Source organism: Malus domestica, chromosome 07, assembly GCF_042453785.1.
Source record: "Malus domestica chromosome 07, GDT2T_hap1".
Taxonomy (NCBI): domain Eukaryota; kingdom Viridiplantae; phylum Streptophyta; class Magnoliopsida; order Rosales; family Rosaceae; genus Malus; species Malus domestica.
Window position 1 is genome coordinate 8,703,353 of NC_091667.1, and position 144,179 is coordinate 8,847,531.

Sequence of the window (144,179 nt, forward strand, 5' to 3'; positions counted from 1 at the left end):
GTGCCTAGGTGGACTAGGCCGATTTAAGTAAATTTATTATATATCATATAAATAAGTGCCTATCTACACTTAAAAAAACTATACTTGTATTGAAATTTGGGTTTATTATCTTAATAAGTTTATTATTTGACATATAACTTACAAAAATATCAGAATTTTCACTTTAGTATTTTAGTGAATTTAATGGTATGAGATGAAAGTTCAAGCGAGTACAAGTATGTAGAACTTTACGGAATATTTTTTGAACCTCGTATGAATTTATAGTGAATTTTAAGAAAAATTACAGTGTCAAACACGTGGATGACAAAGTGGGACACATAAGTTAAGCTAGAGGGTGCCACACCAAATCCAAATTCACATTCAACCCATGTTAGCTAGCAAGCTAGGCAGCACAACTTGATTGAACAATAGCCAAAAAAAAAAAAAAAAAAAAAAAAAAGATGAAAGTTGAGAGGTCGCATGGGGTGGGAACTCTTCTTCTTCCTTGATCTCTTCTTTGTTGTTGGACCCAATTGCAGCACTCCATTCATCCTTTCTCAAGTTTGAAAAACTAGAAGAAAAAAAAAATTGATTTCAAATTATAAAATAATCCGATTGAAACACCAAGACCGACTAGGATGCCTAGTCACCTACCTTGGCTGCCCAACATCACTTTGGCACCCGCCTAATCCCTTTTTCAGTTTTCCTCTGGATTGTGGCTTCATCCTGGTGGTCACACCAAAGGGTACGGTGGGCTATAGCTAGGAGAGAGTTTTTAGCATATGTATATATATTTTAGTGCATAGTCTAATATAATAGACAAAAAAAACTGCAAGAAGAATTATTGAGTATTTAGCACAGCTAGAAATATAAAACTTATCAGGGAAATTGTGATGCCATTTTGTTTAAGATTATTCTGCTTTGATTCAGCGGGCTTTATTTTAGTTTCAATCAAATTTTTTTAAGATTGCCCTTACATCTACTTTCATTGTTTTGATTTGTGCTAGTTGTGTGATTGTAATTGAGATGTCAAGTTTTTTAATCTTCTTATTGTGTTTGCATCTAAATATATGTAAATTTGATGATTCATTGTAATTTATGTGGTTTGCAAATGCGAAGCTTGTTGAGTTCATACCAAGTAAATTTTAAGTATACAAATACAAAAGTTAAACTTAAATTTTTGCATACAATATATATGTAGCAAAAAAAATATATCATTTGATTTTAGGGTATTTTTTTTAGCTAGCCCACCCATAAAAAAATTTCTAGCTCCGCCACCAAATTTTAGAACACTATACCTGAAAGACTTGTTTTGAAGTAATATTTATGTGACATATAGATATGTAGTGCAAAATGAAATGATTGTCGTTTGTATTGTTGAATAAAAAAGAACTTGTGAATTCATATGAATGTTTAGTATTTTGTATAACCCAAAGTTTTTTCATTTGGTTATTTATTGAGTAATATTATATTGTTCGTAATTGGTGCAAACAGGTCAAGTCAAGTTACTTGTTAATTTTAACGGTTGGGTTTGGATTTAAATTTATAAACCCTTTAACCTAATAGGTTTTGACATGGCACAACTTGTTAAAATAACAAATTTGATACAAAAACAATACGAACACGGTAAATATAATTGTTTACCAGATAGAAATCTTACCCTATTGACTTTGTATTTTATTTTCTTACATAATACAATGAAAATATAAAATAGTGTATGACATTATATAAGGCAAGTGCGTGCCATTAATGTTCATTACAACCATCGTTGCATATAATAAATTTTCACAACCTATCTCCAACACTATAACCACTTTTAGGGCCACCTTGCTATTGGACTTTGTGTACATCTTCACCGATTTTTTCAACATTTTCAAAAAAGGACAATGCTAGACAGATTAAATTTGTAGACAAAATTTTGTAAACTAAATGATATAGAAGTTGATAATTAGATTATGACTTAGGCGTTAATAAATGTGCTCCTTCCTATTGGTGATGCATAATTTAGTTTGTAGATTTAGTCTATAAATTTAGTCTTCCTAGCATTAGTCGACAAAATATCTGAAAGGAATTAAAAACCTTGCATTTTAGGCACCGCTACGCACACAACAAATGAACGTAATCATTGTTCCAACTTCGCAACAAAAACTCTCATGTAGCATCGACAAACTACTATATATACACATACCCAAAGCTAAAACTGTGTCTACGTGCAAAGCAGCCAGCTTTATTAACAAAGAAGAAAAAAGATATGGCTACTACTCCCGGAATTCTCACCGACTGGCCATGGACTCCTCTTGGAAGCTTTAAGGTCTCCCCTTCTACAAACCCTAGCTCCCACCCTCTCTCTCTCTCTCTCTCTCTCTCTCTCTCTCTCTCTCTCTCTCTCTCATGTACCTACAATGCCACGTACCGAAAATTTTAAAATGGACCGACCTAGAGTATGAACGAAGTGACTGAACAACTGGTTTGCGAGGCCAATAATGCAATGGCTCTGAACAATTAAGAATATCCTATGCTCCAGTCCATACTAGAAAACTTTGTTTCCTCCCCCGTTAAGATTTTTATTGTATATACATCATCGATATACTTTGACGTACTAATAACTTAAAGTTTGTGATATTGGGGGTTTCAGCATGTGGTCGTGGCTCCTTGGATCATTCATGGTGCATACTCGTATTTCGTTAACGATGAGAAAGATAAAGATCTATCTTATTTCCTCATATTTCCATTTATGCTGTGGAGGTTTCTCCACAACCAGTTATGGATCTCTCTTTCTCGATATCGGACGGCCAAGGGCAATGGCCGGATTGTTGACAAGGGTCTTGAATTCGAGCAAGTCGACAGAGAAAGAAACTGGTACCTATAAAGAACTACATCAGTCGAAAGCGTATTCTTAGCTAAAAGATGCGATGCCGCATTACAATCTCAGAAAGATGTCTTATAACCAATCCATTTAAATTTCTTTAATTATATCTTCTTCTTCTTTTTAATATTTCTTTGGGCAGGGATGATCAAATATTGTTCAATGGAATTCTATTCTATCTGGGGAGCAGACACTTACCTGGGGCTACGAACCTGCCATTTTGGAGGACAGATGGAGTTATTCTAACGATTCTACTTCATGCCGGTCCAGTGGAGTTTCTCTACTACTGGCTCCACAGAGCACTTCACCACCATTTCCTATACTCTCGCTACCACTCACATCACCATTCCTCCATTGTCACTGAGCCAATCACTTGTAAGAAAATTATCCAGATACCCCTTCCAGTTAATTAGTAGTATACTTCACTTTCTCTTGGTACGTGAAAGTGTTCGTTGCATAAGAGATATTATTCTATGGAAGCTGTTATTGGAGAGATATTTTTTTAATTGTCGGGTATTTAAAGGGTAGTCCGCATGTTATAGTTTAAGTGGAGGAAATAATATATCATTTTATGTGCTTTCATTTATTTTATGACATGCCAAATACCCGTTTGAATACTAATCACTTTGAAAAAATTTCTCTTTTTATTAACACTTCAAAATAAGTCTCATGCACTTTGATTTTATTAACAATCAGAAATAAAGGAGAGAAGAGTGCAACATGGAACCTTTAGACTGTTAATAATATTTTTTTGAAATTGTAAATTAATTATTTTAATTAACTTATAGTTACTATATATATACTAGTTTAATAATATCGTTTGTTTTATATATATACACACACACACAAGAGTCTAAGCTCACACATTTTTTGTGTGAAGCAGTTTTCTGCTCTTTTTAAGAAAATACATGGGAGAGAGTAGCCGGAGAGTCACGTAAAAATAGAGGGATTGAGAGAAATAGAGAAAACGTGATAGTGGAAAGATTTATATTTATATTTTTTTAAATTAGAAATATATTATGAAGATATGTGGGTGAGAGAAGAAAAAAATTTTTGGTTTTTGCAAAATTACATTACTACCCATAGTTTTATTTTGTGATATAAGACCAAATTGTCTTTACATCCTCTTTTGGTAGACAAAGTGGATTTCATTAATAATTAACTAGCATATGCCTGCACACAAACACTTTATGTGTGAGTGTTTTTTATTTTTGTTTTTAAAATGAGAATAAGAAAGGGAGAGAGAGAGAGAGAGAGAGAGAGAGAGAGGAAGTGGGAGTCAGAAAAAGTTTTTGTTTTATATTTTTTAATATTAGATACATGCTAAAATCATACGTAGATGAGACTTAAATAAAAAAAAAATTTGGTTTTGTGAAATAACATTATTGTCCATAACGTTTTTGTTGAGATAGAAGACTAAATAGTCTTTTCATCCTCTTTTAGTTGACAAAGAAGATTATGTTAATAAGTAGTTTAGATTTAGATGTATGTGAAATGATATAAACGGAAAATCAGTGCTTAATGATATAATGAAAAATAATTGTCTTGAATGTATATATTTGTTTGATGTATCGCGCAGCTGTGATTCACCCATTTGCGGAGCACATCTCATACTTCGTACTCTTTGCTATACCAATGTTGACAACTATATACACCGGGACATCTTCTATCGTAAGCTTTGCTGGTTATGTAACTTATATCGACTTTATGAACAACATGGGACATTGCAATTTTGAGCTCATTCCAAAGTGGCTCTTCACCATTTTCCCTCCTCTCAAGTATCTCCTTTACACCCCATCGTAAGTCTCGCTTTGCCCTCATTCACTATTTTTATACAACCGGTTATAGGGAAAAATTACTCTATACGAGTCTTGGGAATATGCATATGTCATACACATAATTAGTAATAATAAATTTACACATTTTTATTGAAAATTATTCTGGTCCCGATGTTATTTATTGCTTTTGTAAGAAATTTCACAAGAAAAAAAAAACCGAAATCGTTTTATAACGCAAGAAATAATTATGGAACATATATACACCTGATCACTGATCTCATCCAAGTGCCGTACAAAAATGTCTACGCAAGCAATTTAATGAGTCTCACAACTTTCTTAAGCTGTTTGTAGATGAGAAATCATTCGATTAATACTAAATAATATTCAACTTTTCGTTTACTTCATCTCCCAACAATATTGTGAATCTCAAAAGAATTTTCCCAGTAATGTATAATTAATCTCCCAATAATAATTAACGTTAAACTATAAATACAGAAAATTTATAATTAATCTTTAATTTTAAAAGAGTTGCCTTAGCATTTCTGTACATAGAACTTTGGACACCGCTGAATAAATGGGGGGCGGGCAGGCCATAAATGTTTTCATAAATGTCTTTACCTGAAAATAGATTTCTGTCACGGTAAGAGAGCTGTTATGGTCTTATTGCGTGTGTTGGTTTGACTGTCCACGTTTGAGCTTAGAGCTGCCAAATTTAGTGCATATGGTTACCACGAATCTTGGTCCAACCACCAGCATTATATATGTATCATTTTCTGGGTTTGCATCACTATCATATTATACCTATTATATATCACTATTATTGTTAGCCCTTAGTTATTTATTACTTTATATGAATAATTTCTCCCTGATGTGTTTATATGAGAAGTGCCGACAAGATATAGTCTTTTAGTTACGTGGACGTATTGACAATTTTTGTATTGTTTTAGAATAAAGTAAAACAATATAAAATTGTCAATTCACAAACAACTAATCTTAAAACAAACACAAAAGCAATCTTAGACTTAAATATAAATGAGAAAAGAAACCCTAATTCTTATCCTACGAAAAAAAAAAACTCTAATACATAAAATACTAAAATACTTTACATAATAGTAAATCAAATTACTAATCAAATTACTAAATACCCCCACTTTTTCTTTTTCGAAACTAAATTCCCATTAAATTTCGTCATTGTTTTTAAATATTTTTTAAATGCTAATAACAGTTCTTTTTATATTTAATAAAAAATTTTGACATGCATCGCAGGCACCATTCTTTGCACCACACGCAATTCAGGACCAATTACTGTCTCTTCATGCCAATCTACGACTACGTATATGGCACCATGGACAAATCAAGCGATTCACTCTATGAAACTTCCCTCAAGAGGGAGGAGGAATCGCCAGATGTCCTCCATCTAACCCATCTAACCACACCCGAGTCCATATATCATCTACCGCTAGGATTTGCTGCCTTAGCCTCTAGGCCCCACACAAGGACGTGGTACTTGTGGCTGATGTGGCCTGTGACATTGTGGTCTATGATGGTAACTTGGATCCACGGCCGTACATTTGTTGTTGACAGGCACCGCTTTGACAAGCTCAGATTACAGACTTGGGCTATTCCCAAGTACACTTTGCAAGTGAGGCCCCATCCTTAATTACTCTGTGAAATTTGGTTGTACTTGTGTTTCCTGCTATTATTATTATCATTATTATATTTAATGAGATCTGATTTAATTTGTTATTTGTAAATTTCAGTACCTTATGCAATGGCAAAATGAAGCTATCAATGGTTTGATTGAGGATGCCATACTTGACGCAGAGGAAAAGGGTGTCAAGGTTTTAAGCCTAGGTCTCTTGAATCAGGTAATTAAAAAATCTGGAATATCAAATATGTTTGGTGAAAAAGAAAAAATATATTTAAAAAAAAAATAAGACCATACTTCTAAAAAAGGGTTTTTTGGCAAAGCATAATAATTAGTGTCTATTTAATGAAATTTTCAAAAGGAAAACTAATGAAAAAGGCTTGAAAACTTTGAGTCTTAATGATAAGGACAAAATAAAGGGTAAAGTGAATAGTACCATGATTGACTTTTTAGTGTAAAAATGTGGTTTTTCGTTAAAGTGAACAGTATCAGGAGCTTTTCGTTAAAGTTCCTATTTTCAAATGGTAAGTATACCCTCACATATTCTTTAAAATTATAATCATTGGGTCTACATTATTCTCTTTAACAATTATTATATCATATTAAATACTATATATTTTTTAGTCTTCACAACAATTTATACAAAAGTTTACCAAATACTCCGACATTATTTTTTTGTTAAAAGAACTTTTACAAAAAAAAAGTTTACGAAACACTAAAAAACTTTATTTTACAGCTGTCTTTTCTCACAAATACAACATAAACAGTTTTTTTTTAAGAAGCACAACAATACAAAACTAACCCTAATCTCTTGTTCAATCAGAAGTCAATTAATTTTACCAAAATCCTCACTTCCAAATAAATAGTAGTATTGGGATGATAATATATCTCTGTGTATTTATATCTATATATAAAAATAATATTGGTTAATGCATGGTCTATTGAGAAGTATTTGTCTATGTAGTAGGATACTCTAAATTTAATGCACTGATGGTCCAACCCATATGGTCCCGTGATCACCTGTCTTATACCACGGTGCATTTAAAGATTCTGTCACGTCACCATTAATCTCTCGATTGGAAAAAAATTCGTGTGCGATGTGGCATTATGATTCAATATGCATATTATATAAATAAAAATACACACCAAACAATATTATAATTGAAATGACATGATTAAAGTGAACCCATTTTGTATAAATCTCTCTCCTTGAATTAGGACCACATTTATTACTGCGCACTGTATTTATTTCCAATTTTATCCATTCAAATTTCAAACAGTTGTTTATTTATTTAATTTCCATTTATGTAAGGGTGAGGAGTTAAATAGATATGGCGGTCTCTACGTTCAAAGGCATCCAAATCTCAAAATCAAGGTGGTGGATGGAAGTAGCTTGGCTGTGGCAGTAATCCTAAACAGCATTCCAAAAGGGACAACGCAAGTTGTTCTTAGAGGCAAACTCACAAAGGTTGCTTATGCCATTGCCTATGCTTTGAGCCAGAAGGGTGTCCAGGTAAACGTATACATTTCACGCGATAATGTTGGCACGTCATGTCTAATCCCTTGTAAATAAGATTATGTTTCCTCATATCTCCTAACCTAAATTGTAAATATCTTAGATAACTACATTATACCCGGCTGAGTATTTGAAGCTCACCAGATCACTAGGCACTGAAAGTAATTTGGTTGTTGCAAAAAGCCACGCCCAAAAGGTATCAACTGTCGCATTTTCCTAATTCTCAATTCTCTTTATCTATTTAAATATATTTATTTATATTTTGGATAATATTTAATGCCAATTGATTAATTTGCAGATATGGTTGGTGGGTGATGGACTGACCGAGAAAGAACAGATGAGCGCACCAAAAGGAACATTATTTGTTCCCTTCTCACAATTCCCACCCAAAAAATTGCGCAAGGACTGCTTCTATCACTACACTCCAGCAATGAAGACTCCCACATCTCTTGAGAATGTACACGCTTGCGAGGTAAAGCGTTATTCACTTATTCATCATTTTTCCCGAAACTCTAAACCCTAAACGCTAAACCTACCTTTTTATGTGACGACAGAACTGGTTGCCAAGAAGGGTGATGAGTGCATGGCGAGTAGCAGGAATAGTGCATGCCTTGGAAGGTTGGAAGGAGCATGACTGTGGTTACACCATGTCCAACATCGACAAATTTTGGCAAGCAAGTCTTGTGCATGGGTTTCAGCCTCTGACGATCAGTACCATTCACACCAAAAGTCAGTGATCTGCAGCTTAATATTTAAAAGAAAAAATAGTTACTTAAATCAGTGATCTGCAGCTTCATATTTAAAAGAAAAAATAGTTACTTAGTACTATCTTATAATATTTATTCATGATTATCCCTTTTTTCAGTTGCGTTATAGTGTGGTAATGCTGGCTATATTATATAAACAGCTAGCTAGATGTTATCAATGTATCATATTGTTGTTTATGAGTATTTCTATATTATATAAATGGATATCACTTTGGAACTATTCACCGGGAAAATTTGATCGTTATTGATCTTTTGTTAATACTTGGTGGCTTTAATATACCAAAGTATATATCTCAACAACTTATGTAAAGAATTCGATAATTGTATATATGAATTTATTCACTTTACAATAGATCAATACAAGGGTATTTATACAATACAATGATCAATTAAGATCCTCAATCATGCCTACATAAGTTGTTCCTTATTCTACACATCCATATAGAGGGAAAGCAATCAACCTAGGTGATTGATATCATATTACATCAAATTAGCCCTAATAGGCTTTACTTTCCTCAACACTCCCCCTCAAGTTGGAATGTATGTTGATGATTCCCAACTTGCCAAGTAAAGCCGTGAACTGGGGAAGACTCAATGGCTTAGTGAAGATATCTGCTGGTTGTTGTGAGGTCCTTATGTGAGCTGTCTTGATTATTCCACCTTGAATCTTCTCTCAATCAAGTGGTAGTCAATCTTTATGTGTTTAGTTCTCTCGTGGTACACTAGGTTTGAAGCAATGTGAAGTGCCGCTTGGTTGTCACAGAATAACCTAACAGGGTTTGAATGCGAGATGCCCAAGTCTCTCAAAATGTATTTTAGCCAAGTGATCTCGCAACATGTTGTAGCCATAGATCGGTATTCGGCTTCAGCGTTTGATTGTGACACAGTGGTCTGCTTCTTGGTTTTCCAAGACACGAGTGACTCTCCAAGGAAGATACAATATCCGGTGGTGGAGCGACGAGTATCACGACATCGAGCCCAATCCGCATCACAAAATGCCTTTAATTGAATGGAGCCAGATGCAGGGAGTAAAATGCCTTGTCCCGGTGTGTGTTTGACATATCGTAATACTCGATAAGCTGCTTCTAAATGCGGAGTTCGTGGTTTATCCATAAACTGACTTAAAATGTGGACAGCATAAATCAAGTCTGGTCGTGTGACGGTCAAGTAGATTAACCTACCAACGAGCCTTCGATAAGAAGAAGGATTGCTGATGTAGTCACCATCATCTTTGCTTAAGGATAAATTCTGCTCCATGGGGGAAGACGCTGGTTTCACTCCAAGATGACAAGCATCCTCAAGTATCTCAAGAGCATACTTTTGTTGTGAAAGTGTGATGCCCTTGGTGGAACGAGTAATCTCGATGACAAAGAAGTACTTCAATTGACCAAGATCTTTCAATTTGAATTTTTATATAAGAAAGAACTTTGTATCTTCAATGTCCTGTAGATTATTCCCTGCCAAAATGATGTTATCTACATAAACAAGAAGAGCAGTAAATTTTCCAGCTTGGTTTCGGACGAACAATGAATAATCTGCCTTAGATTGACTGTACCCAGCTTGCTTGAGAGCTAACGAGAGTTTAAGAAACCACTGACGGGAAGCTTGTTTGAGGCCGTACAACGATTTATGGAGCTTATAGACTCGTGTCTCCCCCTTTCGACAAAAACCAGGAGGTAAAGACATGTAAACATCTTCATGAAGATCTCCATGAAGGAAGGCATTGTTAACGTCAAGTTGATGGAGATGCCAATGTTAGAAAGAAGCAACAGCAAGAAGGAGGTGGACAGTAGCATGTTTGGCGACTGTGGTGAAAGTTTATCGGTAGTCTAAGCCCTCAATCTCACTGTAACCTTTAGCAACCAACCGTGCTTTATACCGTTCAATGGATCCATCAGAGTTGAACTTGATTTTGTATACCCACTTGCAACCGATCGGTTTCTTACCAGGAGGTAAAGGTTGAAGGGATCAAGTGTCATTGGCTTCAAGGGCAGCCAATTCATGTTAATGGCAAGGCGCCACTTGGGGTCAGAAGAAGCTTGGGCAAAGGAGCGGGGCTCGGTCCCAACTGAAATAGAAGTGGTGAAAGCATGATGCGTGGGCGACAAGCGATCATATGAGAGAATAGTGTTACCAAAATTGATATATGTATATGTACATGATTCATGCCATAATAAATATAGAAAATATTGTTACCAAAATTGATAGCATGATGATTATTGATACTATATATACATGTACATATATATGATTTTGAATGTATATGTGTTGCCTATGTTTAGGATGATGGAGTCTAGCTAATCAACCGCTAGTGCACAACATGGATTAACCCAAAATGAACCACACAATGCAACCAAACAAGCACCCTAATCTGAAAATCAAATTGAACCCTTGGAACTGAAAGATAACGAGGAAGAAGTGGAAACCACCTGTTGTGCCATTTACCAACCGAACCAGCCAATAATTTTGGCTGAATCGATTTTTGGCAACCGCAAGAAGATTGTTGGCTAGAGGTAACTGATTTTCGATAATTATGTATATGTGGCCGGCAGGTGGCACAAGGAATTTGGCATGGTTTGCCAACCGAACCCAGCCTTACTCGTTCTAGTCTTCTTCATTGGAACCAAATGCTACCAAAATTGCAACTCTCTATTCATCCTTTCTCAAGTTTGAAAAACTAGAAAAATAATTGATTGCAAAGTATAAAATAATCAGACTATAACCCCTATACTGCTAAGGCCGCTTGCATCGCCCAGATGCCCGACTATCCCTTTTTCGATTTTCCTCTCAATTATGGTTGTCAATTACTCCCCTTGTACATAACCGAACCTTGACATTTGTCATTCTTAGATTTTTCGACGTGTGATATTTCTATCGACCACCATAACTTTCTTCATTTGTGGACGACGAACCTTGATATCTCTAGATTGGATTTGGATCTTGGACCAAACCTCGAAGTCTTGGGCTTTGGATTGGTGTGGGACCATGATTTTCTAGAGCCGGAATAAGACGTATTGAAATACATCTATCTCAGAAATTTGGTCATGGACTCAATAGCCTCCATTGCGGAGCTGACTAAATGGATGAGGCAGCATGTAATCATAATTTTAGGGACCACTTCTATTTATTCCAAATCTCAGGGACCATTTTGGCTAAAAAGCCTTTTGAAAAAAATGAGAGAGAATGAAAGAAGGGTAAAATTCTTACTCTTGATAATGCCTTGTGGCATTTATCATTGACCTATACCAAATTAATAAAAATATATCATTGATTAAGTCCAGAACAAAAATATATCACTGATATATCACTAAATAGTAAATTTTTTATTCATTTTTGACTAAATTACCTTTAATTTTATTTATTTAAGGGGATGAGATCGACCACGTGAGATGTATCTCAGAGGCAGACTCAAATAGACCAAATCATAATGGACCAACAGAAAAGCAGGTGGAAGAAGTAAAGAGAGGGGGGGGGGGGCTTAAATGGTCCTCCAAGATCATTGTCATCAACATGTATGTATACTAGGCTTTAGAAAACAGTACATACGCATTATGCATTTTCAGTGAAAAAACCAAATATCGTTCATACAACAATATTTTTTTATACCATTGAGTTATAGAAGAGATCCTCTCCGGATCAAGTGATCCGGGCCTCTGAAATTTCATCCAATGGTAAAAAATTATTATAGCTTTTAAGGGGTCAAAACAGGTGGGCCGTTAGATGAAATTTCAAAGACCCGGATCACTTGATCCAGTGGCCTTGGTGGAAGAGATCTAGAGAGGATCTCTTCTCATTTAGTTAAGCTACCCAAAATTATAATAATAATAATTTAATATCAAACTCGCTATTTATCAAATCAAAGTTGATAGGATAACAGCCTAAACATCTTGTAATATGTCAAGACGAACTTTATGTTATGATTAATTGTTCAAAACAAACTTGGAATTTGGATAAAAGTAATAATCTTTAAATTAATATATCAACCAACTCTAAAAAATTTAGAAATTTCATGTGCAAAAAAACTTGAAATTTGGAGATCATGAGGTCAAACTTCAATTTCATATATTTAGTTATCATTTTTAAATTTTTAGAAGAGTGAGAATTTAAGAGAACCAAAAATAAACCATGACCCCTACGTATATAAGCCAATCAATATTTTCATATCGAATAATTTGTATTAAAGATAGTTTTAAATGACGATAAACAGAAATGGTCCTGAGAAGGAGCATGTTGTGCACCCATACAAGGCTCCTGAATTTTTTAACATGAATATAATGGCTTAACACAAGTGGGTAACTTTATTTAGGAGGACCAATAGTGCATGTAGTGCACCTACATAGATCATCGGACTGTCAATGTTGACTCTCATGATAAAGTGAATAAACAGATATGACTGTACCTTTTGTATGATAATATAATGCTTGTTTGAGGGGAACAAGAACTTTCCTCTTTACTAACGAGGGAAATATTGTTCTTTTTTATTTAGCATGACCGATTGTAATAGGAGTAGACCTATCAATTACATGCACGATCAGTTAAGCCAACACGAAATGACATATAAAAATAAGGGTTCAGATTGAAGCTTAACGAGTTGGATTTTGATCGAGTCAATCCGTTAATAACATATTGGTTTAGGTTTACTCGTTGGTACCCGTTTCAACCTATTAAGAGAAAGGTTATTTTGAAATACTCCACAAATTTGAAAATAAAAATAATTTCATAAATCCTTAACATTTAATATTGTGCGGGAATATACTTATGTGTTTTCACTAACCTCTTATTTTTGGGTATGTAATACTTGAAGTTAAGGTTTTAAAAGACGCTAGGCGTTAGTTCGATGGCCGGCTAGGGCCTAGCGCCTAGGTGGACTAGGCCGATTTAAGTAAATTTATTATATATCATATAAATAAGTGCCTATCTACACTTAAAAAACTATACTTGTTTTGAAATTTGGGTTTATTATCTTAATAAGTTTATTATTTGACATATAACTTACAAAAATATCAGAATTTTCACTTTAGTATTTTAGTGAATTTAATGGTATGAGATGAAAGTTCAAGCGAGTACAAGTATGTAGAACTTTACGGAATATTTTTCGAACCTCGTATGAATTTATAGTGAATTTTAAGAAAAATTACAGTGTGAAACACGTGGATGACAAAGTGGGACACATAAGTTAAGCTAAAGGGTGCCACACCAAATCCAAATTCACATTCAACCCATGTTAGCTAGCAAGCTAGGCAACACAACTTGATTGAACAATAGCCAAAAAAAAAAAAAAAAAAAAAAAGAAGATGAAAGTTGAGAGGTCGCATGGGGTGGGAACTCTTCTTCTTCCTTGATCTCTTCTTTGTTGTTGGAACCAATTGCAGCTCTCCATTCATCCTTTCTCAAGTTTGAAAAACTAGAAGAAAAAAAAATTGATTTCAAATTATAAAATAATCCGACTGAAACACCAAGACCGACTAGGATGCCTAGTCGCCTACCTTGGCTCCCCAACATCACTTTGGCGCCCGCCTAATCCCGTTTTCAGTTTTCCTCCGGATTGTGGCTTCATCCTGGTGGTCACACCAAAGGCTACGGTGGGCTGTAGCCAGGAGAGAGTTTTTAGCATATGTATATATATTTTAGTGCATAGTCTAATATAATAGACAAAAAAAAAAAAACTGCAAGAAGAATTATTGAGTATTTAGCACAGCTAGAAATATAAAACTTATCATGAAAATTGTGATGCCATTTTGTTTAAGATTATTCTGCTTTGATTCAGCGGGCTTTATTTTAGTTTCAATCAATTTTTTTTAAGATTGCCCTTACATCTACTTTCATTGTTTTGATTTGTGCTAGTTGTGTGATTGTAATTGAGATGTCAAGTTTTTTAATCTTCTTATTGTGTTTGCATCTAAATATATGTAAATTTGATGATTCATTGTAATTTATGTGGTTTGCAAATGCGAAGCTGGTTGAGTCCATACCAAGTAAATTTTAAGTATACAAATACAGAAGTTAAACTTAAATTTTAGCATACAATATATATGTAGCAAAAAAAATATATCATTTGATTTTAGGGTATTTTTTTTTAGCTAGCCCACCCATAAAAAAATTTCTAGCTCCGCCACCGAATTTTAGAACACTATACTTGAAAGACTTGTTTTGAAGTAATATTTATGTGACATGTAGATATGTAGTGCAAAATGAAATGATTGTCGTTTGTATTGTTGAATAAAAAAGAACTTGTGAATTCATATGTTAATGTTTAGTATTTTGTATAACCCAAAGTTTTTTCATTTGGTTATTTATTGAGTAATATTATATTGTTCGTAATTGGTGCAAACAGGTCAAGTCGAGTTACTTGTTAATTTTAACGGTTGGGTTTGGATTTAAATTTATAAACCCTTTAACCTAATAGGTTTTGACACGGCACAACTTGTTAAAATAACAAATTTGATACAAAAACAATACGAACACGGTAAACATAATTGTTTACCAGATAGAAATCTTACCCTATTAACTTTGTATTTTATTTTCTTACATAATACAATGAAAATATAAAATAGTGTATGACATTATATAAGGCAAGTGCGTGCCATTAATGTTCATTACAACCATCGTTGCATATAATAAATTTTCATAACCTATCTCCAACACCATAACCACTTTTAGGGCCACCTTGCTATTGGACTTTGCGTACATCTTCACCGATTTTTTCAACATTTTCAAAAAAGGACAATGCTAGACAGATTAAATTTGTAGACAAAATTTTGTAAATTAAATGACGTGAAAGTTGATAATTAGATTATGACTTAGGCGTTAATAAATGTGCTCCTTCCTATTGGTGACGCATAATTTAGTTTGTAGATTTAGTCTATAAATTTAGTCTTCCTAGCATTACTCGACAAAATATCTGAATAGAATTAAAAACCTTGCATTTTAGGCACCGCTACGCACACAACAAATGAACGTAGTCATTGTTCCAACTTCGCAACAAAAACTCTCATGTAGCATCGACAAACTACTATATATACACATACCCAAAGCTAAAACTGTGTCTACGTGCAAAGCAGCCAGCTTTATTAGCAAAGAAGAAAAAAGATATGGCTACTACTCCCGGAATTCTCACCGACTGGCCATGGACTCCTCTTGGAAGCTTTAAGGTCTCCCCTTCTACAAACCCTAGCTCCCACCCTCTCTCTCTCTCTCTCTCTCTCTCTCTCTCTCTCTCTCTCTCTCTCTCTCTCATGTACCTACAATGCCACATACCGAAAATTTTAAAATGGACCGACCCAGAGTACGAACGAAGTGACTGAACAACTGGTTTGCGAGGCCAATAATGCAATGGCTCTGAACAATTAAGAATCTCGATGCATACTATGCTCCAGTCCATACTAGAAAACTTTGTTTCCTCCCCCGTTAAGATTTTTATTGTATATACATCATCGATATACTTTGACGTACTAATAACTTAAAGTTTGTGATATTGGGGTTTTCAGCATGTGGTCGTGGCTCCTTGGATCATTCATGGTGCATACTCGTATTTCGTTAACGATGAGAAAGATAAAGATCTATCTTATTTCCTCATATTTCCATTTATGCTGTGGAGGTTTCTCCACAACCAGTTATGGATCTCTCTTTCTCGATATCGGACGGCCAAGGGCAATGGCCGGATTGTTGACAAGGGTCTTGAATTCGAGCAAGTCGACAGAGAAAGAAACTGGTACCTATAAAGAACTACATCAGTCGAAAGCGTATTCTTAGCTAAAAGATGCGATGCCTGATTACAATCTCAGAAAGATGTCTTATAACCAATCCATTTAAATTTCTTTAATTATATCTTCTTCTTCTTTTTAATATTTCTTTGGGCAGGGATGATCAAATATTGTTCAATGGAATTCTATTCTATCTGGGGAGCAGACACTTACCTGGGGCTACGAACCTGCCATTTTGGAGGACAGATGGAGTTATTCTAACGATTCTACTTCATGCCGGTCCAGTGGAGTTTCTCTACTACTGGCTCCACAGAGCACTTCACCACCATTTCCTATACTCTCGCTACCACTCACATCACCATTCCTCCATTGTCACTGAGCCAATCACTTGTAAGAAAATTATCCAGATACCCCCTCCAGTTAATTAGTAGTATACTTCACTTTCTCTTGGTACGTGAAAGTGTTCGTTGCATAAGAGATATTATTCTATGGAAGCTGTTATTGGAGAGATATTTTTTTAATTGTCGGGTATTTAAAGGGTAGTCCGCATGTTATAGTTTAAGCGGAGGAAATAATATATCATTTTACGTGCCTTCATTTATTTTATGACATGCCAAATACCGGTTTGAATACCAATCACTTTGAAAAAATTTCTCTTTTTATTAACACTTCAAAATAAGTCTCATGCACTTCGATTTTATTAACAATCAGAAATAAAGGAGAGAAGAGGTCAAGATGGAACCTTTAGACTGTTAATAATATTTTTTTGAAATTGTAAATTAATTATTTTAATTAACTTATAGTTACAATATATATACTAGTTTAATAATATCGTTTGTTATATATATACACACACACACACTAGTCTAAGCTCACACATTTTTTGTGTGAAGCAGTTTTCTGCTCTTTTTAAGAAAATACATGGGAGAGAGTAGCCGGAGAGTCACGTAAAAATAGAGGGATTGAGAGCAATAGAGAAAACGTGATAGTGGAAAGATTTATATTTATATTTTTTTAAATTAGAAATATATTATGAAGATATGTGGGTGAGAGAAGAAAAAAAAATTTTGGTTTTTGCAAAATTACATTACTACCCATAGTTTTATTTTGTGATATAAAACCAAATTGTCTTTACATTCTCTTTTGATAGACAAAGCGGATTTCGTTAATAATTAACTAGCATATGCCTGCACACAAACACTTTATGTGTGAGTGTTTTTTATTTTTGTTTTTAAAATGAGAATAAGAAAGGGAGAGAGAGAGAGAGAGAGAGAGGAAGTGGGAGTCAGAAAAAGTTTTTGTTTTATATTTTTTAATATTAGATACATGCTAAAATCATACGTAGGTGAGACTTAAATAAAAAAAAAATTTGGTTTTGTGAAATAACATTATTGTCCATAACGTTTTTGTTGAGATAGAAGACTAAATAGTCTTTTCATCCTCTTTTAGTTGACAAAGAAGATTATGTTAATAAGTAGTTTAGATTTAGATGTATGTGAAATGATATAAACGGAAAATCAGTGCTTAATGATATAATGAAAAATAATTGTCTTGAATGTATATATTTGTTTGATGTATCGCGCAGCTGTGATTCACCCATTTGCGGAGCACATCTCATACTTCGTACTCTTTGCTATACCAATGTTGACAACTATATGCACCGGGACATCTTCTATCGTAAGCTTTGCTGGTTATGTAACTTATATCGACTTTATGAACAACATGGGACATTGCAATTTTGAGCTCATTCCAAAGTGGCTCTTCACCATTTTCCCTCCTCTCAAGTATCTCCTTTACACCCCATCGTAAGTCTCGCTTTGCCCTCATTCACTAATTTTATACAACCGGTTATAGGGAAAAATTACTCTATACGAGTCTTGGAAATATGCATATGTCATACACATAATTAGTAATAATAAATTTACACATTTTTATTGAAAATTATTCTGGTCCCGATGTTATTTATTGCTTTTGTAAGAAATTTCACAAGAAAAAAAAAAACCGAAATCGTTTTATAACGCAAGAAATAATTATGGAACATATGGTTACCACGAATCTTGGTCCAACCACCAGCATTATATATGTATCATTTTCTGGGTTTGCATCACTATCATATTATACCTATTATATATCACTATTATTGTTAGCCCTTAGTTATTTATTACTTTATATGAATAATTTCTCCCTGATGTGTTTATATGAGAAGTGCCGACAAGATATAGTCTTTTAGTTACGTGGACGTATTGACAATTTTTGTATTGTTTTAGAATAAAGTAAAACAATATAAAATTGTCAATTCACAAACAACTAATCTTAAAACAAACACAAAAGCAATCTTAGACTTAAATATAAATGAGAAAAGAAACCCTAATTCTTATCCTACGAAAAAAAAAAACTCTAATACATAAAATACTAAAATACTTTACATAATAGTAAATCAAATTACTAATCAAATTACTAAATACCCCCACTTTTTCTTTTTCGAAACTAAATTCCCATTAAATTTCGTCATTGTTTTTAAATATTTTTTAAATGCTAATAACAGTTCTTTTTATATTTAATAAAAAATTTTGACATGCATCGCAGGTACCATTCTTTGCACCACACGCAATTCAGGACCAATTACTGTCTCTTCATGCCAATCTACGACTACGTATATGGCACCATGGACAAATCAAGTGATTCATTCTATGAAACTTCCCTCAAGAGGGAGGAGGAATCGCCAGATGTCCTCCATCTAACCCATCTAACCACACCCGAGTCCATATATCATCTACCGCTAGGATTTGCTGCCTTAGCCTCTAGGCCCCACACAAGGACGTGGTACTTGTGGCTGATGTGGCCTGTGACATTGTGGTCTATGATGATAACTTGGATCCACGGCCGTACAATTTATTCAAAAGTTTACCAAATACTCCGACATTATTTTTTTGTTAAAAGAATATTTTTTTGGTACGTGAAAGTGTTCGTTGCATAAGAGATATTATTCTATGGAAGCTGTTATTGGAGAGATATTTTTTTAATTGTCGGGTATTTAAAGGGTAGTCCGCATGTTATAGTTTAAGTGGAGGAAATAATATATCATTTTATGTGCCTTCATTTATTTTATGACATGCCAAATACCCGTTTGAATACCAATCACTTTGAAAAAATTTCTCTTTTTATTAACACTTCAAAATAAGTCTCATGCACTTCGATTTTATTAACAATCAGAAATAAAGGAGAGAAGAGGGCAAGATGTATTAACTACATTGTAAAAGATGAAGAATTGCTACAAAGAAAGATGAAGATGATAGAAAAACAAGAAAGATTGTATTGATTAAAATGGAGAAAATGTATACAAAAGCACTTAAGGAAATGATAGCTATACAATCCCTTATATAGCCATATAACCTAATTACAATATTACCCTTCTAACTATACTAACCAATCTTATCCTTATGACAACTTACCAACACATTTCAACTAACTATATTCTTCATTACTAAGTAACCATGTCATCACTAATGACTATGGTTAATACTCCCCCCTCAAACTGAACTTGGTGTAGCCAAGTGAAGGTTAAACGAGCTAGAATGCTGAAACTGATCTGGAACTGCAAGACCAAGATGTATGCAGGGGCTGTTGTCGTTCATCAATTCTGCCATGTTGGCTATGTCTTATTTAGTGGTGGTGGTTCTGTGATGGCACAAGATGTTCCAAAGTACATGATGGTTGCGGGAGAAAGAGCTGTGCTGCGTGGTCTTGGTCTGAACATACCCAACAAATTTTTGACTGTGAACTGAGAAGCCATAGTTGACATTGCCAAGAAACTAAATCTACCAAGGAGAATGACACTCCAAGAATCTAAATCTACCAAGGAGAATGACACTCCAAGAAACCTAATCAGCCAAGGAGAATGACACTCCAAAGCACAACACAAATCTCAAACTTCTACTAAAAAATACCAAATAAGGAGACTGACACTCCATGAACACAAATCATACTGCAACTGAGGAGAATGAAACTCCAAATCATACTGCAACTTAGGAGAATGAAACTCCAAGATTCATAGAAAGAATGACACTTTCTTCTTTAAATCGACAAGAAAGCTAATACTTGCAGAGATCAACACATCAAGACCACATCTTCACTTCAATTAAACCTCGAAAGTACATCAAAGACCACAGCTTCAAGAAATAAGCGTTGTAGATCACCAAACAATTCCAAATGACTGCTATCAACACTTCGATGATCTATCGCACAACCCATATACCAGAATGCATTTACCATTTCAGAAGAACACATAACCAAAATCCCAAATCAAATTCGAGAAAAGAACCCAGATGAAGAAAATATGGGCAATTCGTCGAACACTTAGGCTGCACATAGTCTAAACGTTCTGCCATACCAGAAAATAGAGCACGGATCCAAATCACAGAAAATCGAATTCAGAAAACTGCTCTCAGTCACACAGAGTCTCATGCATCGTCGTCTTCCGCCAAGATCGAGTGACTCGACGACAAGGCTGTCGTCAATAAGGCGGCTACACGACTTTCCCAAGAACGATACAACCCATTTCCAATTTACCAACCCCGTGTCACTTGCTCCCTCACTCACACCGTCTTGTACCGCCCTCGCTTCCTTTCGTTGCCGTCAGAGGTTCCCACTTCAACAACTTGAGAATTTAGCAACCCAGAAATCAAAAATTGACACTGAAACAATCACGAAGACACTGAGCAACCCAGAAGAATCCAACACTTTGATTTCGGAGACATCCAATAGCAATTCACGAAGACTGCCACTCCATCGTTCCAACTTCGCACCTCTGCGACAACCCTCGGAGGCGATAACAGCGGAAGAATCAGGATCGGACAACACCAGAAGAAAGAAATCACGCAGTAAAGAAATCGAGGTGGTGACGCAACGCGTTTTGGTGACAAGATACGAACTGTAAGACGGATTAATCAAATCAAGACTCTTCTACTGTGCTGAGATCCAAAGGGTGCTCTATCATGGCGTCGTTTCTTGAACTGCAATTTCATGGTTCTTTCTTCAAGTTCTAGACGATACTAACTGCGTTTGCTCCGTTTGACCAAGTTCTGATGAACCGGGTATGCAGCCTTCATAGTAACTTTTGAACTGGGAATTTCGTCAAACACCTGGAGTGCATAAGTGACATATATTTCATTGGTGGTGGTCTGCAAACACCCAAAAGCCAAAAGATTGAACTTGGAATTCCTGCGAGTCAGCAACAACTTCACAAAAAAAATCAACCCATAAATCCGAGTCGTTCGAGGGAGGATCTGAGAACCCAATCGAATGACATCGCAGGAGCAGGGAGCGATGGACACTGCCAGGCTCGACGACATAATCAGGCGGCTCAATTTGTCCAAGCTCGAAGCCCCAATCAAAATTTGCGGTGAAACCCAGATGAAAAATTGAGGTTCTTGATTCCTGTTCTCCATGGAAATGCTTGGATCTTTTCACAACAGATTCAAGAAAACCCAGAAGAAAAAGACCATCGAGTAGCCAGAGAAGGTAATAAAGAAAAAAAATCCAGAGACCAAACAAAAAAATAAGAACTATGAATACGCGGAAATGAAAGAAAGTAACGAAGAAAGATAGAAGAGAAATCAACCACCAAGATCCATGGCGTGAGCCTTGGTGGCTCTGATACCATATTAACTACATTGTAAAAGATGAAGAATTGCTACAAAGAAAGATGAAGATGATAGAAAAACAAGAAAGATTGTATTGATTAAAATGGAGAAAATGTATACAAAAGCACTTAAGGAAATGATAGCTATACAATCCCTTATATAGCCATATAACCTAATTACAATATTACCCTTCTAACTATACTAACCAATCTTATCCTTATGACAACTTACCAACACATTTCAACTAACTATATTCTTCATTACTAAGTAACCATGTCATCACTAATGACTATGGTTAATAAGATGGAACCTTTAGACTGTTAATAATATTTTTTTGAAATTGTAAATTAATTATTTTAATTAACTTATAGTTACTATATATATACTAGTTTAATAATATCGTTTGTTATATATACACACACACACACTAGTCTAAGCTCACACATTTTTTGTGTGAAGCAGTTTTCTGCTCTTTTTAAGAAAATACATGGGAGAGAGTAGCCGGAGAGTCACGTAAAAATAGAGGGATTGAGAGAAATAGAGAAAACGTGATAGTGGAAAGATTTATATTTATATTTTTTTAAATTAGAAATATATTATGAAGATATGTGGGTGAGAGAAGAAAAAAAAATTTTGGTTTTTGCAAAATTACATTACTACCCATAGTTTTATTTTGTGATATAAAACCAAATTGTCTTTACATCCTTTTTTCGGTAGACAAAGCGGATTTCGTTAATAATTAACTAGCATATGCCTGCACACAAACACTTTATGTGTGAGTGTTTTTTATTTTTGTTTTTAAAATGAGAATAAGAAAGAGAGAGAGAGAGAGAGAGAGAGAGAGGAAGTGGGAGTCAGAAAAAGTTTTTGTTTTATATTTTTTAATATTAGATACATGCTAAAATCATACGTAGGTGAGACTTAAATAAAAAAAAAATTGGTTTTGTGAAATAACATTATTGTCCATAACGTTTTTGTTGAGATAGAAGACTAAATAGTCTTTTCATCCTCTTTTAGTTGACAAAGAAGATTATGTTAATAAGTAGTTTAGATTTAGATGTATGTGAAATGATATAAACGAAAATCAGTGCTTAATGATATTATGAAAAATAATTGTCTTGAATGTATATATTTGTTTGATGTATCGCGCATCTGTGATTCACCCATTTGCGGAGCACATCTCATACTTCGTACTCTTTGCTATACCAATGTTGACAACTATATACACCGGGACATCTTCTATCGTAAGCTTTGCTGGTTATGTAACTTATATCGACTTTATGAACAACATGGGACATTGCAATTTTGAGCTCATTCCAAAGTGGCTCTTCACCATTTTCCCTCCTCTCAAGTATCTCCTTTACACCCCATCGTAAGTCTCGCTTTGCCCTCATTCACTAATTTTATACAACCGGTTATAGGGAAAAATTACTCTATACGAGTCTTGGAAATATGCATATGTCATACACATAATTAGTAATAATAAATTTACACATTTTTATTGAAAATTATTCTGGTCCCGATGTTATTTATTGCTTTTGTAAGAAATTTCACAAGAAAAAAAAAAACCGAAATCGTTTTATAACGCAAGAAATAATTATGGAACATATGGTTACCACGAATCTTGGTCCAACCACCAGCATTATATATGTATCATTTTCTGGGTTTGCATCACTATCATATTATACCTATTATATATCACTATTATTGTTAGCCCTTAGTTATTTATTACTTTATATGAATAATTTCTCCCTGATGTGTTTATATGAGAAGTGCCGACAAGATATAGTCTTTTAGTTACGTGGACGTATTGACAATTTTTGTATTGTTTTAGAATAAAGTAAAACAATATAAAATTGTCAATTCACAAACAACTAATCTTAAAACAAACACAAAAGCAATCTTAGACTTAAATATAAATGAGAAAAGAAACCTAATTCTTATCCTACGAAAAAAAAAACTCTAATACATAAAATACTAAAATACTTTACATAATAGTAAATCAAATTACTAATCAAATTACTAAATACCCCCACTTTTTCTTTTTCGAAACTAAATTCCCATTAAATTTCGCCATTGTTTTTAAATATTTTTAAATGCTAATAACAGTTCTTTTTATATTTAATAAAAAATTTTGACATGCATCGCAGGTACCATTCTTTGCACCACACGCAATTCAGGACCAATTACTGTCTCTTCATGCCAATCTACGACTACGTATATGGCACCATGGACAAATCAAGCGATTCACTCTATGAAACTTCACTCAAGAGGGAGGAGGAATCGCCAGATGTCCTCCATCTAACCCATCTAACCACGCCCGAGTCCATATATCATCTACCGCTAGGATTTGCTGCCTTAGCCTCTAGGCCCCACACAAGGACGTGGTACTTGTGGCTGATGTGGCCTGTGACATTGTGGTCTATGATGATAACTTGGATCCACGGCCGTACAATTTATACAAAAGTTTACCAACTACTCCGACATTATTTTTTTGTTAAAGGAACTTTTACAAAAAAAAAGTTTACGAAACACTAAAAAACTTTATTTTACAGCTGTCTTTTCTCACAAATACAACATAAACAGTTTTTTTTAAGAAGCACAACAATACCAAACTAGCCCTAATCTCTTGTTCAATCAGAAGTTAATTAATTTTACCAAAATCCTCACTTCCAAATAAATAGTAGAATTGGGATGATAATATATCTCTGTGTATTTATATCTATATATAAAAATAATATTGGTTTATGCATGGTCTATTGAGAAGTATTTGTCTATGTAGTAGGATACTCTAAATTTTAATGCACTGATGGTCCAACCCATATGGTCCCGCGATCACCTGTCTTATACAACGGTGCATTTAAAGATTCTGTCACGTCACCATTAATCTCTCGATTGGAAAAAAATTCGTGTGCGATGTGGCATTATGATTCAATATGCATATTATATAAATAAAAATACACACCAAACAATATTATAATTGAAATGACATGATTAAAGTGAACCCATTTTGTATAAATCTCTCTCCTTGAATTAGGACCACATTTATTACTGCGCACTGTATTTATTTCCAATTTTATCCATTCAAATTTCAAACAGTTGTTTTTTTATTTAATTTCCATATATGTATATGAAGGGTGAGGAGTTGAATAGATATGGCGGTCTCTACGTTCAAAGGCATCCACATCTCAACATCAAGGTGGTGGATGGAAGTAGCTTGGCTGTGGCAGTAATCCTAAACAGCATTCCAAAAGGGACAACGCAAGTTGTTCTTAGAGGCAAACTCACAAAGGTTGCTTATGCCATTGCCTATGCTTTGAGCCAGAAGGGTGTCCAGGTAAATGTCTACATTTCACGCGATCATGTTGGCACGTCGTGTCTAATCCCTTGTAAATAAGATTATGTTTCCGCATATCTTCTAACCTAAATTCTAAATATCTTAGATAGCTACATTATACCAGGCTGAGTACTTGAAGCTTACCAAATCACTAGATACTGAAAGTAATTTGGTTGTTGCAAAAAGCTATGCCCAAAAGGTATCAACTGTCGCATTTTCCTAATTCTAAATTCTCTTTATCTATTTAAATATATTTATTTATATTTTGGATAATATTTAATGCCAATCGATTAATTTGCAAATATGGTTGGTGGGTGATGGACTGACCGAGAAAGAACAGCTGAGCGCACCGAAAGGAACATTATTTGTTCCCTTCTCACAATTCCCACCCAAAAAATTGCGCAAGGACTGCTTCTATCACTACACTCCAGCAATGAAGACTCCCACATCTCTTGAGAATGTTCACGCTTGCGAGGTAAAGCGTTATTCACTTATTCATCATTTTTCCCGAAACTCTAAACCCTAAACGCTAAACCCATCTTTATATGTGACGAAAGAACTGGTTGCCAAGAAGGGTGATGAGTGCATGGCGAGTAGCAGGAATAATGCATGCCTTGGAAGGTTGGAAGGAGCATGACTGTGGTTACACCATGTCCAACATCGACAAAGTTTGGCAAGCAAGTCTTGTGCATGGGTTTCAGCCTCTGACAATCAATACCATTCACACCAAAAATCAGTGATCTGCAGCTTCATATTTAAAAGAAAAAATAGTTACTTAGTGGACATCTATCTTATAATATTTATTTATGATTATCCCTTGTTTCAGTTGCGTTATAATGTGGTAATGCTAGCTATATTCTATAAATAGCTAGCTAGATGTTATCAACGTATCATATTGTTGTTTATGAGTATTTCTATATTATATAAATGGATATCACTTTGGAACTATTCAAGGGGAAAATTTGATCGTTATTGATCTTTTGTTAATGCTTGGTGGCTTTTAATCTAACAAAGTATATATCTCAACAACTTGACAATCTTCAAAGAAGATGTAAAAAATTCCATATAGACATAATGGTAACAAATGACATATCATTTACCCCAACCGAGATATCAAAGATAACATGAAAAAAAGGCTAAGCTGACATGGACAAAGAGATGTTAAATTTGAAGCTGCCTTCAAATTTGATTTTGCTATTTCCAAAGGCATTTCATTTGTCTTACCTTAATGCAAGCATTTTTAAGTATTATTTTATTATTTTCAAACCAACAATAATCCAACTTTTATTATTATTTTTTAAAAACAACCTAAATGAAGCAATAAATTTTGGCATATCAAATGGAAGGAAAATGTTGACAATATGTCAAATTGTCAAGTCAACCATTAAATTGAAATTTGATGTAAAGGAATTACATGTGTATGTTGAAAGTGAAACCTGTTAGAATTTAGACTCTGATTATCAGAAATATAATTCAAATTATAAGCTATAAGTCTTGTATAAAATGAAAGGAAGAAGAAGGAATGATTTCATAGAAGGATCTGTTGCAAAGAGAATGTGACTCTTGCAGCTTAGATTCTCATTCATACATGCTGAGCATATGAGCTCAATATCAGTACAAACATATATAACCATTGGAGGAGAGAGAGAAGTAATAAACTCAATCAATCTTAGCCCTCCATTGTAACTAGGCTATGAGCCAATGACAAGTGTACTATTACATAGCTTATGACCTAATAAAAGAACTCTCCAATAGCATAATTACTGGTGTAAAATCTTTATGGGATTTATATTTCAACACTGTGTCTTAAAGATTTTCATATTATTAAAATTTCTCACATTAAATCTTTGTGGTGCAATTTATCTTTATAGCGCGCTCTAAGGACATGACACTCATTCTACCACGTTTACTGCTACACGACACTTTTGCTCAGAGTTCGGCAAACAATTCTACTTCAAAATACATGTTTTTTGGGGTATAATGATAGGATTTTTAGTACCAACGCAAATAGGGTTAAAATCACTTAAACATACTTGCAAGAATAAAAGGTAATTGTAGTATAATCGCCCAAGGTCTTTGTCCCCAAAAATTGTTTGACTAACTTGTAATTAAACTAACTCTCAATTAATTATTAAAACAGACTTTTATAAAAAAAATTGAAGATTTTTGAAGTTTTAAAAGATTAAATTAACAATAAAAGAAATTTGAAAGTTTAAAAATAATGGTAGCAAAGAAGAAAAGCGTTTTTAAAATTAAAATAATTACGAGAAAGACTAAGGTTTAGCTATCACCGTTAACAATCCTATGCACTTGTATCAACTACTTATGAATTTCCACATACATGCCTTGAAGGTTAGGTTTTTCTAATGCATATTTTCCTCGTGATGTTTAACTGAAAACGTATATCTAACATGCAACCCGTCTGTGATGTTCAAATCAAATATAAACATGCAAGACTCATTAAGCTTTGTGAAGACCGTGGAATTAAGCACCAAAATTATGGATGTGGGCTGAAAAAAAAACAAGCAAAAAATAGCTTTGGGCCGAGAAACAAAGGCAACCTAGCTAGCACTGAAATTGCTGGCTGCTACTTTATACAAGACCCTGCAGCTTCAGGCTGCGGGCCGGGCTTCGAATCATGGCTGCAAGTGGCAGCAGGCCGAGAAAGAAGGGGCTCGGTGTGCGGGCTAAAACAGAAGGGAAGCCCAATTGGGCTTGGTCCGTGAAAAAGAAGCAGCCCAAGCTAATAGTGGGCTGGGCGAGCTAAATTTTGAAGCCACCTTTTCCTTCATACACAAAAGGAACCTTTTGGGGTTTCCTTGCCAGCAAAGGCTTCCACCATCATTGATCTGTGGCAACCGTTCTCTTCAATTTTCAAATTTTAATATTTAGGGTTTTTAGAACCAAAAAAATAATAAAAATTCATGCTTCTATTTTATTTGATTCTTTGACTCACAAATTCCACATAGCAAAAATTACGTAATGTATGAAACATATATATATTGACAAATTTATTAAACATATACAATATGTATCGGAAGGTAAATATAAATGTAAGGGGTTCATGCATTATGGGGAATGTTTTCATGCTTCATGGTGGTTTCAAATATTTTCCTTTATTTTAAGCGTACCTGATTGGTAGAAAACAATAAAAGCCTTTGAATTTGTAAAAGATCCTTCTTGGAAGGCCGGAATTGCATTTCCAATGCATTGTACCACGTTCAACAAAGAAAAATTAAATTGAATCAACAACATGTATATCAATTCAATAAAATAATAAATTAATCATAAAAAGAATGATTAAAATGTAATACTCTCCTGATTGAAGAATAAACTTTCTTTAGCGTAACGTTAAGAGTGTGCTGATAACGTGTTGTAGGCATAATTTATTAAACAATTATGGAGGCCAAAGAGAGAGGGAAAGTGCAGCATAGAGAGAGAAGAGAGAGATGTGTAATTCTGAGGTGTGTTCTATTGATTCAATTTAATTTTCATGTATTAAACGTGATACAACGAATTGGAGATGCAGTTCTAGCTTTTCGAGAATGATCTTTACAAATTCAAAGGCTTTTTTTGTTTTTTGCAAATCAAGTACGCTTAAAATAAAGGAAGATATTTGAAACAACCATGAAGCATAAAAACATTCCCCATGATGCATGAAACCCTTATATTTATATTTCCTTTCGATAATTATATTGCGTATGTTTCATATAATTATCAATATATATACACGTTTCATGCGTTACGCAATTTTCGCTATGTGGAATTTGTGAGTCAAAGAATCGAAATAAATTAGAAGCAATTAGACTTTTTCAAATCCTAAGAATTTTGAAAAAGAATTTAAAATTTATGGGAAATTTTCAGTTGCGCTGCAATTTAGAATCGCATCGCCGCATTGACCTGATGCTAAGCCAAGCCTGCAACTTAAGGCTTGAGCACTAGAACCGTGAGGTAGCAGCCTTTTGGGCTTGTTGCATGTGTGTGAGAACTACGCATGCGCCTTGGTTCCTTACTAAAGGCCTGCAGCTTTTGGCCCACATACCAGCAATTTTTTTTCGTTGGGCCCATCATACTCCGGCCCGCTCCAGACCAAGCCAGCGCTGCTGGGCTTGTCTTGCGCACTAGGCCCAACTAGCCTGCATGCTTTTGCTTGCTGGGCTTGCATCGCGTCAACCAATCAGCCAGCGAAAGTTAGGTTCTTTAGCACCTCGACCCACACCTGACTAAGGCTGAGGTGTCTTTCCTTCATAACCTTATTAGGCTTGTTTTTTCTATTGCAAGCCCACAACTTGCGTGCCTTTATGGGCTATTGTGCAGCCGTGTTATGTAGCCCAATGCCTGCAGCTTGTTATAAGGCCGTGCCTCACATAACCAGCCCACACGTGCTAGGTTGTGATTTTTTTTCGAACCCAATGTCCTGCTTTTTACATTCTCGCTTCACAACCATACCCCTATAAATTTTGGGACATTATTGGTTAACGCTTATCAAACTATAATTTTATTATCACTTAGCCCGAAGCTAAATTCAAGGTAATATGACCCAAATGTCATTATTTTGCTTCCACGATCGACCCCTCATGGTCCCGATCTATTGAATTAATTAGAAGTGATTAGCAGTCCATTAATCTGACAAGATATCCAAAATTATTGGCCTTTGAACCGTTGACATCCTTTCGGAGTCCCGAAACACTCGCACTTGAGTTCCCGACGCACTCACACTTGAATTCTCGAAGCACTCACACTTGAGTTCCCGAAGCAACTCAAATCCACTACACTTAAATCAACATATTGCATTATGTGTTCTCACAAGAACCTCTCCTTTATGAACTAAACGTTTATAAACTAAATTGAACCTGTAGTTTCAAATTTAGTGCCTTTGAAACCCGAAGTTTTGATAAAACAATACATCCATGCAAACTTGAAGTTTTTCATGAAAACCATGTCTTAGAACTCGAATGTTCTAACTTTGATGCTTATGGATGATTCATTCCCATAGCCTCAATCACAATCTTCTTCTCTCCATTCAATGGATTGTCGAACCATAATAAGTTCGATTTTCCTAATTTCGACGTTTCTAATAGAAACCACTTTATGTGGGGTACAAGACATGAATCTCCACTTGACTATCAAGAAGCTGAGAAACCATTGAAGCCAACAATGGCATGGAAGAGCTGAATAAGCCTCCACCATGATCTTCATTCGAAGACTTATGCCCGAAGCATTACAAACTGAAATACCTCCCTAACGAGGATTCCATGGCTTTTTGGCTCGCTTCTACGGACCGTTTAATCATGAAAGATATTGCTTGAAGCACACCATGAGTACATCTATGAATGAGTATGATTCTGAAGTTTATAAATTCGATTGAATTTTGACTGGAGAATACTTCTCTCGTCCTTCCAAGTTTCTAACTCGCTCCTGAAGCAGCAGTGTAGAGAGCGATAGCTTACCAAATTCTCGGATCTGATTACTACCATAAACATGAGAGAAAGGTATAGACCCAGCTTTGGCTGGAGTCTACCGAACAGTATAGACCTAGTTCGACTGGAGTTTACAAAATGGCTCAACCTAGTTCGGTCAAAGCCTATCAAATGGTGGTGCCCTGTTTCTGTAGGGATGCACCGATGGGCCTGCTTTGCTTCGGTAGAGATGCACTGAACGATATTGCTCTACTTCGGTAGAGGTCTACCAAACAGATGCTTTCAACTTCGGCTGGAGCCTACCTAACCCAAGTCTGGGTTTGTCTTTATCACAATCCAATTTCGAGTTTGTTTTTACAATATATGGTAGAATCAGGGCCTGCCAAGGGTGGCATCATGCCCGAAGCATGATCTTTAGCACCTAAGACCTAAAACTTCAAGAATAAGGGATTTTGTTCCCAAGCCTGAACCTTGCAGAATTTACTTCCATCTTTATGGAATAGATCATTGGTTATGCACATGTTCGTACCTCTACTAATGTCGTTGAGGAGTACCTTCTAGTAGTCAATATGTGAGACTAATTTTGCTCCACCAATCATCATTGGAAGAGCAGAATTTTGACATGGATGACCTTGTTTGCCGAATCCCCTTAGTAAACAATTTACTTTGTGAACATTTATTTATTTTTTTTATATTTTCTGATTCACATTTGGTGTTTGTTTTAGTTATGGATAATCTTATCGATCTTGTCCATGAAAATGAGTTAATTGAATCATATTTCTTCTATACATGTGACTGAATTCAATTAAACACGTGATTAGGTATGAATGTGGGAAAGTTAGTTGTCTAGATGAATGCAATGCCACGCACACTAACATTACACGTAAATCACATCTCTAGAAATGACTTTAGGTCTATCCAACCTAATCAAGAGCATTGGCACACTCTTTGTTATATGAATGGTACTACATTACCATGTCAAAGACCTTATATTGTCCTCGTTTAGGAAGAACGTTGTTGAGTCTTAAGGATATTCGAGAGAACAACGATCATAAATGAAACCACTGATGGAAAATACAGTTGAATATCTTTGCACCACCTTCAAAAATAAGCGTAAAGCTTTGCTTTAGGGCTAATGGACTATTTCCCAACTGGGAACACGCCACAAGTGGTTGGCTTGGAGCCGGGTGATTCGAGCTTTTTACTTGGTTTTGCATGACCATTTAAGACACTTAGATCGTACAATGATGCCATGACACATCTCTTTACCTGAAGTAAGGATCTTGTGGCTACAAGCACACTTTGCCAAGCCTACTCATTGGGAAATTGATTTTCTAAACCATCCTTAGCAAAGATACGAAACAACCTTTTTTTTACAGTGGATTCAAGGGAATATATGTGGACTAATCTAACCAAAATGCAGACCATATAAATACTTATAGTTTTGGTTGATGAATCGACAAACTAGTCACATGTTTATCCATACACACTGCTACTAAATCTCCTGGCCGATTTTGAGGGTTCACCACCCTACTTATCCCATAAAGTCTGGGAGACTGGATAATGTCGGAGAGTTTATATCGACAGTTTTTGATAAAGTATTGCATGTCTTTTGGGTTTATAATTGGACATTGAGTTCCCATGTTCATCCCATAACAGCTTTGCATAGTGAACATAAAGCACAATTTAAATGATTGCTCGGACCTTGGCACTATGTTTTTGGTTTCTGCCGAAGGCTATGTAATCTTGTACACAGCTATGTTGGTCCGTCTTAATGCCCATTTCCACCCAACAATTTCAACGTTATAGTTGGTTATTAGGTACAAACCTGACGTTTTTCGTATTTACACATTTGGGTATGCATTCCATATACCAAGTTGCTCTGCCGCAACGTACCAACATGGCTCTTCAAAGAAGGATGTGAATCTTCGTCAATTATGATTATCTTTCACCCTAGCTGTCTTAGAGCCTTTGCAAGCGATCTATTTACCTCTCATTTGTGGATTATCATTTTAACGAGATAATCATCCCGCCGTTAGTGGGAGATAAAAACGTCAATGTTTCTGTAGAAGGGCGCGATTTTGCGTGGACGCTACTCACTATGTCTTATCTCAATCTTCGTACCACACAAGTGTGATAAGCAAATGCGATGAATTCTAGCTTTCAGATTGTTGCTCTAGACGTATTCCTCTGATCTAGCTGAAGTGACGAGATCATGTAACAACTACAAACATGCCTGTAAGACGATTTAGCGAACTTCGAGTCAACATCCCCAAGGGTATGCCAACCCTGTTAGACGATTTAGCTATCCTTGTTGGACTGTTCGGTACACTAGCAGATAGCCAATCAATCTGTCTTGACCTGGAGCATGACAGATCACTCGGTTCATAGGATTCACTTCCCTAGAAGAGGAAGGTCACGACATAAAATGAATCTATACTTGATCGCTGTCCTAAATCATTTCCATTTCATAAGGAAACAACGTACAAATAAAGGAATGGGTGATAACAATAGGCCTCGATAAAAACCTTCCCGGGGAACAACCCGAATGAAGGGAAAAAGAGTGTCCCGCACTAGTTAACTTAAAAACTAAAGTTATCCTCTAAATTGAGATCAGAAATTACATTGGGAGGTTCCTTAAACCAAGAGACTAAATGGTCCAAAGTTAAACGAAGTCTAGCTAACTGATGAGCCACTGTATTAGCATATATTCGCAAAAAATTGGCTTTCCACTATGGGAAAGGTTGTAGAAGCCTTCGTATGTCATTTAGTAAATGCCTAAAAGGCCCATGATTAGCAGCCAAATTATTTTGGATAACAGCTATCACCAATAAAACATCACCTTTCAAAATAACAAGTGCCGTCTTCCATTGCTGAACAAACAAGGCAGCTTCACGAGCTGCTGCAATCTCAGCAAGTATAACTGATGTAATCCCCTCCAACTTCAATGTTGTGGCTGCAACAAAATCCCTAGCAGCATTATTGATAACTACTCTAACACCTCCCACCGTCCCATGTTCATCCCATCACCATCAAAGTTTCATTTTATCCATCATTTCTCAGGCCTTCTCCATTTCGGCACATGGTCACCCTTATTCTTCGGTTGCACTTCATTCCACTTCTTAAATTCCACTTGAAGTTGGATTTCCTACTGTGGTAACAACGAGCCCTTCCATGGCAGCTCATCACAAGCTTTCCAAATATTCCAAAGTAAAACAAGTGCTGAATCAAAACTCTCCATTGAAAGAAAGGAAGCTAAATGAGCCAAGCAATCTTGTAGCCCAACATCTCAGTGCTGCATAGTTTGTAATCCCAATGAGCTAGAGAACCATATCATCGTGGCTCGAAGGCAATGCAATAGAACATACTTAATTGTTTCATGTTCATTACCATAGAATAGACAACAATCATCCATAACTTTCTCATCTTCAAGTTAACTCTTGTCGGCAAAGCATTCAAACAACCCCTCCTGATACAAATTTTGACTTTACTTAGTACCTTAGCATGCCATAATGCCTACCAAAGAAACTTGATCTCTACTGTCACCATTAAACTAAATGGTACATCACCACAAATTTCACTACAAGTCCGAGCAACGAAATATGCACTTTTAGTCGTAAAATTTCCTTTAGGTTCTTTGATCCAAATCAACTCACTAGGTGCACTAAATAAACTCAAAGGAATTCTCAAAATAAGGTTGGCCTTTTCTTGAAAGAACATCCACGAAACCAAATGCGTATTCCAACGCACACGATCTGTCTCCACCATAAGATATCTCATAGTGAGGCTTGGATGTACTCCTACTGGTAAAGGACTTAGCACTTTAGCATAAGTATCTCGCGGTATCCAATTGTCCCTCTAAATTTTAATGTTCAAACCATCGCCAACCCGTCATCTAGCCCCACTCTGAATCAACATTGTAGATGCTGCTATGTTTTCCCAGTTATAGGAAGAATTTGGATTTACTGTAGCTTGTAGAAAATTCATTTCAGGGAAATAACGAGCCTTAAAAACTTGGGCCATAAGAGAGTGCTACTGCTGGATAATATGCTAACCTTGTTTAGCAAACAGAGCTAGATTAAAGGCATACAAGTCTTTGAAGCCCAACCCGCCCTCACTTTTAGGCTTGCACATCTTCTGCCAGCTCACTAGTGAATACATCGTTTACCAGTTTCTTTCCCCCACTAAAACCGTGAAACCATTTGATTTAACTCCTCATAGAATGTCTTCGGAAACAAAAAACTCAACATGGTATTTAAAGGGATAGCCTGGGCCGCGATTTTAGTTAAAATATCTTTACCAGCGTTATTGATGAGACTTTCACGCTAACCATTTAGTTTTTCCCAAAGACGATCTTTGATATATGCAAATGTAGCCTTCTTTGATTTACCAGTGAGAATCCATAACCCAAGATAACGATCATGGTACTCCACCCGAGTCATACCCAGGTAATCAACAAGCACTTAAGCATCCACTTCATTAATATTCGCACTAAATGCCATATAACTTTTGGATAGATTAACCACTTGCCCCGAGGCCAAATCATAAGTTCTCAACAAATCATTCAGTTCATAACATTCCTGCAAAGTACTTCTAGCAAAATAAAACTATCATCAGCAAAAAGCAGATGATGTATACTAGGCGCACCATTACAAACCTTGATCCCTTGTATCCGTCATTGGGCCTCTCAGACATCCAATAATGCCGAAAGACCTTCTGCACAAATCACAAACAAGAATGGGGACAACGGGTCCCCTTGTCGAATACCCTGTTTAGGTTGTACGAAGCCCACTGGTTCCTCATTAAGCTTGAAAGAATAAAAGACCATAGTGACACACATCATGATCCAAGTAATTCATTCTTCGACGAAACCCAATCTTCTAATTATCTGTTCTAGGAAAGACCATTCGATGTGGTTGTAAGCTTTATTGATTAAAGGGATTTTTTCCTAGTTTAGGATAAACTCTTTTATTATTATTCCTTGTATTGCAAGGTGTGGATGTGTATATATTACCTTCATATTGGAAAGAAAATAAGAAGAATCAATCGAAGTTATTTTGGCATCAGAGCCAAGTGTTTTCGGCCTGGTATCTTTCTCCAATCCTAAACCTATTATATGTGTGTGCTGCTGTGTCCTGAGATAAAGGACTCACTTGCAGATCACCCTAAATCAGAAAAACCAAAAAAACACTTTGCTGCTGCGATGGCTGCAGAAGGAACAATTGTTCCCATGAGGGCTTCGGCTCCTAGTACAAATAAATATCCAAGTCTGAGTACCTTACCATTCAGATCAAACTCAACAATTCGAACTATAAAATTTAGTCGAAGATGATGGAAGTTTACGCAAAAGGATAAAATAAGATGGGTTATCTCAATGGGAAGACTTCGACAGTGGATGAAACATAACCTGGGTTTATGAAGTGGTATACTAAGGATGAAATCGTCCGATGATGGTTGCTAAAAACTATGCAACCACATCTGTTAGGGCTATTCATTGAGTTACCAACAACACATGATATTTGGGAGAATGTCAGTCATATGTTTTGTGACGGGGCAGACGAATCCTAATATTATGAGCTACGATGTAAGTCAACAAAAACAACGTAGAATGGACATCCAGTGAACATCTATTTTGCAGAATTGAAAAGTGTGTGGCAGGAGATGGACAAATGGCATCCCAACAAGATAGTGTGTGCAGTCGACATGAAAAGCAAGAAGGAAGATCTTTAAAAAGACAAGGTGTATGACTTTCTTGCCGGACTCGATGACTCATTAGATGCAGTACGGAGTATACTTCTTTGATTAAAACCTGTCTCTGGAATAGAAGAATGCTTTAACACTATTTGGCAAGAAGCACAACAAAAAACCACTATGCTAGGCGGTAAGGATGTTGACAATGGTCCATCTGTGGCCATGGTTAGTAAACCATTCCTAGGTCCATCATACTCATTGCAGGATTTGGAAAGTGTTGAAAAAGACAAGCTTCAATGCACTCATTGCAATGGCATTCATCATACAAAAGATACTTGTTTTGAAATTAATGGATACTCTGAATGGTTCCTGGAATGAAGAAAACAAACCAAAGGAAAATCAGGCAAACGCCCAGCCCAAACAAGGAAGGTCAACCCTGATCCTGGCTTAATTGCAATGGTAGCCCGCTATGATGGGCCAGGAATAGTTAAATCAAACCCTAATGAGTCTGAAATTCAACCTGTTGTGGCAGCAGCCCATTATGGGCATGAAATTCAAGATGCACCAGTAGGCCACATCACCATTGCCCAAAACTAGCCCAAGGATTTGGCGTAGTTTTTGGATCAGGATGGTATTGGGCAGCAAATGTCATTTTTAAATATGATCTCCTTAAACTACTCCGACGACCTAAGTAATATAAGCACTGCCTTAATTGCTTCCGTTGATCATGATATAGGTTGGATTATTGATTCAAGAGCCACTTGTGGAGTCAAAAATATTCTCAAGGCGACATGTGGATTTTTGGACAAAAAGGACAAAAATACCCTTGCAGTACAACGAGGTTCCTACGCGCAAGCAGTAGGCAACCCTCTTTCAACCAAGACAGAAGTGCCCAAAATAGGTAACAATTCAAAGTCCATTTCATCAAATCCTTTCTACAAGGTAATTCCCAAACACATTCCTTTTAAATTATGTTAATTGGCTAATTAATGGGTTTATTGCCTAATTAACCCATTAATTGTCAAATAAACCATCCATTATGTCCAAATAACCACAAAACACATCCAATTCAACCCAAAAACACCACATGGCCGGCTAAAACCTAATCCACCTCCCTTTTCCTAACATTTTTCACTCTTCTCCATTTTATTACCCCATTTATACAAATAATCAATTTTGTAACTCCTAATTAAACCTAAATTAAACCCAAAAAAACCCTAGCCACCTCCTATCCCTATAAATATACTCTCATTCTCACCAAAAAAGCCAATTCCAACACTTTGGCAAAAATTCCAAAATTCTCTAAACACTCTTTCTCTCTAAATTCTAACTTTGGCATCGGAGGTTCTTCGGCCAAAGCCGCCCCCATTCATCGTGGGCGCGTGAGGCTCTTGGCCTTAACCTAAGGTGTTAATTGTTTTGTAGGTGCAAAATTGTCCAAGATCAAGGAGGAAGAAATTTGCATCCACAAATTGGTGCTTTCATTGAGAGCTGAAATCCATACTCGTAGAAGACGCTCGCACAAAAAGATTTTTTTCTTTATTTTCTAGTCCATTTGAATATTTTTCATACGTTCTTATTATTAGAATTTTTTACTTGCAAAGGTTCTTTGATAAAACGTATAAGCAAAATATAATGGCTAGAAATTTAGAAAATTCCACAAGTGAAAATTTTAATGTTCAAGAAATGGGATTGTGGAGATCCGTGAGGCTAAATGCGACAATAAGTGGAGCAGCACCACCACCACGAGTTTCCACCATGGGAACCACCACGGTGGCTACCTCGGTAGCCACCCGTGGCGAGGTCCATGGTGCCTTCACCACGGCTCGAGCCGTGCCATCCAAGGCTCACGGCACCAAGGCCATTATCCAAGTCATGCCATCCAAGTTTGCCCGGGTTCGGGCCCAAGCCTTGCATTCGCATGCATCACATACTAAGCAGCCTGCTCCCGGCAAACAACCTGCTTTCGCGGCCCAACCTGCTCCTGCCAAGCAGCCTGCTCTCGTGACCCAGCCTGCTCCCCACGAGCAGCCCACTCTCGTGGTCCAACCTGCTTCCGTCAAGTAGCCCACTCCCTTGGCCCAGCCTGCTCCTGCCAAGCAGCTTGCTCTCGTGACCCAGCCTGCTCCCGACGAGCAGCCCACTCCCGTGGTCCAGCCTGCTTCCGTCGAGCAGCCAACTCCCACGGCCCAGCTTGCTCTTACCGAGCAGCCTGCTCTCGTGACCCAGCCTGCTCCCGACGAGTAGCCCACTCCTATGGCCCAGCCAGCTCCAGTCGAGCAGCCCACTCTCACGGTCTATTCTGCTCCAGTGGCTTTCCAAGCAGCCCAAGTCGGCCCAGGACTATCTCAACCATCTGGACCTACCATCGAGCCGGGGGTATTCTCACCATATTTTTTCCCGGATTTGACATTTCCCAACTCAAATCTTGCGCCCGGAGTCGACCACCCTTCCATTGCCCAAGGAGGCGCATTCATTCCAAGCTCTTCCAATCTAAATGACGAACAACACTTGTCTCGACAAGTCATAGAGTTGACGAGTGCCCTTGCACATCGAACAACCTTGGTGAATCAACTTTTGCAACGCATCGGGATCCAACGTGCCCCGGACGAGGTATCCCGAAGTAGGATAAGGGCAGACGGACCTTTCCAGCAGTGTCTCGGCAAGCAGCCACTCGACTAGCCACGAGCCGAACGTTTGGGCAGTGTACATTCCCGTCTTAGCGCGCGGAGGAGCATGCACTCTCGACTAGGACCACGGATGAGCATACATTCATGGTTAGGGTCATACTCCGATAGTCAACATGAGCAACCTTCTGGGCAAAATGTCCATTCGCGGCTAAGCCCACAAGGAGCATTCTCCACCTCACATCAGAGTAGGCAGCACGACGGACGAAGAGAAGCAGTCACTCAATCCAGCTCAAGTTCAACCAGCAGCCTGTAAAGAACTCGCTGGCCTGCTAGGAACGCACCACATGCACTGCATCCGCGGCATAGACGAGCTAAACACATGGAAGAGCAGCCTAGACCAGCAAGTCATGGATGGGGGCAGCCGAGAGCTCCGCTACCCTAACAAAGGCAAATTCAGGAAGAAGTAGAGAGACTCTTGACCAAGCGATTGTATGATTTCCAACGCAACGAGGTCACCGACGAGATCGAGCAGGCAGAGCCTTAACGCGAGTTCAGCATGCCACATTTCACATTTTTCAAAGGGGATGAAGACCCGGAGAGACACTTAAAGCGCTACCGAAGCGCAATGATCCTTTATCGAAACAATGATGATCTCATGTGCAAGGTATTCGCCACCACTCTACAAGGCGAGGCGCAAGATTGGTTTTACACCCTGCCGCCACAATCCATCCGAAATTTCTATGAACTTTCTTTGGTTTTCACCAAAGAATATTCATCCTATCGCTCGATCAAAAAGAAGTCTAACCATTTGTTCGACGTCAAGAAGAACCCAAAGGAGTCGCTTCGCGACTATGTGAGGAGGTTCAAAGTAGAGAAGGCAAAAATAGTCGGATGCAACGACTCGGTAGCTAGAGCAGCCTTCCAAAAAAGACTTCCAGCAGACTACCAGTTATTTGGAAAATTGATCATGAAAGAATATCTAACTCTGGCAGACTTTTTTGCTTTGGCAGAGAAGCATGCACTTTGGGATGAGGCTCGCCAATGCACATTCAAGGACTTGAAGAAGTACCCAACATCACCTCCATAGAAGCAGCGGATTACTTATTCACATGTTTGACGGTATCTAAAGTAGCAATAAGCTCTACCATCATGCGAGAAGAGATGGGGGCCCGACTACCTGTATTTTACAGTTACCTGTATGGTATAGTTCAAAAGCTCTCCTCGATGCTATTAAAAATTCAAAAGCTAACTTTGGCGATAGTTGTTGCAATCCGGAAGCACAAGTTTTACTTTCAAATGCATGCAGTCATCCTCATGACGTACTATTCTGCCCAATCCAGACGCGCGACGATAAAGGCATAGACCCCAGCGGATGTAAAGTTTTCTGACGAATGCAACACTGGAAGGACATACTCAGAAGCAAGTTTTATCCTCGTCACCCTAAATGATTCTACATAGGAGCAACATGTACCGGCAATTGAGTACCACTTCTTGCTGCGCACCACACGGCCCTAGCCGACCCTTGCTCAATGATTCAACTCTAAAGTGGCCCAATACTGGCAGTTAAGCATGACATGGCCCCATCTCCACAGCTCCCTACTGCGCCTTCACGCTAAGCCTAGGTGACACAACAGAATGGCCCAACGATGCCTCAGAAGTAGCCAAGCACACTCTAGCCTACTCCACCCGATGGAGACTTCTGGCATTTGCATGTTGACAGCGCAGAAAAGCCCTCATCACTGCCTACAGAGAAGGATCCAAAAAGACGAATCTCATTTGAGAAGGTTTGTACAAGATCAGCAGAATAGGCGGCAAGAGCAATTACACCCTCGCCACCATGAAACGGTAAAAAGATCGAAAAGCAGTGGATGGCCTACAATTTGAAGAAGTACCATGTGTGACCTCCCGCTACATCAAAACCCGAAAACTCAAGAAGCTTGACGGGCACCACCTTACAAGCTGAGGACTATCCAGTTGTTACGCAGTTCCTACCTTACAGCTAAAGTTCTCGTTCGTTTCACTCGTTTTTCAATGAGGAATTTAGAAGTAATCACAACTTAGCTTGGCTGCATGCTTACAACAACTAATCACTCCTGCACTTCAAAAGAAGACTACGCCCTTCTTAGGGACTCATCGTAGGAATTGCGCCCCCCGAAGGACCAACCATGTTCTCCAATGCGAGAGGGTAAACTAATTCCCCAACACCCATATGGGTTAGCTCTCCAAGATGGGAGGATAAACTTTACACTCCGAATATCCAGACATGGATGAGCCTGGCTGCCCTAGTATAACTAGATGCATGATGGCTTGCGTTGGAATTCCTAGAAGTAGCCACAATGGTCTTTTTCAAGGCTTAGCTAACTGAAGGATTTTGGGTCTCTTGGCCTAATCCGTGGGAAACCGGGCCCTAGATACAGAGGGGGCACATTATGTAGTATGCCCTACAGACGGCTGCCCTGGAACCCTAAAGCTGCTACCGAGTGCACTAAGGTAGCCTACGGATTCCGGAAAACTGCCTACGGCTTGCCCTTCGAGCAGTAAAGTCGCACTAGACTTTTACAACCGCACGTTCTTGTGAAATGTTAAACAAGTTAGCATGTATATACGAAGTTTTATCCATTGCCGACATGCTACGTAGTCGATAAGCTTCACCTCTGCCAAGCGCGGAACAACCTACACCAAGTCCTAAAGTGTTGTGATACTTGCTACACAACCTACGGAATTGGAGAAAGTCAAGTTAACAGCCTAGTGGTTACGCAGACTTGTCTGCTTCTGTAAGTAAGGCATCCGGTTGCCAACCCTATGGCTAACAACTTTGTAAAGTTCTACACCAACACCTACGGCTGCATAAGCTACGCGAGCTTGTCTGCTTAGCATGCTTGCCACTGGTCTATCAAGTCTAAAGGTTAGGGCATGAACAAAAGAAGCGAAGATGAAGAAAGGCAAAGGAAAACATATTTATAAACAACTAGCAAAGGCCAAAGGAGTTCAAGCATAACAAGAGCTACAAGAAAAACAAATAAAATCCTAAAGGCTATCTAAAAGACTATAGCAGCTTGGACATCCCACGACTACTCGGTCGCCACACCTTCAACAGCCACGATGCTCTTAGCAGCGGTATCATCCGGCGCTTCACCCCCGGCTGCCCCAGCCTGGGCACTAACTTCTCCAACTACTTCACCAATGTAAGCCTCAAAAGTAAAATCAAGCAAGTCTTCCGGAGAAATAAAGAATGTCTCAAAACCTCGACCCCAACCTTTTCACCTTTCAACTGCTCATCCTCCTCGAGCAGACCAACATGGATGCTCTGCAGCTCATCCACTTCCTTCTTCAGACTTTCGTTGATCTTCAGTATGCCTTGAAGTTCCAACACTTGGGGTTCAAGCCTATCGATGATTCTCTGAAGTTGATCACTTAGTTATAAGCAGCAATCAACTCTTCATCCTTTGTAGTAGAACGAAGCTCAGAAACGACATGCTTAAGATCTTGAATCTAAGGTATGTAACGTCTGATCTTCTTCTCTGTACTTTCATGCTTAACTTGGATCGCGTCAAGCCTAGTTTTCAAGTCAACGATCTCTTGGCGAGCGATCTCAAGCTGCAAAGAAGTAGGGGTAGTAATATTAGACCCCTTCAAAGTAATGAGCTCAGAATCTGCCATAGTATTTGCCATCTCCTTAGCAACCTTGCTATATCTGCATCATAGCAAGCAAATCAGTTCTTCTATATTGGGTCGTATACTTCGCAAACGAGCTTGGGCAAACACCTTTCTGACACCATCAATAAACTTGGCACAAACGTCCATGTTTTCAAGAGATCTGGTTTCAAAAGCACATAGATCTCAGCAGCCTCCCCAGAAGCAGGCTTAGTGGATTTCTCACAGCTGCCTACGCGAGCAGTCTCCTCATTCCCAGCAGGCGAATCAGTCTAGGCAGCATAAGGAATGGGCATTGGCGCCACTTTAACAGCAGAGTCCACCTTATCACTCTTCGTAATAGCAAGCCTCTCCAAAGGTGAACCAGATTTAGCTCTCGACAGACGTCTTGGTACAAAATTCGGTACTAGGGGCATGACAAGACCTTTATGCCGAACAATCCTATTAGCAATCGTACTAGCCATTCTTGACATGGCAGGCGCCACATGCTCAGATCTAGCAGCCTCATTTTTCGTCCCCTTGGAAAAAGTCAAGTCAATCACAAGCTTGGAGGCAGTCGACGAACCCGCGCGAGGGAAAGAAGTCTTTGGTTTTTCTCAGCAGGCTTCTCTTGAGCAGGCAGGGAATATCATTTTTTCCCACCTTCACTTGCAGCAGGATCCACAACAATGATTGGATGAGCCAATGCATCCGCCTTGACCCTATTCACCTCATTTTTGGGAGCAGCCCATGTTTCTCCTGATGAAGAGAGTTAAAGTAACCAACATCATTCGTGGTACCTAGCAGAGGAGTTCAACCTAATATTCCAGCAGCTCATGAGGCCCGCAACCTCTTCATTTCTCTCAATCACTGACTTAGCTCGTGTCGTGTCCAAAAGCCTAAAAGGACATGAGCCATGTGACTCGTCTAGTATTGCGCCCCAGCGCCACAATCCGCGGCCCCTTCCTCACAAGCTGCCCTTGGTTCTAGCCAAGTCAAGCAGCTTAAAGCAGTGGTCCCTACCACAATACCTCCTCGGCCCATGCCGAGCCGACTCCTGGCCCATGCCAGCCGACGTGCCGCACCACCCCGACGGATGCCCCGCGGTAGCACCATCCAAGAAGAAGACAAGGAAAATTAATTTTTTTCTTACCCCAGTGTGGCACGAAGAAGATGAAGAAAGCAACGAAAGACGGTCATTCGCACGGGCAAGATGTAAAAGATTGCTAGAGGAGGGGGAACAAATATCCTCTAAGTTATCTCTCTCTTGTAGGGTAGAATAATCGCTCTCCAAAGTTGATTTAATAACCCACTTAAGGTGGACTTAAATAAGCTTTGAGAGAAATTTATTTCTCTTTCCTAGAAGGATCTAATTTCCTATTAAAGAGAGAATCTACATCAAAATAGGAAGCATTCCTAAGTTTCCTAAATCAAGAAGATCTCTACACATGCTGCCCTTTTTTGCGAGCAGCCCAACAAGTGTGGGGGCATTTGTGGAGCCAAAAATATTCTCAAGGCGACATGTGGATTTTTGGACAAAAAGGACAAAAATACCCTTGCAGTACAACGAGGTTCCTACGCGCAAGCAGCAGGGAACCTTCTTTCAACCAAGACAGAAGTGCCCAAAATAGGTAACAATTCAAAGTCCATCTCATCAAATCCTTTCTACAAGGTAATTCCCAAACACATTCCTTTTAAATTATGTTAATTGGCTAATTAATGGGTTTATTGCCTAATTAACCCATTAATTGTCAAATAAACCATCCATTATATCCAAATAACCACAAAACACATCCAATTCAACCCAAAAACACCACATGGCCGGCTAAAACCTAATCCACCTCCCTTTTCCTAACCTTTTTCACTCTTCTCCATTTTATTACCCCATTTATACAAATAATCAATTTTGTAACTCCTAATTAAACCTAAATTAAACCCAAAAAAACCCTAGCCACCTCCTATCCCTATAAATATACTCTCATTCTCACCAAAAAAGCCAATTCCAACACTTTGGCAAAAATCCCAAAATTCTCTAAACACTCTTTCTCTCTAAATTCTAACTTTGGCATCGGAGGTTCTTCGGCCAAACCCCCCCCATTCATTGTGGGTGCGTGAGGTTCTTGGCTTTAACCTAAGGTGTTAATTGTTTTGTAGGTGCAAAATTGTCTAAGATCAAGGAGGAAGAAATTTGCATCCACATCACTGATCATATGACTTACGATCGAACCCTCTTCAACTCTATGGTACCACCACCAAAGAATAGCATTATCACGGTAAACGGGGGTTTACGCCAATTACTAGGAATGAGTGAAATGTTATTCTTTTTTATTTAGTGGGACTGATTATAATAGGAGTAGACCTATCAATTACATGTCTCGACATGAAATGACACAGAAAATAACAGTTGGGGTTGAAGCTTAATGAGTCGAGTCCTTATCGAGTCAACCCGTTAACATAAGAGATTTTTTCAAGTCTGCTCACAGGTAACCCATGTCAATCTATTAAGAGAAAGGTTATTTTGGTAATTTTGAAATACTCCACAAATTAAAAAAAAAAAATCATTTCACATATCCTTAAACATTTAATATTTTGTGGGAATACATTGATGTGTTTTCACTAACCTCTTAATTTTTGGTATGTAATACTTGAAATCAAGGTTTGAATAGACTTAGGTGCTAATTTGACGGTAGGCTAGAACCTAGCACCTTGGTGCCTAGGTGGGCGGTTAGGCGAACTAGGCTGATTTAAGTAAAATTATTATATAATCATATAAATAAGTGCTTATTTACACTTAGTAAAAAATATATTTTATTGGAAATTTGGGTTCATTGTTTTAATCAAACTTAGTATTTAACATATAACTTACAAAAATATCAAATTTTTCGCTTTAGTATTTTAGTGAATTTGATGGTATGTGATGAAAGTTCAAGTGAGTAAAAGTTCGTAGTACTTTACGGAATATTTTTCAAACCTTGTATGAATTTATAGTGAATTTTAAGAAAAATAACGGTATCAAACATGTGGCCTAAAAAATATTGGCAAAGTGGGACACATAGAAGTTAAGCGGGGAGGTGCGACACCAAATCCAAATACATATTTAACCCATGTTAGCTAGCAAGTTAGGTCGCGCAACTTGATTGGACAATAGTTAAAAAAAGGAAAAAAAAAAAATGGGTGAAAGTTGATAGGTCCCGTGGGGTGGGAATGGGAGAGAGAGACTCTCTTTTTCTTACTTGATCTTAGTGGTGGGAAATTTTGCCATAAACCAATTTACCGACCGAACCATACTGGTCGGCTCATAATGGTATGGTATAGTTTTGGTATTTTTTCATAATCGGTTGGCATTTTACCAAACCAACAATTAATGGCATGACTTTGGTAATTGATTTTGTATGCCGGCAGTATGCCATACCTACATATATATATATATATATATACATATATATATTATTATTTTTTTCTATTTAGATATTTTAGGTATTTTTTACATGCTTGACTCCTCAGTTTTAGGGTTTAGAAAATAAATGACTCCTTAGTTTTAGGGTTTAAAAAATATATGTATATGTACATGATTCATGCCATAATAAATATAGAAAATATTGTTACCAAAATTGATAGCATGATGATTATTGATACTATATATACATGTACATATATATGATTTTGAATGTATATGTGTTGCCTATGTTTAGGATGATGGAGTCTAGCTAATCAACCGCTAGTGCACAACATGGATTAACCCAAAATGAACCACACAATGCAACCAAACAAGCACCCCAATCTGAAAATCAAATTGAACCCTTGGAACTGAAAGATAACGAGGAAGAAGTGGAAGCCACCTGTTGTGCCATTTACCAACCAAACCAGCCAATAATTTTGGCTGAACCAATTTTTGGCAACTGCAAGAAGACTGTTGGCTAGAGGTAACTGATTTTCGATAATTATGTATATGTGGCTGGCAGGTGGCACAAGGAATTTGGCATGGTTTGCCAACCGAACCCAGCCTTACTCGTTCTAGTCTTCTTCGTTGGAACCAAATACTACCAAAATTGCAACTCTCTATTCATCCTTTCTCAAGTTTGAAAAACTAGAAAAATAATTGATTGCAAAGTATAAAATAATCAGACTATAACACCTAGACTGCTAAGGCCGCTTGCATCGCCCAGATGCCCGACTATCCCTTTTTCGATTTTCCTCTCAATTATGGTTGTCAATTACTCCCCTTGTACATAACCGAACCTTGACATTTGTCATTCTTAGAATTTTCGACATGTGATATTTCTATCGACCACCATAACTTTCTTCATTTGTGGACAACGAACCTTGATATCTCTAGATTGGATTTGGATCTTGGACCAAACCTCGAAGTCTTGGGCTTTGGATTGGTGTGGGACCATGATTTTCTAGAGCCGGAATAAGACGTATTGAAATACATCTATCTTAGAAATTTGGTCATGGACTCAATAGCCTCCATTGCGGAGCTGACTAAATGGATGAGGCAGCATGTAATCATAATTTTAGGGACCACTTCTATTTATTCCAAATCTTAGGGACCATTTTGGCTAAAAAGCCATTTGAAAAAAATGAGAGAGAATGAAAGAAGGGTAAAATTCTTACTCTTGATAATGCCTTGTGGCATTTATCATTGACCTATACCTAATTAATAAAAATATATCATTGATTAAGTCCAGAACAAAAATATATCACTGATATATCACTAAATAGTAAATTTTTTTTTTATTTTTTACTAAATTACCTTTAATTTTATTTATTTAAGGGGATGAGATCGACCACGTGAGATGTATCTCCGCGGCAGACTCAAATAGACCAAATCATAGTGGACCAATAGAAAAGCAGGTGGAAGAAGTAAAAAGAGGGGAGGGCTTAAATGGTCCTCCAAGATCATTGTCATCAGCATGTATGTATACTAGGCTTTAGAAAACAGTACATACGCATTATGCATTTTCAGTGAAAAAACCAAATATCGTTCATACAACAATATTTTTTTATTCCATTGAGTTATAGAAGATATCCTCTCCGGATCAAGTGATCCGGGCCTTTGAAATTTCATCAAATGGTAAAAAATTATTATAGCTTTTAAGGAAAATTAATGAAAGGGGCTTGAAAACTTTGAGTTTTAATGATAAGGACAAAATAAAGGGTAAAGTGAATAGTACCAGGATTGACTTTTTAGTGTAAAAATGTGGTTTTTCGTTAAAGTGAACAGTACCGGGTGCTTTTCGTTAAAGTTCCCTTTCTTTTAAGGGGTCAAAACAGGTGGGCCGTTAGATGAAATTTCAAAGACCTAGATCACTTGATCCAGTGGCCTTGGTGGAAGAGATCTAGAGAGGATCTCTTCTCATTTAGTTAAGCTACCCAAAATTATAATAATAATTTAATATCAAACTCGCTATTTATCAAATCAAAGTTGATAGGATAATAGCCTAAACATCTTGTAATATGTCAAGACAAACTTTATGTTATGATTAATTGTTAAAAAAAAACTTGGAATTTGGATAAAAGTAATAATCTTTAAATTAATATATCAACCAACTCTAAAAAATTTAGAAATTTCATGTGCAAAAAAACTTGAAATTTGGAGATCATGAGGTCAAACTTCAATTTCATATATTTAGTTATCATTTTTAAATTTTTAGAAGAGTGAGAATTTTAAGAGAACCAAAAATAAACCATGACCCCTACGTATATTAGCCAATTAATATTTTCAAATCGAATAATTTATATTAAAGATAGTTTTAAATGATGATAAACAGAAATGGTCCTGAGAAGGTGCATGTTGTGCACCCATACAAGGCTCCTGAAATTTTTAACGTGAATATAATGGCTTAACACAAGTGGGTAACTTTATTTAGGAGGACCAATAGTGCATGTAGTGCACCTACATAGATCATCGGACTGTCAATGTCGACTCTCATGATAAAGTGAATAAACAAATATGACTGTACCTTTTGTATGATAATATAATGCTAGTTTGAGGGGAACAAGAACTTTCCTCTTTACTAACGAGGGAAATATTATTGTTTTTTATTTAGCATGACCGATTGTAATAGGAGTAGACCTATCAATTACATGCACGATCAGTTAAGCCAATACGAAATGACATTCAAAAATAAGGGTTCAGATTGAAGCTTAACGAGTCGGATTTTTATCGAGTCAATCCGTTAATAACATATTGGTTTAGGTTTACTCGTTGGTACCCATTTCAACTTATTAAGAGAAATGTTATTTTGAAATACTCCACAAATTTGAAAATAAAAATCATTTCATAAATCATTAACATTTAATATTGTGCGGGAATATACTTATGTGTTTTCACTAACCTCTTATTTTTGGGTATGTAATACTTAAAGTTAAGGTTCTAAAAGACGCTAGACGTTAGTTCGATGGCCGGCTAGGGCTTAGTGCCTAGGTGGACTAGGCCGATTTAAGTAAATTTATTATATATCATATAAATAAGTGCCTATCTACACTTAAACAAACTATACTTGTATTGAAATTTGGGTTTATTATCTTAATAAGTTTATTATTTGACATATAACTTACAAAAATATCAGAATTTTCACTTTAGTATTTTAGTGAATTTAATGGTATGAGATGAAAGTTCAAGCGAGTACAAGTATGTAGAACTTTACGGAATATTTTTTGAACCTCGTATGAATTTATAGTGAATTTTAAGAAAAATTACAGTGTCAAACACGTGGATGACAAAGTGGGACACATAAGTTAAGCTAGAGGGTGCCACACCAAATCCAAATTCACATTCAACCCATGTTAGCTAGCAAGCTAGGCAGCACAACTTGATTGAACAATAGCCAAAAAAAAAAAAAAAAAAAAAAAAAAAGATGAAAGTTGAGAGGTCGCATGGGGTGGGAACTCTTCTTCTTCCTTGATCTCTTCTTTGTTGTTGGAACCAATTGCAGCACTCCATTCATCCTTTCTCAAGTTTGAAAAACTAGAAGAAAAAAAAAATTGATTTCAAATTATAAAATAATCCGATTGAAACACCAAGACCGACTAGGATGCCTAGTCACCTACCTTGTGTCACGGGATGACTCTTTAAGCCTTCCGCCCGTGCGGCACTTAGACTTGAATACCTCGATGAACAAGCTAAGTAAGCCTTCGAAGCCTCGCTTCCCCGGATCGAATCACAAAGAAAGCTAAGATAGCTTGGAGAATGCTAAGATCACTTAGAAGATGGGAGAAAGGAAGCTTTGTATTGAAAGTTAAGAGAACTTTACAATTGCTTACAATTCTTGGATTCTTGGATGGTTTGGCCAAATGGCCTTGCCTCCTATTTATAGGCCTAAGTCACCTCCTCAATGGAGGGTTCTAGAATCCTCTACTTACATCCAAAAATATCTAGCATAGTTCTAGATACAACTTGCCTAATCTAGATTATTCTAGGTGAGGCTTAAATATGTACACTTGTGTGGAATGTTCCGGAATGCCCTAGATTATCTTGAATGCTCCGCCACGTTCTTGATTTCTCCGGGACGTTCCAGAAGCTTCCATGAAGACAAGGCTTTATGGGCTTAGATATATGATGTCTTGGGCATTTTCTTTGTTTTTAACATACGGCCCGTGACATCCTCCCCCACTTAAGCCGTCGACGTCCTCGTCGACTCTTGCCTCTCGAATGTCTCGATCAAGTCCTTATATTGCCATAAGGACGACTCCTTCTCCCATGTTGCTTCAGAGTATGGTAGCCCCTTCCATTTGACAAAGTACTCCACATGCTTTGGTTGTCTTGGTCGCACCACGACACGCTTAGCTTCAATGTTCTCCACTTCTTTGTCAAATGCCTCTGTCATCAAAGGGGGTGCTCGATGAGACTCACCTCGACTTGGTTCCTCATCGTCCGCATGATAAGGCTTCAAGTTGCTCACATGGAACACCGGGTGAAACTTGAGGCGGGGTGGGAGTTCCACAACATAAGCAGCTTTGCCAACCTTCTTGATGATAGGGAATGGTCCCTCATATTTCCGCAACAAGCTCTTGTGCAAGCCACGAGTACTCTTGTGCTGAGACGCATTGAGCTTCACAAAGACTTGGTCGCCAGTTTGGAACTCCACATTCCTTCGCTTACGATCCGCCCATTTCTTCATCTTCTTTGAAGCCTTCTCCAAGTGAGCTCGAGCAAGTTCGTGGGCTAATTGCCACTCCTTAGCGGTTTTGAAAGCGGCTGGACTATTCCCCGTGTAGCCAGTCACGACCGTGTTCGGGGTCAAGGGTTGTTGCCCTATAGCCAACTCGAACGGACTTTTCCCCGTCGACTCCGAACGTTGCAAGTTATAAGAGAATTGGGCAACATCAAGTAACTTAGCCCAATCTCGTTGATTGGCACTAACATAGTGCCGTAAATAAGTCTCCAACAATGCGTTAACCCGCTCCGTTTGTCCATCAGTTTGGGGATGAAAAGCTGTGGAGAAGTCTAACTTTGAGCCAAGTAGCTTGAAGAGCTCCTTCCAAAATCTACCCGTGAAGCGAGCATCTCGATCGCTGACTATGCTCCTCGGAACACCCCAATACTTCACCACGTGCTTTAGAAACAAGCGTGCAGCTACTTCGGCTGTGCACTCCACGGGTGTGGGTATGAAAGTGGCATACTTGGTGAATCTATCAACCACGACGAAGATAGATCCACATCCATCAGACTTGGGCAAATGTGTGATGAAATCCATGGTCAAACACTCCCATGGTCTTGATGGGGTGGGAAGTGGTTCCAACAGTCCTCCCGGTTGCCTTTGTTCCACTTTGTCTTGTTGGCACACAAGACAAGTCTTCACGTATGAATCTACATCATCCCGCATTTGTGGCTAATAATAAGCATCGCTCACCAAAGCCAACGTGCGGTGAGTGCCAGGATGTCCTGCCCACATTGAGTCATGGCACTCCTTAAGGATTTCTTTCCTTAAGCTTCCCCACTTTGGGACGTAGATCCGCTTGCCCTTGGTGTATAGCAAGCCGTCCTCAAGCCAAAACCTTCTTGTCTTCCCATCCTTGACAAACTCCACAATGTTCTTGGCTTGGACGTCATGTGACAAACCTTCTCGGACACGATCCAAGAGATGGCTTTGCGGCTTGAGTACCGTAGCCATTAACTCTACTCGTCTACTTAGAGCATCGGCCACCACGTTCTCCTTTCCTTGCTTGTACTCTAGCTTGTAATCAAACTCCGCTAAGAACTCTTGCCACCTTGCTTGCTTAGGTGTGAGCTTTTGTTGGGTTTGAAAGTAGCTAGTGGCAACGTTGTCCGTCTTGATGACGAATGGGGTACCAAGCAAGTAATGCCTCCAAACTCTAAGGCAATGGACGATGGCGGTCATCTCCTTTTCATGGGTCCTGTACCTCTTCTCGGCATTGTTTAGCTTGCGACTTTCATAGGCTATCGGATGTCCCTCTTGCATCAACACTCCTCCTATGGCAAGGTCGGAAGCATCAGTGTGCAACTCGAATGGCTTACTAAGGTCGGGCAACCTTAGTACAGGCTCCTCCATTAGGGCCTTCTTCAACCTCTCAAAGGCCTCTTGACACCGGTCCGTCCATTCCCATGCCTTGTTTTTCTTAAGAAGGTCTGTTAAGGGTGCCGCTATAGCTGAATACCCTTTTATGAATCTCCGATAGTAGTTGGCTAGCCCCAGAAAGGATCGTAGTGTTGGTACCTTGGTCGGCGGTTCCCACTCTTGAATGGCCTTGATCTTGCCCTTTTCCATCATAAGTTTCCCCTCCTTTATCTTGTGGCCAAGAAATTCTACTTCTTTTGTGGCAAAGGAGCATTTCTCCTTCTTGACATAGAGTTCATGCTCCCGAAGGGTCTTGAACACTATGCGCAAGTGCTTGACGTGCTCCTCCAATGTCTTGCTATAGACAACGATATCATCAATGTAAACCACGACAAACTTGTCAAGATAAGGATGGAATACCTTGTTCATCAATGTACAGAATGTTGCAGGGGCATTGGTCAGACCAAATGGCATGACTTTATACTCGAACGCTCCATATCTGGTCACCATCGCCGTCTTCGATTCGTCTCCAGGGGCTATCCTCACTTGGTAGTATCCCGATCGAAGATCTAACTTTGTGAAGTACCTTGCTTCACCAAGTTGATCAAATAAGTCGGCGATCAACGGAAGTGGGTACTTGTTCTTGATGGTAATCTTGTTCAATGCTCTATAGTCGATGCACAACCTTAGGCTACCTTCTTTCTTGCGTTGGAACAGGACGGGTGCACCATATGGGGACTTGGAGGGTTGGATGTAGCCAGCATCAAGTAGCTCGTTGAGTTGCTTCCTCAATTCCTCCAACTCGGGTGGCGACATCCTATAAGGTGATTTGGAGGGAGGCTTAGCACCAGGCTCCAACTCAATCGCATGGTCGACCTCTCTCCTTGGTGGCAACTTCTTTGGCAGTTCCTTAGGCATCACGTCCGCAAACTCCGCAAGGACGTCTTCCACTTGTTTCGGCAAAGGCCCGTACTTCTCTTCCCCTTCATTCAACATTAGGGTTGCAAGAAATGTGGCCTCGCCTTTCTTCCAAGACTTGGCAAATTGAATTGCCGACAAGTGCTGGGTACACTTCTTGGCTTGCCTTTCCAATGGCACCAGGCAAGGTTGTCTTCCGTCGGCCAGGATACAGAAAATATTGTAGAAGGGAATGGGAAAGGCTCGTACCTTGTCCATGAACTCTAACCCAATGACTACGCCATAGTCGTCCATCTTGACTACGGTGAAGTCGATCGTTCCCTTCCATGTGCCAATGTCTACGTGCACATTACGCGCAACTCCAACAATGGGGGTGGCGTCGGAATTTACCGTCTTCACGCTGCCAGGCTCCTTTGTGACTCGGAGGCCAAGCCTTATGGCTTCCTCCGACGTCATGAAGTTGTGTGTTGCTCCCGTGTCCACCAACACACGCGTCGTCTTGTCACCAGTCTTGACGTCGACGAACAATGATCCTCCCCCAACTTGAGCCTTAGGTTGTGGGAGGGTTGTCTGGATGGCATTCAGTAGACGGATGCATCCCATCGTTGCATCGTTACTCTCCTCGGCCTTGTCCTCCTTGAAGGCCATGGCCTTAAGGGCCTTCTTTTGTGGGCAATCTCGCATCATGTGAGGGCCGTCGCATAGGTAACAAGTGGGTTGCCAAGACTTACCCTTGCCTTTGTCATGCTTATCGGCTTTCTTCTCCTTTGGTTTGCTTGTCTCGGCCTTGTCCTTCGGCTTATGTTCTCCCCCACTTCTCTCATGGTTACCCCTCTTCCCCGTGGACTTGGAATCACCTTGGTGGCTTGATTTAAACTCAATCAAGGATTCGGCAGCGGCAATGGCATCAAACAATGTTTGCACGTGTCTCCTTTGTAGTTCGAGTTTTGCCCAATTTTGCAGTCCACTCATGAAGTACATGAGCTTGTCTTCCTCTAACATGTTGGGCACCTCAAATAACAAGCTCACGAAGGTGTTGACATAGTCTTTGACGCTCCCCGTTTGCTTGAGCCACCTTAGTTTCTCCTTGGCTTCGTACTTGGCATTTTGGGGATAGAAGTGCAACATAAGATCTTTCTTAAATTCATCCCAAGTGGTGAGAGAGAACGTACCTTGCTCAATCTCCATGCTCCGGCGACGCCACCACATAAGGGCATTGTCAGCTAAGAACATGGTTGCCGTTGAGATTTTGGACTCGTCATCTTCAAGCTTCAGGTACTTGAAATATCGCTCCACGTTCCACACGAATGTGTCGAGCTCCTTTGCTTCCCTCTTCCCATTATAGGATTTGGGTTTAAATGAGTCGATTACCTTGGAGTCCAACGCCTTGATTTCCCTCGACCCTTGCACGAATTGCTTCACGACTGCTTCTTTACAAAACGCCACATCTCCCTTAAGTTCCCTTGTGTCCTTTATCTCTTCTTGAAGCGCCACAAACCTTGCCTCTATGTTGTCAAGGTGAACCTGGACTTCCCTCCGCATCTTGTCTGCCATGGTGTTGAGAGCGCCAAGGAGCTCATCTCGTAGCCCTTCCACTAAGCCACGCAGTTCATCCTTACCATTGTCCACCATGGTTTGGATTTCCTCCTTGTCGACAACGTCCTCATCAAGTCGAGTATCGAACTCGAGTATGGTTCGTTCCACCTTCTCGAGTCGCTCTTCCATGGTCTCCACCGATGCTTGCAAGTCCTTTAACTTTGGCTTGCTCTTGGCAACGTCTTGGACCTCGGCAGTACGCTCCCTTAGGTCGGAGACTCCGGACACCATCTCTCCACTTGCCATATCCTACTTTCCTTCAAGTGATTCACGAGCTTGGCTCTGATACCAGCTGTCACGGGATGACTCTTTAAGCCTTCCGCCCGTGCGGCACTTAGACTTGAATACCTCGATGAACAAGCTAAGTAAGCCTTCGAAGCCTCGCTTCCCCGGATCGAATCACAAAGAAAGCTAAGATAGCTTGGAGAATGCTAAGATCACTTAGAAGATGGGAGAAAGGAAGCTTTGTATTGAAAGTTAAGAGAACTTTACAATTGCTTACAATTCTTGGATTCTTGGATGGTTTGGCCAAATGGCCTTGCCTCCTATTTATAGGCCTAAGTCACCTCCTCAATGGAGGGTTCTAGAATCCTCTACTTACATCCAAAAATATCTAGCATAGTTCTAGATACAACTTGCCTAATCTAGATTATTCTAGGTGAGGCTTAAATATGTACACTTGTGTGGAATGTTCCGGAATGCCCTAGATTATCTTGAATGCTCCGCCACGTTCTTGATTTCTCCGGGACGTTCCAGAAGCTTCCATGAAGACAAGGCTTTATGGGCTTAGATATATGATGTCTTGGGCATTTTCTTTGTTTTTAACATGCGGCCCGTGACACTTGGCTGCCCAACATCACTTTGGCACCCGCCTGATCCCTTTTTCAGTTTTCCTCTGGATTGTGGCTTCATCCTGGTGGTCACACCAAAGGGTACGGTGGGCTATAGCTAGGAGAGAGTTTTTAGCATATGTATATATATTTTAGTGCATAGTCTAATATAATAGACAAAAAAAACTGCAAGAAGAATTATTGAGTATTTAGCACAGCTAGAAATATAAAACTTATCAGGGAAATTGTGATGCCATTTTGTTTAAGATTATTCTGCTTTGATTCAGCGGGCTTTATTTTAGTTTCAATCAAATTTTTTTAAGATTGCCCTTACATCTACTTTCATTGTTTTGATTTGTGCTAGTTGTGTGATTGTAATTGAGATGTCAAGTTTTTTAATCTTCTTATTGTGTTTGCATCTAAATATATGTAAATTTGATGATTCATTGTAATTTATGTGGTTTGCAAATGCGAAGCTTGTTGAGTTCATACCAAGTAAATTTTAAGTATACAAATACAAAAGTTAAACTTAAATTTTTGCATACAATATATATGTAGCAAAAAAAATATATCATTTGATTTTAGGGTATTTTTTTTAGCTAGCCCACCCATAAAAAAATTTCTAGCTCCGCCACCAAATTTTAGAACACTATACCTGAAAGACTTGTTTTGAAGTAATATTTATGTGACATATAGATATGTAGTGCAAAATGAAATGATTGTCGTTTGTATTGTTGAATAAAAAAGAACTTGTGAATTCATATGAATGTTTAGTATTTTGTATAACCCAAAGTTTTTTCATTTGGTTATTTATTGAGTAATATTATATTGTTCGTAATTGGTGCAAACAGGTCAAGTCAAGTTACTTGTTAATTTTAACGGTTGGGTTTGGATTTAAATTTATAAACCCTTTAACCTAATAGGTTTTGACATGGCACAACTTGTTAAAATAACAAATTTGATACAAAAACAATACGAACACGGTAAATATAATTGTTTACCAGATAGAAATCTTACCCTATTGACTTTGTATTTTATTTTCTTACATAATACAATGAAAATATAAAATAGTGTATGACATTATATAAGGCAAGTGCGTGCCATTAATGTTCATTACAACCATCGTTGCATATAATAAATTTTCACAACCTATCTCCAACACTATAACCACTTTTAGGGCCACCTTGCTATTGGACTTTGTGTACATCTTCACCGATTTTTTCAACATTTTCAAAAAAGGACAATGCTAGACAGATTGAATTTGTAGACAAAATTTTGTAAACTAAATGATATAGAAGTTGATAATTAGATTATGACTTAGGCGTTAATAAATGTGCTCCTTCCTATTGGTGATGCATAATTTAGTTTGTAGATTTAGTCTATAAATTTAGTCTTCCTAGCATTAGTCGACAAAATATCTGAAAGGAATTAAAAACCTTGCATTTTAGGCACCGCTACGCACACAACAAATGAACGTAATCATTGTTCCAACTTCGCAACAAAAACTCTCATGTAGCATCGACAAACTACTATATATACACATACCCAAAGCTAAAACTGTGTCTACGTGCAAAGCAGCCTGCTTTATTAACAAAGAAGAAAAAAGATATGGCTACTACTCCCGGAATTCTCACCGACTGGCCATGGACTCCTCTTGGAAGCTTTAAGGTCTCCCCTTCTACAAACCCTAGCTCCCACCCTCTCTCTCTCTCTCTCTCTCTCTCTCTCTCTCTCTCATGTACCTACAATGCCACGTACCGAAAATTTTAAAATGGACCGACCTAGAGTATGAACGAAGTGACTGAACAACTGGTTTGCGAGGCCAATAATGCAATGGCTCTGAACAATTAAGAATATCCTATGCTCCAGTCCATACTAGAAAACTTTGTTTCCTCCCCCGTTAAGATTTTTATTGTATATACATCATCGATATACTTTGACGTACTAATAACTTAAAGTTTGTGATATTGGGGGTTTCAGCATGTGGTCGTGGCTCCTTGGATCATTCATGGTGCATACTCGTATTTCGTTAACGATGAGAAAGATAAAGATCTATCTTATTTCCTCATATTTCCATTTATGCTGTGGAGGTTTCTCCACAACCAGTTATGGATCTCTCTTTCTCGATATCGGACGGCCAAGGGCAATGGCCGGATTGTTGACAAGGGTCTTGAATTCGAGCAAGTCGACAGAGAAAGAAACTGGTACCTATAAAGAACTACATCAGTCGAAAGCGTATTCTTAGCTAAAAGATGCGATGCCGCATTACAATCTCAGAAAGATGTCTTATAACCAATCCATTTAAATTTCTTTAATTATATCTTCTTCTTCTTTTTAATATTTCTTTGGGCAGGGATGATCAAATATTGTTCAATGGAATTCTATTCTATCTGGGGAGCAGACACTTACCTGGGGCTACGAACCTGCCATTTTGGAGGACAGATGGAGTTATTCTAACGATTCTACTTCATGCCGGTCCAGTGGAGTTTCTCTACTACTGGCTCCACAGAGCACTTCACCACCATTTCCTATACTCTCGCTACCACTCACATCACCATTCCTCCATTGTCACTGAGCCAATCACTTGTAAGAAAATTATCCAGATACCCCTTCCAGTTAATTAGTAGTATACTTCACTTTCTCTTGGTACGTGAAAGTGTTCGTTGCATAAGAGATATTATTCTATGGAAGCTGTTATTGGAGAGATATTTTTTTAATTGTCGGGTATTTAAAGGGTAGTCCGCATGTTATAGTTTAAGTGGAGGAAATAATATATCATTTTATGTGCTTTCATTTATTTTATGACATGCCAAATACCCGTTTGAATACTAATCACTTTGAAAAAATTTCTGTTTTTATTAACACTTCAAAATAAGTCTCATGCACTTTGATTTTATTAACAATCAGAAATAAAGGAGAGAAGAGTGCAACATGGAACCTTTAGACTGTTAATAATATTTTTTTGAAATTGTAAATTAATTATTTTAATTAACTTATAGTTACTATATATATACTAGTTTAATAATATCGTTTGTTTTATATATATACACACACACACAAGAGTCTAAGCTCACACATTTTTTGTGTGAAGCAGTTTTCTGCTCTTTTTAAGAAAATACATGGGAGAGAGTAGCCGGAGAGTCACGTAAAAATAGAGGGATTGAGAGAAATAGAGAAAACGTGATAGTGGAAAGATTTATATTTATATTTTTTTAAATTAGAAATATATTATGAAGATATGTGGGTGAGAGAAGAAAAAAAAATTTTGGTTTTTGCAAAATTACATTACTACCCATAGTTTTATTTTGTGATATAAGACCAAATTGTCTTTACATCCTCTTTTGGTAGACAAAGTGGATTTCATTAATAATTAACTAGTATATGCCTGCACACAAACACTTTATGTGTGAGTGTTTTTTATTTTTGTTTTTAAAATGAGAATAAGAAAGGGAGAGAGAGAGAGAGAGAGAGAGAGAGAGGAAGTGGGAGTCAGAAAAAGTTTTTGTTTTATATTTTTTAATATTAGATACATGCTAAAATCATACGTAGATGAGACTTAAATAAAAAAAAAATTTGGTTTTGTGAAATAACATTATTGTCCATAACGTTTTTGTTGAGATAGAAGACTAAATAGTCTTTTCATCCTCTTTTAGTTGACAAAGAAGATTATGTTAATAAGTAGTTTAGATTTAGATGTATGTGAAATGATATAAACGGAAAATCAGTGCTTAATGATATAATGAAAAATAATTGTCTTGAATGTATATATTTGTTTGATGTATCGCGCAGCTGTGATTCACCCATTTGCGGAGCACATCTCATACTTCGTACTCTTTGCTATACCAATGTTGACAACTATATACACCGGGACATCTTCTATCGTAAGCTTTGCTGGTTATGTAACTTATATCGACTTTATGAACAACATGGGACATTGCAATTTTGAGCTCATTCCAAAGTGGCTCTTCACCATTTTCCCTCCTCTCAAGTATCTCCTTTACACCCCATCGTAAGTCTCGCTTTGCCCTCATTCACTATTTTTATACAACCGGTTATAGGGAAAAATTACTCTATACGAGTCTTGGGAATATGCATATGTCATACACATAATTAGTAATAATAAATTTACACATTTTTATTGAAAATTATTCTGGTCCCGATGTTATTTATTGCTTTTGTAAGAAATTTCACAAGAAAAAAAAAACCGAAATCGTTTTATAACGCAAGAAATAATTATGGAACATATATACACCTGATCACTGATCTCATCCAAGTGCCGTACAAAAATGTCTACGCAAGCAATTTAATGAGTCTCACAACTTTCTTAAGCTGTTTGTAGATGAGAAATCATTCGATTAATACTAAATAATATTCAACTTTTCGTTTACTTCATCTCCCAACAATATTGTGAATCTCAAAAGAATTTTCCCAGTAATGTATAATTAATCTCCCAATAATAATTAACGTTAAACTATAAATACAGAAAATTTATAATTAATCTTTAATTTTAAAAGAGTTGCCTTAGCATTTCTGTACATAGAACTTTGGACACCGCTGAATAAATGGGGGGCGGGCAGGCCATAAATGTTTTCATAAATGTCTTTACCTGAAAATAGATTTCTGTCACGGTAAGAGAGCTGTTATGGTCTTATTGCGTGTGTTGGTTTGACTGTCCACGTTTGAGCTTAGAGCTGCCAAATTTAGTGCATATGGTTACCACGAATCTTGGTCCAACCACCAGCATTATATATGTATCATTTTCTGGGTTTGCATCACTATCATATTATACCTATTATATATCACTATTATTGTTAGCCCTTAGTTATTTATTACTTTATATGAATAATTTCTCCCTGATGTGTTTATATGAGAAGTGCCGACAAGATATAGTCTTTTAGTTACGTGGACGTATTGACAATTTTTGTATTGTTTTAGAATAAAGTAAAACAATATAAAATTGTCAATTCACAAACAACTAATCTTAAAACAAACACAAAAGCAATCTTAGACTTAAATATAAATGAGAAAAGAAACCCTAATTCTTATCCTACGAAAAAAAAAAACTCTAATACATAAAATACTAAAATACTTTACATAATAGTAAATCAAATTACTAATCAAATTACTAAATACCCCCACTTTTTCTTTTTCGAAACTAAATTCCCATTAAATTTCGTCATTGTTTTTAAATATTTTTTAAATGCTAATAACAGTTCTTTTTATATTTAATAAAAATTTTTGACATGCATCGCAGGCACCATTCTTTGCACCACACGCAATTCAGGACCAATTACTGTCTCTTCATGCCAATCTACGACTACGTATATGGCACCATGGACAAATCAAGCGATTCACTCTATGAAACTTCCCTCAAGAGGGAGGAGGAATCGCCAGATGTCCTCCATCTAACCCATCTAACCACACCCGAGTCCATATATCATCTACCGCTAGGATTTGCTGCCTTAGCCTCTAGGCCCCACACAAGGACGTGGTACTTGTGGCTGATGTGGCCTGTGACATTGTGGTCTATGATGGTAACTTGGATCCACGGCCGTACATTTGTTGTTGACAGGCACCGCTTTGACAAGCTCAGATTACAGACTTGGGCTATTCCCAAGTACACTTTGCAAGTGAGGCCCCATCCTTAATTACTCTGTGAAATTTGGTTGTACTTGTGTTTCCTGCTATTATTATTATCATTATTATATTTAATGAGATCTGATTTAATTTGTTATTTGTAAATTTCAGTACCTTATGCAATGGCAAAATGAAGCTATCAATGGTTTGATTGAGGACGCCATACTTGACGCAGAGGAAAAGGGTGTCAAGGTTTTAAGCCTAGGTCTCTTGAATCAGGTAATTAAAAAATCTGGAATATCAAATATGTTTGGTAAAAAAGAAAAAATATATTTAAAAAAAAAATAAGACCATGCTTCTAAAAAAGGGTTTTTTGTCAAAGCATAATAATTAGTGTCTATTTAATGAAATTTTCAAAAGGAAAACTAATGAAAAAAACTTGAAAACTTTGAGTTTTAATGATAAGGACAAAATAAAGGGTAAAGTGAATAGTACCATGATTGACTTTTTAGTGTAAAAATATGGTTTTTCGTTAAAATGAACAGTACCAAGAGCTTTTCGTTAAAATTCCAATTTTCAAATGGTAAGTATACCCTCACATATTCTATAAAATTATAATCATTGGGTCTACATTATTCTCTTTAACAATTATTATATCATATTAAATACTATATATTTTTTAGTCTTCACAACAATTTATACAAAAGTTTACCAAATACTCCGACATTATTTTTTTGTTAAAAGAACTTTTTCAAAAAAAAAGTTTACGAAACACTAAAAAACTTTATTTTACAACTGTCTTTTCTCACAAATACAACATAAACAGTTTTTTTTAAGAAGCACAACAATACCAAACTAACCCTAATCTCTTGTTCAATCAGAAGTTAATTAATTTTACCAAAATCCTCACTTCCAAATAAATAGTAGTATTGGGATGATAATATATCTCTGTGTATTTATATCTATATATAAAAATAATATTGGTTAATGCATGGTCTATTGAGAAGTATTTGTCTATGTAGTAGGATACTCTAAATTTAATGCACTGATGGTCCAACCCATATGGTTCCGTGATCACCTGTCTTATACCACGGTGCATTTAAAGATTCTGTCACGTCACCATTAATCTCTCGATTGGAAAAAAATTCGTGTGCGATGTGGCATTATGATTCAATATGCATATTATATAAATAAAAATACACACCAAACAATATTATAATTGAAATGACATGATTAAAGTGAACCCATTTTGTATAAATCTCTCTCCTTGAATTAGGACCACATTTATTACTGCGCACTGTATTTATTTCCAATTTTATCCATTCAAATTTCAAACAGTTGTTTATTTATTTAATTTCCATTTATGTAAGGGTGAGGAGTTAAATAGATATGGCGGTCTCTACGTTCAAAGGCATCCAAATCTCAAAATCAAGGTGGTGGATGGAAGTAGCTTGGCTGTGGCAGTAATCCTAAACAGCATTCCAAAAGGGACAACGCAAGTTGTTCTTAGAGGCAAACTCACAAAGGTTGCTTATGCCATTGCCTATGCTTTGAGCCAGAAGGGTGTCCAGGTAAACGTATACATTTCACGCGATCATGTTGGCACGTCATGTCTAATTCTTTGTAAATAAAATTATGTTTCCTTATATCTCCTAACCTAAATTGTAAATATCTTAGATAACTACATTATACCCGGCTGAGTATTTGAAGCTCACCAAATCACTAGGCACTGAAAGTAATTTGGTTGTTGCAAAAAGCCACGCCCAAAAGGTATCAACTGTCGCATTTTCCTAATTCTCAATTCTCTTTATCTATTTAAATATATTTATTTATATTTTGGATAATATTTAATGCCAATTGATTAATTTGCAGATATGGTTGGTGGGTGATGGACTGACCGAGAAAGAACAGATGAGCGCACCAAAAGGAACATTATTTGTTCCCTTCTCACAATTCCCACCCAAAAAATTGCGCAAGGACTGCTTCTATCACTACACTCCAGCAATGAAGACTCCCACATCTCTTGAGAATGTTCACGCTTGCGAGGTAAAGCGTTATTCACTTATTCATCATTTTTCCCGAAACTCTAAACCCTAAACGCTAAACCTACCTTTTTATGTGACGACAGAACTGGTTGCCAAGAAGGGTGATGAGTGCATGGCGAGTAGCAGGAATAGTGCATGCCTTGGAAGGTTGGAAGGAGCATGACTGTGGTTACACCATGTCCAACATCGACAAATTTTGGCAAGCAAGTCTTGTGCATGGGTTTCAGCCTCTGACGATCAGTACCATTCACACCAAAAGTCAGTGATCTGCAGCTTCATATTTAAAAGAAAAAATAGTTACTTAAATCAGTGATCTGCAGCTTCATATTTAAAAGAAAAAATAGTTACTTAGTACTATCTTATAATATTTATTCATGATTATCCCTTGTTTCAGTTGCGTTATAGTGTGGTAATGCTGGCTATATTATATAAACAGCTAGCTAGATGTTATCAATGTATCATATTGTTGTTTATGAGTATTTCTATATTATATAAATGGATATCACTTTGGAACTATTCACCGGGAAAATTTGATTGTTATTGATCTTTTGTTAATACTTGGTGGCTTTAATATACCAAAGTATATATCTCAACAACTTATGTAAAGAATTCGATAATTGTATATATGAATTTATTCACTTTACAATAGATCAATACAAGGGTATTTATACAATACAATGATCAATTAAGATCCTCAATCATGCCTACATAAGTTGTTCCTTATTCTACACATCCATATAGAGGGAAAGCAATCAACCTAGGTGATTGATATCATATTACATCAAATTAGCCCTAATAGGCTTTACTTTCCTCAACACTCCCCCTCAAGTTGGAATGTATGTTGATGATTCCCAACTTGCCAAGTAAAGCCGTGAACTGGGGAAGACTCAATGGCTTAGTGAAGATATCTGCTGGTTGTTGTGAGGTCCTTATGTGAGCTGTCTTGATTATTCCACCTTGAATCTTCTCTCAATCAAGTGGTAGTCAATCTCTATGTGTTTAGTTCTCTCGTGGTACACTAGGTTTGAAGCAATGTGAAGTGCCGCTTGGTTGTCACAGAATAACCTAACAGGGTTTGAATGCGAGATGCCCAAGTCTCTCAAAATGTATTTTAGCCAAGTGATCTCGCAACATGTTGTAGCCATAGATCGGTATTCGGCTTCAGCGCTTGATTGTGACACAGTGGTCTGCTTCTTGGTTTTCCAAGACACGAGTGACTCTCCAAGGAAGATACAATATCCGGTGGTGGAGCGACGAGTATCACGACATCGAGCCCAATCCGCATCACAAAATGCCTTTAATTGAATGGAGCCAGATGCAGGGAGAAAAATGCCTTGTCCCGGTGTGTGTTTGACATATCGTAATACTCGATAAGCTGCTTCTAAATGCGGAGTTCGTGGTTTATCCATAAACTGACTTAAAATGTGGACAGCATAAACCAAGTCTGGTCGTGTGACGGTCAAGTAGATTAACCTACCAACGAGCCTTCGATAAGAAGAAGGATTGTTGATGTAGTCACCATCATCTTTGCTTAAGGATAAATTCTGCTCCATGGGGGAAGACGCTGGTTTCACTCCAAGATGACAAGCATCCTCAAGTATCTCAAGAGCATACTTTTGTTGTGAAAGTGTGATGCCCTTGGTGGAACGAGTAATCTCGATGACAAGGAAGTACTTCAATTGACCAAGATCTTTCAATTTGAATTTTTATATAAGAAAGAACTTTGTATCTTTAATGTCCTGTAGATTATTCCCTGCCAAAATGATGTTATCTACATAAACAAGAAGAGCAGTAAATTTTCCAGCTTAGTTTCGGACGAACAATGAATAATCTACCTTAGATTGACTGTACCCAGCTTGCTTGAGAGCTAACGAGAGTTTAAGAAACCACTGACGGGAAGCTTGTTTGAGGCCGTACAACGATTTATGGAGCTTATAGACTCGTGTCTCCCCCTTTCGACAAAAACCAGGAGGTAAAGACATGTAAACATCTTCATGAAGATCTCCATGAAGGAAGGCATTGTTAACGTCAAGTTGATGGAGATGCCAATGTTAGAAAGAAGCAACAACAAGAAGGAGGTGGACAGTAGCATGTTTGGCGACCGTGGTGAAAGTTTCTCGGTAGTCTAAGCCCTCAATCTCATTGTAACCTTTAGCAACTAACCGTGCTTTATACCGTTCAATGGATCCATCAGAGTTGAACTTGATTTTGTATACCCACTTGCAACCGATCGGTTTCTTACCAGGAGGTAAAGGTTGAAGGGACCAAGTGTCATTGGCTTCAAGGGCAGCCAATTCATGTTCCATGGCAAATCGCCACTTGGGGTCAGAAGAAGCTTGGGCAAATGAGCGGGGCTCGGTCCCAACTGAATTAGAAGTGGTGAAAGCATGATGCGTGGGCGACAAGCGATCATATGAGAGAATAGTAGATAAGGGATGAGAGGTACCTCCAGTGTCAAGCAACGCTGAGGTAGATGATGGGAGAGACCGAGAATGGAGTGTGGCATCGATGTGATACTGCTGAAGATAGCGAGGTGGATGGGTGGTGCATGTGAGCTGTGGAGGAGGAACCGGGGCAAAAGAAGGGTCAGGAGTCATACGCATGGGGCGCATGCATGGGATCTGGTGCATGGGTCTCATGCATGGAAGTAGATATAGAAGGGTCAATGGTGGAGGTAGGCATGAGATCATAAAAAACAGACTCTTGAGCGTGGGGTAGCACAAAGGAAGAATCTGCAGCGGAAGAGGGGAAGGGGAATGCTGTCTCATGAAACAAGACATCACGAGAGATGAAGATTTTCCCCGTAGTGAGATCATATAGCCGATAACCTTTGGTGCCGTATGGATAACTGAGGAAAATATAGCGCGTAGCTTGTGCATTAAATTTGGTGGGACGATGATGATGGGAAGAGGCAAAACATAAGCACACAAAGACCCTGAGATGATCATAGGTGGGTGGTTTGTGAAAGAGCAGTTCATAGGGCGTTTTCCCTTTAAGGACTGAGGTGGGAGTACAATTAATAAAATATGTGGCGGTTAAAATGGCATCACCCCAAAACTTCTTAGGAAGATTGGCTTGAAACAATAGGGCTCGGGCTACATTAAGGAGATGATGATGTTTTCGCTCATCTACGCCATTTTGCTATGGGGTAGAAACACAACTAGTCTGATGGAAGATCCATTTATTTGAGAAAAATTGTGTCATCATAAATTCTGGTCCATTGTCACTGCGAATGGTTTTAATCTTGGAAGAAAATTGGTTTTCAACAAGGTTGATGAAGGTAGTGAGGTATTGACGAGCATCGGACTTATGGTGCATAAGGTAGACCCAAGTGCATCGTGAATAGTTATAAATTATGGTTAAAAAATATTGTGCCCTAGTAATGGTAGGAACATGATAACCTCCCCAAATATCAACATGAATTAATTCAAAATGGGCATGTGTATTAATTGAACTAAATGGAAATGAAACACAGGTTTGTTTAGCTAATGGACAGATTGCACAATCACCAATATCAGAAAATGGCATGGTTATAACAGAATGAGATAGGGCACGAAGGCTTTTATTGGAGAAATGGCCAAGACGTTGATGCCAAAGCTGAGGGGAAGTTGTGGTGACGGCTAAAACGGAATGGCTGCCAAGTAGCTTCGCAGTATCAAGGTAATAAAGTCTTTCTTGCTCAGTTCCTGTCCTAATCATCCTCCCCGATCGTTGGTCCTGAAGTATGCAAAGCACATTAGTGAATATGGTAAAGTACGAAGAGGTTTTAGCAAGCTTGCTAACAGATATCAAATTCAATCTGAATGATGGAACACAAAGCACATTATGTAAAACAAGATCATTCGAGAAATGAATGGTGCCAACGTGAGTCACATCGACAAGAGCATGGTTGGGAAGATGCACTTGTCGACTAGTAATGGGTTTGCTGCTGGTCATCAAGTAGGGCAAGCAAACAATGTGGTCTATGGCTCTAGTGTCGAAGATCCAACTTGTGTCTTCACTAAAAAATGAAGCACATAAATTTTTACCTGATAGATCATTCATGTTGGACACGGAAGTGACATGATTGGCCAGGTGGTTGGACTTGTTCTTGTCGAGCAAAGCAAGGAGATGGTGATATTGTTCCGCAATGAGGCTACATGAATGAGAAGGTGCAGCTGAACTTGCCGGATTAGAATCAACATGGTTCATCTTCGAAACAAATCCACTTCGATCTTGGTGATCAACCTTATCATTGAAGGAATTTATCCTCTTCAGCTTGCGACAGTAGTCAATAGTGTGGCCCTTCAACCCATAATAGTCACACTTGAGATGTGCCCGACATGTCTCTGAGGTGTGCCTTACAATGTTGCAGTGATCACAATGAAGATGGGGATTCTTTGGTGTGAAGTTCTTATTAGAATTCTTCAAATTACCTTATACTGCAAAAGCTACTGCATTGGTGATGGAGGCTTTACTAGATGTGTGATTTGAAGCTGCTCTTTGTTTCTCATCTTGTATGATAAGTGAGTAGGCTTTGTTAACAGCAGAAAGAGGATCCATAAGTAAGATTTGTCCTCTAACTACTGCGTAAGCATCATTAAGCCCCATAAAAAACTTCATGCTCTTTTGATTTTGCTGAAACTGCAACACTTCCTTTACAGTGCCACATGTACAATTTGGAATAGAGCACAATGCATCGCGCTCATCCCAGAGACCTATCAATTTGGTATAGTAAGCACCAATATTCATATTGCCTTAAACGCAGCCATGTATCTCTTGTTCAATATGAAAGAGATGTACGTTGTTCACATGTGAAAAACGTTCCTTCAAATCATCCAAGATATCATGAGCAATGTCATTGTAAATCACACTTGCCCTAATATCTTGGGAGACCGAGTTGAGAAGCCATGACTTGACAAGATTATTGCAGCGTGTCCACCGTTGAAGTTCTGAGGCAGAAGTTCCTCTTGGCCTTTTAATGGTCCCATCAATAAAACCTTCCTTATTTTTAGCACTGAGAACCATGATCATGGCACGACTCCAGGTTGGATAGTTTTCTTCATTTAGTTGTTGGGTAACTAAGATAGTTCCAGGCTGATCAGAGTGATGAAGATAAAGCGGATCACTGGGATCATCATACTTGCTCATCTCAAGCTTGGCTGAGGATTTGGTTATGGTGGTATCTTCGAGCGCCATGGACGTCGGCGAGAAGAAATATGGTTGTTAGGGTTTCTTGCTGTGTTGTAAACAGCAAAGAAATTGGTTATTAGAGGCCCAGAAGCTCTAGTACCATGTAAAGAATTCGATAATTGTATATATGAGTTTACTCACTTTACAATAGATCAATACAAGGGTATTTATACAATACAATGATCAATTAAGATCCTACAATCATGCCTACATAAGTTGTTCCTTATTCTACAAATCCATATAGAGGGAAAGCAATCAATCTAGGTGATTGATATCATATTACATCAAATTAGCCCTAACAGGCTTTACTTTCCTCAACAACTTAGACAATTTCCAAAGGAGATGTAAAAAATGCCACATAGACATAATAGTAACAAATGGCATACTATTTACCCCAACCGAGATATCAAAGATAACATGAAAAAACTAAGATGACATGGACAAAGAGATGTTAAATTTAAAGCTGCCTTCAAATTTGATTTTTGCTATTTTCAAAGGCATTCCACTTGTCTTACCTTAATGCAAGCATTTTTAAGTATTATTTTAATTTAAAAACAACATAAATGAAGCAATAAATTTTGGCATATCAAGTGGAAGGAAAATCTTGACAATATGTCAAATTGTCAAGTCAACCATTAAATTGAAATTTAATGTAAAGGAATTGCATGTGTATGTTGAAAGTGAAACCTGTTAGAATTTAAACTCTGATTATCAGAAATATAATTCAAATTATAAGCTATAAGTCTTGTATAAAATGAAAGGAAGAAGAAGGAATGATTTCATAAAAGGATCTGTTGCAAAGAGAATGTGACTCTTGCAGCTTAGATTCTCATTCATACATGCTGAGCATATGAGCTTAATATTAGTACAAACATAGGCTATGAGCCAATGACAAGTGTACTATTACATAGCTTATGACCTAATAAAAGAACTCTCCAATAGCATAATTACTGGTGTAAAATCTTTTTGGGATTTATATTTCAACACTGAGTCTTAAAGCTTTTCATATTATTAAAATTTCTCACATTAAATATTTTTGGTGCAATTTATCTTTATAGCGTTCTCTAAGGACATGACACTCATTCTACCACGTTTACTGCTACGCGACACTTTCGCTCAGAGTTTGGCAAACAATTCTACTTCAAAATACATGTTTTTTGGGATATAATGATAGGATTTTTAGTACATGCGCACATAGGGTTAAAATCACTGAAAAATACTTGCAAGAATAAAAAGTAATTGTAGTATAATCGCCCATGCAAGGTATTTATCCCCAAAAATTATTTGACTAACTTGTAATTAAACTAACTCTCAATTAATTATTAAAACAAACTTTCATAAAAAAAATTGGAGATTTTTGAAGTTTTAAAAGATTAAATTAACAATAAAAGAAATTTGAAAGTTTGAAAATAATGGTAGCAAAGAAGAAAAACGTTTTTAGAATTAAAATAATTACGAGAAATATTAGGGTTTAGCCGTCACTGTTAATAATCCTATGCACTTGTATCAACTACTTATGAATTTCCACATACGTGCCTTGATGGTTAGGTTTTTCTAATGCATATTTTCCTCCTGATGTTTAACCGAAAACGTATATCTAACATGCAACCCGTCTGTGATGTTCAAATCAAATATAAATATGCATGACTCATTAAGCTTTGTGAAGACCGTGGAATTGGGCACCAAAATTATGGGTGCGGACTGAAAAAAAAAACAAGCAAAAAATAGTTTTGGGCGGAGAAACAAAGGCAGCCCAGCACTGAAATTGCTGGATGTTACTTTATACAAAGCTCTGCAACTTTAGGCTGCGAGCTGGGATTCGGATCATGGCTGCAAATGACAGCATGCCGAGAAAGAAGAGGCTCGGTGTGCGGGCTAAAACAAAAGGGAAGCCTAATTGGGCTTGGTCTGTGAAAAAGAAGCAGCCAAAGTTGCTGGTGGGCTGGGCTGGCCAAATTTTGAAGCCACCTTTTCCTTCATACACATAAGGAACTTTTTGGGGTTTCCTTGCCAGCAAAGGCTTCGACCATCATTGATCCGTGGCAACCGTTCTCTTCAATTTTCAGATTTTAATATTTAGGGTTTTTAGAACCCAAAAAATAATAAAAAATCATGCTTCTATTTTATTCGATTCTTTGACTCACAAATTTCACATAGCAAAAATTGCGTAATGCATGAAATATTTATATATATTGACAAATTTATTAAACATATACAATATATATCGGAAGGTAAATATAAATGTAGGGGGTTCATGCATTACAGGGAATGTTTTCATGCTTCATGGTCGTTTCATATATCTTCCTTTATTTTAAGCGTACCTGATTGGCAGAAAACAATAAAAGCCTTTGAATTTGTAGAAGATCCTTCTTGGAAAGCTGGAATTGCATCTCCAATGCGTTGTACCACGTTCAACAAAGAAAAATTAAATTGAATCAATAGCATGTATATCAATTCAATAAAATAATAAATGAACCATAAAAAGAATGACTAAAATGTAATACTCCCCTGATTGAAAAATAAACTCTTTAGCGTAGCATTAAGAGCGTGCTGATAACGTGTTGTAGGCATAATTTACTAAACAATTATGGAGGCTAGAGAGAGAGAGGGAAAGTGCGGCATAGAGAAAGAAGAGAGAGATGTGTAATTGTGAGGTGTGTTCTATTGATTCAATTTAATTTTCCTATGTTGAACATGATACAACGAATTGGAGATGCAAATCTGGATTTTCGAGAATGATCTTTACAAATTCAAAGGCTTTTGTTATTTTCTGCAAATCAGGCACGCTTAAAATAAAAGAAGATATCTGAAACAATCATGAAGCATAAAAACATTCCCCATGATGCATGAACCCCCTATATTTATATTTCCTTTCAATAATTATATTGCATATGTTTTATATAATTATCAATATATATACACGTTTCATGCATTACATAATTTTCGCTATGTGGAATTTGTGAGTCAAAGAATCGAAATAAATTAGAAGCAATTAGGGTTTTTCAAACCCAAAGAATTTCGAAAAAGAATTTAAAATTTATGGGAAAATCTTTCATATTTACACATTTGGTGTTTGTTTTAGTTATGGATAATGTGGGAAAGTTAGTTGTCTGGATGAATGTGATACTATACACACTAACTTTACACCTAAATCACATCTATAGCAACGACTTCAGGTCTATCCAACCTGATTAAGAGCATTGGCACGCTCTTCGTTGTATGAATGGTACTACATTACTTTGTCAGAGACATTTTATTCTCCCCGTTTAGGAAGAACGTTATTGAGTCTTAAGGATATTCGAGAGAACAACGATCATAAATGAAACCACTGATGGAAAATAGAGTTGAATATTTTGCACCTCCTTAAAAAATGAGCCTAAAGCTTTGCTTTGGGGCCAATGAACTATCTCCCAACTGGGAACACGCCACATGTGGCCGGCCTGGAGTTAGGTGATTCAAGCATTTTACTTTCTTTGGCACGACCATTAAGGATACTTAGGTCGTACAATGATGCCATGACTCATCTCCTTACCCGAAGTAAGGATCTTGTGTCTACAAGCACACTTTGCTAAGCCTGCTCATCGGGAAATTGATTTTCTATATCATCCCCAGCAAAGATACGAAACAGCCTTCTTTTTACAATGGATTCAAGGGAATATATGTGGAGTAATATAACCAAAATGCAGACCATATAAATACTTATGGTTTTTGTTGATGAATCAACAAACTAGTCACATGTTTGTTGACACACACTATTGCTAAACCTCTTGGCCGATTTTAAGGGTTCACCAATCTACTTATCCTATAAAGTCTAGGAGACTGGATAATGTCAAAGAGTTTATATCGATAGTTTTCGATAAAGTATTGCATGTCTTTTGGGTTTATAATTAGACATCGAATTCCCATGTTCACCCCATAACAGCCTCGCATAGTGATCATAAAGCGCAATTTAAATTATCGCTCGAACCTTGGCACCAAGTTTTTGGTTTCTGCTGAAGGCTATGCAATCTTGTATGTAGCTATGTTGGTCCATCTTAAGTCCCATTTCCACCCAACAATTTCAATGTTACAATTGGTTACTGGGTACGAACCGAACGTCTTTCATATTTACGCATTTGGGTGTGCATTCCAACATGGGTCCTCAAAGAAGAATGTGAATCTTCATTGATTATGATTCTCCTTCCCCCTAGGTTTCTTAGAGCCCTTGCAAGCGATCTCTTTACTTCTTATTTGTGGATTATCACTTCAATGAGACAATCATCCTGCTATTAGTGGGAGATAAGAACATTAACGTTCCTGTAGAATGGCACGAATTTACGAGGACGATACCCACTATGTCTCATCTCGATCATCGTACCACACAAGTGTGATAAGCAAGTGCGATGAATTCTAGATTTCAGATTGTTGCTCCAGACGTATTCCTCTGATCTAGCTAAAGTGACGAGATCATATACCAACTGCAAACATGCCTGCAGTGATTGACGTACTTAACGAACGTCGAGTCAACATCCTCGAATGGTGTGCCACCCCTCTTGGATGCTTTAGCCATCCTTGTTAAACGGTCCAGTACACCTGCGAATAGCCAATCAATTTGTCTCGACCTGGAGCACAACAAATCACTCGGTTCATATGATTCACTTCCTTAGAAGAGGAAGGTCACGACAAAAAATGAATTTATACTTGATCACTGTCTCAAATAATTTCCATCTCATAAGGAAACAATGTACAAACAAAGGAATGGGTGCTAACAATAGGCCTCGATAAAAACCTTCCCAGGGATCAACCCGAATGAAGGGAAAAAGAATGTCTCGCATCAGTTAACTTAAAAACTAAAGTTATCCTCCAAATTGAGATCAGAAATTACATCGGGAGGTTCGTTAAACCAAGAGACTAGATGGTCCAAAGTTAAACTAAGTCTAGCTAATCGATGAGCCACTATATTGGCATCTATTCGCACAAAATTAGCTTTCCACTGTTGCAAAGGTTGTAGAGGCCTTCGTGTGTCATTTAGTAAATGCCCAAAAGACCCATGATTAGCAGCCAAATTATTTTGGATTGCAGCTATCACTAATAAAGCATCACTTTCTGAAATAACCTGTGTCGTCTGCCATTGCTGAACAAACAAGGCAGCTTCACGAGCCACTATAATCTCAGCAAGCATAGCTGATGCAATCCCCTCCAACTTCAATGTCGTGGCTGCAACAAAATCCCTAGCCACATTCCCGATAACTACTCCAACACCTCATACCGTTCCATGTTCGTCCCATGCACCATCAAAGTTTCATTTTATCCATCATTTCTACGGTTTCCTCCATTTCTGCACATGGTCACCCGTATTCTTTGGTTGCACTTCATTTCACTTCTTAAATTCCAATAACCAAGTGTGAGCTTGAAGTTAGATTTCCTGTGGTGGTAACAACGAGCCCTTCCATAACAGCTCATTACGAGCTTTCCAAATATTCCAAAGCAAAACAAGCACTAAATCGAAACTTTCCCTTGAAAGAAAGGAAGCCAAACAAGCCTACCAATCTTGTAGCCCAACATCTCTGTGCTGCATAGTTTGTAATCCCAATGGATTAGAGAACCATATGACCACGGCTTGAGGGCAATGCAATAAAACATGCTCAATTATTTCATGTTCAATACCATATAATAGACAACAATCATCCATAGCTCTCTCATCTTCAAGTTAACTATAGTCAGCAAAGCATTCAAACAACCCCTTCAGATACAAATTTTGACTTTACTTGGTACCTTAGCATGCCATAGTGCCTTCCAAAGAAACTTGATCTTTGTCGTCACCGTTGAACTAAATGGTACATCACCACAAATTTCACTACAAGTTCAAGCAACGAAAATATGCACTTTTAGTCGTAAAATTTCCTTTAGGCTCTTTGATCCAAATCAATTCATCAGGTGGACTAAATAAACTCAAAGGAATGCTCAAAATAAGGTTGACCTCTTCTTGAAAGAACATTTGTGAAACCAAATGCGTATTCCAACACGCATGATCCGTCTCCACTATAAGAGATCTCATAGCAAGGCTGTGATGTACTCCTACTGGTGAAGGACTTAGCATTTTAGCATAAATATCTTGCGGTATCTAGTTGGCCCCCCAAATTTTAATGTTCAAACCATCGCCAACTCCCCATCTAGGCCCATGCTGAATCAACATTGTAGATGCTGCTATGTTTTTCTAGTAACAGGAAGAATTTGGCTTTACTGTAGCTTGTAGAAAATTCATTTCAGGGAAATGATGAGCCTTAAAAACTTAGGCACAAGAAAGTGAGGTTGTTGGATAATACACCAACCTTGCTTACCAAGTAGAGCTAGATTAAAGGTGTACAAGTCTTTGAAGCCCAACCTACCCTTACTTTTAGGCTTCCACATCTTCTGCCAGCTCACCTAGTGAATACATCATTTACCAGTTTCCTTCCCCCACCAAAATTGTGAAACCATTTGATTTAACTCCTCACAGAACGTCTTTGGAAGCAAAAACATTTGCATGGTATATAAAGGGATAGCATGGGCCGCGATTTTATTTAAAATCTCCTTACCAGCACTATTGAGGAGACTCACACGCTAACCATTTAGTTTTTTTTCCAAAGCCGATCTTTGATATATGCAAATGTAGCCTTTTTGGATTTAACAATGAGAATCCACAACCCAAGATAACGATCATGGTACTCCACCTGAGTCATACCCAGGTAATCAACAAGCACTTAAGCATCCACTTCATTCACATTCGTACTAAACGCCACACAACTTTTGGATAAATTAACCTCTTGCCCCGAGGCCAATTCATAAGTTCTCAACAAATCCTTCAGTTCATAACATTCCTGCAAAGTACTTCTCGTAAAAATAAAACTATCATCGGCAAAAAACAGATGATGTATACTAGGCGCACCATTACAGACCTTGATCTCTTGTATCCGTCTTTGGGCCTCCCATACATCTGACAATGTCGAAAAACCTTCTGCACAAATCACAAACAAGAATTGGGACAACAGGTCCCCTTGCCGAATACCCCGTTTAGGTTGTACGAAGCCCACTGATTCCTCATTAAGCTTGAAAGAATAAGAGACTATAGTGACACACATCATGATCCAAGTAATCCATTTCTCGGCAAAACCCAATCTTCTCATTATTTGTTCTAGGAAAGACCATTTCAGAGGCATTTGTTACACTCGTTGAATCAAATAATTTCATAAAATAATCCACAATACGATTCTATACCAGCCTTGCTTTTATGCCACTGCCATGTTTCATCAAACAAACTATGTAGTCTATTTCATCGTTGTCGTCTAGTTGCTTTTTTATGAAAGTATCTGCAATTTTGATCCTCAAGACGTAGCCAATTTAGTATCTGCAATTTTGATCCTCAAGACGTAGCCAATTTTCCTTGGACCTTTGGCACCAGAACGCCTCTTCTTGAGCAAGTAGTGAATGTAGACGAGTATACAAACCTCTTGGATATTGGCAACTTACGATACCTTTGGCCTTCCATCACCTCTTGGAAGTAGACTGCACAGTATGGGGTAATAGTTATTGACGTGTGAGTCATAAATCAATCAGTATTGGAATGTAATTTGGTTTCCTAGATTAAAGGGATTCCTTCCTAGTTTAGGACGAACTCTTTTATTATTATTCCTTGTACTGAAAGGTGTGGATGTGTATATATTACCTCAATATTGGAGAGAAAAGAAGAAGAATCAATCAGAGTTATTTTGGCATCAGAGTCAGGTGTTTTCAGCATGATATCTTTCTCCAATCCTAAACATATTATCTGTGTATGCTGTTGTGTCCCAAGACAAAGGACTCACTTTCAGAACACCCCAATTCAGAAATACAAAAATGACACTTTGCTGTTGTGATGGCTGTAGACGGAACAATTATTCCTGTGGGGGCTTTGGCTCCAAGTACTTTGGCTCCAAGTTTAAACAAATCTCCAAGTCTGAGTGCTTTACCATTTGGATTCAAACTCAATGCTTCGAACTATAAAATTTGGTCGAAGATGATGGAAGTTCACACAAAATGATTAAATAAGATGGGCTATCTTAATGGGAAGACTCTGACAGTGGATGAAACACAACCTAGGTTTATGAAGTGGCATACTGAGAATGCAATCGTCGGGGGATGGCTGCTAAAAGTTATTGAACCACATCTGTTAGGGCTATTCATTGAGCTACCAACAACACATGATATGTGGGAGAATGACAGTTAGATGTTCTATGATGGGGTAAATGAATCATAATATTATGAGATACGGTGTAAAGCAACAAGAACAAAGCAGAATGGACATCCAGTGAACATTTATTGTGCATAACTGAAAAGTGTGTGGTAGGAGATGGATAAAAAATGTCCCAACAAAATGGTGTGTGTAGTCGACTTGAAAAGCAGGAAGGAAGATTTTAAAAAAGGCAGGGTGTAGGCCTTTCTTGTGGGATTCGATAACTTATTGGATGCGGTACGAAGCATGCTTCTTCGATTAAAACATGTCCCTGGAATAGAAGAATGCTTCAGCACCATTTGGCGATAAGCAAAACGAAAAACCACTATGCTAGGCGATAACGAAAAACCACACTCACTGTAGATTTGGAAAGTGCTAAAAAAGACAAGCTTCAATGCACTCATTGCAATGACACTCATCATACAAAAGATACTTGTTTTGAAATTCATGGATACCTTGAATAGTTCCTAGAATGGAGAAAAAAAACCAAAGGAAAATCTGGTAAACGCCCAGCCCCAACAAGGAAGGATAATGCTGATCTTGGCTTAGCTGCAATGGTAGCCCACTATGATAGGCTGGGAATAGTCAAATCAAACCCTTGTGGGTTTGAAGTTCAACCTACCGTGGTAACAGCCCATGGCATGAAATTCAAGATGTATCAGTGGGCCACATCACCATGGCCCAAAACCAACCTAAGGAACCAACACAATTTTGGGATTAGGATGGTATTGGGCAGCAAATGTCCCTTTTAAATATGATCTTCTCAAATGACTCCGACGACCCAAGTAATATGAGCACTGCCTTAATTGCTTCTGTTGATCATGATACAGGTTGGATTATTGATTCAAGAGCCACCGATCATATGACTTACGATTGAACCCTCTTCAACTTTATGGTACCACAACCAAAGAATAACATTATCATGGCAAACGAGGGTATTGCGCCAGTTATAGCGTGGGTTTTAATACACTCACCTCTAATCTCTCTTTACAAAATTGTTTGCTTGTACCCTCACTCTCCATTAATTTATTATATGTGGGCCAAGTCATTGAGCAATTAAATTGTGTTGTGCTGATGTTTCCCACATTCTGTCTACTTCAAGATATTCGGACTCGGGCGATCATTGGCGTGGTACTAAGATGAGGGGGTTGTACTAGGTGGATGATGTTGCTTCAAGACGTTTTCATCAAGTTCAAAGTTATATCAGTGGAAGGATGAAGACTGTTTAGCTGTGGCATCATCGACTAGGTGCTTCATTTGGATATTTGAGAAAATTACTTCTGTCGTTATTTAATAATATTTTAGACTCTTCCCTAAAGTGTAATATGTGCACGTTAGCCAAAAGCCATTGTGCTTCTTTTTCTCCATGTTTTAATAAAAGCATAATACCTTTTAAGTTGATTCATTTTGATGTGCAGGGGCCATATCCAGTTACTACTCAGCATAGTATACGTTGACATGGTTGTATCTTATGAAAAATAAAAGTGATATGAGTGAAATCTTCAAGATGTTCTATTCCATAGTTTGCCACCAATACTCACTTCCTATGAAGGTTTTGCGATCCGACAATTATGTTGAATATGTTAATTAGGATCTTTCCCAATTCGTCAAAGAACACGGTATCTTTCATGAAACTACTTGTCCTTAGGCTCCACAACAAAATGGAGTTGCAGAAAGAAAGAATCGTCATATCCTTGAGACTACCCGAACACTCTTAATTGGTGCGTGTGTACCCAAGACATATTGGACAAATGCAGTAACTTATGTCGTTTATATTATGAATTGCATGCCATCTTAAGTTCTTTATTTTAAAACTCCCTTAGCCTTGACCATGTTATGCTTTCCTCCACTCTACACTTGGAACCACTAGTTTTTTGGTGTGCCACTTATGTCCATCTCCACAAGAACTAACGAAGCAAACATGATCCGTGTGTAGTTCGATGTGTCTTTTTTGGCTTTAATCCATAACAAAAAGGCTACCAATGTTATAATCCACCTACTTGGCATATGTGCGTCACTATGGATTTAACTTTCTCCGAGGATGAATTGTTTGTTTCCTCCCCACCATACTCCTCAGGGGCAAATAGCGACAAGTGAGGACTATGGTTGGTTTAATGTGCTTGCCATATCAACACATGAAGAATGCCCAAGTGGGCTAGTTGATGAACAAATAAAAATACCAGAAAACCAAGTGGCCGAGAGACAAGAAAAAGAAAAAAGACTAATATCCGAGAGCCCATATGGGCTAGTTATTGGGCAAATTAATGGGAACACCACAGACAACCTAAGTGGGCCAGCAACAATTGCTACATTAAACATAGCAAGTGGGCCAGCCACTGCTGGATCCTTGAACAACCCAAATGGGTGTGGGTTAGCTGCTGGATCCGTGAAAAACACCATATGCCGCATCCCCTCTCCTCTTATTTCTTAAGTACCCGTCCAAGATCAAATGAATATTCTTGAGGTAAGTAGTAACTCAGAAAGAATTAAACCTGTTTATGTGTTGCCTTCTAGAGAAAATCGAGGAAAGCGCTCTGATAAGTACTATTTAGAGGGAAAGATGCGAATTCAATTGTACACTATGTTTCCTGATAGGTACTATTCGGAGGGAAATGTGCGATATTCAATTGTACACTATGTTTCTACTTATAGGCTCTCACCAAGTTACTGCACATTCATCCAACAAATGGAAGATATAAAAATACCCACAATAGTTGAAGACGCCTTGAAGGATCTGAAATGGACAAAGGCAATGCAAGCGGAAATGGAGGCTTTACAGAAAAATAATACATGGACATTGGTGTCGCTCCCTAAAGGAAAACAACTGGTAGGGTGTAAATGGGTATTTACCATTAAACACAAGGTAGATGGAACTATTGATAGATACAAGGCAAGATTAGTGGCAAAAGGATACATGCAAACTTTTGGTGTTGATTACTAGGAAATCATTGCTCCGGTCGCGAAGATGAATACCATTAGAGTTATGTTGTCTTTGGCTGCTAACTTTGATTGGCATTTGAGATAGTTTGACGTAAAAAATGCTTTCTTACATGGAAACTTAGAGGAAGAAGTATACATGGACTTTCCACCAGGGTACGACATTGCAAACTCTAGTGGGAAGGTGTGCAGACTTCGGAAGGCATTGTACGGTCTTAAGCAGTCACTTAGAGCATGGTTTGGCAGATTGACTCAGGCGATGAAAAAGTATGGATACCGACAAGGAAATTCAGATCACATTTTATTCATTAAGTGTAAGGATGGTAAAGTGACCTTGCTCATCATATATGTGGATGATATGATTGTCACAGGTAATGATACAAGGGAGATTGAAAGAGTCCAAAGGTACTTGTCTGCTGAATTTGAGATGAAGGACTTAGAAGGACTCAAGTATTTCCTAGGAATTGAAGTGGCTCGGTCTCGTGCAGGGATTTACTTATCCCAGCGCAAGTACGTATTGGATCTATTATCTAAGACATGTATGTTGACTTGTAAAATGGCAAATACTCTGATTCTGCAAAATCATCACCTGGCAATCTATCAGGATCAAATTCTGACTACTAAGGAGAGGTATCAAAGGTTAGTGGGAAGATTAATTTATCTGTCCCTTACTTGGTTGGATATTGCTTATGTAGTGAGCGTAGTCAATCAGTTTATGCATGTTCCGAGTCAAGACCATATGGTTGTAGTAGTGCGAATCTTGAGTTACTTAAAGGGAGCTCTAAGGAAAGGATTGATGTATAAAAAACATGGACACATGGAAATGAAATGATACATTGATGCAAATTGGGTAGGAAATATCACTGACCAACGGTTTACATCAAGTTATTTTATGTTTGTAGCTGGAAGTCTTGTGACTTAGAGAAGTAAAAAGCAAAATGTGGTGGTGAGATCTTTAGTAAAGACCGAGTACAGAAGAGTGGCTCATGGAATTTGTGAGCTTCTATGGCTGCGAATCCTTCTCACTGAGATATGGTTCAAGCTCGAAGGGTCTATGATGTTGTATTGTGATAATCAAGTAACGAGGGAAATAGCTAACAACCTAGTGCAACATGATAAAACCAAGCATGTTGAGGTAGATAGACATTTCATCAAAGAAAAGCTAGATGTGAAGTTTATTGATATTCCATACGTGAAGACAGAGGAACAGTTGGTGGATATCTTAACACATGTAGTCTTTACTGGAAGATTTTGTGACTCACTTGACAAGTTGGGCCTAGGAGATATCTATGCACCAACTTGAGGGGGAGTGTTGACGTGTGAGTCATAAACCAATCAATATTGGAATGTAATTTGGTTTCCTATATTAAATTACTTGTACCGCAAGGTGTGGATGTGCATATATTACCTCGACATTGGAGAGAAAAAAGGAAGAATCAATCAAAGTTATTTATAGTAGCACTGTCCTTGCTGCAAGGATTTGTATGATAAATGAAGTTAGTGTTGTGCATGAAAATCTTTGCGTAAATATGGGTGACAAAGATGATTGTTGTGGTGGTTATGGAGCTTGCTATTTTTCCCATCAAACCCATTAATTCGATTAGCCACATGTCTCTTCTGAATGATCGATACCATCTTTTTCTCTCTACGGGTTTGTAGTAATTAATAATAGAGGAAGCGGGTGTTCATCTATGTAGATCATCATATCAAATATATATTTGAGCATATGCAAGAATTGCTGAGTTTCCAAACGTTAATTAATACATCAAATAATAAGAAATTCATGAGGAATTGGTTGATTAAAGGAATAGGAAGTGCGTGTACCATCTTCTACAATTGTCAATGCTAACTTCATCCATTGTTTGAAGGAAAATGTATCTATTGTGGATGCAAATTTCTTCCTCCTTGATCTTGGACAATTTTGCACCTACAAAACAATTAACACCTTAGGTTAAGGCCAAGAGCCTCACGCACCCACGATGAATGGGGGGGGGCTTTGGCCGAAGAACCTCCGATGCCAAAGTTAGAATTTAGAGAGAAAGAGTGTTTAGAGAATTTTGGGATTTTTTCCAAATTGTTGGAATGGCTTTTTGGTGAGAATGGGATCACTTTTATAGGGATATGAAATGGCCGGCCATCACTAGGGTTTTTGGGTTTAATTAGCCAATTTATTATGATTAATTGGCTAATTTAAACATAAAGGAATGTTTTGATGGTTATAGGTTTAATTGGCTAGCTAATTAGTGTGATTAAAAAGGTAAAGTGGTGGAAATGTAGAGAATATGATAGGCTCTTTTTGGATGGGAATGGCCGGCCCTTGGTGTGATTTTGGGGTGATTTATTGGGGTATAATGGGTGATTAATTTGGTGATTAACGAATTATTCATTAATTAGCCAATTAATCATTATTTTTGGGGGATAATTTATAGGTTATGAAGTAATTACCTATAATGAGGATGGATGAGATAAATTGGAATTGGTTACCTTTTTTGGAGCATTTTTGACTTGGTTGAGGATGATTGTCCGTCCCTCACGTGTAGGAATCTCATTATGCCTCAAGGGTATTTTTGTTCTTTTTGTCCAACAATCCACGTGTCGCCTTGTGATTATTTTTGGCTCCACAAATGCCCCCACACCTGTTGGGCTGCTCGCAAAAAAAGGCAGCAGGTGTAAAGATCTTCTTGGTTTAGGAAACTTAGGACTACTTCGTATTTTGATGTAGATTCTTTCTTTAATAGGAAATTAGATCTTTCTAGGAAAGGGAAATAAATTTCTCTCAAAGCCTATTTAAGTCCACCTTAAGTGGGTTGTTAAATCAACTTTGGAGAGCGATTTATTCTACCCTACAAGAGAGAGAGAGAGAGCTTAGAGGATATTTGTTCCCCCTCCTCTAGCAATCTTCTACATCTTGCCAGTGTAAAGGACCGTCTTTCGTTGATTTCTTCGTCTTCTCCGTGCCGCACTGATGTAAGAAAAATTTAATTTTTTCTTGTCTTCTTCTTGGATAGTGCTATTGTGGGGCAGCCGTCGGAGTGGTGCGGCACGTCGGCTGGCAAAGGCCATGAGTCAGCTCGGCATGGGCTGAAGAGGCATCGTGGCAGGGGCCACTGCTTGGGCTGTTTGGCTTGGCTAGAGCCAAGGGCAACTTGTGCGGCCGAGGTCACGGATTGTGGCATTGGGGCGCAGTGCTAGGCGAGCCATATGACTCATGTCCTTTGGGCTCTTGGACCTTACTCGAGCCAGGTTGGCAACTGAAAGAAATAAGAAGGTCGCGGGCCTCATGGGTTGCTAGAATGCTGGGCATGCAGGCCTTCTGCTTACTAGAATGCTGGGTTGATCTCATCTGCTGAGTACCGTGAATGGCATTAGCTGCTTAGTTCTCTTCGCCGGAAGTAAGGTGGACTGCTCTCGAAATATGAGGTAAAGAGGATCAAGGCGGATGTATTGGCTCGTTTGATCGCTGTCGTGGAGCGTACTATGAATGATGGTGGAAAGAAGAGATCTTCCTCGCCTGCTCAAGAGATACCGGTTGATAACAACTTAAGACTTCCTCTGCTGCTCATGAGGGCCTGCCTGCTGCCGAAATCCTTGCGATTGACATAACTTCTTCCAATTGGAAGAAAAAATGAGGCTGTTAAATCTAAGCCTGTGGCGTCTGCCATGTCGAGAATGGCTAGTATGATTGCTGATAGGATTGCTTAGCGTAAAGGTTTGGTCATTCCTCCAGTGCCGAAGTCTGTACCAAGATGTCTATTGGAAGCTAAGTCTGGTTCACCTTTGGAGAGGCTTGCTACTATGAATAGCGATAAGGTGGACTCTACTACTAAAGTAGCGCCAATGCCCACTTCCTTTGCTGCTGGACTGATCCTGCTAGGAAGGAAGAGACTGCTCGCGTGGGCAGCTGTGAGAAATTCACTAAGCCTTTTTCTAGGGAGGCTGCTGAGATCTGTGTACTTTTAAAGCTAGATCTGTTTAAGACACGGACGCTTGTGCCAAGTTTGTTAATGGCGGTATTAAAGTTGTTTGCCCAAGTTCCTTTGCAAAGCATACGACCCAATACAGAAGGACTGCTCTGCTTGCTATGATGTATATACAGCAAGGTTGCCAAGGAGGTGGCGAAGACTATGGCAGCTGAAGCTTATTCCTCAGTCGAGGAGATCAAGAGGTTGGATTCTAAGCTTATTGCTTTGAAGGGGTCTAATATTTCTGCCCCCACTTCTCTGCAGCTTGAGACCGCTCACCACGAGATCATTGACTTGAAGACTAGGCTTGATGCGATCCAAGTTAAGTATGAAAGTGCAGAGAATGAGATTGGATGTTATATACCTCAGATTCAAGATCAAGTGATCCACTTCAAGAGAATCATCGATAGACTTGAACCCCAAGTGTTGGAACTTCAAGATGTACTGAAGATCAATGAAAGTTTGAAAAAAATGAGTGGATGAGCTACAACGTGTCAGTGTTAGTCTGCTTGAGAAAAATAAGTAGCTGAAGGGTGAGAAGGATGGGCTTGAGATTTCGAGACCTTTTCTATTTCTCCAGAAGACTTGCTTGGTTTTACTTTTGAGGCTTCCATTGGTGAAGTAGTTGAAGAAGTTGGTGCCCAGGCTGGGGCAGCCAGGGGTGAAGCGTCGGATGATGCTGCTGTTAAGAGCATTACAGCTGCTAAAGGTGTAGCGACCGAGTAGTCGTGGGATGTTCAAGCTGTCGTAGTCTTCTAAGTAGTCTTTAGGATTTTATTTGTTTTTTTCTTGTAGCTCTTGCTTTGCTTGAACTCCTTCGGTCTTTGCTAATTGTTTATAAACATGTTTTTCTTCACTTTTCTTCATCTTCGCTTCTTTTGTTCATGCTCTAACCTTTAGACTTGATAGACCAGTGGCAGGCATGCTACTTTTTTATAAGTAGACAAGCTCGCGTAGCTTATACAGCCATATATGTTGGTGTAGAACTTTACAAAGTTGTTAGCTATAGGGTTAGCAGACGAATGCCTTACTTACAGAAGCAGACAAGTCTGCGTAACCACTAGGCTATTAACCTTGACTTTCTCCAATTCCATAGGTTGCGTCGCAAGTATCACAACACTTTAGGAATTGGTGTAGGTTGTTCCGTGCTTGGCAGAGGTGAAGCTTATCGACTACGTACCATGTCAGCAGTGGATAAAGTTTTATATATGCGCATTAGCTTGTTTAAACGTTTCACAAGAATGTGCGGTTGTATAAGTCTAGCGCGACTTTACTACTCGAAGGGCAAGCCTTAGCCAGTCTTCCAGAAACCGTAGGCTACCTTAGTGCACTCGGTAACAGCTCTGGGATTCTAGGGCAACCGTCCATCGGATGTTCTGCGTAATGTACTCCCTCCGTCTCTAGGGCCCGGTTCCCCACGGATTAGGCCAAGAGACCTAAAATCCTTCAATTAGCTAAGCCTTGAAAAAGACTATTGTGGCTACTTTTAGGAATCCCGGCGCAAGCCATCGTGCATCTAGTTATACTAGGGCAGCCAGGTTTATCCACATTTGGATATTCGGAGTGTATAGTTTATCCTTCCATCTTAGAGAGCTGACCCATGTAGGTGTCGGGGAATTAGTTGCCCTCTTGCACTGGAGAGCATAGTTGGTCCCTTGGGGGACACAATTCCTGCGATGAGTCCCTAAGAAGGGTGCAATCTTCTTTTGAAGTGCAGGAGTGATCAGTTGTTGTAAGCATACAGTTGAGCCAAGTAATGATTACTTCTAAATTCCTTATTGAAAAACGAGTGAAACGAACGAGAACTTAGCTGTAAGGTAGGAACTGCATAACAACTGGATAGTCATCGGCTTGTGAGATGGTGCCTGTCGAGCTGCTTGAGTCTTCGGGCTTTGATGTAGCGGGAGGTCACACATGGTACTTCCTCAGATTGTAGGCGTTCCACTACTTTTCGATATTTTTGTCGTTTCATGGTGGCGATGGTGTAATTACCCTTGCTGCCTACTCTGTTGATCTTGTACGGACCTTCCCATATGGGATCCATCTTTTCGGGCAGTGATGAAGGCTTTTCTTAACACTAGATCTCTAGGCTAGAACTGCCAGATCTTAGCCTTTTTGTTTTAGCTGGAGATAAGCTGCTGCTGGTAGGCTGTAATGTTGGTGCTGGTTTGCTCGCACTTCTCTTCTGCCAGATCTAAGCTTGTGACCATCTCCTTACTGTTCTACTCAATGCTTGGTAGTAGAGTGGTGATACTTGGCTTGATGACATTGGGATGAATGATTGCTTTCGAACCAAATGCCAAAGAGAAAGGAGTCTCACCGGTTGCTCGTCTTTTGGTGGTGCAATATACCCATAGACATCCGGGGAGTTCGTCTGGCCATTTTTCCTTCTTATTGGTGAAGGATTTCTTGAGGCAGTCGATGATCATTTTGTTGGATGTTTCAACCTGCCCATTGCTTTGAGGATATATCAGCATGGACATGTGTTGTTTGATGCCATATTCTTAGAAGAACTTCTCCAAATCTCTACCCATGAATTACGGGCCGTTATGGATGATGATGGACTAAGGGATGCCAAATCGACCAATGATGTTCCTTCGTATGAAGCGCTCTATGTCCGTTTAAATCTTGATCATCATGGGTTCTGCTTCTACCCATTTGGTGAAATAGTTGGTTGCCACGATTATCATGCATTTGCCCCCAGTAGCAGGCAACATAGGTTCTACCAAGTCGATTGCCCACTGGATAAACAACCAAAGACTCGTCTGCGGGTGTAGCTCGCTGGTAGGAAATGCTGGTATCGGCTTATAGCGTTGGTTACAGTTGCACTTTTGTACTGATTCCTTAGCATCTTGGTGCATGATAAGCCAATAGTAGTCTGTGGTAAGAGCTTTTTATGCTAAGGATCGGCCTTTGAAGTGGTTTCCACAAATGCATTCGTGGATTGAGCTTAGAACTTTCAAGTCATCATGAAGCATTAGGAAGTGAATATGTGGTCTGGTGTGGGATCTTTGGATAAGAATGCTGTGACACTTAGGCTGCTGGCTTCGTCTCTATGCTTGGCTTGTCAAGATATTCCACCAGAACAGAGCGTTTTGAATTGGTCATTGAGGGCGAAGCCTAGGCCGGCTAGTATGTCTGCATGGGCGTTATCAAGGCTAGGTGTGAAGGCGCGGTAGGGAGCCATGAAGTTGGGGCCATGTTACATGTAGCAGGAGATGCTCAACTTCTGGTATTGGGCCACTCTAGAGCTGAATAATGGAGCAAGGGTCGGCTAGGGCTGTGTGACATGCAGCAGGAGGTAGTGCTCAACTGCCGGTACATATTGCTCTTATGTAGAATCTTCAAGGGCGACGAGGACAAAACTGGCATCGGAGTGTTCCTTCCAGTGTTCGTCTGCCCTTGGCGTGTCTATTGGGCCGAGTTGTTGTGTTCGTTAGAAAACTTTACATTCGTCAAGGTCTACGCCTTTATTATCGCGCGTCTCGATTCTGCGAAATAGTGCATCATGATGATGACTGCGTACGTTTGAAGGTAAAACTTGAGCTTTCAGGTTACAACAACTATTGCCAAAGTTAACTTTTGAATTTCTAATAGCATCGATGAGAGCTTTTGAACTGTAGAATACAATGTAAAATGTAGGTAGTCCGGCCCCCAGCTCTTCTCGCATGATGATAGAGCTTATCGCTGCTCTAGATACCGTCAAACATGCGAATAAGTCATCCGTTGCTTCCGATTTGGATAGTAGGGAGGTGACGTCGGGTACTTCTTCAAGTCCTTAAATGTGCATTGGCGAGCTCATCCCAAAGTGCATGTTTCTCTGCCAGAGCGAAAGAGTCTGCTAGAGTTAGATCTTCTTTCATGATCAATTTTTCGAATAGCGAGTGGTCTGCTGGAAGTCCTTTTTGGAAGGCTGCTCTAGCTATCGAGTCGTTGTATTCGACTATCATTGCCTTCTCTACTTTGAACCTCCTTACATAGTCGTGAAATGACTCCTTTAGGTTCTTCTTGACGTCGAACAAATGGTCGGACTTCTTTTTATTAAGCGATAAGATGAATATTCTTTGGTGAAAACCAAAGAAAGTTCATCGAAATTTCGAATGGATTGTGGCAGCAGGGTGTAGAACCAATCTTGCGCCTCGCCTTATAGAGTGGTGGCGAATATCTTGCACATGAGATCATCTTTGTTTTGATAGAGGATCATTGCACTTCGGTAGTGCTTTAAACGTCTCTCCAGGTCTTCATCCTCTATGAAAGATGTGAAATGTGGCATGCTGAACTTGCGTGGAGGCTTTGCCTGCTCGATCTCGTCCGTGAAGGGTGACCTGCTTATGTTGGTCATGTTCGGTCGTAGTGCCTTGTCGATGACCTTGTTGAGTTGGAAATCATGCAATCGCTTGGTCAAAAGTCTCTCTACTTTTTCCTAAATTTACCTTTGTTGGGGTAGCGGAGCTCTCAACTACCCCTAGCCATGACTTGCTGGTCTAGGCTACTCTTCCATGTGTTTAGCTCGTCTATGCTGCGGATGCAGTGCATGTGGTGCATGTGGTGCATTCCTAGCAGGCGAGCGAGTTCTTCGCAGGCTGCTGGTTGAACTTAAGCTGGATTGAGTGACCACTTCTCTCCGTCCGTCGTGCTGCCTACTCCGATGTGAGATGAATGATGCTCCTTGCGGGCTTAACCTCGAATGAACGCTTTGCCCGGAAAGTTGCTCATGTTAACTATTGGAGTATGAACTCAACCGTGAATGTATGCTGATCCGTGGGCATAGTCGAGAGTGCACGCTCATCCGCGAGCTAAAACGGGAGTACACGCTATCTTGAGGGCCCAATCGGGAGTGTACCTTCCGCAAAAGCTTGGCTCGTGGCTGGTCGAGTGACTGCTTGTCGGGATGCTACTGGAAAGGTTCGTCTGCCCTTGTCCTACTTCGGGATATCTCGTCCGGGGCACATTAGATCCCTGTGAATTGCAAAAGTGGATTCACCAATGTTGTCTGTTGTGCAAGGGCGCTCGTTAACTCTATGACTTGTCAAGACAAGTGTTGTTCGCCATTTGGATTGGAAGAGCTTGGAAGGAATGTGCCACCTTGGGCAGTGGAAAAGTGGTAGACTTCGAGCCCGAGATTTGAGTTGGGAAATGTCAAATCCGTAAAAAAATGTGGTAAGAATGCCCCCGGCTCGATGGTAGGTCCAGATAGTTGAGATAGTCTTGGACCGACTTGGGCTGCTTGGAAAGCCACGGAAGTAGATTGGGTCGCGGAAGCAAACTGGGCCATGAAAGTGGGCTGCTCGATGGGAGCAGGCTGGACTATGAGAGTGGACTGCTCGGCGGGAGCAGGCTGGACTATGACAGTGGGCTGCTCGACGGGAGCAGGCTGGACCACGGGAGTGAGCTACTCAACGGGAGCAGGCTGGACCACGGAAGTGGGTTGCTCGTCGAGAACAGGCTGAGCCACGAGAGCAGGTTGCTCGGCGGGAGCAGGCTGGACCACGGGAATGGCTGCTCGTCGGGAGCAGGCTGGGCTACGAGAGAAGGTTGCTCGGCGAGAGCAGGCTGAGCTGCGAGAACATGTTGGGTCACCAGAGCAGGCTGGGCCATGAAAGTGGGCTACTCGGCGGGAACAGGCTGGGTCACGAGAGCAGGCTTCTCGGCAGAAGCAGGCTGGGCTGCGAGAGCAGGTTGCTCTACCGGAGCAAGCTGGGCCACGGGAGTGGGCTACTTAACAAAAGTAGGCTGCTCAATACGTGATGCATGGGAATGCGAGGCTTGGGCTCGGGCCCGTGCAAATTTGGATGGCATTGCTTGGGCTATGGTGGAACCTTGTAATCGTGGTACCACTCCGCCTATGACCACATTTAGTCTCGTGGATCGTTGCGGTCCCATTTCTTGAGTATTAGAATTTTCACTTGTGGAATTTTCTAAATTTCTAGCCATTATATTTTTCTTATACATTTTATCAAAGAACCTTTGCAAATAAAAAAATTCTAATAATAAGAACGTATGAAAAATATTCAAATGGACTAGAAAATAGAGAAAAACCTTTTTATGCGAGAGTCTTCTACGAGTATGGATCTCAACTCTTAATGAAAGCACAAATTTGTGGATGCAAATTTCTTCCTCCTTGATCTTAGACAATTTTGCACCTACAAAACAATTAACACCTTAGGTTAAGGCCAAGAGCCTCACGCGCCCACGATGAATGAGGGGGGGGGTTTTGGCCGAAGAACCTCCGATGCCAAAGTTAGAATTTAGAGAGAATGAGTGTTTAGAGAATTTTGGGATTTTTGCCAAATTGTTGGAATGGCTTTTTGGTGAGAATGGGATCACTTTTATAGGGATAGGAAGTGGCCGGCCATCGCTAGGGTTTTTGGGTTTAATTAGCCAATTTATTATGATTAATTGGCTAATTTAAACATAAAGGAATGTTTTGATGGTTATGGGTTTAATTGGCTAGCTAATTAGTGTAATTAAAAAGGGAAAATGGTGGAAAAGGTAGAGAATATGATAGGCTCTTTTTGGATAGGAATGGCCGGCCCTTGGTGTGATTTTGGGGTGATTTATTGGGGTATAATGGGTGATTAATTTGGTGATTAACGAATTATTCATTAATTAGCCAATTAATCTTTACTTTTAGGGGATAATTTATAGGTTATGAAGTAATTACCTATAATGAGGATGGATGAGATAAATTGGAATTGGTTACCTTTTTTGGAGCATTTTTGACTTGGTTGAGAATGATTGTCTATTGCTCGCGTGTAGGAATCTCGGTATGCCTCAAGGGTATTTTTGTCCTTTTTGTCCAACAATCCACATGTCGCCTTGTGATTATTTTTGGCTCCACATCTATTGTACCAAAAAAAGAAAAATGTTGCTTCATTCCAAAATAACTGAAATTACAAATTAAAAACAAACAAAAATATAAGTTAAAAAATAAAAAGCACAGTGTTTTTTTTTTTTTTTAGTTTAAAAAATACAATGAAAGTTTTTATTCATCCGTGCGTGGTTTGAGTTAGCAAATTGATACGATACAAGAACTTTATATATTCGTATTGAATGAGCAACTTTGCAATCTTAATTTCTAGACCAACCAAATAATCAGCAACAACATAAGACCAAGTTGCATGGGTCTTATTACTCAAGTAACTAAAGATATTCATCTTTGCATTCAAAGTTCTAGGTTCCATTCTTCATTCTCACTGTCCCTTTAAAAGAAAAAAGAACATGAGACCAAGTTTATCTAATGATACATACTAGCAATCGTACCACATGCTGCTATGCATGTAAGTAAAATATTTACTGCGCGCATAATAGAAAAATGGTCGTAGTTAGAGCTTCCTCAGTGGAAAATGCAAAATACCTATGACATGTTAATTATTTTAATTGTTCTTGATCGGAGATCTCCAGTGACGGAATGTAAATTATCTTCTCCGGAAGATGTAAATAAAAATGTATATTTGCATCTTAGGAGTTGGTTTCCTCTAGTTGTCAGAGAAAAAAATAAATAAGACTCTCCCCTTTAGAATAAAACTCATATTTTCATCTCTCCATTGAAAATGTTTTTATTGCATGGTAACGAAGAGTAATAAATTAGGGGATTGACAAATAAAAGATAAATTTGGGAAGAGATTTTTGTTTATTTAATTAAAATAACTTCTGATTTACTTCATCATCCATTATGTCAGACTGTTCTTTCATAATGGTAATTTGAGAAATAAATAAGTACATGGAAGAGATTTTAGAAAAGATTGACAAAGTCTCTTCTCTTAACACAACTGATCATATAATATAATGAAACAAGAGGTCCAATAGTTTATTTATGACAGCTAATAGCTAATGCGGCATGCAAACTTGTCTATAGCAAGCTAACAACATTTCATGAAGTCACAGATAATAACATCGGTTGAGTGGTGACGACAAGAGGGTGAAAGCCATGTCGAAGACTTGCTTGCCAAATTTTCTCAGTGCTGACATGTGATAGAGATAGGTTGTGTGGCTGAGATTTTACCATGCGTATGAATATTAGAGAGGTAGTTAGTTAGTTAAGTTGTTAGAGATAGTGAGAAGTGTATATATACTGATATGTGTACTTGTATGGTTGTTAAGAAAGTAAATATACAAGAGTTTTCATTCTCTCTCTCTCTCTCTCTCTAAATTCTCTGAATCTCTTCTCTATCTTACTACATTTCTGTAGGTTTACATGGTATCAATCGCCATGAAAGCTCACGCTTGATCTCGATCTTCGTCTTCCGCCGCTCTGATACTTCGATCGATCTTGGTGTTCTTGCTTTTTGTTTTTGGTTCTTGATCGGTTTTACTTCGTCTGCTCTCTACTCTAGGGTTTTCTTCGTCCTTAAGGCTCTGCAACTATGCTTTCGGTTGCGACTTCGTCTTCTCCAGTTTGTGCACTCCAGGTGTTTGTTGTGTGTTCTCAGTGATTTTTTCTGCCAAATTACAGCCGTCATATAGCAACAATGGTAACTGCTTCTCAATTACAGCTTCTTCAATCACCAATAACTGCATTGGTTTCTTCGATCTCTACTTCGGTGAATGTTAAACTGGATGATTCGAATTATCTAAATTGGCATTTTCAAATGAAATTACTGCTTGAAAGTAATGGAATCCTAGGGTTTGTTGATGGCTCGCATCCCTGTCTTGTTCGATTTACATCTCCATCTGGAGAATCTGGTACCAATTCATCTCATTCATCATCGTCCTCTGTTAATGATGAGTATCTAGTTTGGATGATGCATGATAAAGCCCTGATGCAATTAATTACTGCGTCGTTGAGCCCGGTGGCTATGTCCTGTGCTATTGGAAGCACTAGTTCACGGGATCTCTGGATTCGATTACAAGAACAATTTTCCACTGTCTCAAAGACTAGCATATTTCAGATGAAATCGAATCTGCAAACAATTAGAAAGGGCTCTGATTCTATTACTCAGTATTTACAGAAGATAAAAGAAGCTAGAGATTATCTTTCTGCTGCTGGGGTTTTGTTTCTTGATGAAGACATCGTTATACTTGCATTGAATGGCTTACTAGCAGAGTACAATACATTCCGGACTGTGATAAGGGGGCGTGAAAGTGTCATATCTTTGAAAGAATTTCGAACACAGTTGCTTGCTGAAGAACCCATTCTCGAGTCCTCTGTTAATGCACCGTTTATGACAGCCATGGTTGCTAATGCTTCACCTCAGCGAGGGCCACCTCAATCCGATTTTGTATCTGGTGGTTTCAAGCAGTTCACTGCCAATAAGAACAAGGGCAAAGGTCAATTTAATCAACACTCCAGAGGTTTTTTCCCTAGACAGTACATGCCTACTCAAACTCATGTGCTTCAAACTCCAAGTCCTGGTATACTTGGTCAGTTTCCATATACGCAGCAGCCTATTCCTTCTGCGCCACCTGAGAAGCCACGATGTCAAATTTGTGGGAGGTTCAATCACAATACTTGGTTTTGCTTCTATAATGAGAAGGGTCCCAATTATATTGGTGGTGGAGCTCACTTGACTTCCTCTCCAATGTCTTCACATTCCCAGCGAGGGTATCAATTTTCTCCGGTTGATGCTTATGCACAACACAGGCCTCAGTCACCGTTTCCTGGACAACAAGCTCCATCCCAGGTTCCATTACATGCCTATCATACTATGGTTTCACAACCAAATCCGTCACATGCGTCTCCATCTCCTTCCCAAGTATGGATCACGGACTCTGGCGTAACCAATCATATGACTGCCGATCTCTCCACCTTATCTCTGGCTTCTTCGTATCCCACTACTGAGGTTATTCAGACCGCCAATGGTGAAGGTTTGCATGTATCTCATATTGGTAACGCTGTTATCAAGCCTTCCATACATCCTATCAAGTTGAATTCTGTTTTATATGTGCCTAAAGTATCACAGAATTTGTTATCAGTTCACAAACTTTGCTTAGACAATAACTGTTGGCTTATCTTTGATGCCTTCTGTTTTTGGATCCAGGACAAGGCCACAGGGATGATCCTCTACAAAGGACTGTGCAGTAATGGTCTATACCCCTTCTCTTCCCTCGCCAATGTTTGTCCTCCAGCTTCTTAAGGCCTGGTTCATAATAAAGCTCTTCTTGGTCAGTTTGTTAACCACATCACCTGGCATAATAGACTAGGAAATCCATCTAATTCTGTAGTGTCTCACATGTTGCATAAATCCAATGTTGTATTCCCTAAAACCTCTAGTCCTGTAATGTGTCAAAGCTGTCTAGAAGATAAATTTTGCAAGCTTCCTTTTTCACCAAGTGTCAATAAATCCGTCATTCCTTTTGAAGTGGTGCATAGTGATCTTTGGGGTCCTGCACCTTGTGTGTCTGTGGATGGATATAGGTACTATGTTACCTTTATTGATGAATGTACCAAGTACTCTTGGATATTTCCCTTGGTAAATAAATCAGATCTTTGTGCTACCTTTATTGGTTTCTATGCTTATGTTCTCACTCAATTTTCTGCAAAAGTACGAATATTGCAAAGTGATGGTGGTGGTGAGTACATAAGTAAACCCCTTCAGTCATTCCTTCTACACAAAGGCATTTTACACCAAAAATCATGTCCTTACACTCCAGAACAAAATGGCATGGCTGAACGAAAACACAGACATGTCATTGAAACAGCAATCACATTACTTCAAACAGCTCACCTACCCTCTAAGTTTTGGTCTTTTGCATGTCAAACATCCATCTATCTTATTAATCGAATGCCTACACCCAATTTATCCAATAAATCTCCCTTTGAAGTCCTGTATGGTGCAGTTCCAGTGCTTCAACACTTAAGAACCTTTGGTTGTGCTTGTTACCCTCTTCTTAGACCATATAACACAACCAAACTTCAACCAAAAACAACAAAATGCATATTTTTGGGTTATGCATCCAAGTATAAAGGGTTCATATGTTATGCAGTTTCTCAACACCGGTTTTTTATTTCTAGACATGTTGTGTTCAGTGAACATGATTTTCCTTATAAAGACTTATTGGCACATACCAATTCCAAATCATCATGTTCTCTGCCTTTTGATACTCCACTTTCTCCTCCTATAGTTACACCACAAAATGTTGTCACAATCATGCCTCTAGATCCTCATACCAGTCCTTCTTTGTCTAATTCTCCAAGTCCTCCTCCATCACCAACCACACAGCAACCTTCTCAGTCCATTACTGGTGCAGTCTTTGACAACAATAGCCCTGTGGTACTTGATCATAGTCCTGACATACTTCAGGTGGTTACTTCCATTCCACCTCTCAATCTCCATCCTATGCAGACTAGGAGTAAAAATGGTATCAGTATGAAAAAGGTGTTTTTGTCTACCCTTGCTGCTTCTAAGGATGTGGATTTGTCCTTCTGTGAACCTTTAACATATAAATCAGCCCTTAAAAGTTCAGTTTGGTTTTAAGCCATGCAAGAAGAGATTAATGCATTACATGGTCAAGGAACATGGAGTTTGGTTCCCTTACCAGTTCATAAGAATCTAGTAGGGTGCAAATGGGTCTTCAAAATAAAGAGGCATTCAGATGGGTCAATTGCAAGGCATAAGGCTCGGTTGGTTGCTAAAGGATTCAGTCAAGAACCTGGTATTGATTACAATGACACATTTAGTCCTGTTGTTAAACCCACCACTGTCCGAATTGTTCTAGCACTTACTGCTCACTTCAAGTGGTCTCTTCGCCAACTTGATGTCAAGAATGCCTTCTTACATGGCATTTTTCAAGAGGAGGTATACATGGCTCAGCCCCCTGGCTTTGAGGATCCATCTAATCCTTTCTTGGTGTGCAAATTGCACAAATCTCTTTATGGATTGAAGCAGGCCCCACGGGCATGGAATGATCACTTTACTACTTTTCTGATTCTTCCTTATTTGTGAAAACTGTTGGGATTTTGCACTACTTACTCTGATTCTTCCTTATTTGTGAAAACTGTTGGATCTCACATTGTGATATTATTGTTATATGTTGATGATATTATCATCACAGGGAGTGCCACCACTGAGATACATTAAGTGATCGCTGCTTTAACCTCCGAGTTCGATATCAAGGACTTAGGTCCTCTTCACTTCTTCTTGGGGATTCAAATCTCTCAGACTTCCAATGGTTTCTTTTTGTCACAACAAAAGTATATTCAGGAGTTGCTTGTTAAGACAGATATGATTGAATTCAAGGCATGTGATACACCCTGTCTACCCTACAACAGGCTGTTAAAAGATGATGGTGAGCCTTATTCTAATCCATCCTTATATCGGAGTGTGGTTGGAGCTCTGCAGTATCTTACATTCACAAGGCCCGACATTGCCTTTTCTATGCATCAAGTGTCTCAGTTTATGCAGAATCCGATGGCATCCCATTTCACTGCCGTAAAAAGGATTTTGAGATATCTGCATGGCACCATGGATGTTGGTATCTCTTATTCCCATGGAGATTTGGAATTACATGCTTTTAGTGATGCGGATTGGGCAGGTGATCCCAATGATCGCCGTTCTACATCCGGCCAGGTTGTGTTCTTAGGAAATAATCCCATTTCTTGGTCTTCCAAGAAGCAACAAACTGTCTCAAGGTCCTCCACTGAGGCTGAGTATCGACCCTTATCTTCTACAGCCGCTGAGCTCGATTGGGTTCAACAAATTCTTGCCTTTCTTCACCTTCCAATCTCTGCCCCTCCTGTGTTATTTTGTGATAATCTTTCCGCTATCGCATTGTCCTTTAATTCGGTGCAACATCAACGCACCAAACACATTGAAATTGATATCCATTTTGTTCGGGAGAGAGTAGCTACACACAAGCTTCTGGTGCAGTTTGTGTCCTCAAAGGAGCAGTTTGCTGACATTTTCACCAAAGGCCTCAGTGCTCCTTTGTTTCGTTTTCATTGTACCAATCTTATGCTCGGACCTTCGAGGCATAAGATTGAGGGAGGATGATAGAGATAGGTTGTGTGGCTGAGATTTTACCATGTGTATGAATATTAGAGAGGCAGTTAGTTAGTTAAGTTGTTAGAGATAGTGAGAAGTGTATATATACTGATATGTGTACTTGTATGGTTGTTAAGAAAGTAAATATACAAGAGTTTTCATTCTCTCTCTCTCTCTCTCTCTCTCTAAATTCTCTGAATCTCTTCTCTATCTTACTACATTTCTATAGGTTTACACATGGTGTTATCACAATCATGCTCCTTCCAACCGTCCAAGGCTTGTACTATGCCTGCTATACGCCATGCACTCATCACTCTTCTGGGCAACCAATTCTGAGATAAAAAAGTTATATGAAAATATATGTCAATCTAATTTTCTAATTACAAAGAAACAATGGGCAAAGAAATTTTAAAAATTATTATTATTTTAGTTAATAATTAATTGCTTACCTCACAAGAGTGAACATTCTCAAGAGATGTGGGAATCTTCATCGCTGGAGTGTAGTGGTAGAAGCAGTCTTTGCGCAGTTTTTTTGGTGGTAATTGAGAGAAGGGAACAAATAATGTTCCACTTGGTGCACTCAACTGTTCTTTTTCAGTCAATCCATCTCCAACCAACCAAATCTGAAAAATTCCATTAGCATATATATTTCCAATATAATACAAAAAATTAATTGTTATCAGTCTTACACAAAAAGAGTCATTTTGTACTCATTTTCCTTTAACGACAAGCACATTATCATATATTTTTTTAAAACAACTCCCAAAACGAAGTATTGAAACAATTCAACGGGATATCATGGATGAAAGCAAAATTTGTAAATGATAATTGATACCTTGTGTGCATGACTTTCTGCAAGAACCAAACTACTTTCAGTGGCACTCAACGATTTAGTGAGCTTTATATACTCATCTTGGTGTAATGTAGCCACCTGAAATAAGTGCAATGCAAATAGAAGATGAGCAAAATAGCAATACTACAAACACCAAGTTTACTCTCAACTTTTTCACTAACTTTGTCACATTGTATGAGTCATTTTACATGAGCTCATAATATATCAGTGATCCCACATCATGTAAGAAAATTTATATAAGAATGACGACAAGTAGATAAGACTTAATATGTAGCCTTACTCAAAAAACAAATACATCTTCTAATAAGTGGTATTGAATCTGACACGACAACATGATCGTGGCATTCTAAGAATGTACTTGTACAAAAGTTTTTTTTCTTTCTATTCTTATAGGGGAGCTAGAGCCGTGACATATGAATTTGATACATATAAATAACACACACACACACACATATACATATATATTTACCTGGATACCCTTCTGGCTCAAAGCATAGGCAATGGCATAAGCAACCTTTGTGAGGTTGCCTCTAAGAACAACTTGGGTTGTCCGTTTTGGAATGCTGTTTAGGATTACAGCAACAGCTAAGCTACTTCCATCCACAACCTTGATTTTGAGATGAGGATGCCTGTCAACATAAAGACCACCATATCTATTCAGCTCCTCACCCTGCATGCAAAAGTTTGCAATCAGAAAGTAGTGAAAGATTAAAGGGTAATTAATAATGAGGTGTTTAGTATGTAAAACCAATGGATAATAGTTAGATAGAATTCGTACCCAGCGCACTTCTTCTTATTATCATTTATATTATTACAGAAAAATTGGTTGTGAACCTTTTTTCTTTGACAAAACAAATAGTTGATCTAAAAAATTGATTCGGCTTTTTAACTAGAACCAGAAGTTTCCAAACAAAAAAAAACCTAGAACCGGAAGTTAAATAAATATAAACAAATAAATAAAAAAGTACTAGTCATTAAAATTACTAAAAATATGACTTTAACCCCTGAAACTCAATTTTCTTTACATAAAACCTATGACAACCCGTCCCTACTTTTCACTATAATTTCTTTTCCATTGGTGTGAGTTGACGATTTTACCCTTCTTGGACAAAAGTGGAATCTGACATGGATGTGGTTTTCGGCTTTCAATTTCATTTTCCTGGTTTTGTACTAAATTATTACACGTCACTACGCTCCGTTAAAGTACGTTAACCACAGGTATTTTCTACATGTACGTACACATTTACAATGTTAGGATACTGTCAAGAGGACATATTTTGTACATTTAAAATTGTACAAAATCCACCAATCTTTTCCTTAATTGGTGTATCCGGTTCCCTTCACTAATTAAATCCCTCCAATCCCTCTCCACCACCCACATCTTTTCCCTCTCTTACCTCACCAATCAGAAAGCAAGTCTCACTCTCTCTCTCTCTCTCTCTCTCTCTCTCTCTCTCTCTCTCCTCTCTCTCCCCGAACTCTCGTTCTCTCTGCAACAAGGATGAACCACCCTTAAACCTCATCAATGTGACCTTAAAACCATACTTTTGAACTCGTCTCAGCACCACGAACACAACCATACCCTTGGAATGTGGTTTGATCGAGTTTTGGACGTCGAACTCGGAAGGTCCGACTCGGCTTAGTTTTTCCCGACGAGTTATGAGCGAGTTACAAGTTTTTAGGAAGTCTAAAGGCCTCTGCTCAACTCCCTAAGGTTTCTAATGAAGGTTTGAAGGAGAAACAACCTCGAAACACAAGGTTTCGAGAAGTCGGAGTTTCAACCATACCTTTCAAGCCATTTTTAGGCCACCTCCATCCACTTTTTGGACCTCCAAAAGGTACAATAGTGTTATTCTCTTCATAAGCTTCATTTCCATATAAATTTTATGAAAAATGGTTGAGAAATGAAGAAGATATGAAGGTTTGAAATTTTACCCATAAATCGGCGAAAATTTCCAGATTCTGACGAGTTCACACAGCAGTGGACAACGGCGATTAGCGAGGACCACCGAAGAAGACGACAAAATATTCTAATGGCGTCAGGTAACGCCGTTAAACTCTATTAGTTATTTAACGGAAATTGACATAATATTCTTGACTATGTTAGGGCCTTGCCTAGGCGTGTTGGTTTGTATGGCCATGCCCTAGCTGGCACATGGCGGCGTGTTCGGCCTCCGATTGGATTTCTTTCAAATTGTGTAGATCCGTGACGTCGAGTAGATCGATTTCGTATATTCAAACCCTATGTTTGGGCAATCTACGGAGGTTTTATTTAAGTTTCCGTTTATGTGTTATTAAACTAAGTTAATTAGTAATTTCACATATAGGGAAAACGTATCCCGAGGATGTACGAGGTCAAGTAAGGCTCAGAGGCTTCGTTTCAACTGTGTAACTGTGATTGGGTCATTTCTTTTTATAAGTACACGCGTACTTGCTAGTTTCCAGTTATACTTTAAAAAGAATTTACTACGCATGCCTTGCTTAGACTAAAATTACTTGAAGTAGCGAAATGACGGAATTTAGGAAATTATTCTGAACACTATAGGTTCACAGATATGCATGAGATTCCATGATTATATTTTACTGCTATGATTAATTAATGTTACAAGAATTGTTGTGCTGTTGTGAAAAACTAAAATAATCCTACGAGATGCATAGGTAAGTTACTTTGTTGACTAGAATTATTGAATTGTTATGGCATGATTATATTTATGTTATCTGCTCAACATTGCTGCACCCCGGTGTTAGTACTCGCCCCAAGGCTATGGCTAGTCCTTCAAGTGTATGTTCACATCCGCATTGTTCGCTCGCTTTGGATCCAAGTAGGTGCCAGTCCTGTCGTATATATTGCATTAGGCAATTCCAACTCGTATGTGATTACACTTTGGCGCCAGCCTTCATGTGAGCGTAGTACTAAAGCACATTGATTACACCCAGTCCTGTTCGTTTTAGAAATTATCTGCATGAACTCGTGTGTTAGCATAGGTTGATGAGCATTTGTTATGATGTGTTTACTATTTCGAGATTATGTGATTGCGGTCACCTTGTGCTTACCTTGATAGCTGTACTTTATTGATTTTCTTGAGACTTTGTAGGCTACAGTAAGTATTTTTCTTAATATACGTAATACATATATTTTTGGAAACTATACTTGGTTTTACGGCGAGGGGTTATAATGTTTTTGAAAAGGTTTTTACAAAACATTATTTTCTGACCCACTCAACTTTGTTTTTCGCCATTCCAGGTTTAGTAGTTGTGCGTACGTGTAAACGAGGATTATGGCAAATCTCAAGAGATGGTTATCTTCAGTGGTATAACCCTCATCCTATTTACTATACTGTCTTATACTTTGACATCACATGTGAAATGAGTTCAATCTTGCTCACCCGCACACTCTTTTGACTAGGTACTTTTAGGTTTAAATTTATTCACATCCTTTTTTCCACTACACTACACTTTATGGCTTCGTCACCCTCCAAGTGTCGGCCAGCACAACTCGATTCGAAGTCCAAGTGGACATTCTGGGTCGAGGTAAGTCGAAATCTGACGTAAATGTTTTGCTCAAATAAAACTCATTGACTAGACTCCACATAAGCAAATTCATTAATTATGTTTGACTTTACCCATTTAAAAATTTTCGGATGCCTAAAACACCCTTATTGAATGTTTAATGTACACAATTAATTCTATGCAAATTGTAAGGGAGAATTTATGATTTTACAAAAATAATATTTTGCATATAAATGTAGGGATTTGTTGGTTAGTTTGGCTCTGGAATTCCAATTTACCATTACAACATGTCCATATTATATATAGGTAAATTATTATACTTTAAAATATATAAAAACAAATTGTTGTCAAAGTAAAAATATATAAATTAAAGGAGATAAAAATTGCAGGTAAATTAATTTTAGGACAAAAAAAAAAAAGAACCAACTATAGGTAAATTATTTACATATATAGTCTAGATATTTGATTGACATAAAAAAAATGTAGGTAAATCACGTGTGCATAATTTACCTACCATTATTGAAATTTACCTACTTGCATAATTTAGGAAAAATGCCAACAAAACATGAGAATATTATTTGCATATATCATAGGTTAATTGCCAAAAGAAATATGAGAATATTTTGTTTATATACTGTAGGTAAATTACAGACTATATGGTGATATTATTTATATAGGTAAAGTATGGACGTTTAACTGTTATATATAAGGAGAATAATTACACCGAATAATAATGTAGTCATTATTTAAAGTAATGCACTAGATATTTGCAGAAATTAAAAATAAATATGTCACATCCCGGTCCGGGCCTCCATCACATCCCGGGCTCAACTCCACTGTAGCAAGATATTGTCCGCTTTGGGCCCCGACCACACCCTCACAGTTTTGTTTCTTGGAACTCACTCGAGAACTTCCCAATGGGTCACCCATCATGGGATTGCTCTCGTGCGAACTCGCTTAACTTTGGAGTTCCAATGGAACCCGAAGCCAGTGAGCTCCCAAAAAGCCTCGTGCTAGGAAGAGGTGGTCATGTACATATAAGGCTTAGAGGATCATCGTGTCACATCCCGGCCCGAGCCTTCATCACATCCCGGGCTCAACTCCACCGTAGCACAATATTGTCCGCTTTGGGCCCCGACCACGCCCTCACGGTTTTGTTTCTGGGAACTCATACGAGAACTTCCCAATGGGTCACCCATCATGGGATTGCTCTCATGCGAACTCGCTTAACTTCAGAGTTCCGATGGAACCTGAAACCAGTGAGCTCCCAAAAGGCCTTGTGTTGGAAGAGGTGGGCATGTACATATAAGGCTTAGAGGATCCACTCCCCTAAGCGATATAGGATGTTACAATCCACCCTCCTTAAGGGTCCGACGTCCTCATCGGCACACTTCCGGCCAGGGATTGGCTCTGATACCATTCTAGCCATCCTGGCCAGGGTCCACCACATCCCGGGCTCTCTCTATCACCATAGCACGATATTATCCGCTTTGGGCTTACCATTCCCTCACGATTTTGTTTTTGGGAACTCACGAGCAACTTCCCAGTGGTCACCCATCTTGGGAGTGCTCTGGCCTCCTTCTCTCTCACTTAACTTCGGAGTTCCTACGGAACCTGAAGCCAGTGAGCTCCCAAAAGGCCTCGTGCTAGGTAGGGATGAGAATATACATTTACGGATCACTCCCCTGGGCGATGTGAGATGTTACAAAATAAATAGAAAAAACGTCAGGATGATTAATTACATTTTAAGGCCCTTGATTGAAGCTAATTTTCAAGTGTGGGTTGTGGCAAAAATTGTAAATAATTTGTATGAGTAGGTTACTTATATTCTTATGTGGCAGTTTATTTGACTTTTGGATTTTTGTTGGATGTTTAATTATACGTGGGTTTATGTTTAGAAATCATGATTTTTCAAGACCAATATCTAATGAACCCTTAAAATTAGAAAGTAATAGATTGGTGGGGTGGGTTTCATGTATCTATTTTGCAGAATATATAACAGAGTGGACCTCCTGGACAATAATTCGACTTAAAGACTAGAAAGTGAATTCAGATAAAAAATTAAGGAGACAATGATCATATATAATTTACTCAGATATTGGTAGGTAGAAACTGGCCTGATTCAAGAGGCCGAGACTTATAAATTTGACACCCTTTGTCTCAGCTTGAACAATGGCTTCCTCAATCAAGCTATTGATAGCTCCTTTCTGGAATCGCAAGTAGTACTGCAATATTTATATAAACAAAGCGCAATCATATGAATAATGTTTCTGCCTAAACGGTCTATTAAAACCAAAGTTTCAATAACAAACTATATTTTTAGGGAAAATTTATATTTTGATATATAAGATACATTAGAGCATGGTTGAACTTTTAGATGAGAGAAAAAAAATGTTCTCACTTGCAAAGTGTATATGGGTATAACCCAAGTTTGTAATCTGAGCTTGTTAAAGCGCTGCCTCTCAATCACAAATGTACGACCACAGATCCGAATTAACACCATGTACCAGAATGTCACAGGCCACATCAACCACAGGTACCATTTTGATGTGTGTGGCATAGAGGACAAGGAAGCAAATCCTAGCGGTAGATGATAGATGGACTCGGGTGTTGTTAGATGGGTTAGATGAAGGACATCTGGCGATTCCTCCTCTCTCTTGAGTGAAGTTTCATAGAGTGAATCAGTAGATTTGTCCATGGTGCCATATATGTAGTCGTAGAATGGCATGAAGAGAGAGTAATTGATTTGGAATTGTGTGTGGTGCAAAGAGTGGAACCTGTACACGTTAATCGTATCTTATATAAGGGTCTTCAGTTGACGAGATCGATCTATTAAGTTGCTTAATTGAATAAGTGTTCCATAAATCAAAAGAGTTGAAATAAAGTAAATCATAGGGCGTGGGTACATGCCCTATTATAATAATCTTCAAATTAACTGTTGATTGGCACTAATGTTGCAATTTTAAGCTATATAAGTGTTTCATACATTTACATGTACTTATTGGGTCTTTCAACTAAACAACTTATGCTTTTGGTCTGGATACTTCAATATGGTGTCACAATCACCAAATGTATAATATAACCTTCATAAAAAGTGAACCAAAGAAGCTTACCTTTACATTGGAGAATCCAACCTCAACTTTATCATATCCTTAACAAAAAGCAACAAACTTGCTTTTAACATACAACATTAATTAGTTAGGTTTCTTCCCCTAACAGTTCAAGATTGTGAGTGGTTTTTTTCCTATTTTGAATTTGTGTACTTCACTATATGTATATATTATATACCACCTTTATATGAATATGGATATTTTTGTATTTAATAATCATATATAACATGAACATATCGTTACATTATACATACATATCTGTGTGTGTGCATGGTGTGCACGCTAGTGTGAAGAGAGAGAGAGAGAGATTCTTACGAAGGGGTATACATAAGATACTTGAGAGGAGGAAAGAGAGAGAAGAGGCAATTTGGGATTGCAATGTCCCATGTTATTCATGAAGTCAATATAAGTAATATAGCCAGCAAAGGATATGACAGAAACTGTTCCCATGAAGACAGTTGCCAGCATTGGTATTGAGAAGAGCAAGGAATATACTATGTGCTCCGCAAATGGGTGAATCACAGCTGCAATAAAATAGGAAGATTACATAAACACAACACAATATATATATCCATTATTACTAGCCCATTGTGAGCTTAAGGGGTGGTTTGGGAGTGAGGTGTTTAAAAAAAAACACCCATGAAAAAAAACTGTGAGGGTTTTAGGTGTTTGGTAAACTAAAACAAAGGCTTATTTTGGAAGCTGCTGTGAGAATAAGCTGAAATCAAAGGAAAAAGCTAAAGCTGCTATTTGCAGCTTTGGAAAACTGGCTTTTTTTCAAAGCACACGGAGCTACAGTGCTCTTTTAATGAAAAGACCTACTATCCGACTGATTTTTTTTCAAAAGCACTTTTACAAAAAAGTTTACCAAACACTCTGCTGATTTATTTCACAGCCGCTTATTCTCACAGCACAACTGCTTATTCTCACAGCAGCTTTTTTTCAAAGCACAGCAATACCAAACCAGCCCTAAGCCCACTCCCTCCATTTAATGTAGATAATATTGTTTGTTTAAAAAAAAAAAAAACACGCATACACACACACAAAATATTTATCCATTAAAAACTGGGTACTGGTACCGTTATGCGTTAAAAAATAATGATGAGGTTATGAAATGATATGGGGTAGCAGTCTTACAAGTAATAGGCTCCGTAACGATTGAGGAATGGTGATGAGAATGGTAGCGAGAGTAGAGGTAATGATGGTGAAGTGCTCTGTGACACCAGTAGTAGAGGTACTCCACTAAATCAGCATGAAGTAGTGTTCGTGGCTGGAATTTCCGTGGGGGATGCTTCATGTCCGACGAGCATACAGCTCCCCGAGAGGTCGGCGCCGGTTGACGGTTTCTGTCGGGCTCCTGCTTTACTGGCGGGCTTGTCGGGCAAGGCTTGTCGAGCAAGTCTGAAAGAGAATGACAGAGTTAACTTTGAGAGGTGCCTTTGCGAGGCCATAGGTGTAGGCCTTGAGGCTTCACAATCAAGATTAACCTTTAAGTGCTCAGGCGTGCCACTGCCATCTTCAGCATGACAGATGTAGAACGGATGTTTGAGTTTAATTATATGTTCGAGAGACTATGTTTAGTTATTGACAGGTGCCTTTGTGGGGCTTTAGGTATAGGCCTTGAGGCTTCACAATCAATAACTAACTTAGTGCTTGAACACATAAGGTTCCTTTTCTTGGTTATATGGGTCTTATAACCATCATACTTCTGATTACCTGAACGTAAAGAACAAAATGAATCCAAATAGGTGCCTTTGTGGGGCCTTAGGTATAGGCCTTGAGGCTTCCCATCAGAATTCATCCTGTCCCCGAACGTTATATGGTAATCATGATATAATAGAAATAAAACAAAGTGATAGGTCGATTACTTGCGCCCCAAGTAACTTCGGACTTCTTGTTATCAAAGCTTGTAGTGGATGGGTTAAGTCCACATCAGGTTCTTTTTTATGCCTTGAGGCCAAGGACTTTTAGGGTGATCAAATCTTATATGCCCGAAGGCTTAGAACTTAGATCTAACTTGAACAGTGTAAACAAAGAGGGTCGGGCAAGGTTTAACCTTGTCGGGCAAGGCTGATCGTCTTGCAAGAGGGTTGAAAGTTTAGAAAAAGGGCTGAGAGGTGAGTTTTCAGAAAAGAGATAGATGCTACAGCAAGAATTGAGCAGGGTAGCATAGCTATTACAAAAAAGGGTTATCCCGAAAGGGATGAAGGCTTGGGCTGACTACAGCTTCGTTTTGAAGGCAAATCTGGCTTTGAGCAGAGTTTGTGCTTGTATTTGTTTGTTTGAGTGTCCTTGATTCTGACCTCTCTTTCTCCTTTTATAGACATCTTAGCTTTGCCTCCTGTAGCAGCAACCTTGCCCGAATGCAGTTTGAAGGGTAGTGACTCATCAGCTATTTACTTGTACTTCCATTTAAAAGTACTTTTTGGGCTGATTAGCTGGCTGGTCTATACCACTTGGCCTTTAGGTAGGTGAGCAAGTGGTCTGTATGGCCTGCACCTAGTCGGGAAAAAAGCCTCTCCTGTCTTCTGGACTTCGGGTGGGTTTTTTACTGGGCCTTCGATTTCCTCTCCTTTTTAGGCTGCTTTTTGGGCCAACTTCCCCCGGGCCCAAAGTTTTAAGTTTTGATCCAAACAGTGCCCCCTTCAATTGATATTTAGCTTGGAATTTCAGGCGCCAATATTAATTGAATAGCTGCATGCGTCTGTGCCTTTACTCTTGGAACTCGTACTTTCTGATTGAGATTAACGCCATCCGGAGTCTTTCGATCTTCCCACGACCTTTGAACTACCTTCTAACATTCCTATAAATTATGGTTCTCCCCACAAATCATCCTCGATCTCATCTTTTATCTGTTCCAAATGTTTCTGCTTCCTTAGTTTTCTTCCAAAACTGTGAGATAAGTTCTTCAGAGTTTAAGTGGGGTTTCTTAAAACTCTCTTTTCGTGAGAAAAAGAGTTCTCATCAGATAACTACTATCTCCAACACCCTTGGTCAATCACCCCGCTATCTCCAACACCCTTGGTCAGGCAGTTTCCCCACGATGGCTTGCCTTCCCGCTTGTCGCCGTGATAAATCAGGCTTCACTATCACATGTGGTGGTGACTTTGTCTGAGGGTCCCCTACCTGGCGTGTCTTGGCCGCACAACCCAATCACCTGATCGGGTTCCATCCAAAAAAACATCGGAAAACCAGCTGAAGACAATATTGCATTAAAAAGGAATGGAATGTAATAAATTAGATTTGACTATGTTCGTAAATTTCACCAATTTGTCGAAATGAAATAAACATTATTTGCAACTTTTCTCTTTCTGTCTTCTTGAGTGATTGGTGAACAGACATTGTACTTTAGCATCCCGACGCCTGCTTTACTTTGCATCCTCCTCAATGTAACAATCTCTAACATCCCATAATGTAGGACAATACTTTTTCAAGAATTTAACATTAATGGGATGTTTCTGCCAATTCCCTTCAAGGTCCGCCAAGTAGTATCCCCCTCTATTTAATACTTGACTAATTATGAAAAGACCTTCCCATGTCGGACTCCACTTTCCAAAACCTCTAAGCTGGGCTCCTAGAGGAATGACTGTTTTCCACACCAAATCTCCTTCTTTAAAAGATTTTGCTCTCACCCTTTTTTTATACGCTCGGGCAACAGCTCTCTTCCCTTCCTGAATCTGGTTCAGGGCTTCAATTCAGGCTACATCTAAGTCTTCAATTCCTTGACACATGGCTTCGATATATTCCTCGTTGTATAACCCAAACTGATTTTGAATTCTGACAGAACTGACGTTGATCTCCATGGGAAGCACTGCATCTTGCCCGAAGGTTAAAGCATAAGGAGTTGTGCCTGTTCCTGCCCTCATGGAAGTTCTGTATGCCCACAAAGTGTTTCCCAGCTTTTCATGCCACTTTTCCGGACTCTCAATCACCATTCTTTTAATAATGTTTACCAAAATCTTGTTGCTGGATTCTGCCTGGCCATTTGATTGTGGGTAGTAAGGACTGGATTGGATCATCTTTATTTTGTATTTGCTTGCAAATTCTTCAACTTCCTTTGAAATAAAAGATGGCCCTCGATCCGTCATAATGGTTTCGGGCACCCCGAATCTATACAGAATCTTGGTCTCAATGAAATTTTTTACCGCAGCTGAGGTTATGGATTTTACGGCCGAAGCCTCCACCCATTTGGTAAAGTAATCCGTTGCTACAATGATGAAGGTATGCCCCTTGCTAGAAGCTGGGTAAATCTGCCCGATGAAGTCCATCGCCCATCCTCGAAAGGGCCAGGGCTTAACTACTGGATTTAAAGGAACGGAGGGTACATGTTGGAGAGGACCGTGCCTTTGACATTCCTCACATCCTTGGGCATAAGACTTGCAATCCTTTTCCATGTTGCGCCAAAAATAACCATATCGCCTAAGCAACCACCTCATCTTTGTCCCCGCCTGATGTGCTCCACATACTCCTTCATGTACTTCGGCCATTACTCTCATAGACTCTTCTTGGCCTAAGCATTTCAGTAGTAACCCGTCTGGAGTCTTCCTTAGTAAGTCTTTCGCCCATAAGACATACTTAGTTGCTTGCTGTCGGTTCTTCTTGCTGGTAGGTGAAGAGGGATCTTTCAAATGAAGGATGATGGGCGATCTCCAATCTTCTTTCTTAGTCTCTTGACCCATTATATCCAGGCTGAATCCCCTTTCCAGGATAGAAGGAAGATTTCTCCTTTGAATCTCGACATCTAACCCATATCTTCTCTCCTGTACTAGCATGCCTGAGGCTAATTGTGCCATCTCATTGGCTGCTAAGTTGGCTCCCCGGGGAACATGACTCACCGATATCTCAGAATCCCAATAACTCAGCAATTGCGTAGCCACCAAATAATACCCGGCCATGGTGATATGTCTGCATTTGAACTCCCCATTTAGCTGGTTTATTACCAATTCTGAATCACCAAACACCTCAACTTCCATTGCCCCCAGATCCACCAAGATTTCCAAACCAATTATTAAGGCCTCGTACTCTGCCCGATTGTTGGTATTCCCTTAATAATCCAAGAGGAATGAGTAATAATGATAAATCCCTTGAGGATTCATAATCACAACCCCAGCTCCTGAAGCCTTCTGAGTATAAGAACCATCAAAATACAGCTTCCAAGGAGTAATCCACAAACCAGCCATTCTTCTTATTTCTTGCTGGATCCATTCCTCTTTGTCCGATATCCCTTTGCCTGGCGGGATCCAAACATTAGTAACTTCCAGGGTTCCTGGTATATTGATTATCTCATCTCGAGATTCTTAATGCTCCGCCAAGAAGTCAGCAATTGCTTGGCCTTTTACTGCCCTTTGGGGAACATACTGGAAGCTGAACTCTGATAGTGCTAGAATCCATTTCCCAATCCTCCTTGTTAACATTGGCTTTGACAGCATGTACTTTATCACATCTGTCTTGGCGATGATGTGCACGTGACAAGGTAACATGTAATGCCTCAGCTTATTGGCAGTAAAATACAGAGCCAAGCATAATTTCTCTACTGGAGAATACCTTGTTTTTACCTCGGTCAGAATTCTACTGAGGTAGTACACTGCCTGTTCTCTCCCGCCTTCATTGTTCTGAGCCAGCAAACTCCCAATTTATTTATCTGAAGCGGAGATATATAGCTTTAAGGGTTTTCCCCTCTGAGGTGGTACCAATACTGGAGGAGAAGTCAAATAAGCTTTGATACCATCAAAAGCCTCTTGATGCGGTGGTCCCCACTCGAAATTCTCTTTATCCTTCAGTCTTAATAAAGGGGTCAGCGGCTGGATCTTGCCCGCCAGGTTGGCAATGAATCTTCTTAAGAAATTAATTTTTCCCAACAGCCTCTGAAGTTGCACTTTGTTGGTGGGTGAAGGTGACTCCATTATTGCCCGAGCTTTATTCTTGTCCACTTCTACCCCTCGTTGATGAACCAGGAATCCCAATAAATTGCCCGCTCTTACTCCAAACGCACACTTCTTTGGATTCATCTTCAATTTGTGGACCCTCATTCTTGTTAGTGTCTGCCTGAGGTCTATCAGACGTTGTTCTTCCGTCTTAGATTTCACCATGATGTCATCAATATACACCTCCATATTCTGGCCAATCAGATCATGAAAGATGGCATTCATCGCCTTTTGGTAGGTTGCACTAGCATTCTTGAGCCCGAAGGGCATGACCAGATATTCATATGCCCCCACATGCCTAGGGCACCTAAAAGTTGTTTTATGTATATCTTCTGGGGCCATCTTTATCTGATTATACCCGGCATTTCCATCCATAAAAGATAAGACTTTGTGTTTTGCTACTGCATCTATAGACAGATCTGCCATAGGCATAGGATATTCATCTTTAGGTGTAGCGCCATTAATATTTCTGTAATCAACACAACATCGTACTGCTCTTGTTACAGCTTTTAAAATGGGTACAATGTTGGCTAACCATTCTACATACTTGGCTGGCCTGATAAATTCGGCTTTTACGAGCCTTTCAATCTCTTATTTGACCTTCTCTTCTATCTCCTTCGACATCCTTCGTGGTGCTTGCTTAACCGGCTTATATCCTTCCTTGATGGGCATTTTATGTTCCACCAAAGTTGCATCTAAACCCGGCATCTCAGTGTAATGCCAAGCAAAACAATCTCTGAATTCTTGCAAGAGACAAATAATTTGTGCCCGATCTTCTCGCTCCAATAAACCACTGATTTGTATTGGTCTTGGGTCCTCCTTTGTTCCTAGCTCAATAACTTCCAAAGGATCTTGGACCTCCGATGGTGGCTTATCAGGTTCTGCACACAAAAATTCGACTAGCTTTGGGCTCTCGGGCAAGTCGTCTGGCTCATCTAAGTCATATATACATTCGGCCATTTGAATGGCCTTTTCCAATTCTTCTTGACAAGATTCCTCGCTGTTTTGATTCCGGCTGGTTGAAGCTCCTACCTGCCATTCCTGCTCTTCTTTGTCTAAGAGCTCCTTTTCTTGTCTTCTTTCTTTCCCATACACCAACAGTTGTTTAATCAGGGATCTGACTGCCATTACCTGATCTTTCCTTTTTTGTTCTATCATTGATGGTGTAGGGGTGTTGGGATGATAAAAGGTCTATCCCACTCCTCTCTAGTGAAGAGCATATCTTGTTCTAGAAGCTTTTGGGCCGTCACCTTGGTAGGGTGGCCGTTCTCATATGCTCCCAAACACTTCAAGATTCCTACGTTGGGATTGTAGAAACTTGCTTCCGCTATATTGGCTGTGGGAAGAAATGGCCGTGACTCGGCCTCTACTATCTCCCAAAAGCCTGGCTCTTCTATGCTCGCCTCATGATATACAGCCACTTGTTGATGTAGGGTGGAGGGTACAGCAAGACTTTGGTGGATCCAATCCCTTCCAAGTAAGGCTCCATAGGTGGAGGTGCAATCCACCACAAAGAACGCCAGCATAATCTGTTTAGACCCTAGATCTACTTCCGAATGCAATATCCCAAGAGTCCTGGTGATAGCGCCCGAGAAACTAGAAACTGTGAGGTCTGTAGGAATAAGATCCTATGTGCCTCTCCCCAACTTTTTCATCTGCTTAGCTGGTAATACATTAACAGCTGCCCCTCCATCAATCAATATCCTTCTAAAAGGCACCCCCTCCAGATGAGCTGTTACATATATGGGTTTCAGATGATTGGCAAGTGAAATGGTCGGGCGGCTGAACACCATTTTGTCTGTGTAGATCCTTAAAGGACCCTCTTTGGGTGCTTCAGATGATGCAGCTTTTCCCGACTCTCCTTCTTCTGCTTCCTCCATATTAACATGAGCCATCATTGGCTCACTTGTTACATAATTTCCTTCCATGGCGGCGGGCTGATCAGGTTGGGCAACAAACATAGTAGATAGCACATATGCTATGTTTATATGAAAGTTGCTAGGTTCTGGCAATTCCTCCTTTTTGCTCCCAATCTAGTCCATGAACTCATCCAACCATGCCATAGCATCTGGTGGAAGCAGTGGTTCTGGTGCCCCCACAAGTTGATTCACACCTAGGCATGGCGTTTGTTTTGGAACTTCCCCGAAGGGATCCCCTAATGATGGGGAAGGTTGTTTTTTCTCAGGGGAGACAGTTCCAAAGCAAATAGGCTGCTCTGCCTTCCAGCCGGGAGTTGGCACCATAACCATATCCTCTTGAGCTCTCCTCAAGATTCTATATTTCCCAGGGTGCAGGCTTGGTGGCACATGATTTCTTTCGCCCTCAATCCTGCTGTTAGCCCTTTCCACCTCCTTCTTACTTCTCCAACGGAGCTGACCGCTCCCTCCAGACGACGTTTTTTCTAACTTTTGATTTTTAAAAGCTTCCGACGTCGCTGGGGTTTTCAAAGAATTCATGTAGGCTTTATGTTGCCTCTGAACCCTTTTGACCATGGAGGCCCCCATTTACTTAACGGGCTGTCCATTCTTTCCGACCACATACCATTTTCGTCCAAGGCGTGCAGGATTTTCTTTTGTGACAAGGTTTGTTATCCTGCCATTCCTCCTGACTTCTCTTTCCATATGGCCGTATTGAGAGTGCCCTACACTTCTTTCTTTTGGCTTCTTAGCATCTTTATCCTCTGCTTCCTCAGAAACCTCATGGTTACGAAAAATTTATGATAAAGCCCTTGGTTGGGAATCACCTCCTAGCCGCTGAAAGACACTTCGGGAGGTATCCCTTCCTGTAGTTCGCCGAGCCTTCTCTTGTGCCTCTTGTTTCTTTTGCTCTTCATTCCTTCTGATTAGCTCATGATCTATGAAGGCTCCTGTGGGTGGTATTTCGAGCTCACACTCGCATTAACGCTTACTGCACAGCACCATTCCTTTGAATATGGCAGCTTTTGGATATTCGGGCAAGTTACCCACCCCTTTTATGGGTTTGTTAATCAGTCTTCTTTCTTCCTCTCTTGTGACCTTCTTTTTTCCCTTCTCTGCCCAGGCCATACTGATCATATTGATAGGGGCTTCTGAGAAGGGATCAGTATGTTTATCCATCACCGCAACTTCTTCTAGTTGATTGGTTTTAAGCCCCCTTTCTTCCCTATCACTTTTCTCCCCAAGATGAGGTAAAGACATAGGAATAGGTGGGTTTAGAACCGGATCATCTTCTTTTCTGGAGCCTGTAGAGGTGTTCTCCAGTCTTTGCAACATGTGCAACAAAGCAGTTTGGAAATCTTCTGATCCTTTTGACATATTGCTTTGATCAGCAAAAAAATCCCACCGGGCGTGCCAAAACTATGTTCGTGGCTGGAATTTTCGTGGGGGATGTTTCCTGTCCGACAAGCACATAGCTCCCCGAGAGGTAGGCGCCGATTGACGGTTTCTGTCGGGTTCCTACTTTACTGGCGGGCTTGTTAGGCAAGGCTTGCCGGGCAAGGCTTATCGGGCAAGTCTGAAAGAGAAGGACAGAGTTAACTTTGAGAGGTGCCTTTGCGAGGCCTTAGGTGTAGGCCTTGAGGCTTCACAATCAAGATTAACCTTTAAGTGCTCAAGCGTGCCACTGCCATCTTCAGCATGACAGATGTAGAACGGATGTTTGAGTTTAATTATATGTTCGAGAGACTATGTTTAGTTATTGACAGGTGCCTTTGTGGGGCCTTAGGTATAGGCCTTGAGGCTTCACAATCAATAACTAACTTAGTGCTTGAACACATAAGGTTCCTTTTCTTGGTTATATGGGTCTTATAACCATCATACTTCTGATTACCTGAACGTAAAGAACAGAATGAATCCAAATAGGTGCCTTTGTGGGGCCTTAGGTATAAGCCTTGAGGCTTCCCATCAAAACCCACTATATACTCAATGTTCTTGCCCGAGAAACAAGATGAATCCAAATAGGTGCCTTTGTGGGGCCTTAGGTATAGGCCTTGAAGCTTCCCATCAGAATTCATCCCATCCCCGAACGTTATATGGTAATCATGATATAACAGAAATAAAACTAAGCGATAAGTCGATTACTTGCGCCCCAAGTAACTTCGGACTTCTTGTTATCAAAGCTTGTAGTGCATGGGTTAAGTCCACATCAGGTTCTTTTTTATGCCTTGAGGCCAAGGACTTTTAGGGTGATCAAATCTTATATGCCCGAAGGCTTAGAACTTAGATCTAACTTGAACAGTGGAAACATATTCAAATCGGACTCAAGCACTGAGAGAACCTTTTAATAGCCATATTACTAGAAATAACTTGAGTACAATTCGTAGTATATAACATATTGCTAGGCTAATGAATAAAAAGACGAAAACAAAGAGGGTCGGGCAAGGTTTAACCTTGTCGGGCAAGGCTGATCGTCTTGCAAGAGGGTTGAAAGTTTAGAAAAATGGCTGGGAGGTGAGTTTTCAGAAAAGAGATCGATGCTACAACAAGAATTGAGTAGGGTAGCAGAGCTATTACAAAAAAGGGTTATCCCGACAGGGATGAAGGCTTGGGCTGACTACAGCTTCGTTTTGAAGGCAAATCTGTCTTTGAGCAAAGTTTGTGCTTGTATTTGTTTGTTTGAGTGTCCTTGATTCTGACCTCTCTTTCTCCTTTTATAGACATCTTAGCTTGGCCTCCTGTAACATCAACCTTGCCTGAATGCAGTTTGAAGCGTAGTGACTCATCAGCTATTTACTTGTACTGCCATTTAAAAGTACTTTTTGGGCTGATTAGCTGGCTGGTCTATACCACTTAGCCTTTAGGTAGGTGAGCAAGTGGTCTGTATGGCCTGCACCTAGTCGGGAAAAAAGCCTCTCCTGTATTCTGGACTTCGGGTGGGTTTTTTACTGGGCCTTCGATTTCCTCTCCTTTTTAGGCTGCTTTTTGGGCGAACTTCCCCCAGGCCCAAAGTTTTAAGTTTTGATCCAAACAAGTAGAATTGTTGAAACAACCCCATCTATCCTCCAAAGTGGCATCTTTTGAGCCCCAGGGAAAAATCGGTTGGCAAGGTACAATAGGGTTCCATTGAACAATATTTGGTCATCCCTGTAACAAATAGGGTTAGTTAGATCTTTAACTTTAGATCAAATTGTTTATCCATTGCACTCAGAGTGTTGGGATTAAGTTTTGATTAATTTTTTCATTTCATTAGGTACACTATCGTACTGAACATACGTATACTATACACGTGGATACAAAAATAAAGGTTAATTATTCGATGAGAAACATTATTTATCATGAATGTCTATATCTACTAATTATATTAACAGATCCCTTTTTGTTAATGAAAGAGAGTGAAATGACTAATATGTCAATTTTATGTTAAATGATTTTGATGTTAATTTAAAAGGTGAAGTACCAATTTAGTTTATGAATTATCACCCCAATGAAGATTAGGTCCCTGATTAATTTTTTTTGGTAAAATAAGTTCCTAAATTCATTAAAAATTGCTAATTTCATCCTTACTATTATATTTGAAGCTATTTTATCCAATTTTTCATCAACTTAAGTCACTTGACATACTGTAGAGTGTAATACCGTCTTTTTCCTGCCTATAACCCCTTAACATTTCATATAGTTGCAAATCTAACTCTAATTTACCCTCCAAAGTTTAGTCCATACAATATTTCTTTATGAAAATTTACCAATCTACTCTCCAATGTGTATAACATGCAAGTAACGTAACTTAAATTGACTAAAAATTGAATATAGTAGCTTTGAATCTAATATTAGGGATGTAATTGGCAGATTTTTATAATTCAAGAACTGATTTTTCTATAAAAAAATAATTTAGGGGCCTAATTTTCACTCAAGTGATCATTCAAAGACTAAATTGGCAGTTCACCCTAATTTAAATAATTAAAAAAAACTGTAAATTTATTTAAAACTTTTATCATCGCATGTTTACAAATTGCTAGTATGCATAATAAAAAGTTCAAAATAAAAATTTAGTCTAGAAAGACACAGGTTTAAGCGGAAAATTTTGGAAAAAAAAATGCTTTTTCTTCAGAGGTTCGAAAAAGAATTTCCCCCCTCTTTTTAAATTTTTTAGAAGTTCGTCATTTTTGAGGTAAAAGCAAAATACATGCATTGAGAATTTTCACACGTAAAATTTGTCTTCCAATTTGATACAAAAATTAGTTTGAGTTCCTAATATTCTAATTGAAAAGTTTAGGAGGGAAATCGAAAGCTCAGTAAAAGTTTAAGAGACACCCTTGCATTCAAACTTTTTGCTTAGTCTTCATTGGTCGAGACACCCTCATGAACAACTTGTCGAGCCACATCTTTTGTCTCGATTGTTATATTTGTGTGCCGGGATATTACTCGGGAGGTGTCGAGATGGGCTCGAGCAAAAAGAACTTGGGAAAAGATAGAATTAAATTTACAGAAAATAAAATGTAAATGGAATCCCAATGCACTAACCAATTTCTTTCTCTGTCAACCTGATCGAATTCAAGACCCTTGTCAAGAATTCGACCATTGCCTTTTGCCGTTCGATATCGAGAAAGAGTGATCCATATCTGGTTGTGGATCATCCTCCAAATCATAAGTGGAAGCATAAAGAAGTAAGTTATATCCCTATCTTTTCCATCATTCATCATGAACAACAATGTGCTGTGAATGACCCAAGGAGCCATGATGAGGTACTGCAAGTGAAAACCCATATATACATCACAGCTCAAGTAATTATTTCAGCAAAATATAACACACGAATAGAAATGTATCATAACGATGCTAATGATATGTAATGTTCAATGACTAAACCCTAACCCACTGTATAAGCATGCAGTCCAGTATATAGCAAGCATATATATATATAGGAAATCAAAAGAGAAAAAGAGATATGGAACAATAACTAGGTAAGAAAGTGCCTTAAAGCTTCCAAGAGATTTCCATGGCCACTCAGTAAAATTCCAGGCATAGAAGTTGTTTGGGTTAAAACTTACACTTTGGGCTCAAAAGGGGGTTAGCCCAAAAGCAGATCTAGAAGGAAAGAAGCCGAAACCTAGCCGAAGCCCAGAAGAAGGAAGAAGCCCTTTTCCTGACTAAGTGCAGATTACTTAAGCCACTTGCTCACCTACCTAGAGATCAAGTGGTGTAGACTAGCAAACTAATCAGCCCAAAAGTACTTTATAATGGCAGTACAAGTAAAAAACTGATGAGTCACTACCCTTCAGCTGCATTCGAGCAAGATTAATGTTGCAGGCAACCAAGCCAGCCAAGCCAAATTGTCTATAAAAAGGGAAAGAGAAATCAAAGATAAGGACACTCAAACAAACAAACAAATACACAAACTCTGCTCAAGCCAGATTTGCATACAAAGCTGTAGTCAGCACCAAGCCTTCATCCTTTTCGGGATCAACCTTCACAAAAAAGCCTTTGTAAAAGCTCTGCTACACTGTCTAAATCTTGTTGTAGTATCGATTTCCTCCTGTAAACTCATCCCCCAATCTCCCTTTCTAGCATTCAAATCCTTTGTAAATCACAAAGAGAGGAAGTTGCAAGACAATCAGCCTTGCCCGACAAGGTGAAAACCTTGCCCAACCCTCTTTGTTTTGTCTTTTCATTCATAAATCTAGTAATATGATGTATACTTCCATCTGCATCCAAGTTATTTCTAGCAAGTTTACGATGAAAAGACTTCTAAGTTCTAACCTTTCGGGTGTACAAGATTGATCAATTAAAAGTCCTTGGTCTCAAGGCATAAAAAAGAACTTTATGTGGACTTAACCCATCCACGACAATCCTTGATAACAAGAAGTTCGAAGTTACTTGGGGTGCAAGTAATTAGCCTATTTCTCAGTTTTACTTCTGTTATATTATGATTGCCATAGAACGCTTGAGTATAGAATTAACTCTGATGGGAAGCCTCAAGGCCTATACCTAAGGCCCTACAAAGGCATCCATTTGGGCTCGTTCTGTTCTTCAGGCACGGGCGATTAAAGGATAACAGTTGTAATGCTTCTGCAACAATGAAACAACTAATATATATTCGAGTACTTGGTTAGTTTTGATTGGAAGCCTCAAGGCCTACATCTAAGGCCCTACAAAGGTACATTTCATAGCTAACTTGGTCTCTCGGGCATATATAACATATGTTTTACATCTGTCATGCTAAAGATGGCAGTGGCACGCTTAAACACCTAAAGTTAATTTTGATTATGAGCCTCAAGGCCTACACCTAAGGCCCCACAAAGGCACATTTCAGAATTAACTCTATCTTTCTCTTACAACCCGCCAATAAGTAGAAGCCTGACAGATATATCAACCGGCGCCAACCTCTCGGGGAGCTGTGTGCTCGCTGGCCAAGAAACGTCCTCGTCAAAAATTCCTTCAGACGAACAGAAGCCATATTCTTCTTTGTTAATTTGCAGGTGTATTGGACGGGTGTATATATAGGTAGTTTTTATTGTGGAGATGGATGTTGTTTGCGGCAGGTGATGGGTTGGGGCCATGCTTCATCACTCTTATTTGGTGTTGTGGACTTGCCGAAATTCACGCTCGGATTAGAGTGCAATGCTTCTTTGGTGCTGCTACTTTGGTTTGGGCGTACAAATCTGGCAGTGGCTCTATTGGGCTTCTTGTCGATGGTCGCTTCTGGAACCTTTGCCGCCTACGGTTCATTGTTACTACTCCACTGGATTTGTGGATGTGGCAGTCGGACTTGTCTTGTGCCATAGCACTGCGCTGTGGTCTTTACCTGAGGGTTTATCCTTCCATCGAATGGTGTCTGTTTTGTGGTTCCCTTCTCGGACTAGCTTATTTTAACCTAGTTTAGTTTATTTTAGGGTAGTTTAGTTTTGAGCTAGTTTAGTCTAGCTCTATTGTCTCGCCTATTGTGTGTTGTAGCCCTCACCGCAACGATGGCTGTATTTGGTTTTCGCCTTGAGTGTTGTATTATGTAGTCTCGTCTACTAACGATAACTTTATGTGGTCTCGCTCATGCAATAACTTTATGTGGCCGTGCTATTTGGCGGCGACTGTTTGCAATCACATGTGATAGGTTTGTATTGGTGTTGTGGGAAGTTCTCATACATGTGGTAGCTGCTTAAAGGTTTACAATTGTTGTCTCAATTGCGTAAATTAACCTCCAGATCATTTTCTTGGTCACTGGAGGATTGTACACAATTAACACTAACGTATTGTTCTTGATTGATTAATGAAATACCAAATATCGTTCCTTGTCAAAAAAAAAGGAAAAAAAAAAGAAAAATGAGGATAGGTGTTAATTTGAACTTTCTCTTGATATCATACTACTACTTGATCATCCGCCTTCTTGCACTTATTTCATTATATCCACTTAAATTAGCTTAATTCTAGAGTCAATTTCGTCCCGACTCCAAATTTAAATCCCAATACCAACTAGACTTGGTGTTCGTGTCGTGTTTTTCGTGTTTGTGTTGTTTTTGTGATATACTCGATATCTTAATGGGTCGTGTAACACCTGTTAAAGTAAACGGGTAATATGACTGATCCGAAATCGACATGTTAATATTATCAGGTAATATGACCCGACTTGTTACCCATTAAAGAAAATACATTTTAAATCAATTTATAATGAAAATAAAAAACTTAATTTAACCCCAAAAAATAGAAAACATAATACTAAATTAGTATATGCATGCCACATTGTCACATAAATATTACTTAAAACATAAAATAAATAAATAAATAAAAACATTTGTCTTTCAAGTATTACATAGCCCAAAATAAGTGCCTAATGAAAAAACATTAGTACATTACACAAAATATCAAATGTTCAAGGATATGCAAAATGAAGGAAGTTGTGTTTCAAGATTGAGGAACCTTGCACGTTTTTTACGATAGAACCTTTCAAGTTTCATCAATCACCAAGAGAAATGGTATCAGAATTTTGACTTGAAATATTGTCTTCAGGAGTTATATCGACGATGTTTTCATTAAGGCATTTCACATTAGCACTCTTTTCCACGTAAACTAAGCATAAAAATAAATAAATAAATAAAACATTGTAAACCATTCAAATGTGTTTGGTATTTATAAATTACTTGATATTTTTATTTTTAATGTGTTTGGTATTTTTAAATTACTTGATATTTTTATTTTTAATGTGTTTTATAATTTTTTTTAAATCTCACTCTTTGCCTATAGTATACTATAGAAATTAATTAATTAATTACTTAATTAAAATTTTAAATTTATATAGAATAATAGTACAATAATACATATTTAATATACAATATATACATATACACTATGGTTATTGTGTTTTATAATAAGATATTTAATATACAATATATATACATATTCACTCTGGCCAGATTCCTAAATATTTATAGGGGTGTGCTATCCACACACCCCTTTTTACTTCTCTCACACCCTTTATTAATTTCTATCATTTGATCTTCTTTAATTCATCCGATCCGACGACCGAAAATTAAAAGGGTGTGAGAGAAGAAAAAAGGGGTGTATGGATATCACACCCCTATTTATAAAGGTTGAAAGAGTGAGGGTAGGCCTAGACCTATGCTAAGCTTATAGTGCCTCCGCCCCTGCTCATAACCCATTCATGTTTAGAAAATTAAGAGAAATTATTTTACATATTTAATTAATATGACATCATTTTAGGGTAGTATGGTTGGACGTGGGAAAAATTGTCGACTTTCATTAGATGACCAGGAGAAACTCTAGTGAATAGAATACCAGTGATATATATACAATACTTTTTAGAATAAATTACATAGTAGCCCCTCAAGTTTGAGGTTTATTACAACCCCATACAACATCTTCAAAACATTTCACTTTCATACCTCAAGTACTATTTTATTTCAAAATAATATCTCCGTTACATTTTCCATCCATTGATCCATTAAGTGCTGACGTGGCTGCCAAATGTGTGCCATGTGGCAATTTAAAAAAAAAAGGTTAGAAAATCCAAATCCTGTCATCCCACCCAAGGCGCGAACCCAAATGTCGTAACCCAGGGAAGTCCTGATCTCAGCAACCTTGCGCACCCATCCTCCACCTTTTCCTCTACACCCATATCCACCTCCTCCATGCACCCATCTTCCCATCTTCCCATCTTCCGCTCCCCCAACCCGAGCCCAACCTGCAACCCAAAAAGAAGGAAAAAAAAAAAAAACCCCAGCGCATCCACCCTCGGCCTTAAATCCACACTCATTGGGAAAGAGGGATCTGGGTTGCAGGGAAAGGGAGATGGTTTTTTTTTTTCTTTTCTAGGTTGCAAATGGTGGGTACGGAGGAGGAGGTGGAGGATGGGTGCACAGTGGGTTTGGGGAAGATGGGAAGAGGAAGAAAGGGGTGGGTTGCAAGGAAGAGGGGTCGGGGAAGATGAAGATGGGTGTTTTTTTTTTTCCTCTCCTCTTCTTTTTCTTCTAGGTTGCAGGTTGGGTGGGTGGGGGGGTTGCGGGTTTAGCTTTTGTTTTTGGTTTTTGGTTTTTTTTTTTAATTTAGAAGATTCATGTTTTAAAAAAAAATTAAAATTTTTTTTTTGCCACGTGGCATACATTTGGCAGCCACGTGGCACAAATGTGGCAACCACGTCAGCACTTAACGGATCAATAGATGGAAAATGTAATGGATGTATTATTTTGAAAAAAAATAGTACGTGAGGTATGAAAGTGAAATGTTTTAAAGATGTTGTATGGAGTTGTAATAGACCTCAAACCTGAGGGGCTACTATGTAATTTACCCTACTTTTTATTTTGGTCAAATTATTAACGATTTATCAACTGGAAGGTACTACGGTTTCTAGTATGAACAACATATGCTCATTTATTATTTGAAAAAAAAAATCTTATCATCACTTAATATTACAATTTTGTGGTATTTCTTATCACTTGTGATTGAGATGCCTTAGGTTTGAATCTTATGAATGGCAAGTTTGAAACCAATTTATTTCCCCAACTCTTATATAAATAATTATAATAATAAAAATAAAATCCTACAATTGAACTATGATTTGGAGATGGATTGTCTGCATTCCCCATCCCATGTCCTTCCCATCCCCTCCTATTTCTGTGGGCATGGGATGGGGAGGGCAGACATTCCATCTCCCTATTATTTAGCCATGACAAATCCACGTAGGCCATCATTGCACTGGGACCGAAATCCAAAATATTAATGTCATATCCCTAAATGAGATATATTGGCATGTCATGCACAAGTGTATACTTAATTTGTACGCTATTTTAAAACGTACGTGATTCATTATGAAAAATATAAAAAAGACACACACACACACACACACACACACACACACACACACACATATATATATATATATATATATATATATATATATATCCATGGCATAGTCACTCACAAGGCTAAGGTGGGTTGTAGTCCAGGGAGGTTTTCTATAAGGGTAGTGCTATCCATGCACTCATTTTTACTTCTCACACACCCCTCTCAATTTTCGGTTGTTCGGATCGAATGAATTGAAGATGATCACTCATCATGGTTTGATGACCGAGTGAAGTAATTTGGGCGAAACCTTCTGTATGGGCCCATGGATTTGACATTGTGCACAACTTTGTGCTTATTCAATACAATCTTTTCACAAGGCTAAGGTGGGCTGTAGTCCAGGGAGGTTTTCTATAAGGGTAGTGTTATCCATGCACTCATTTTTACTTCTCACACACCCCTCTCAATTTTCGGTTGTTCGGATCGAATGAATTGAAGATGATCACTCATCATGGTTTGATGACCGAGTGAAGTAATTTGGCCGGAACCTTTTGTATGGGCCCGTGGATTTGACATTGTGCACAACTTTGTGCTTATTCAATACAATCTTTTAACATACTCAACCAAAAATAATTGTGTCGGAAGAGCAACCAACGTGTTCTATGTCCGGATTGATGAGCCCCGCATATTCCTTTGTGTTCTGTAATAGCTTGAACGGCCTCTTCTGAGCGGAGGCACAATAACAACAGACCGTCTTCACCTTTTCAGTATAGTTCATTCTGATACATTATGTAATTTGTGGCATGTACCCTTGTCTTGCGATTGTGTTTTCTCTAGTCGTTTGGTAATGTCCCAACCGAGCAGATATCTATAGGATCCTCTCGTTCTAACAACAAAGGTAGGGACATAACTCGTGTATGAATTATATGGTCATGTTGGAGAACTTGTTTATTAACCAAGGCTAGGTGTGGACATCGCACCACTGGTATGACCCGGCCTAGTTCGCCCCCTAGGAGTTGTGTTGCGAAGGCTATTTGAACCAACTCGTCTGCGTCAGTATTTCAAACTCGTGAGATGTCTTGAACATAATGCCTACAAACGATTCGGCTAAATAGCTGGCAACCATATGATAGGGCGTCAGAGTACAACTCATGCAACGAAAAGTCCCATTGAGTTGGTTAATCACAAGTTCTAAATTGCCAAGGACGAATATGCAGGCTATCCTCAAGTTGTGGAAAACATTAAGGCCGATGATGAGGGCTTCATATTCGACCTGATTATTTGTACAGTCGAAATCTAACTTGAATGAAAAATACCATCGGTAGTGATCAAGGGACTGGATGACGATTCCAACACCGGTCGAGGTCGAAGTACTAGAGCCATCAAAATACATCGTCCAATAGTTATCACGTGTTTCCACCAAGGTAATTTCGATGTCGTTGCCCCCAAAACCGTATTATGAGGGGATTTTGAGCTAAGAAATCAGCCAGCGCTTGTCATTTGACAGCTTTTTGGGGCACGTATTACAAACTAAATTTGGACATCGCCATTATCCATTTACAATTCAGCCTTTTACTATCAGCCAAGTGAGCATATAGCAAATAACATCTGTTTGGGCGATGACCTGAGTAACAAAAGAGAGCATGTAATGCCTGAGCTTAGACGCAGCAAAGAACAAAGCCAAACAGAGTTTCTCGATGGCTAAATAATTTATCTCAACTGAGTTAAGATTCTTGCTAAGCTAAAAAATGGCCTACTCTCGCCCAATGTCGTTGTCTTATGCAAGAAGACATCTAATGGATTCCTGAGCCACCAAGATATACAACTTAAAAGGTTTACCACGCCAAGGTGGAACAAGGATGGGTGAGGTTGTGAGGAAGACCTTGATTTGCGTGAAAGTATCCTAATGTGAGGTGAGGTTGTGAGGAAGACCTTGATTTGCGTGAAAGCATCCTAATGCATTTCACACCATTTGAATTTGTCAGAATCCTTAAGTTTCAAAAGCGTTGAGAAAGTCTTCATTTTCCCCGCCGAATTAGAAATGAACCGGCGGAGGAAATTGATTTTGTCGAGTAAGGATTGTAATTGCTTCTTGGTTGTCGGGGGTGGAGCATCCATGATCGCTCGAGCTTTATTCGCATCCGCCTCGATGCCACAATGTTGTACAAGGAAACCTAAGAAGTTGCCTGCCAATACACCAAAGGCGCATTTGGTAGGGTTCATTTTAAGATTATGTTGGTGCATACAAAGAAAAGCTTGCTAAAGATCGTCTAAATATGATTGGCGATGCTTTGATTTGACCACAACATCATCGATATATACCTCAATGACTATGCCAATCAGGTCATAAAAAATGGTATTCATAGCGCATTGATATATGGCACTAGCATTCTTAAGTCCAAAAGGCATGATGACCCATTAGTAGGTCCCTAGTGCTCGGGGCAACGAAAAGCAATTTTATGGACATCGGCCTTAAAAATGAAAATCTGGTTGTACCAGCATAGCCGTCCATGAAGGATAACATCTCGTGGTTTGATGTGGCGTCGATTAAAAAGTCTAAAATTGGCATTAGAGATTCATCTTTAGGGGTTGACAAATTCATATTACGAAAATCGATGCAAATACATAGAGCACCATTTTTCTTTAAAACAGGGACAATATTTGTTAGCCATTCAATGCATCGAGCTATCCAAATAAACCCAGCTTTTAAAAGTCAAACGAGTTCGTCTTTTATGCCGAGTTAAACTTCGGTTGAGAATCGTCAGGGAGGTTGGCAGAAAGGCTTACAACCAACCTTGATGCATAATTCATGCTCAACGAGCGTTCAATCCAACCTAGGCATCTCACGGTAACTCCAAGCAAAACAATCTTTAAATTCTTCAAGTAATTTACAAATCTTGGTTTTCATAGGTTGGGGGAACAAACAACTAATAAATAAAGGTCAAGGGTCATCGGCCGTTCCAACGTTTATTTTGTCTAATGGATCTTTAACTTGGGGCCGACTGTCTTCGATCTCGGCTAGGGCAGCTTGGACCTTATCGAGGGACAAAACTGGATTGTTGTCTCATTCGGTGCGAAACCCTACTAAGCTCACACCAGAATTCAGTTGCTTGGAAATAGTATACCAATAGACCAACAGATGTTCCATGATAGATGAGACTGCGGACCACATCTATCCTGTGTGGTATCAGGCATCGAGATCGATAATTAGGTTAGCTAACCCGAGTCTCACCAAATTTTGGTGAACAGTCTTAGCGCCAACCTCGATGGTTTTCTGAACTAAGATCCGAGTCGACCGTCATTCTTCGTTAAAACCTTGCAGGGTGATGTAACTGAAGTGATCATCCTAATAGCAAGCCTAAATCATATTAGCTTTGAACGGATAATTGTCGGTCGGATAAACTACAACTAATTTGCCATCCCCGAAGATAAGGACTTGATATAATGACGAAGAGATACAGCTAGTTTAGTGGATCCAGTCATAACCAAGCGATGCATTATACTCGGTCTTTGAATCGATTATAAAAAATACGGTCATGTGATTTCGACCTGCGATATTCACTTCCAAAGGAAGCACTCCCTTAGTTTGAGATTTGTAACGGACAAAGCTCCTCATGGTTGCCCTTGATGGAATGAGTTCGTCGTTGTAGCGGCGTAGTGTTTTCATGATAGAAATGGGCATGATGTTGATCATTGCTTCACAGTCGACAAAATTTTTGGGAATAGGGTATCCTTCAATATGTTTTGTGACATACAACAGCTTCAAGTGATGATGTTTAGCAAATGAAGAACGGGGAAACCGTTTGGCAAGAGCTGCTTTGAGCTTATCCTCTTTGCTTATTGGTTTTACCTCTTCGATGGCCACAAAATCAACTTGTGTGGCCTCCTCGGCAATCACATCACCGTCCAGGAAATTTGGTTGGGATGTGATTGACCGGAATTATGCGGGTAAGACATGGACTATACTGATTTCCATGTTGTCAAGGATCGAATAGCCCATCAGGTCATGATCTTCGTTCACTGGGTTTTTAGGCGAAATATCTTGCTCATGGGCATCACTCGTTTAGCCTTCTTCGGCTGCAGCGATAACACATTCATGTGGCATGTCTGTCAGAACTATTTCATTTTGAGCTTCGACCTCTGGCTCGCTCGGCTTTGGAACTTAGTCTTGGGCTTGTAAAGCCTTGCGAGTTCACTCCTGATATGCGATGCGGGTGTCTCTTATGTCCAAGTAAGCATCTAAATGCACTACGCTCTCTTTTTCATCGGCCATAAGGCCGAAGATGGAAATAGCTGAGAAAACTTCAAAATGGTACCGCAGATATTGGAGGTCCTCGAGAGAGAAAGAAAGCTTGGCAGTATCAATATCCGTATAAGCTTCCACCTCAAAGCTGAAAACTTGGGCCTCGCGTATATATTAGAACCTAACCTTCATTCTCGGATCCATGGTCTTTTAGATGATCTGTTCGGCATTGAGGCAGGTTAACGCCAGATCAAGAGCCTCTTAGCATGCTTTTGGCAAGCCGTACAAGTCATTAGTCGAATGCTTCTTGTGAAACTTTCACATGTATTCCAAAGCTTCATCGAGAAACAGTGGGTGGAGATTCTGTCAGACTTTAATTAATGGCTCTTGCGAAGGTAGTGGGGGAAGTTTGCTTTCGGCCTCCTTCCGGAAGTGCTCGAGGCGAGCTTTCATCTCCCTAGGCCAAAGAAGAAGTTTGATTCGCTTCTCAGATTCTTTAATTATGGTTTCAAAATCGTGATTGATCACATTCTTTCCTTGAAGCAGCTTGGCCATGATTGTCGGAGGTTATCGGTCATTTTCGTTACCCACCGTTTCTTTCGGCTGCTATTTGGTAACCGAGGTAAAGCGGACTGCTCGTCAACGAGCCATACAGTTTATTCTTTGGCGTCGACATTTCTGCGATTTGAACAACGTAGTATATACACCGATAAGGGAGTGTAGCTATACCCACGCTGGTCACGTGGCTCAGGTGGCTTGAAGGTTCGCTAACTCGCGGGTGAACTTAAGCTGCCAGAGTTGCGCACATAATAATCTTTATTGTAATATGGCACGTCAAAATCAAATCGTCATCCGGCTGATGATGGTTTGCTATCCTGCATTTGAAGGCCGAGCCTATCAAAGACTTTCTGATGTTGGCCCGCACTGAACATTTTTGAGATGTTGCTACAGCTGTAGGTGTAAGTTGCGGTGCTCCAGCCTGAAGTGGCTTTTCCTTTGGCTCAGTTATAATAACATTTGATTTGCACCGACTACATAAAACCATCGGCCTGTTAGTTTCCTCTGTGCTAGAGTTTAACATTGACTCGACATAAGTTGGGTTTGCAAGTATTTGGGTGCCTCGTTTGAAGATAGATCAATTTTCAATCATGGTCGAGAGTTCCGCTTAAGGATAAACTACGTTGGGATGAACAAGGTTTTTCCTTTTCCTTTGTCCCTGGGTAGATGAGCATCTACCATGCTTACCGTCGTTGAAGGGAAAGGATCTGCGTCAACAATCATTTGTTTCTCAAGAAACTTAAGTTTACCATTGTCAATCCAACTCTGGATGGCATCGCAAAATACGACACAATTATTTCTCATATACTTGTTCGAGTTGTGGTACTTGAAATACGTCTTTCCTTTCAAATCTTCGGCCTTGGGGATATTATGTCATGGCTGAAGTTTGACGATTTTTTGCAAGCAACAATTGGTCGAAAATGGTATCAGCCTTGGTGATGTCAAAAGTGTAGACCCTCGATGTTTTAACTATGATTTTCGCAAGGGCCAAGTGGGTTTTGATATCTTTGGAAGTAGCGTGAGCCAACGCTTTGCATACATACTGTTTGTCAAATCTATCTTAGCCACATCTATACTAGCATATTGGGATTCCTCGCCTTCTGCCAGTGCATAAGTTACCGTCGAGTTCTTGTAGATCGTCCCCCGGGATGGGGATTTCGAGATTCTCTTCTCGGATGAAGTAATCATAGTGTTCGACATGTTGAGCCAATTCATACATATCTTGAAAGTTTGCCCACAAGAATTTCTGTTTGTACTCCACATCCAGGCCATTCAAGGCAATCCTAACGAACTCGACTTCGATGAGTGGTACTCAGCACCAGTTTCTGGCCGATTTAAACCTCGTAAGATATTCCATTGGTGACTCGTCAGATGCTTAAGCCATCTTGGCCAAAGAAAAAACTGACATTTCCATCCCTGGCCAATATAATTGCTCATGAAATTTCTCGACTAATTCCTCCCAGCTTTGGATGGAGTTAAGTGAGAGGTTGATGTACCATGCAAATGTTGAGCTGGTTAATGAGAAATTAAATAGTCGTAGTTTGTGAAAATCACTGTTAACATTTCCATAATGAATAGTGAATCGAGCTACGTGTTCTAACGAAGACAAGGACGATTCTCCAACGAAAAAGCTAAAGTCTGGAAACATGAATCCTTTAGGATATTCGAACCTTTCTACAAAGTCTAGATATAGGTGAATGAACTTTGGGAACTTCAGCCCTTTTTTTAAGGCCGAATCAATCATTCTCTGAATTTCGACCATGTCAACAGATGCCGCTTCTGCTCTTTAGTCAGTTTTGTCCGATCCGTTGTTTGATCCACTACTTTTCTCCAAGTCAATCATTTTGAGCCGAGCAGATCCTATCTCGGTGTATACCACTAGCATGGGGTTATTCTTTAGAAGAGTCTGCCTGGCTCGATCGATGGGTCCTACGTCGTGGACTTTATTGACAAGAACCTCGAGCAATCTGTTGTGCACGATGCTAATATCACACATCTCTTCAAGTATGCTTTTTACCTCTTGGTTGAACATTTGCTCAAACTGCCAAGATTGTTCTTCAAATCGTCGCCGGAGTAAAGATTTTGATGGTGGATCAAAGGCCACATCACCGTCCTCATCATAATCATCCACTAGTCCTTCAACAAAAATGACTTTTGTCATTTTGGTGGGGATTTCAGTATCACAAGGCTGACCGCCAAGATTAACTTCTTTTTCTTGGCGTGTCGCACTTGTGGTTTCAGGTGTTACAGCAGCAGTAAGATTCTGTGCCTATGACAAGCCATCCTATCCTAGGTTTTGGACTGTAAGTGGAAGATTAGTTGTTGATTTTCCCATAACTATTTTCTTTTTTACTGACCGTGTTTCAATGGTCATGAATTTCGTAGCTTTAGCATTATGTCCCACTGGGCATGCCAAAATGTTGACCCCAAAAACTACCAAGCCTACGTGGTGCTTAGGCCGAGTAATTAATAAGCTAACTACGTCATTCAGTTGTGTGCATGGCGTGCCAACTCATTTGCCAAGCTCAACCGGGTAATAAAATATGTTAATGTATTGTTAGGCACCCTGCTGACTTCTCGATCTTGCGACTACAACTGAGGAAGGAAAATGTCTTGGCCTTCAGGCTCTATAGCCTAAAGACAAGGTTGCTAGTTCTATGAAGTTCACAAATCGTCGGCGTTGGGTTCAGTCTCGGTAATTATATTCGTGAGAGTATAAGTACGCTAAACTGGCACCAAACTATATGGACACAATACTCGAAAGAGATAAATGTCTTGATTATAAATGTGGTTTAGCCGTCGAAGTGCCAAACTCTAAAATGTAATATCCAATCATAAAGCATACTCGGCTTTCAATGTGCCAAGCCTAGTAACCTAGTAACACCTCACTTCGTCGAAAAGGCTGATAAGATGACCTCTGCCAATAAGAACTCAAAAATCCTTCTTAACCGAGACTCAGATAAATAACCAGTCGATCTCGAAGCGGTGTTGTTTATCCAAACTGAAGGTGCTCCTCGGTCGACTGATTCTACGGCTACAGTGATGTTTATCCAAACTGCAAATGTCGCCGGTTGCCTTCATAGTGTTGTTTATCCAACTGAAGATATGTTGGCGGGAAGAAAAGGGAAGAGGAAAAATTCCCAAGGTTGTTGGGAAGAGGAAAAATTGAAGATGTGTGTTGATTTGAAGGGGGTTAAATGATGCACTCCCTTCTCTATTTATAGTAACGCACCCCTTTCATGGCGGAACTAAAACTGCACTCGGATTAGAACTCCTCAACCTAATCTGATTAGGTTTCGGCCAATCCTAACCCCAATAGCACTTCGAACCAGGCTCCTTAACGATCCAGGTTCATCTCCTAATTTTAAGCATCTTCATGCCTTAAGACTCCTTGTTGCACTAAGGTTCGACTACCTCATCTTTGTCTAATCCTCCTCGCAACAGGATTCAGCCGACCTTGACCGGACAACCCATGATAAGATTCTATATGAATACTATTGGGCCGAGAATAATTCCAGGCTAAGCCCAAAATATTATTTTAGGCCCAAACAACTATATATGTTGTTGGTGGATAGAAGTAGAATTATGACGAACTATAACTAGAACATCTGATGCATGCAATGATTGTACTATGTCATTGTCTGCTGGTAGATAGAAGTAGAATTAACTATAACCACACACCTTTGCGAGTTACTGCCCCATTTGAATTCATTAACTACTCATAATCTGGTGATGTATAGCCAAAAAAATAATCTCAAAAATTCACAAGGCTACACGTGAATTTTTACTCAAGAAAAACAAGATTGTCCTCGTTAAATAGGCAGGGCTCTCAAGCATCCCACTCATAACTCAGCATCCCTGGAAGTTCAAACAGCTGACTACGACTGCTCACAACTCCCCTACTCATGGAGTGGAAAAGTTAAATGAATTAAAAATAAAGATTAATTACTAAATCCTATCTTTAATACAATCATAAACAAAGGTCAACGCTTCAAGTAAGAATCCCTATCACAATCAATTAGGGATATTCCCATCATCATTTCAAGATTTTATCTTCTATTTATTATCTTGGAAATATCCTTCCCTTGCACAGCCTACAGATGACATAACTTGGTCAATAGGAAGCCGCCATGTGTAAGGAAAAACCCTAACCCCATGGTCGGCGACCTCCTCCTATATATACCCCCATCTCCATCAAATTTTGGTAAGCTTGTCGCTATATAGAAAACCCTAAATACTTACTCTATATAGAAAGACTAACTTAGGGATCAGAGATCCTTTGGCGAAACCCTCCATCGCCCCACTTTTCGTGGGTGCGTGAGGTTTTGGTATTTGATCAAAGGTGTTGATTGTTTTGTAGGTACTTTTTCTTCAAGATTGAAGATGGCAAAAATTGTCTACAACAAATTGGTACTTTCATTGAGAGCTTGATTCACACGTTCGAAAAAGGCTCTCACATTCAACGTTTTGAATTTTTCGTTTATACGTAAATTCTCCTACACATTCTTTTCCTAGAATTTTTAATATAAGTTCTTTGTATAGGCCCGGGAAAAATTAAGATGGTGGAAAATTCTGAAACCACGACAAACGGGACATCTTATGTTCAAAGATATAGATCAGTTAACAGAGTGCCACCATGGTCATGACAGCAGTGACATCGGGACAGCTCCTAACAGCTACCACCATCACTGCCCACAATGATACAGCAACAACCACGTCAGGAGAATGCCCAGGAGGCAACCACATCAGTAATCTAGGAGAAAATCCTAAAGGCAACTACAACAAGCATGGCGTCCAGGAGATGACCCAACCTTCCAAAACCAAACCCAGCACATGCTAGAGTCATCTGCAACACAAGAGGGCAACCCACTGCCTCTAGCCACTAACAGCTTCCGTGACGCAACTCAAGCCGTAAGGCTCAGCCAAGCTATAAGTCAACCGATGTCCAAAACATGCTTCTAGAGTAGGCCACGGTGCTGGCCCATGCAGCAACCCAGGCGATCAGCAACAGGCTTAAGCCTCAACACACAAGAAACCCATTTCAAAAAATCCTAGCGCACACCCATAAACCCAGGTGCTCCAGTTTTCAGCCACGCAGGTCATCTCGACCCAAGGACCCAGATCCGCACCTCCTTGTGCCCAGACTGATTATGACCAGACTGGCTGGTTCTATCAGTAAACCAAAAAAATTTCAGCAACCATTTTTAGCAATTTTTTGGCATTTCGAACCCATTTATGATGTTGTTGATCTGTTTTTATACAGATTTGGCTCGTTGAAGCTCAAAATTTGTACTCGATGTCCATTATACTTCCACCACTCATGGAGATGTACTTCAGACGAATTGCTCAATTCTAAATCCCAAACTGCACATATCCCGGAAAATTACGAACTTAACCAACGCCCTTGTGCAGCAGTCCACCTTGGTAAACCCACTCCTCAAGCACATCAAGAAGCAGCGCACTCTTGATGAGGTGTCCCGAAGTAAACCGAAAGGTGGTCACAATATTCTTTCCAAAGCCGTCCCAACAAGCAACCGCTTAACCAGCCATGAACCAGGCGTTCAAGCAACGTGTACTCCATTATTGGTCTCCGCAGAAACATTTTCTCCTGCCTTAGTACGCTAAGAAATAGGCCACCCCTCTAAAAGGCTAGCAGACGAGTGCATGCCAACGGTTAGGTCCACACTCTTACAAACACTCAAGACCCGAATCTGACGTAGTGTTTACTCACAACATCGCTTGTAAGGAGTTCTTCCCACCTTATACCAGAGCAGGCATGACACAGAATACTAAGAAACTCGAGGATACTTAAGCTCAAGTTCAACTGGCACTTAATGCCTAGTGCAATCACGAGCAGCCCGCTCGCTAGCCAGAGACAAACTATGTGGAATACAGTCGCGACACTGACGAGCAAACCATTAGGAGAAGCAGCACAGACCTACAAACCACCGTCGGAGGCAGTCGAGGCGTCATCACTCTAATAGAGGTAAATTCAAAAGGAAGTAGAAACGTTCAAGCTCAATTGGCAATATACGGCTAAGTACAATCACGAGTAGCAAGCTCGTTAGCTAAGAACAAATGACGTGTATTGTAATCGTGACACGAACAAGTAGGACACAAGAACATCACAAACCAATAAATCATTGTCGGGGCAGTCGAAGGCTCTACTGCCTAAACAAAGGAAGATCTAAGGGAAGTAGCTCATAGAAACCACCGACGAGACACCTCATAACTATGCCAAGAGGTCCAAAACGGAGAAAACTAACATTATCAAACGTGACTATACAATAAGCAACCCAACATTTAAAAAGTAAACCATAAGTAGTCCAGCGACGAGAACAAGCTAATAGGCAAGCGCATGGATCATTCCTCAATGATGATGCCCTAGTGATAACTATCCAACTAGCCTACGTCATAGTCGACAAAATGATGGTGGACAATGCTAACACAGTTAACCTCATCAGCCTTCAGTGATTCAGATGATGGGTCTAGAGAACACGATCAGACACCGAGCCAAGGTACTCACCAGATGAAATGTTCACACCTCGACTGCCATCGACACCAAAACACTCGACAAGAGAACATCACTAGTTGTCTCTAAGCAGACGTTCACAATAGTCAACGTCTTTCTCCCTATAACGGGATTCTGGGATGGCCCTGGCTAGTGAAACTCGACGCCGTAACCTCTATTGAGTACTAGAAAATTTGATTCCGCTTTTCTGGATGAGGAGTTAGAGAAATCAAGTCAGAACAGGCTGCATCCCCACGATGTACTGTGCAAGTTCTGAAGAAGTAAAAGAATAAGTCATTTAACCAAGTAGAAGGACGACCCAATAACTAAGGTGCAGAAGGACGACCCAACAACTAAATAGCAATTATAGCAAGTAGGGCAAGAAGATGGTGTCCAGGACAATCCTCTAATAGATAAGTCAGGATGAGAACACAAAGAAGATGCAAGCATATCTTTCTTGACCCTAAGTAGTTGTCAAACCATATCAACAATTTGGTAGAGGCATTCAACATCCTCTGGGGAGTACAAAATGAAGCTCAACTCCGCCAAGTGCACATCTAAAGCAGATCCAAGCGATCCAGGATATCTAGTCCTCTGCTTTCTAAAAAATATCCAAGGTCTGACCAGACGAGCAGCCACACTCAATTGTTTGCCCTTGTGATCCACTGACCATTGCAATCCCATTTTTCAAAGTAGTTAAGAATGAGAAGCAAGACGAATAGGACGATGAATGCGAGAAGGTGCACCAAAGGTAGACGAACACTAGAATGACACACCAGCCTAACTTGCAAAAAAGTTCCTCTAACCACCAGGCATCGGAAATAAGTCTTATCCTCTCCACCTCAAGAGATTCTATAAAGGAACAACCCAAAAACGATAGTTGAGCATTGTCTCCTACTGCATACAACTGAGCCCTAGAGCGGCCCTATACCGGCAGTTGAGCACTACCTCCTGATGTGTCTATCAAGCCAGTGACGTCCTAACTTTAAAGTATCCAACGATGGAGTAGAGTACAAGGCTTTATCAGCAACCGCCCGGTTAGCAAAAAGACTTAGCAGTGAAAAACCCCATAATTTATTCAAATTCTCAGCAAACACCAATCAAGACTCAGGGGAGCCATGGTGAAATATCCAAGGATGATAAGATACTTGAAAAAGGTCTAGAAACAGTTTGCATCATTTCTAATTTACACCCTCATGCAAGTTTCACGTGCAGAAAGTATATGTGCAGACGTACTAGTACGCCTAGATTCCGCCCTTGACCACCAGCTCAGACGCTCTATTCCGGTCAAGCACTTAAAGAAGTCGAGCACATAAACAGAACCAGCAATGGCACGAATCAACATAACCCCGAGTTTGTAAGGTTCTATTACTAACTACCTAGTCAATAGAGCATTCCTCAAAGATAAGTCAGAATCCAAAAAACTCTAAACGATGGTAGCACACTACTACATCTAAGGTGACATGCTTATTTGAAGATCCTTCACTAGGCCATATCTCTGTTACCTAACACCTCACGATGACCTAAAGATCCTAAGCCTGACATATGAATGCGGTTGTGGAAACCACTCTAGAGGTTGTTCATTGGCTTAGAAAACACTTAACACAAGTGACTACTGCCGACCAGGAATCAAGATGTTGTGGAACTTACATAAAAGTGCAACACCTGCCAACGCTTCAAGCGAGTGCCCGTACTACCTGCTAGCGAACTTTATCGGCAGATAAGCCCTTCACCAACCATGTAGAGAACAATCAACCTGGCAGGACCAATTTTTCCCGTTACTAGCAATAGAGGCATGACAATTGTAGCAAACAACTACTTCATAAAATGGGTCGAATCCTAACCTATGACGAGTACAACCCAGACGGACATAAAGACATTCACCTAGAAAAACATCATATGTCAGTTCGACACCCAACATTCCATCGTCACAGACAATGGACCGCAATTCGTAGACAAAGACTTGGCAAGGTTTTTTCAGAAATACTGCATCAAGCAGCACAATTACATGCCCATGCCTAGACATCCTAGGGTAATAGACAATTTGAGGCGTCGTACAAGACTATCTTAGACTACCTCAAGAAGTCCCCCACAAACAAGAAAGACAAGTGGCCAACCAAGCTTCTCGTTGTTATATGGGTGTATCATACAACCAAACAATGAGCAACCAGCTAAACTCCTTTCTCCTTAGCGTTCGGTTTAGAGATAATCATTCCTCCCAACCTCATCGTGCCCAATATCAACATTCTACTACCAAGTCCCGAGCAGGATAAAAAAGAGATGGCCACAACTTATGTTGAATATTATATATTATAATATAAAATATTGTAATATATAATTTTAGTAATTGAATGAAAAATAGTGTTAACCATATTTCTTAGAAAGGTTATGTTATTTAGGTGCATTCCCTTGTCAAATGATGTATACTTATAGATGAAAAGTTACATCTCTTTAACAAGAAGTACTTGGGTTCTATATAAACTCATAAAACCATTATCATTAATATAGAAAATTAGAGTTAATTTTTACTCTTGAGAAATAGGGTTCCCCACTTTGTTTCTCTCATTCTTAGTCAAATTCCGAGTCATGTCTTGAGAGTATAGAATATATAAAGTTCGCCAGAGTCCAAAAATTGAAGTGCTTTGACTTCGGATTATAGTTTGTTGAATCCTGGGAGACGGATGCCTACCGAGCTACAAGCACAAGAGTATGGGAGAAATTATATCTTTAGGACATTGTATTTATACAAGTCTCAATCTCCATGTTTGTCAGTATTTCTAACTTTGTCCTAGTTGCTTATATTAATCCTATATACTATTGTGATTAGAATTTTTGTGTTATTTTCATATTTTCTAATATTGCTTCAACAACTTAGACCTAGTAGAAGAAGAACGCGCAAGGGTTATCACTCGCGTCGCAGGCTATCAACAACAGTTTCTCTCCAGCTACAACAAAAAGACAAAAATCCAACAGTTCCAACCCGAAACTTGATCCTCAATAAAGCCTTCACCACCGCCCATGAGAATGCTCCAAAACCATGAATCCTTCACTCCGTCATCACCATTTAGATCTCATCCAAGTCTATCAAAGCTTAAAGACTCAAGCAGCTCAACGAGCATTACCCCACAATCTGAGGATTATCCAATTGTTATGCAGTTTCTACCTTCCAGCAGAGATCAATACATTTCTCGATGAGGAATTGAGAAGTCATTCATAAGCCTGGCTCGACTGCATATCTATAACAACTGATCACACTTGACCTTGCAAAAAGTACGCCCCTTTGAGGACATATGGTAGAAATGGCGCCCCTTTGGGGACATACAATGCTATCCCAATAGAGGAAGGTAAACTACTAGCACTCCAAATATCCAGATGTGGATGGGATAGGTTGAGCTGCCCTAGTGTAACTGGGTGCATGATGACCTGCATCGACATCCCTGGAATTTGCCACAATGGTTTCTTTCAAGACTTAGCTAACTAAAGGATTTTTTACATTTGGCTTAATCCATAGGGACCCGAACCTCAGTTAAGGAGGACACAAATTGCACAATTTGTCCATTGGATGGCTGGCCACGAAGATAGACTGCAGTTGAGCATCATTGATGTGACCGGTGAGCATCTGCAACCAAACATTTTGTAAGCGACCAGCTAGTGATCGTCGTGTTACGAAATAATGTTCCCTCTACTAATGGAGGAACATCTCGATCAAGCATCCTTGATATGGCCAGCTAGCATCTGCAACTAAGCATCTTTGGCGTGACACACAGGCGATCTCTATATAGATATGGAATCCTAGCTTCGGCTACACACAAAGGTTCAACATAGTTAACCATCCTTGATATGACCAGCTAGCATTCGCAATGAGCATCCTGGATGTGACCAACTAGCGATCTTGTAGTATCCTAGAACTCTAAAGTCGTTGTCATTACACCAGATAGCCTATGAATTCCAGAATACTGCCTACGGCTTGCCTTTCATGTAGTTAACCATAAAAACTCATACAAGTGCACATTCTTATGAAAGGTTAGCAGTTTGTGTGTACATATAAAACTTTATCCGTTGCCGACATGCTACACAACCCAGGAGTTTTACACACTACCAAACGCAGAACAACCCTTTGGGTTATTACACATGAACCTCCAGACAGCTGCACACTTCTGCTGTGACAAGTTAGTGATGTTCATGTTCATGTTGATTCCTAAAGTGTTGTGTTACTTGCTACTCAGCTTATGAAATCGGTTACAAAAAGTGCAAGGTATTCTTTCGGACCACTGCCACGAAGTTCCATACAACTGTGCACTTTTGATGCGATAGGTTAGCAAATTTCGTGTTCCACAAATCTTTAGTATGTTGTGATACAAGGAGAAAAGTCTAGCGAACAATCAAATAGAAGCTGTTATTCATAAAGAATGCACTTTATACGTCTGGCATCCGTTGGCATTCCCAATGAGAAAGCCCGCCAATTTGAATCTTCAATTAGCTCTCGACTTAGCCTTGTGAAGCAGAAGACTGCTAGTTTGAATGAAGCAAAAGAGAAAAGTCTGGCGAGTAATCATGATGGTGTCACAGTAGTCAAGGAGGACAGTCCCGCAAGAGTTACTGAATCTTCACGTCGGCAAGTTGCAGTCCGTATGATAGGTAAATTGTCTCAAAGTCCTTGAGCTCCAATTAGAGGATTAGTTTCAAGTATAGTTTTTGCCTTCTGGAGATGATGGTGTCTATATCCAACACTTTGGGGCCTGCTTTTCTGCTCATAGAACTCAAACTATTAAAACAGCGACTTTATGCTAATTATCACAGTAATTAATACAATAATCAGATCTTTCGGATTAGAGGCGGATAGATATGAAAAAAAAAAAAACTTCCAACCTCTTTAGATTTATTGATCATATAGCAATGGTAATCTCAAAGTTGAGATGACAACGTGTTTTCCCTAGAAAAAATTGCAAACTTGATGAAAGAGAAAAATAGGTGGAAGAGAGGCTGCTGATATCGCTTATGAACAAACAAGACCTGATCAGTTCTGCATAGCGGGCACGTAGAATGTGATAGGAACCATGTATCGATACAAGAAACATGGAAGCAATGGTTGCATATCGGCAACTTTCGGTACCTTTGGCCATGTATCACCTCTTGGAGGCACACAACACAGTATGGGGCAATACTAGTACTGTCCTTGCTGCAAGGATTTCTATGATAAATGAACATAGTGATCTGCTTGAAAAACTTTTCGTAAAGATGGATGACAAAGATGATTGTTGTGGTGGTTATGAAGCTTGTTATTTTGCCCATCAAACCCATTAATTCGATCAGCCACAGATGACTCTTCTGAATGATCAATGCCATCTCTTTCTCTCTATGGGTTTGTAGTAATTAAAATTGGAGGGAGCGGGTGTTCATCTATGTAGATCTTCATATCAAATTAATATATATTTGAGCACATGCAAGAATGCTGAGTTTCTAAACGTTAATTATTCCACCAAACAAAAAGAAATTAAGGAGAAATTGGTTGATTAAAGGAATAGGAAGTACGTGTACCATCTTCTACGATTGGCAATGATAACTTCATCCTTTGGTACTAAAAAAGGAAAATTTTGCTTCATTCCTAAATAACTGAAATACAAATTAAAAGCAAACAAAACTATAAGTTAAAAACCAAAAACAAAAAGAAAAGCAAACACAAAGTTTTTTATACTTAAAACAAAATACTGTGAAAGTTTGTATTCATCCGTGCATGGTTTGAGTTAGCAAATTGATACAATACAAGCACTTTATATTCGTACTGCATGACCAACTTTGCATTCTTAATTTCTAGAGCAACCAAATAATCAGCATGAACATAAGACCAAGTTGCAAGAGACTTAAGTCAAGTAACTAAGGATACTTATCTCTGCATTCAAGGTTCTAAGTTCAATTCTCTATTCTCACTATCCCTTTAAAAGAAAAAAGAACATGAGACCAAGCTTATCTAATACATACTAGCAATCGTAGCACATGCTACTATGCATGTATGTAAAATAGTTATTGCGCGCATAACAGAAAAATGGTCGTAGTTAGCGCTTCCTCAATGGAAAATGCAAAACACCTATGACATGTTAATTATTTTAATTGTTCTTGATCGGAGATGTCCAATGACAGAATGTAAATTATCTTCGCCGACAGATGTGAATAAAAATATGTATTTACATCTTAGGAGGTGTTTCCCTCTAGTTGTCAGAGAGAAAAATAAATGAGACTCTTCGTTAGAATACAACTCATATTTGCATCTCTCCATTGAAAATTATGTTATTGCATGGTAACGAAGATGAGTAATAAAATAGGGGATTGACAAATAAAAAGATAAATTGGGAAGAGATCTTTGTTTATTTAATTAAAATAACTTCTAGTTTACTTGATTATCTATTATGTCAGGCTGTTCTTACATAATGGTAATTTGAGAAATAAATAAGTACATACAAGGGATTTTAGAAAAGATTGACAAAGTCTCTTCTCTTACACATATACAAGGGATTTTTATTAAGGAGTGTAATTAGTTTTTAAAATTTTAAAAAAAGTATGGATAATGATGATGAGACAGTTTCTTTTAATAAGTGCATATTTTTTCTTAATATTACATAATTACTGTCCGCCTTATGTAAATATTGTGTATCAAAAGTGAGGGTAAAATATGAAAAATAGTTATATAATTGTCATTTTCTCAAAAAAAAAATTGAGGATAAAATAGGAAAAATAGGGATATAATTGTCATTTTCTCAAAATGTACAAAATTATTGTTTTGTCCGCCTTATGTAAATATTGTGTATAAAAAATGAGGGCAAAATAAGAAAAAAAAGGTAAAAAGTTGACAAGGAATGTTATCTTAATAATAGTGTAGATAACACAACTGATCATATAATACAATGAAACAAGAGGTCCGATAGTTTATTTATGATAACTAACAGTTAATGCGGCATGAAAACTTGTCTATAGCAAGCTAACAACATTTTCATGAAGTCACAGATAATCACATCGGTTGAGTGGTGACGACAAGAGGGTGAAAGCCATGTCGAAGACTTGCTTGCCAAATTTTCTGTGTTGGACATGGTGTTATCACAATCATGCTCCTTCCAACCTTCCAAGGCATGCACTATGCCTGCTATACGCCATGCCCTCATCACCCTTCTGGGCAACCAATTCTGAGATTAAAAAAAAATTTATATGAAAATATATATCAATCTAATTTTCTAATTAAACAGAAAAAATAGGGCAAAGAAATTTAAAAAATTATTATTATTTTAGTTATTAATTAATTGCTTACCTCACAAGAGTGAACATTCTCAAGAGATGTGGGAATCTTCATCGCTGGAGTGTGGTGGTTGAAGCAGTCTTTGCGCAGTTTTTTTTTTTTTTTTTGTGGTAGTTGAGAGAAGGGAACAAATAATGTTCCTCTTGGTGCACTCAACTGTTCTTTTTTCAGTCAATCCATCTCCAACTAACCAATAACAATAAACATGTTTATGAACCTGTCACTAATAAACCAATCATTAATTTTCATGTCATTTAGTTTTCAAAACTTTGACTACAACTTTAGTCTTACTAGCATTACTCGAAATGGTAATACTAGGGAGACCAAATTTGAAGACTAAATTTGCAAACTAAATGATGTGTAACCAATAAGAATAAGTACGTTTATCAACGTGTAAGTAATAAATCAATCATCAACTTTCATATCCTTTAGTTTTCAAAACTTTGTCTACAAATTTAGTCTCCCTAGCATTACCTTTTCGAGTAATGCTAGGGAAACTAAATTTGAAGACTAAATTTGCAAGCTAAATGATGTGTCACCAATAAGAATAAGCACGTTTATCAACGTATATATAATAAACCAATCATCAACTTCCATGTCCTTTAGTCCACAAATTTAGTCTTCCTAGCATGACTCGAAAAGGTAATGCTAGGGAAACCAAATTTGAAGACTAAATTTGCAAACTAAATGATGCGTCACCAATAAGAATAAGTATGTTTATCAACCTATAAGTAATAAATCAATCATCAACATCCATGTCCTTTAGTTTTCAAAACTTTGTCTACAAATTTAGTCTCCTTAGCATTACTCGAAAGGGTAATGCTAGGAAGACCAAATTTTGAAGACTAAATTTACAAACTAAATGATGTGTCACTAATAAGAATAAGCACGTTTATCAACGTGTAAATAATAAACGAATCATCAACTTCCATGTCCTTTAGTTTTCAAAACTTTGTCTACAAATTTGGTATCCCTATCATTACTCGAAAAGTAATGCTAGGGAGACCAAATTTGAGGACCAAATTTACAAATTAAATGATGTGTCACCAATAAGAATAAGTGACACGCCCCGATCCCGATGTCCTTAGAACATCGAGATGGCCACGTGCTGGCCGACACCCGAAGATGATGTAAGCCATTTAGAATGCATGAGAACAATAATAAATAAGTCTTATAAATTTAAATATAATTAATATACAAATGAGGAACGTGTTCAAAGCATACAACTAACTAGAACACTAAAAAGAAAAAATATAAAATTGAATGAATAAGAGGATGGGTCCTACAACGAGAAGACTCGAAGATGCCAATGATGAAATGCCTTGACGCTGGGATTGTACGCCTCGATTCTAAATCCTGAGGGGGCGCAAAACAAATATAAGTGGACCAAGTTGATATATATAATAAAGCATTTATTCAACATACTAACCCCCAAAGTTTTATGAAAACTAATAGCATAATATGTAATAGGTTTCCAAAACCCTAGCATGCCATAAAACATATCTCGTATATAGTATGTTAACTAGTGGTATCAATATCTCTCTTCTGCACAGAATAGTGCCCTACACACGCCCGCCCAAAGGCATTATAAGTATCATCTTCCATATGCACAAAACAGTGCCCTACACACGCCCTCCAGAAAGCAATATAAGTAACATCGCCCAAAAGCAGAACAGTGACCACTAGATACGAACAAAACCATTGAATATAGTCTTTCCAAACATAGGTACATATATCTCAAAAACATCTTCATAGTATAAAGTCATCCATCATCTATACGATAAAGAAGTGTGTAAAAACATGTTCTAAATAGTATATCATCATCCATCAGATATCCTACAAAGAACATGGGTTCGATAGAAAATAAGGTATTCCAAAATAATCTAAGTAAGCATGATAATCATATAAGGTAAATCCAATTTACTCATAAAACGTTATCTAAAACGTGATCATTAAATCATGCTTTTCATGTATGCATTTCTACTATTAAAACATGCATTTTAGAAAGGGTCCACTCACAGATACTTCACCGCCGAAGAGCTACGCAAACTAGCGAAGACAGAAACGCTATAATAAATGCACCTAAGCACATAAAGGGGTCCTATTAATAAGACTTTATTCAAACAATTGAATTTGGGAAAAAGAACATCAAAACGGGTCCAGAACGTCGAAATTACCCTAGGAGGGGTCCCGAACAAAACCCGAAAAAAAATCAACAAAAGTCAACGTTGATCGTTGACTGGTCAAACTCAAAGTCAACGATGACTGTTGACCAAGTCAAAGTCAACAGGTCCAGGTCAAGTCAGATCGATTCAAGTCAAACCGGGTCAATCAAACTGATGCGATCAATTGGGCTAGGTCAAAGGGTTTTGGGTCAAACCAGGTTGGGCTTGCGCTACCGGCCTGAAGGCCCAGGGTGGATTGCCCAAGGGCTTGGGGTCTAAAGGTTCTAGGTCAAACGGCTTAGGCTTGAAAGCCCGGCCCAAAGGTCTAATGAGTTGGGTTTCAACGGGTTAGATGCAAAGGCCCGAAAACCCAAGCCTATACTGCCCTAAGGCCTGAGACCGAAAAGGTTTAGGGTTTCCAATTGGGCTGGGCATTAAAGCCTGGCCCGATTGATTTTGGATTATAAAATGAAATAAAATAAATAAACATAAAAGGGTTTGGGTTTAAAAGGGCCTAAGCCCGAGTTCTAAATAACCCGTAGGCCTAAGAGGTAAGGGTTTGGGTTTGGGCTGCCTTAAGGCTTAGGCTCAAATGCAACGACTTGAAGGCCCAATTTAGATAGAGAGGATGCCGGAGCTTCCCCAGCTCTGGTCGACCGTGACTTATCACCCTAGACTCCGATCTAGGTGTCAAAATGAAATTAGAGACGAGGGGAGAGTTTTGGTACCTTTGGTTTGCATTGGAAAAGCTGAAGACGGTCGGAATCTGGCTCAAAACCCAGGGGAGTTTGCTGGAGGTCTCCTGGGTTTCTAGGTTTTTGGGCTTCATCGAGTTCCACAAAGATGATGAAGGGTGAAAGTGGAAGTCTAAGAGGGTGATAAGGGTACTGTGCCATCGTCGGGGTGGCTCGAGTGTGACGGTGGGTGTGTGGGTGTCAATCGGGAAAGGGGGAAATGAGAGGGTCCAAGAGAGAGATCGAGGAACGATGAGAGTGAGTGAGAAAGATAGAGAGCTGAAAGAGTGAGAGATGAGAGAGAGAGAGAGAGAGAGAGAGAGAGAAAGAAAGAAAGAAAAAGAGAGATAGTGGGTTAGTGGGCTGCCACGTGGCAGCTAAAGAGAGGGATGTTGACTGAGATAAATCAATGGTTAGATGGAGTGCCAACTCATTACTTCAATCAACGATTAGAATACCAAATCAGTTTATAGTTAGTTAGTTAGTTAAAAGATAAAGCTTGCTAGCTAAGACTGTATGTTGGCTTATAAATAGCAGAGAACACATATTGTAATTCAGTTAGTCAATTCCAAAGATCAATACAATTTCTCTCTTCGCTATTTCTCTCTTTCTTTAATCTTTCTTCTCAGTTTTCTGGTTCTTCTCTGAGTTACTCATAGTGTTGGTCTTAGAGTGTTATCATGGTATCAGAGCCTAGGACGATCGCTTGGGATTCTTCCGTTGCAGTTTTGTGTATCAGGCCGACTGAGATGCTTACTGGGG

General features: G+C 38.9%; 5 protein-coding genes, 2 long non-coding RNA genes and 1 pseudogene across 7 annotated transcripts; 5 read left to right on the forward strand and 3 right to left on the reverse strand.

Annotated features, from left to right (window-relative positions):
* The first annotated feature begins 2,090 nt into the window (after nucleotides 1-2,090).
* Nucleotides 2,091-8,774, forward strand: LOC139197350 (very-long-chain aldehyde decarbonylase CER1-like). The gene is made up of 10 exons (XM_070824586.1): nucleotides 2,091-2,290; nucleotides 2,615-2,838; nucleotides 2,988-3,220; nucleotides 4,425-4,644; nucleotides 5,890-6,265; nucleotides 6,384-6,491; nucleotides 7,584-7,784; nucleotides 7,891-7,983; nucleotides 8,086-8,259; nucleotides 8,342-8,774. The coding sequence occupies exons 1-10, from the start codon at nucleotides 2,231-2,233 to the stop codon at nucleotides 8,522-8,524; spliced, it is 1,872 nt and encodes a 623-aa protein (XP_070680687.1). The 5' UTR covers nucleotides 2,091-2,230; the 3' UTR covers nucleotides 8,525-8,774.
* Nucleotides 8,775-15,451: 6,677 nt separating this feature from the next.
* On the forward strand, nucleotides 15,452-19,356 carry LOC139197352 (very-long-chain aldehyde decarbonylase CER1-like). The gene is made up of 5 exons (XM_070824589.1): nucleotides 15,452-15,705; nucleotides 16,042-16,265; nucleotides 16,415-16,647; nucleotides 17,843-18,062; nucleotides 18,844-19,356. The coding sequence occupies exons 1-5, from the start codon at nucleotides 15,646-15,648 to the stop codon at nucleotides 19,232-19,234; spliced, it is 1,128 nt and encodes a 375-aa protein (XP_070680690.1). The 5' UTR covers nucleotides 15,452-15,645; the 3' UTR covers nucleotides 19,235-19,356.
* Nucleotides 19,357-23,050: 3,694 nt separating this feature from the next.
* On the forward strand, nucleotides 23,051-24,096 carry LOC139197353 (uncharacterized). Its single transcript, XR_011582676.1, has 2 exons — nucleotides 23,051-23,271; nucleotides 24,050-24,096. It is a non-coding gene; the product is annotated as an uncharacterized lncRNA (long non-coding RNA).
* Nucleotides 24,097-25,500: 1,404 nt separating this feature from the next.
* Nucleotides 25,501-26,208, forward strand: LOC139197354 (uncharacterized). Its single transcript, XR_011582677.1, has 2 exons — nucleotides 25,501-25,711; nucleotides 25,794-26,208. It is a non-coding gene; the product is annotated as an uncharacterized lncRNA (long non-coding RNA).
* A 30,730-nt stretch (nucleotides 26,209-56,938) lies between these two features.
* Nucleotides 56,939-63,616, forward strand: LOC103428452 (very-long-chain aldehyde decarbonylase CER1-like). Its single transcript, XM_070824588.1, has 10 exons — nucleotides 56,939-57,146; nucleotides 57,459-57,682; nucleotides 57,832-58,064; nucleotides 59,268-59,487; nucleotides 60,733-61,108; nucleotides 61,227-61,334; nucleotides 62,426-62,626; nucleotides 62,733-62,825; nucleotides 62,928-63,101; nucleotides 63,184-63,616. The coding sequence occupies exons 1-10, from the start codon at nucleotides 57,087-57,089 to the stop codon at nucleotides 63,364-63,366; spliced, it is 1,872 nt and encodes a 623-aa protein (XP_070680689.1). The 5' UTR covers nucleotides 56,939-57,086; the 3' UTR covers nucleotides 63,367-63,616.
* Nucleotides 63,617-64,047: 431 nt separating this feature from the next.
* LOC139197665 (uncharacterized mitochondrial protein AtMg00810-like) lies at nucleotides 64,048-65,082 on the reverse strand. Its single transcript, XM_070825610.1, has 2 exons — nucleotides 64,936-65,082; nucleotides 64,048-64,773 (listed from the first exon to the last, which is right to left on the reverse strand). Exons 1-2 carry the CDS (start codon nucleotides 65,080-65,082, stop codon nucleotides 64,048-64,050), a joined length of 873 nt encoding a protein of 290 aa, XP_070681711.1.
* Nucleotides 65,083-66,791: 1,709 nt separating this feature from the next.
* Nucleotides 66,792-68,278, reverse strand: LOC139197667 (uncharacterized). The gene is made up of 4 exons (XM_070825611.1): nucleotides 67,903-68,278; nucleotides 67,523-67,797; nucleotides 67,129-67,384; nucleotides 66,792-66,817 (listed from the first exon to the last, which is right to left on the reverse strand). Exons 1-4 carry the CDS (start codon nucleotides 68,276-68,278, stop codon nucleotides 66,792-66,794), a joined length of 933 nt encoding a protein of 310 aa, XP_070681712.1.
* A 22,988-nt stretch (nucleotides 68,279-91,266) lies between these two features.
* Nucleotides 91,267-116,657, reverse strand: LOC103433190 (very-long-chain aldehyde decarbonylase CER1-like; annotated as a pseudogene).
* Between the last annotated feature and the right edge of the window lie 27,522 nt (nucleotides 116,658-144,179).

What these genes read in the sequence shown, in the direction of transcription:
- LOC139197350 (XM_070824586.1), top strand. Translation starts at nt 2,231, where the DNA reads ATGGCTACTACTCCCGGAATTCTCACCGACTGGCCATGGACTCCTCTT. An exon ending in TGTCACTGAGCCAATCACTT is followed by an intron (nt 3,221 to 4,424) that starts GTAAGAAAATTA and finishes TGTATCGCGCAG; the next exon opens with CTGTGATTCACCCATTTGCG. An exon ending in GCCTAGGTCTCTTGAATCAG is followed by an intron (nt 6,492 to 7,583) that starts GTAATTAAAAAA and finishes CATTTATGTAAG; the next exon opens with GGTGAGGAGTTAAATAGATA.
- LOC139197665 (XM_070825610.1), bottom strand. Translation starts at nt 65,082, where the DNA reads ATGTCTTTACCTCCTGGTTTTTGTCGAAAGGGGGAGACACGAGTCTAT. An exon ending in CTGGGTACAGTCAATCTAAG is followed by an intron (nt 64,774 to 64,935) that starts GTAGATTATTCA and finishes GGTCAATTGAAG; the next exon opens with TACTTCCTTGTCATCGAGAT.
- LOC139197352 (XM_070824589.1), top strand. Translation starts at nt 15,646, where the DNA reads ATGGCTACTACTCCCGGAATTCTCACCGACTGGCCATGGACTCCTCTT. An exon ending in GTCGACAGAGAAAGAAACTG is followed by an intron (nt 16,266 to 16,414) that starts GTACCTATAAAG and finishes TTCTTTGGGCAG; the next exon opens with GGATGATCAAATATTGTTCA. An exon ending in TGTCACTGAGCCAATCACTT is followed by an intron (nt 16,648 to 17,842) that starts GTAAGAAAATTA and finishes TGTATCGCGCAG; the next exon opens with CTGTGATTCACCCATTTGCG.
- LOC103428452 (XM_070824588.1), top strand. Translation starts at nt 57,087, where the DNA reads ATGGCTACTACTCCCGGAATTCTCACCGACTGGCCATGGACTCCTCTT. An exon ending in TGTCACTGAGCCAATCACTT is followed by an intron (nt 58,065 to 59,267) that starts GTAAGAAAATTA and finishes TGTATCGCGCAG; the next exon opens with CTGTGATTCACCCATTTGCG. An exon ending in TATCTCCTTTACACCCCATC is followed by an intron (nt 59,488 to 60,732) that starts GTAAGTCTCGCT and finishes CATGCATCGCAG; the next exon opens with GCACCATTCTTTGCACCACA.
- LOC139197667 (XM_070825611.1), bottom strand. Translation starts at nt 68,278, where the DNA reads ATGGCGCTCGAAGATACCACCATAACCAAATCCTCAGCCAAGCTTGAG. An exon ending in CTTGGATGATTTGAAGGAAC is followed by an intron (nt 67,798 to 67,902) that starts GTTTTTCACATG and finishes CCAAATTGATAG; the next exon opens with GTCTCTGGGATGAGCGCGAT. An exon ending in CCAATGCAGTAGCTTTTGCA is followed by an intron (nt 67,385 to 67,522) that starts GTATAAGGTAAT and finishes TATGGGTTGAAG; the next exon opens with GGCCACACTATTGACTACTG.